Source organism: Coregonus clupeaformis, chromosome 28 (genome assembly GCF_020615455.1).
Source record: "Coregonus clupeaformis isolate EN_2021a chromosome 28, ASM2061545v1, whole genome shotgun sequence".
NCBI lineage: Eukaryota > Metazoa > Chordata > Actinopteri > Salmoniformes > Salmonidae > Coregonus > Coregonus clupeaformis.
Genome location: NC_059219.1, coordinates 3,230,179 through 3,342,722, shown reverse-complemented (window position 1 = coordinate 3,342,722; position 112,544 = coordinate 3,230,179). Strand labels below are relative to the sequence as shown.

The following is a 112,544-nucleotide window of genomic DNA, read 5'->3' as shown; positions in this document are numbered from 1 at the left end:
TGAAACAGGATAGCAGTGAGCTCTGAAGTCTTTACTGTGCCTGTGTGTTTCTCAAAGACATTACTGGCAGGTAGCAGTGAGCACACCTCTCCACCTCTCCACCTCTTCACAAAATCAAGAGCTGGGATTGTTCCGTTGTTCTCCTGGCTGGACCGATAACTACCCCTGTCATCAGCCCTACCCCCTGGATGGCTGGTACACACGGACACACACAGAGGCATACGCATGCGTATACACACACACACACACGCACACACATACACACACACACACACACACAGACACAGACACAGACACACACACACTTCTGAAAAACTTTGGACCCCAGAGAAAATATAGCTATTTTTATACTAACATGTCCAGTCCAGTATAATGTGTCTAGTGTCCAGTATGTCATGTCCACTAGTTAGTACATGTATGGACCACAGGAGGTTGGTGGCACCTTAATTGGGGAGGATGGGCTTGTGGTAATGGCAGGAGCGGAATAGGTGGAATGGTAGCAAATACATAAAACACACGGTTTCCATGTGTTTGATGCCATTCCATTTGCTCTGTTCCACCCATTATTATGAGCGGTCCTCCCCTCAGCAGCCTCCAATGGTATGGACACTGTATGGACACTGACTGAGCTGTCATTGGGATACAAAAGTATCCAGAAAGTCATCCTGAAGTTGTTGCAAAACCACGCCCCCTTCTGTGCCTTCTCACCACGTGGAAAAGCAAAACGTTCCCATGATGCTTCATTCAACATGGCTGCGCCCCACCACCGGGCATGGGTGTAAACACATTTAGCCTATTAATTGTTGTTTTCATACTTTGAATCGTGGATTACATTATTTTTATACATATATCAGAAAAAGAGACAGGTCAAAAATGAAGATAAAATCCAAGTCGTCGTATCATAAATCTGAGAACACTTTCAGGGTGAGTGTTGCTTTTGGGAACTTGTGGTTGTGCAGCACAGTTGTTAGCATAGCCAGCTAGCGACGACTGCTAAGCTATTACATTGAAAAAAAAAAAAAAATGTTAATATGCATAGCTATCTGTTATTCCTGGTTTTCATAATGTCTGAACAGCTTGAAATTAAACATGTTTTCCTATTACTACGCTACGTTGAAATAACCAACAAGCGTAGCTGCTTGGATATGTTACAAATTATATGTAGCCTAGCTAGCAAGTCATTTCATTACTGTATCGCTCACTGTAGTAGCTACTGTTAACTCTTGATCGTTTGCTTTACAGTTTCTCACGTTTGCTGAAAGGCTTGCCAATGTCAATATCGATGTCATCCATCGCATTGACAGAACTGGGAGTTATGATGAGGTATGTATTCTCTGTGACATTTGTTCAAAATGATGTTTTTTCCGTTGTTAATATCATTCCATGGCATGTAACACTGTTTTCTGTTGTAGGAGATAGACACCTACTTTTCAGAAGGACTAACAAAATGGAGGGACCTGAATTTGACTGAGCATTTCAGTGAGTACATAACTCATCACACCAAGGAGCTTCACTACTACTATCACATCTGGCCCAATAGATTTCCTTGTCAAGCTTACAAACATGTCCCTATGAGCAGAACCCAGTGACTAATCTGAAACACATTTCTCTGTTCCTCAGCCACCTTCCTGAGGGAGGTGTCCAACAAGAGCCAGTCCTTCAACCTTCTGGTGTTCCATCAGAGGTCTATAGTGGAGAGCCTGAAGACTCACCTCAGTACCAAGAACAGCCTGGCCTGCCAGCCGCTACTGGAGTACGTACCTGAGATTACAGTGTGTGTGTGTGTACCTGAGATTACTGTGTGTGTGTGTACCTGAGATTACAGTGTGTGTGTGTGTACCTGAGGTTACAGTGTGTGTGTGTGTACCTGAGATTACTGTGTGTGTACCTGAGATTACTGTGTGTGTGTGTGTGTACCTGAGATTACTGTGTGTGTGTGTACCTGAGATTACTGTGTGTGTGTGTACCTGAGATTACTGTGTGTGTGTACCTGAGATGACTGTCTGTGTGTGTGTGTGTACCTGAGATGACTGTGTGTGTGTGTACCTGAGATTACTGTGTTTGTGTGTGTACTTGAATTTACTGTGTGTGTGTGTGTGTACCTGAGGTTACAGTGTGAGGCTGAGGAGGATGGTACAAATTCAATAGGACATTTTCTGTAGAATATGTTTCAAAATCTGCCGGTAAAGAATGCACACATGTCATGTGGAAATGAAAGTAATGTTTGTTATTCATTGGCAACATTGTTGCTTGCAGTGTGTGTGCCCTGCAAATCATGACTTTTGTCTCCCTTCGCCATCAGCCTGGTGGTCCAGCTGGCTAGGGACCTCCAGATGGATTTCTACCCCCACTTCCCTGACTTCTTCGTCCTCATAACCTCTCTCCTGGAGACCCAGGACACAGAGATACTGGAGTGGGCCTTCACCTGCCTCTCCTACCTCTACAAGTACCTCTGGAGACTCATGGTCAAGGACATGACCAAAATGTACAGGTGAGACTGGGCCTTAGGCCTACCTGGCTGCAGTAGGAGTAGACAGATGGTGCTAGAAGCTCTAACATTATTGTTGTTATTGTTTCCTATCTATGGCATATATGTATAGATTACATCAGTGTTTAATTATCTCTCCTTCCCCCCTACAGCTTGTACAGCACACTGTTGGCGCACAAGAAGGAACACATACGAAAGTTTGCGGCAGAGAGTTTTTCTTTTCTGATGAGAAAGGTGTGTTGTGGTCATGCCTAGTTGACATCCAGTGGTGACGAAATCAGATCTAATTGAATAGATTGAATAAATTGCATTTATACCCCCCAGGTGCCAGACCTTGACGCCCTTCTCAACCACATGTTCCTAGACCTGGAGGAGCACCCTGGGAAGGCAGAGGGGGTGGGACAGCTGCTGTTTGAGATGTGTAAAGGAGTCCGCAACATGTTCCACTCCTGCGCTGGCACGGTGAGTTCATTAGGTTATACAGTAGGAAATAAAAGATTAGACTCTGAGAAAAAGGTTAACAAAGTGGAGTCTAATGCATGTATATTCAGTTGATCTTATATTATTTATGACAGATCTTTCATTCACACCCCTTTTCTGTTGTATCCTCCTTCTCTCCTCCAGACCCTCCCAGTAGCTCTGAGGAAGCTAGGACCAAGCGCTGACCAGGAAGTCTCTCTACCCTGGGATGCTGTCAGAGACGCACTGGATCAAATGGCCCAGGCAGCAGCCAATCACGTAGAAAAAGAGCACTTCCTGGTTCTGTGGGAGTCTCTACAGGTTAGGGAGTATTTTTACCTCAGCTGGATCCGCATAGTGCCAATGTTAACTCTTTGTAGGTCTGTGTGGCTGAATGATGGGTTGTCTTGTCTGTCTCAAAGTCTGTGTGACAGATAGGTTATTGTCATGTCTCTGTCGGACTGTTTGAGTGATACTGTTCATTATCCTGGTCCAGGGCTGTTTAACTGTGACTGAGGGCGTGTCCCGTGTCTAAATCCTGTTGTTGTCTTTCTCTAGACGTGTGTGAGTGAGGTCCTACGGAACCTGAATAAGACAGATGTTGTTGATGAGCAGGAGGAGGGTCAGGCCTCCGAGCACTTGGAGCGTCTGCTCTTCATCCTCCACACCCTGGTGGGACACCGCAACGGAGACAAGATCACCAAGCCAGACACTGTCTGTCAGGTATGGCCCGCGGTCACCATTTATCTGTGCGACATGAATAAGTAATAGTAAGAATAAGCATAGAGTATGTTCTGTATTCAGAGGCTGTGTGTGTCTGTATGTATTTGACCGTCTCCGTTTATACTGTATATATAAAAATAAAAATAAAGAATACGTTGTGTCCATTTGATTTTCAGATCACAGAAATGTGTCTTTTGCCTGAACCCAGTTTGGGTTCAAATCTGACTGTTAGTGTCATATTATGTATAGATTCCTCTGATGTTTTTGTTCTTCTCTGTGCCTCTGTAGACAGTTCATGAGTTGCTCCAGACCCCAGCCCTCCCAGGACCCTGCTGTAGACTAGTGCTCCAGATCATCTCCTCTCTACTGCTGGGGGAGAATGTCTCACTACCAAACATAGTCACACAGGACACGGTCAAAATGGTGTTCAGCAGTGGGATGGACCAGGACCTGATACTGGAGTTCACTAAGGAGATGTTCACCATGAAACGGTTTGAACAGGTACATCAAGTAATCTCATCAACAATACACCAGGCAATTTCATTCTAGCTGACTCCAAAAGAGTAAGCTCCCTTCACAGGACATAGATTAACATAATCTCTCTCTCTCCGTTCTGACACTCCTTTCATCTTTCTTTCTCCCTCTCTCTCCTCTTTTCTGCCTTTCCCTTCATCTCTCTCCCTCCCTCTCTCTCTCCATCTATCCTCACCCCTCCCTCCCTCTTCTCTCTCTGTCTCCAGTTCTTCCTGCCCAGCTTGCTACAGTACCTAGAGGGGTTGTTCTCCAGTGTAGACTCTGTGTCTCGTCACTCTGCCCTGGAGGTGCTGGTCAGTCTCATCCTGGCCAAAGCCCCGCCCCCTACAGACGGCTCCATGGCCTTCGAGATCTACCCCCTGGTCTTCACCGGAAATACCCCCAGTAAGGAGCCAGGTGATGGGACAGAGAAGGTGTCAGTACCAGAGTTGATCCTCTCGCTGATCAGCCTACCCCAGGACCAGAACCATACCATCACTGACCTGTCCCTGCCCTGGGCAGCCCTGGTCCTCCTGCCCCATCTCAGACCGCTGGCAGCAGGGAGTGTCGTTCCCAGTCTGACCGCCCTCATCAATCGCCTGCTACTGAATGTGGAGAGTGAAGCGCTCGGAAAAGGTATGTACTGCCCTTGTTTGCTCTTATCTGATATACAGAATAACCTTGTGTTCCATTCAATGCACATTTGTTCTAACTCCTAACCATCCCTCCAGTAGTAACCCACGAGCTGGAACAATAAAGATCTCTCCCTTTTTCTGTCCTCTCTCCATCCAGGTGGTCTGTTTGTGGCCAGGCAGGCCCTCAGCTCTCTGCTCAGTCTGAATGGATCTGCTGAGGTGCTCTCCCTGGTGCCAGTGGAGCGGGTCAAGACCATCATGCAGTAAGTAGAGTGGAGAAATATCACAAACTCTTGGAGAGTAGTTCCATTTAGTGTGAATAACTGCTGTGACGAGAGATAAAGCTTTGGATTGGTACAGTAAATCTGTGTGGGTTTTTTAGTGCCATGAATGTTTGGCTATATAATCTGGAAACTGGTTTTGTTCTAGTAATTAGTGGACTTTGACCCTGATCAACTTCCTGTGTTTTTGTGTGTCACAGGAAGTTCCCTACAGACATGTCGGCTCTGTTGCTAGGAGACCTCTACTACACCCGGCTGTCAGTCAACGGCTGCTCCGAGCACCTATCCCACAGTGCACTGCTCGACCTGCACCAGATGCTGCACGTCAACCTCTCCTCCAACAGCTCCAAAGTATGGAAGTATATTTAATTATTTGTTTAGATGTAATTATTTTGGGTGCTTTTATTAGTTGTGATTCAACTGTGAAATAACTCCACCATGCTTCCTCCCTCAGATCCGCTTGCTGACTCTGAGGATTCTGACCCACTTTGAGGCAGAGCTCAAACCGTCAGAGGTTGGTACAGAACAATCAAATGATGTCTTGTAAATGGATAATTCTGACTTTATTTGTTCAAGTTAATTGAATTCATTAGCATGGCAGAAGATAATTGAGAGAACTTTCCATTTCAGCCTAAATGGACAATAATAACACGTTTGAACTTGATTCTCTGTGTTCTCAGGGTGAGGAGAGTGTGGAGATCCAGCCTGTGTTTGCAGTGTGTTTTCAGGCTGAGTTGGTCCCTGCCTCAGTGCAGGACTACAGAGAGAAGCTGCTGCACCTCAGGAAGCTCAGACACGACCTGGTGCAGAGATCACTACCCCAGGGGCAACAAGGGACCTTCCAACAGGTACCCAGAACATAGAACTTAGATTTGGAACCTAGAACGTAGATTTAGAACATCGATTCATGTTTGATTATCATAGTGGATGGTTAAGTTCTGCATCTTCCATTTGCAGGTGCCTCTACGCTATCTTATTTCCATGCTGTTCATCAACTTCAAACCCCTGTGGGATCCAGTCATTGAACTCATAGTGTAAGTACACAAAACACACAACAAAGCTAAAGTATTATACTCTATGACGTTTTAACCCCAAGTAACACATTTAATCTCTTCCTTGTGTTGTCTCTCTCTCCAGGACCCATGCCAGAGGAATGGAAAACAAAGACTTCTGGAAGGTCTACCATGAGCAGCTGGAGTTGGTGGCAGGTCTTGCTGGTGAGTGTGTGCTCATGTGTGATCTGTTTTTTTAAACACTGTGATGAGCTATTTGTGTTGACGGATAAAACTATAAAGTACATTTTCTGTCTAACAGAAAAAGAGCTGCGTGAAGGTGACGATGATGAAGAATGCGAAGATGGAGGCTCGGAGCTGCAAGGGGAGCCGGGCTGTGATGTCATCGAGAGCGGGGACGTGGGGGTGCTGTTCCTGCAGCGTCTGAAGATGACCTCTGACCCCAGCGAGAGGACAGACTTCACTAACTTCAGGGGCCTGCTGTGGAGGGCCATGGCTCTGGTCCCTGACCGTGTAGAACCACGCAGTAGGGAGCTCAGTCCACTGATGCTACGATTCATCAGGTTAGTCCTATGCTATACCCTACACATGACTAGATACTGCAGCCTTACACACTACACTGCCCTCATACAGAGAGGAACCTCTGATCTTTTCATTTTGAGGAGGAGGAGACAAGATGCAATAAATCTAGGAAAGGTTTTTGAGAATGAGCCTCATTGTCCACTGTCTTAACTGACCCTATGCCCCTCCCCTCTCATGATTGGCAGGAATGAGTTTTACCCAGCTGACCTACTGGTAGCTCCTACTCAGGACCTGAGGAAGAGGAGCAGTCCTGCTGCCATGGAGGCTAGCATGGCGGGAGAGGAAGAGGAGGACAGGGAGGAAGAGGAGGAGGAGGCTAGACCAGAGAGGAAGATGCCACCAAAAAGAGCAGCAGCCAAGTAAGAGATGATCACGTTGAAGATTTTGTAAATAAAACATTTATTTTTGTTTCACAATACCTCAGTTGTATTATTTCATTAGAAAAAAAAAAAGCAAATATAGCATTTTCTAAAGACATTTAATTTCTTTCCACAGGCAACTCATCGCTCACCTGAAGGTGTTTGCCAAGTTCACCAACCCTCGCTCTCTGTACCTGGAGAATAGCCTCAATGAGCTGTATACTCAGGTAAACTTACCCATCTCACCTATCATCATCAATTTACTCTCAGCTGTTCTCACCAGTCATACTATATGCCTATTTAGCCTGCATTGACTGAATACTCCATTAAACTTACTCATCTGACCCGTTAACAGCCTATCTACCTAAACAGTAGGTAGTCTCCGTCAGTGTACTCCTATCAGTGTGTGACTGTGTGTCTCTGTTCAGTTGCTGTGTCACCAGGACCAGCAGATCCAGAGGGCAGCGTTGGAGTGTGTTCTGACCTACAAAGACCCCAACGTCCTCCCCTACAAGTAAGTTTGCTCTCTGGCTTATTTCCGAACGACACTGTCGCGCAACCTCTCATCTTATCTCTTGTTTTAACATACATTCAGTCCTTTTACAGTGTGCCAGGCATAAAACGTACTTTCCAGGATGACCATTTAACATTTTTGTTCAGATGATTGGAGTAAAATATACTGGAATAACTGTTAGTTATGGACTCCCGGTCTCTCAATGGGAGTCATTGTTACCAGTACTGATAGAGATCAGAGACATCACTGACCCTCTCAGGTTCCACCGAGCAGGAATGTTAACCTCCACCCAGAACCACAGATCTGACAGGAGTTCCTCTATTAACTTCCCTTATTAAACTAACCATTTCCCATCTAACAGCACTGCAAACAGTATGATGGAAGGAAATAGGAGTAGTGCTCTTCTGTTATTTAATTTCCCATAATGTACCACTGACCTAGTTCGCAGAATCACCCTGGAGACTCTGTGTAGTGTAGACCCTGTCAACAACATTGCTCTGGTGCTTCTTTGAAGCTGTACAGGCCAATAGGCGTATAGAGTTGCTAATATATCTTGATTCAATATCTCGTGCCAGGCCATTTGATACAATGTATTTCTGTGTTTGATGTGTCCTGTGATATAGGAATGAAATGTCTTCATCTGATGTCTTTTTTTGTATCTGAAATGTCCTGTGCTTCTGGACCTAAAGGCCTGCGCTATTGAACGTCTTTGACTGATGTGTTGACTGTTGTGTTCAGGGAGAATCTGGAGAGGCTGCTGGATGACAAATACTTCAAGGATGAGATTGTTCACTTCAACGTCTCGGAGGAGAAAGCCGTGGTGGACGCCTCACACAGGGCCCAGCTTATCCCACTGCTTATGAGGTGTGTGATTTTCATGTGTGTGTGTGTGTCACGTCTTCATGTGAACTTAAACTTGTGGCCTATTTGTGCGTCACCTTTACTACTCCAATATAACCAACCCATCCTCCCTCTCCTCTAACCTTACCTCTGTAGGGTTCTGTTTGGCCGGATGCGCAGTAAGACCGGCAGTAAGTTCCAGGGCAAGTCTGGCGCTGTGCAGCGTTCCTCCATCGTGCTGAGGTTCCTGGCAGGATGCCAGTCTGAGGAGCTGGGCATGTTCATTGACCTCCTGCTGGAGCCCGTCTGCCACCACGGACAAGGTAGGGTGCCCTCTGCCATGTGATGTACAACCTGTATGGGAGTGGAGTGCTTCTCATCTTATTCCTCACTGTATGGTTCTGTTGCTCTCTGACTCATTGGTCTATTCTGCCATTATATTGTAGCTTCAGCCTAGTTGTGTGTGTGTGGACTTGTGTTTGCTTTAAAAGTAGGACATACAGTGGGGGAAAAAAGTATTTAGTCAGCCACCAATTGTGCAAGTTCTCCCACTTAAAAAGATGAGAGGCCTGTAATTTTCATCATAGGTACACGTCAACTATGACAGACAAATTGAGGGGAAAAAATCCAGGAAATCACATTGTAGGATTTTTAATGAATTTATTTTCAAATTATGGTGGAAAATAAGTATTTGGTCACCTACAAACAATCAAGATTTCTGGCTCTCACAGACCTGTAACTTCTTCTTTAAGAGGCTCCTCTGTCCTCCATTCGTTACCTGTATTAATGGCACCTGTTTGACACCTGTCCACAACCTCAAACAGTCACACTCCAAACTCCACTATGGCCAAGACCAAAGAGCTGTCAAAGGACACCAGAAACAAAATTGTAGACCTGCACCAGGCTGGGAAGACTGAATCTGCAATAGGTAAGCAGCTTGGTTAGAAGAAATCAACTGTGGGAGCAATTATTAGGAAATGGAAGACATACAAGACCACTGATAATCTCCCTCGATCTGGGGCTCCACGCAAGATCTCACCCCGTGGGGTCAAAATGATCACAAAAACGGTGAGCAAAAATCCCAGAACCACACGGGGGGACCTAGTGAATGACCTGCAGAGAGCTGGGACCAAAGTAACAAAGCCTACCATCAGTAACACACTACGCCGCCAGGGACTCAAATCCTGCAGTGCCAGACGTGTCTTCCTGCTTAAGCCAGTACATGTCCAGGCCCGTCTGAAGTTTGCTAGAGTGCATTTGGATGATCCAGAAGAGGATTGGGAGAATGTCATATGGTCAGATGAAACCAAAATATAACTTTTTGGTAAAAACTCAACTCGTCGTGTTTGGAGGACAAAGAATGCTGAGTTGCATCCAAAGAACACCATACCTACTGTGAAGCATGGGGGTGGAATCATCATGCTTTGGGGCTGTCTTTCTGCAAAGGGACCAGGACGACTGATCCGTGTAAAGGAAAGAATGAATGGGGCCATGTATCGTGAGATTTTGAGTGAAAACCTCCTTCCATCAGCAAGGGCATTGAAGATGAAACGTGGCTGGGTCTTTCAACATGACAATGATCCCAAACACACCGCCCGGGCAATGAAGGAGTGGCTTCGTAAGAAGCATTTCAAGGTCCTGGAGTGGCCTAGCCAGTCTCCAGGTCTCAACCCCATAGAAAATCTTTGGAGGGAGTTGAAAGTCTGTGTTGCCCAGCGACAGCCCCAAAACATCACTGCTCTAGAGGAGATCTGCATGGAGGAATGGGCCAAAATACCAGCAACAGTGTGTGAAAACCTTGTGATGACTTACAGAAAACGTTTGACCTGTGTCATTGCCAACAAAGGGTATATAACTAAGTATGGAGAAACTTTTGTTATTGACCAAATACTTATTTTCCACCATAATTTGCAAATAAATTCATTAAAAATCCTACAATGTGATTTTCTGGAGAGAAAAAATTCTAATTTTGTCTGTCATAGTTGACGTGTACCTATGATGAAAATTACAGGCCTCTCTCATCTTTTTAAGTGGGAGAACTTGCACAATTGGTGGCTGACTAAATACTTTTTTTCTCCACTGTATGAACACTTAGAACTCTTCTTTCTCTCTCTTTTTTCCTCTCTCTCTCTCTCCCCTCCTCTCCAGGTCTGTGTTTAGCTGCAGTAGACAAGGCGATAGCAGAGACAGACTCCTCTGCCGTCCTTCCTCTGGGGAGGCAGCACAGCCTGCTGAACATAGTCAACACAGTCATCAGTAAACTGGGCCACCTCATCCACACACACCTGCCCAAGGTGCTGCAGATCCTACTGTGTGTCACCGCCTCCATCTCCACCATCCTCAACCAGAGAGAACAGGTATATACACAGCCGGAGGGTCTCACTGTCTCACATAGGCTTAGTCTTGAGAAACCTGCTGTGTATTCTGTGTTGGACCAAGGGCAGTATGTATCAAGCATCTCAGAGTACGAGTGCTGATTTACTATCAGTTTTGCATTTTAGATCACAATTAATACGATTATATGGACAGGGGGCGACCTGATTCTAGATCAGCACTCTGAGAAGCTTGATAATAAGCTCCTGGTCTCTCTTGAGAAAAACGTTTAGTAAAGTTTCAAGTCAGTAACTCTGGTCTTGGTCAGGAGCTGCAGTGTAGCCATTGTGGCAGTATGCCGCAGCTGGCCCTCTAAGACCTATACTAGAACAGGAGGCTCAGAGAAGCCTGCCCTGGCAGTTGCAGGTGTGAGCATGTATAAAGCATTTTGATGTTCATGTATGATACTGCACACAGACATTAGCTTTTAGGACAAGTCAGTAACTCCTAAAAGTTGTTTTCTCACCACTTGTATTTTCACTACTCTTTGCAGCCGAAAGGAAGGCTAAAAATAGATACAGGTTTTAAAGATAACTCCTAAATGTTTTTTTTCCCTCTCTCTGCCCAGTTAAAGGCAGGCTGTATCGCTCCTCTGAAGAACCTGAGGCGCCTGGGGGTCCTGAGGATCCAGGACTTCTTTGATGGCTTCGACTCGTACAGCTTCACCCCAGACGAGCTAGACGCTGTCTTCCAGGCTATCGTCTGGCCCCAGGTCTGCCGTCTGCCCACAGAGAGCCCCTACTCCCCCACCCCCCTCCTCAAACTCATCCACGTCTGGAGCAAGAACGCCAGGTAAGCTTAACAAACAGTCTTTGTGTTGAGAGTTCAGCTACACTAAGGCTAAGTCTTTTCACAATGAGATCAGTAAATTAATGGGAGAATGTTTCTGGCAACAGTCCAGTTTACAGTGGGGAACTAGGAGGAATTTGCAATGACCCACTGGCAGGTGACAGATGAAACCTGCCTGAAAATGACCACCTTCTTTCCTCTTCTTCTCTCCTCTTCTCTCAGGTACTTCCCCCTCCTGGCCAAGCAGCAGTCTGGTCACCCGGAGTGTGACGTCCTCCTCAACGTGTTCGCCCTGCTCTCCGCCAAGAACGTCTCTACCCAGACTGTTGCCATGGTGATGGACATCGCCGAGTCCTTGGTGACCACGAAGGACCTTCTGGTTACGGAGGGTGAGGAGGCGGAGCTGAGCGTTAACGGCAGTGTGTTCCCCCAGCCACCAGAGGGAGCTTACATTTCTGAAGGTGAGGCCGCTGGAAAAAAGATAGAATACGCAAATGCAATGCTTACAGGGCCACTGCTAGAATATGCAAATGCTACTAATAAAAGTAAATTCTAAACAGTATAACTAGGGACCAGAGTTTTTCCTCATCAGGTTACATGGAAAAACTATGGGCCCTAGTAGGTATAAGCAAATGCAAAATGGGTATTATCCACAAAGTTTAACGTTTGTAATAAAACTTTGTTTGTTTTTTTAAACACAAAAAACTTGAAATATTAGCAAATACAAAGCATGCAAATTGATAATAGTGGTGAAATGAATGGTTTGTTTGTGTTGTTCAGAGCATCTGACCCAGGGTGCCAGGCTGCTCCTGCCCCACATCTCCACCCTGCTACAGTACCTCAGTGGCATCGTACGCAACTCTGACAGGCTCAAGAAGAAGAAGTTTAGATCCCAGGTGGCCAAGGAGCTCAACATCCTCTCAAAGTAAGTCCTTCGGTCCTCACATCCTTCTGCATCCTTTATGAAGGGTGATGACTCCTGTGCTGTGTTGATTTTAAGTGATCATTGTAGACCTGGGCTCCAACCCTGTTCCTGGAGAGCTACCCTCCTGTAGGCTTTCTCTCCAACCCCAGTTGCTTACTAACCTGACTCAGCTTATTAACCAGCTAATTATTAGAATCAGATGCGCTAGATTATTATTGGATCGAAAACCTACAAGACGGTAGCTCTCCTGGAGCAGGGTTGGAGAGCCCTGTTGTAGACAGTCATATATCTCTAATGCAACTGATCAGGCCCATTCATAGATGGCGTACTCTACCCTCTGCTCTTTGGGATCTTATCACAGTTCTCCTTCTCAGGTTTAAGGTTGTTGTATGGTGTTGATGATGATGATGGTTTCTAGAGGCTAATGTGATGATCTCCCTCCTCTCCAGGATCAGCAGGTTTGTGAGTGATAAGGACCAGAGCTCAGTGCTCATCAGTCTGCTGCTGCCATACCTCCAGAAGGCCCGCAACCCACAGGTACAACAACATGTTACTGTTATGTTACTGTTCTAGTGATATGTTATGTCTGTGTTATGGTTATTTGTTTGTGTGTGTTCGTGCTGTATTGGATTGTTCGAAGTATGCTAGCTTGCGCCATGTTAAAGTTGTGTTATATGTTATACCATGATGTGTGTTATATGAGCTCCCACTCATTATTGATCTATCCTGTCATTGCCTTGCATTGTGGTAGGTTTTATGTTATAGTGTTACACTCATGTGTATTTCCTGTGTAGCTCAGTTGGTAGAGCATAGCGCTTGCAACGCCAGGGTTGTGGGTTCGATTCCCACGGGGGACCTGTACGAAAATGTATGCACTCACTACTGTAAGTCGCTCTGGATAAGAGCGTCTGCTAAATGACTCAAATGTAAATGTATTTCCCTTCCCTTGTGTTTCAGGAGACAGAGATTGACATCCTGGCTACAGTCCAGAACCTGCTGAGACAGTGTTCTGATCCCTCCTCCTTCCTCAAGCCTATCAGTAGACTGTTCTCCATCCTCCATAACAAGCTGCCCAGACAGGCCCTCACCTCCCTCTTCCAGGTAGGACCTCAAGCCCCCATAGCCTGATTCCAGATCTGTTTGTGCTGTTGTGCTCACTCATTGTCACATCTTTAGCTGCGGAAGCCGGGCCCCTACATGCTTCCCACTACTCATATCTAGTGGTCCATATGAATGTGATCTGAATGGCAGAGTGTTTACCTGTGTTTCTGTCTCCCAACAGACTCTGGCAGACCTGGATAGTGGACTGAAGTACATCACAGATACAGCTGCTAAGGTAGGGCTCGAAAAACCACACACAACATTCAAACGCACACACAAATACACACAGGCACAGACAACCTATGTGCATCATACACAGCGATGTATAATCATTGCCCCTTTCTCTCCCTCTAGTTGAATGCGTTTGACAGTCGTCACCTGGACGAGGTCTACTTTGACGTGCGTCTCACAGCCTTCCAGGAGGCCACCAGGAGGATCAACGACATGGACACGCTGGACATGAACTTCATCTACACCATCATGCACAACTGCTTCGCCTCCTTCGAGGTGAGACCAACACACACATCACAAACACACAGGAGAGATCAGACACTACAGATGGGTGGATCTCTTGACTATTGCATCGACTTTGGTAGTATTTTGGATTGCTCTCCTCTTATTTTAGATGTCCTATTCACTTATGAATCAATAAATTAAATTATATGTAGATTTTGACAAAACATTTGTGTCACAAAGTGCTTAACATGTATCCGTGCACGTCTGTGGTTTTTGCTCTTCATTTATTTGATGAGCTGTGGATATAATTTCCCATTCAAGGAATATTAACAGTAATGTAATTTGTCCATTAATTAATTCAACTTTCTTCCTTCCTGTGTTGTAGATTGGAGACATGTCCCTGGCAGACAACGCCACCTTGTGTCTGTCTGCTGTCCTTACACGTCTGGCTGCAGTGGGCCGTGGAGAGGAGGAGTACAAGGAGATAGTACAGTACACCATACTGGACGCTGTCAGGAAAGGACTGAGGAGCAAGACTGAGGTTAGCACACACACACACACACACACGTACATCACAGAATACACACACACACACACACACACACACACACACACACACACTAAAGTGAACTTGGGTCCAGTGTGTCTCTCCTGCGTTGTCAGAGTGTGCAGCATGGCTACACCACAGTGCTGGCGTGTCTGGTGAAGACCTTCCCCACCCGTAGAGACTTCAGAGATCTGGTGCAGCTCACCGACTACAACGACCCTGAGTCGGACTTCTTTGAACACATGAAGCACATCCAGGTAAGACTTCAGCCACTGTTCCAATATTCACACCAGCATACTACATGGGTTGAAGCAACGTATTGGGCATGCATTCTAAGTGGTATCAATTCAAATCAAATGTTATTTGTCACATGCGCCGAATACAACAGGTGTAGACCTTACAGTGAAATGCTTGCTTATAAGCCCTTAACCAACAATGCAGTTTTAAGAAAGAATACCAAAAAAAATCACAAAGAAATGCAATATAAAATAATACGAAGTAAAAGTAACAAATAATTAAAGAGCAGCGGTAAAAATAACAATAGCGAGGCTATATACAGGGGGTACCGGTACAGAGTCAATGTGCGGGGGCACCGGTTAGTCGAGGTAATTGAGGTAATATGTACATGTAGGTAGAGTTATTACAGTGACTATGCATAGATAATAAACAGAGAGTAGCAGCAGCGTATGCTAGTATAGATATCGGAACATAGGAAAATGCTAACACTGGTTAGCCTGGTATGGGGCAACTTGGATTGTAGCCATATAGCCGACGCTCTTCATATGAGTCAGGAAGCATCGTGTTCAGCCCAGTGCTTAATGTTTTGTCTCTCTCAGATCCATCGTAGAGGTCGCGCTCTGAGGAAGTTCGCCAAGCAGCTGACGGAGGGTACGGTTGTGATGTCATCACGTTCCCTCCAGAACTTTATCATGCCCTACGCCATGACTGCCCTCTTCGACGAGAAGATGCTCAAGGTTAGTTACACAACACACTGACAAATGTTATCCTTCATTCTGGTGTGTGTAAGTGTGTGTGTAACCTGTGTGTTTCTCTCTCTGTCCTGCAGAATGAGGGTATGACGTCAGCCTCAGTAGAAGTGGTAGGAGCTGTGTGTAGGAGACTGACCTGGTCTAAATACCTCTACTACCTTAAACACTTTGTTCACATACTGCACACTGGACAGGCTGAACAGAAACTGGCTGTCAGGTAGGTACTGTCTGTGTCTGTGTGTATCAGTGGGTGATATATATGTTTGTTTTGCAGTAGTATTGTTGTCTCATACCTGTATCCATCCACAGTCTATTGGTGACTGTTCTGGAGGCGTTCCACTTTGACCATGACACTCTGGAGAGAGAAATGGAGGCAGCTAAGATCAGGGCCAAAGAGGGTGAGTGGACAGACTGGGCACCGGTGACCAAGAGGTCCCAATGAAGTAGAATATCATTTCCATACCAAGTGTTTGATATCTTGATTGATGTTGCCTCTTTCTGTTTAGTTGTGAGCACCGTCGTTGATGAAGAAGGTGATGAGGAAGAGGAGGTGGCAGCTGTCGAATCAGAGGAGAGTGACACCGAGGAAGCCATGGAAACTGAAACCATCAACAGCGACACGAAAACAACCACCATAGAAACAGCCAAGGTTGTTACTATGGAAACGGACGCTGCTGAGACCGTTGAGGGTGTTGCTATGGAAACGAATGCCACAGAATCTACAGCGGAGCCTAAAACTGTTCCGGTGAAGAAGCCGACCCCCTCCGCTACAGCCCCTGCAGCTCCCAGTGGATTACCCCAGAACAAAGCAGAGCTGGAGGCTCTGATCACCTCTATCCATGCCACTGTTCAAAATGCTGTGCTGCCCAGGCTACACAAGTGTCTCACCGCCAAGGTACACATACGCCAGTTGTACTTGCTGTCGGTGATCTTTTGGAATATGTCACCAATGCATGTTTTAGTATTGTCGCAGAGTGATGACATCATTGTGTGTAGGTGAAGCGAGACGAGGAGTGCAAGGCAGTAAAGTCTAAGGATGTGAAGGAGGAGGAGGTGGCCAGAGTTCCTATAGCCTTCGCCATGGTCAAACTGATGCAGACACTACCCACGACCGTCATGGACGTCAACCTGCCTGGGTATGTACACCCAGTTCATGTAAACATTTAATGTGGTACACCCTGTAAATGTGGGTGTATCGTGTGTGTCGGTGTCTCCTGGGAGTGTGGGTGTGTGCAGTATATAATAAACACTGTGTGTGTTGACAGCATCCTGATGAAGATGTGTGTGCTGCTGAGGAATCGTTTCCAGGAGATCAGAGACGTGGCTCGTAACACCCTGATTAAGATAATCGAGACTCTGGGGGTCAAATACTTGCAGTACCTACTAAAGGAGATGAAGTCCATTCTGGTTAAGGGCTACCAGGTAAACACTACAGCTGAATAGGATCCTCTGTCTTTTATTACAGATGGACCAGAGCCCTCGTCTCAGACCTTGGGCACGAGGCCTAGGCCTGCGTTCCAAATGGCCCCTGGTCAAAAGTAGTGCACGACAAAGGGAAAAGGGTGCTATTTGGGACACAGCCCAAAGACCACATTTACAGTGCCTAGTGAAAGTCTAAAAAGGGGGACAATTACACACATGTTTATGCTAAAGATACACCAGAATGGCTTTTCTATAGGTGTTGAGTGGTCCGGTCTCAGTTCTAACTTAAATGTGTTTGAAAATGGATGGATGTTGCCTTAAGAGTTGTGAAAAGTTGGTAGAATCTTATTCAAAAATTATTCACACTTTTAATGGCTGCCAAAGGTGCTTCCACCAAGTATTAACTCCGGGGTGTGACGATATACGCAATGAAGACGTTCATTTAAACAAAAGTTATTTCACTTCATAAATGTGGAGAAGGTTGTGTAGATCGGTAGAAAGAAAATCAAATGTAATCCCTTTTTACATTTTTTATTGATTGTGTAGACTTTCACTAGCGACTGTGAATGTTTTTGAGACTGAGACTCCATTTCTGTCTGTAAATGTATTCAATCATTAAGTGAATTATTCCAAATGATATGACTTTGTTTTGATCCACTGACTCTCTCTCTCTCTCTCTCTCTCTCTCTCTCTCTCTCTCTCTCTCTCTCCCTCCCTCAGGTCCATGTGTTGACATTCACAGTGTACCAGCTCCTGTCTCACCTCGTTCCTATACTGAAACCTGGAGACCTGGACCACTGCATGGGCCTGCTAATAGATGTAACTATTCTAGCCTATACATTTACATTTGTGTTTATGTGTGTGCGTGTGTGTGTCCGTGTGTGTTTGTGCCCATATGTGTGTGTGTCCGTGTGTGTGTGTCCATGTGCATAATCCATTTTGATACACAAACTTGTCTTGCCAGCTCTCCTTTCACACATCTCATACATCCACCATTGTTCCACCCCTCTCCTGTAGATCTTCAACAACGAGCTGTTTGGTGCAGTGGCTGAGGAGAAGGAGGTGAAGGGGATAGTCTCTAAGCTGATGGAGGCTCGCCACAGTAAGAGTATGGACTCCTATGAGTTCCTGGGCCAGTACTCTGGCAAGGACAGAGTCATACAACTCATACTGCCAATGAAAGATGTAAGTATCACTTATACATGACTGTAATTCCTTAGATTGCAAAGTCATCTATTGATGTCCCCTGCTAACTGTGTATGTGACTTTATTTCTCTCTCTCTCTCTCTCTCTCTCTCTCTCTCTCTCTATAGATCCTGGAGAACACAGCCAATCTGAAGACAGCCCGTCGTGCCCATGCAGTGTTGAAGAGGATAGTGTCAGGGCTACTGGTGAACCAGGCCATGGACCATCAGGCTATACTACTGCTCAGCCACGGCCTGGTCTCAGAGAGTCTGCCCCTCGTCACCAAGAGGAACAAGTATGCACACACTGCATGCATGCTCACTTTTCCTTGCTCTGTCTCTCACTCACTCACTGAGTCTCTCACGCAAATATTTGACAGCGTGTCTTTATTGTTTGTGTGTAGGGACAAAAAGCCCCAGGCCCCCCCGGACCCTCGCCTGCCCCCTCCCAGCTGTCTCCTCTTGCCCCCCACCCCAAAGAGAGGGGGACTGAAAGCCCCCGTCAGCAGCCGCACCAACATGCACATCCTAGTGGACACTGGACTCAGGGTAAACCAACCTAGCTACCCTCCTAAAACTTTCAGAAACGTTCTCACAGGCTTTCACACAGATTGACTAGAAGATAAAATGTTGTTTTGCGGCAAGCAGGCATTAACATAGACAACGAACAGTCCCGAGAACAGATGGTAACCAATGGCTGAATAGTGGTTTACTGTTCATTCATCTGTGGTCAGTTGAATGTTGGTTGACTGTTGTCACTCTGTCTCTGTCTAGCTGCTCCATATGAGTCTGAAGAAGTCCAAGGTGAACTCCTCTGAGGCCTCTGCTCTTGAGATGCTGGATCCCTTCTTTGCTCTGCTACTAGACTGTCTCAACTCCATGCACGTCAAGGTCAGTAGTGTGTGTGTGCGTGCATGTTGAGGAGTGTGTATACGTGTTGATCTCTCTGTGTGTATGTCTAGAGAAGTGTGTGTGTCTGTATCTGAGTGTCTATCTCTCTCTCCGTGCCTCCAGGTGATAACAGAGGCTCTCTTAGCCTTTACATTCCTGTTGCGGTTCCCCCTGCCAGCTGTAGAGCAGAGTGCAGGCCAGCTCACTAAGCAGCTGTTTGTCCTGCTCAAAGACTACTCCAAGGCTGGCGCTGCCCGCGGAGAGAACTTCCAACTCGTCCAGAACTGCTTCAAGGTAGCACAAGTGTTTGTTTCTATTCTGGAAATGGTTGAATTAATACATTTAATATACACTGCTCAAAAAAATAAAGGGAACACTAAAATAACACATCCTAGATCTAAATTAATGAAATAATCTCATTAAATACTTTTTTCTTTACATAGTTGAATGTGCTGACAACAAAATCACACATAAATGATCAATGGAAATCAAATTTATCAACCCATGGAGGTCTGGATTTGGAGTCACCCTCAAAATTAAAGTGGAAAACCACACTACAGGCTGATCCAACTTTGATGTAATGTCCTTAAAACAAGTCAAAATGAGGCTCAGTAGTGTGTGTGGCCTCCACATGCCTGTATGACCTCCCTACAACGCCTGGGCATGCTCCTGATGAGGTGGCGGATGGTCTCCTGAGGGATCTCCTCCCAGACCTGGACTAAAGCATCAGCCAACCCCTGGACAGTCTGTGGTGCAACGTGGCGTTGGTGGATGGAGCGAGACATGATGTCCCAGATGTGCTCAATTGGATTCAGGTCTGGGGAACGGGCGGGCCAGTCCATAGCATCAATGCCTTCCTCTTGCAGGAACTGCTGACACACTCCAGCCACATGAGGTCTAGCATTGTCTTGCATTAGGAGGAACCCAGGGCCAACCGCACCAGCATATGGTCTCACAAGGGGTCTGAGGATCTCATCTCGGTACCTAATGGCAGTCAGGCTACCTCTGGCGAGCACATGGAGGGCTGTGCGGCCCCCCAAATAAATGCCACCCCACACCATGACTGACCCACCGCCAAAACCGATCATGCTGGAGGATGTTGCAGGCAGCAGAACGTTCTCCACGGTGTCTCCAGACTCTGTCACCTCTGTCATGTGCTCAGTGTGAACCTGCTTTCATCTGTGAAGAGCACATGGCGCCAGTGGCGAATTTGCCAATCTTGGTGTTCTCTGGCAAATGCCAAACGTCCTGCACGGTGTTGGGCTGTAAGCACAACCCCCACCTGTGGACATCGGGCCCTCATACCACCCTCATGGAGTCTGTTTCTGACCGTTTGAGCGGACACATGCACATTTGTGGCCTGCTGGAGGTCATTTTGCAGGGCTCTGGCAGTGCTCCTCCTTGCACAAAGGCGGAGGTAGCAGTCCTGCTGCTGGGTTGTTGCCCTCCTACGGCCTCCTCCACGTCTCCTGATGTACTGGCCTGTCTCCTGGTAGCGCCTCCATGCTCTGGACACTACGCTGACAGACAGAGCAAACCTTCTTGCCACAGCTCGCATTGATGTGCCATCCTGGATGAGCTGCACTACCTGAGCCACTTGTGTGGGTTGTAGACTCCGTCTCATGCTACCACTAGAGTGAAAGCACCGCCAGCATTCAAAAGTGACCCAAACATCAGCCAGGAAGCATAGGAACTGAGAAGTGGTCTGTGGTCACCACCTGCAAAACCAGTCCTTTATTGGGGGTGTCTTGCTAATTGCCTATAATTTCCACCTGTTGTCTATTCCATTTGCACAACAGCATGTGAAATGTATTGTCAATCAGTGTTGCTTCCTAAGTGGACAGTTTGATTTCACAGAAGTGTGATTGACTTGGAGTTACATTGTGTTGTTTAAGTGTTCCCTTTATTTTTTTGAGCAGTGTAGTATCAATTATAAACCGGGTTGTTCTGAGCCCTGGATTCTGATTGACTGAAAGCCGTGGTATGAGACATTATACTGATCGAATTACGTTGGTAACCAGTTTATAATAGCAATAAGGCACCTCAGGGGTTTGTGGTATATGGCCAATATACCACGGCTAAAGGCTGTATCCAGGCGCTTAAGAACAGCCCTTAGCCGTGGTATATTGCCCATATACCAAACCCCCACAGGCCTTATTGTTTAATTATAAACTGAGAGGTTCGAGCCCTGAATGCTGATAGGGTGACAGCCATGGTATATCAGACCGTATGACAAAACATTTATTTGGACTGCTCTAATTACGTTGGTAACCAGTTTATAATAGCAATAAGACACCTTGGGGGTTTGTGGTATATGGCCAATATACCACGGCTAAGGGCTGTATCCAGGCACTCCGCGTTGCGTCGTGCTTAAGAACATCCCTTAGCCGTGGTATATTGGCCATATACCACACCCCCTAGTGCCTTATTGCTTAAATATACCATGGCTATGACGACTTGTTTACTGTTCTAATTACGTTGGTAACCAGTTTATAATAGCAATAAGGCACCCCGAGCACACACTGCCAAGGTGCCTTATTGCTTAAATATAATATCAACAGTACATTCATTCCGCAATGCAAAAACATGCCATATTGTATGTTTGAATGATTTGAAATGACAGAAATGTGGCTATATCAAATGAATTGAATGATCCTTCTTTTCTCTGTCAGTCCATTACCATCCTAGTAAAGAACATGAAGACACACAAGATAACTGAGACGCAGCTGCAAGTGCTGCTGGGATACGCTGAGGAGGACATTTATGACCAATCACGTCAGGCGACAGCCTTCGGGCTGTTAAAGGTAGCTAACGCCCTCCAAATCTAGGAGAGAGATGGAGTTGGAGACCATACTTTATTGCTACAGCTAATACATCAGACCCCAACATTTTTATACCTTTATTTAACCAGACATATAGATGTATGATAATGAAAGTTTATAATGAAATTCTTATTCTGTCCTCCTCTGTAATATGTACTGCATCCTCTCTATCTCCCCCTACAGGCAATCCTGTCCAGGAAGCTGGTAGTACCAGAGATGGAGGAGCTGATGAAGAAAGTTGCCAAGCTGTCTGTTAACGGGCAGAACGGCATGATCAGGGTCCAGTGCAGACATGTACGGTTTTGTGTTTCTTTTTATATTCATATTTAAACCTGTATTTTACCGTTTGTATTTTATTTTTGAAGGTGAATTATAAAACAGTGGTTTAACTGTGCTTTAGGCAACAATTTGTATTATTTTTAGATTCTTATTTTAGTGTTTCTATTATTTTCACCTGTAGATTTACCAGAAGTATATCCTGGATTATCCTCTGGGGAAGAAACTGAGATCACATCTGGACTTTATCGTGGCCCAGCTCAGGTAGGATATATGTGTGTTTAAAGGGATTCGTTATTTAATATGTAAGTCGATTGTTTGTGACTTGTTTGATACTAAAATCTCTCTTTCTCTCTCTCTCTCTCTCTCTCTTTCTCTGTGTGTGTTAGCTATGAGTTTGACACAGGAAGAGAGGCTGCTCTGGAGATGATGGCCTATATCTTCCAGACCTTCCCTCAGGTATCCAAGACAACCCTCCTGACACACACATCCCATAAATACCTGAGTTAGACTCGCAGTAACTCTGTTCGCGTTCTACACCCACTGCTCCTGTTAGAAGTTGACTATAGAAACTCTCACCATTAGAGGGAATAAACTCAAAACTGACATTAGATCAGTCTTTTGGAACAACCTAATTCTACTCCTGTGTGTATCTGATTCGTCTCTGTCCTAGAACCTGCTGCTGCAGCACAGTGGGTTGTTCTTTGTCCCTATGGCTCTGGCCATGGTGAACGATGACTCGGCTCGCTGTAAGAAGATGGCCGCAGTGGCCATCAAATCACTGCTGAGTCAACTGGACCAGGAACACCAGAACACCCTGTTCACCCTGGTCAACACTTGGCTGTCTGCAGACAAGGTATGGATGCACGGACACACACACATGCAGACACACGCACACACATTAGTCTTAATTGGCTTTCTCTACGCGTCTAATAAAGCAATGTAAATGTCTGATAAAGTGCAAATAATGGAAAGGAGAGAAATCCACTTTAGACTATTGAGATCCACCCCATATTCTCCTGCTGTAACCTCTGACCCCTACCCCCAGGTGTCTCTGCGTCGTCTCGGGGCCCAGGTGTGTGGGCTGTTTGTGGAGGTAGAGGGGGTTCAGTTTGGCCGTCGTCTAGATGCCCTGCTACCCCTCATCGAGAAAGAGATCCACCCCGACAACTTTGAAGACGTGAGTCGAACATGAACTATTTTACAAATCAAACTTTTAAGATCTAAACAATGTGAAAAGTTATACTTTCAAAAGCATTATCTAAGCAGGATGTAGGTATTCGTCTTTTAATTACTATTTTATATAACCTGTGCTAACAGCTGCTCTATGTCTGTGTGTCTGTCAGATTGAGGAGGAGCAGGATGAGAAAGCAGCAGACAGACTGCTGTTCAGCTACCTGACCCTGGTCACCAAACTCACCAAGGACTGTAGCCTACTGGAGCTCAGCAAGCCGCAAGACACACTCACCAACATCCTGGGTAAGACACTACTACCTCTAGTCTGGTCCCACATTTGTTTGTGCTGTCTTGCCATTTGCTATGGTCGGAGCGGTGGTTGTAGATCAAACATCATGTGTCTATCAGATGGGCCCATTCTGAAAATCACCTCAGACATCTCAGTTGTCTGTGGTGAGATAACTAGGCCTACAGTACTGTGGTACGTTAAGCTTATTGCCTGCTCTGTATAGCAGTGTGGTTAAACCCATGTGCCTACATGTTTTCACCTGAAATGTCTCTTGTTCTATGGGTTGACGATAAAGTCTAGAACTATAGATCTAGATCAATTCATCGATCATTGAATGTAATATTTTATCCTCTAAACTGCTGGCTTACCCTTGGTGTAACGGAGCAATACGTTTCCCCCCTCCACCAGGTCATGTTGAGACCCACCTGCGCTACCCTCACTGTTGGGTGTGGCTGACCGCCTCTCAACTGTTTGGTCAGCTGTTTGCTGCCCACCGGCCAGACCAGCTGGTTGCCCGCTGGAGAGAGGAGACCACAGAGAAGGGCAGTGCCAACAACACCACACCAGAACCAGTGGCGACCACATTCCTTACCACCAACCTGGACAAGAAGGTGAGACGGCGCTGAACATCACTTAGCCAAAGATGCAAACCGATGACTTGACCTGCTGAGAGTGACCAAGATCAAACATGTCACCAAGATGGACTAATCAGTGAATGAAACAGAACAGGGAGAACAACTTTCTAGAATGACATGAAACTTTTGTTGGTTTGAATAACAATGAGATAATTGAATGCATTGTATTGGAAACAAGGGTTTGATTCAAGTGATGTTTAGCTATACTGATTTATGTGTCTTTTAACTGACTTTCCTTCCTTCCCTCCACCAGATGAGAGAGTTGGTCCTGTCTTTCTGTCACCAGCTCCAGTCGAAGTACCTGGACACGTCAACAGGAGAACAGGTAAGGACGACATTACGCTGATGCAAACAGACTATTTAAGTCTGAGGTGCCACACATCAGGCAGTAGTTCGATTGACAGGTTTGATCGTCTCGTCTGCCGTTCCCCAGGTGATCAAGAACCTGCTGTTCGTCGCCAAAGTGATCTACCTGATCTCACCTGAGTCTGAAATCACACCTGCCCAGGAAGTAGAGGAGGGAGGGGAGGAGGAAGAGATGAAGGAGAATGATGAAGGAGAGAAAGATGGAGAAGATGAGGAAGGGGATGAAGAAGAGAAACAGGAAGAGGAGGAAGAGGATGAGAAGGATGATCGTCCTCCATCCTTACTGTGGATGATGAAGAAGCTGTCTCTAATGGCTAAGAGAGAAGCTGCAGACACGCCCAAGATACCCCTCAAGGTATACACAAACACCCCAATACATGGTCCTTTTAGATCTTTTCCCAACACCACTGCTTATTTACTGCTGGTGAGATGGTGAGTTGATGAATATCAGCAATAAACGGTTGTATTGTTGTTATTTCTCCTTGCTCTCCCTCCTATAGAGAACATGTGTATTTAAGTTCCTGGGGGCCATAGCTGTGGACCTTGGTAAAGACAGGCTGGGTCCTTACCTCACCACCATCATCGCCCCTCTCTACAGAGAACTGGACAGCACCTATGCAGACCAAGGTAACATACTGTAGTACTGTCCTCATCATTTAATAACAGCTACGTGGATCAAGGTAACACTACACTGTCTCAACATCCTCTCCCTTTCACCACTACTCAAATTCATCATCCTAATCATCACTAGGCTCTTTGGCCTTTGTTTTCTCTCTGTTTTGTGTGATCATTTTCCGACTGTGCTCATTGTAGCTGTCCTGTTGTCTGACTGCTCTCTTGTTATTCTATGTCAACACAACTCTGTGTAGTTGTTTTCTTCTGACTGATCCCTCGGTAGGTGTTTGTCTCAGAGATAGAATTAAATAGAGCACTAATTACATGTATGTTTTACTCCCCAGATCCCACCCTGAAAAACCTGTCCCAGGAGCTGATAGAGCTTTTGAAAAAGCAGGTGGGGCTGCAGATCTTCTCCCTGGCCTTCTCAGCCGTCCAGAAGGATGCCTCACAGAGGAGGGCCAACCGCAAGAAACACAAGGCTATGCAGGTATGTACTCTATGGCAGGGGTTCTCAACTGACTTCGGCAGCACATGGCTGGACGAACAAAGTCTAGGGCCCTGGGAAGGAACATTTTAAAGGCCCACCTCTTGGCACGGAGAGAAGATTTAGCAGTTTAAGCTCATTTCCTGCAATTCTACAGATTTTGTCATGTAGCAGAGAGAAAACGTACTTTTAAAACTTAAATTACAGCAGGGATGCGCAACTGGCGGAACTCAAATTACAGCAGGGATGCGCAACTGGCGGAAATCAGTCGGGGGCTCAATTTACTGTTGCGAGTTAGAATAATAGAATACACAAGTTGCAATTTCGAAAATTGGTTGTGCATCAGCAGTTTTGCTCTTATGTCAGTCACTGATAGTCAGTCAATTAGCCCATGTCAGCAAAAATATGTTTTGATTGCTAAGTTAGTTTGGCGGCCAGCTATCTAAACTTGTTATCATGATCGATTTACCATCCGGGGGGCCCCCATTGTGTATGCAGACCCGCGAGCAACTGCGGCCCATCATGATTTCAGATTTTTTTGTGAACCCCACCCCATAAAAGATGCCCATCCTTGTTTAAAAAAAAGAAAAGTGTGTGTGGGGAGAATACAATAAGTATTAAGTTGAAATATATAACATTGGTGGATACCAATATCCCTGTTAGCCTCCCAGGCCCATGTTACCCAGGGTTGAGAAGTTGTAGATTAATATTACATTGTATTACACCCTCTGAATTTATTGCACAGATTCCTTGGCCAAAATTCATTTAATCTGTTAGTAATATTCATTTACATTTTTAAAAATATTGTGAAATGTTGCGTCTGCGGACCCCACTTTGAGAACCCTGCTCTATGGGGCCATGCTGCTGCGCCAAACTGGGAAAGCTTTGAGCTAGCCATACAATACATGAAGAACAGCAGACACCGTTTTGCCTCAAGCAAATGTTTATATTCATTGTATATTTATATCATCATGGCAGGGTAATGTTGGATACCAAGCATCTCACCTTTTACTCCTTATCTCTCAGGCGGTGGCTAACCCTGACATCGCAGCCAGGAAGAAGCTGAAGAAACACAAGAACAAGATCGAGGCCAAGAAGAGGAAGATTGAGTTCCTGAGGCCTGGCTACAAAGCCAAGAGACAGAGGAACTCGCTCAAGGACTTGGCTATGGTGAAATGATGTTATTATCCATTGTATAGCAAGGATGGATGAGAAGACCAGGCAATCATGCCCTACTTAATGCAGGAGCGGAGTCAGCACATCAGTGGCAAGCCACCTCTGTATGAATTCTCAGTCAAGGATTTGAGAAATACAAGATTGTCTAAGGGGTTTATATATGTTTGTGCAGTTAACATTTTTTAAATAAAAACACTTGTGCTACTTTCTTTAGACAATCTTGTTATTGCAAAAGTATCACAGTGGGCCTGTTGAATATTATAATAGCGCTTATCTTGAGAGGGAGATTATATACAATAATTTGACGACAAAGGTTTATATATTCAGTGTGAAATCAGTTTTACTGAGGGTCATTTTCACTGTACAAGCTCATAAATATGCAATAAAAGTAGCATACAAATGAATCAGTGTTCAACTAAGTGACTAGTGGCATAAACACCAAATCTGTTTGATTAAAGTTTGAGCATTCCAATGAAAAGGCCTAAACTAACAACCACAAACTTTATACACCCAACGGAAGTTTTAGAAATGTACGAAAAAAATACAGATGAATGATTCAGCATTAGTACAATACAAAAACAGCACCAGCTGCAGTAACATCGCCATAGGTCAGTCTGTCACTCAGGTCCTCTTCCTTGAAGGGGCCAGTCAGTTCTTTACCACTGTGTTAATTGAGCCTGAGCCAACACCAACACCAACCCCTTTCCCTTGGGTGTTTGCAGATCAGAAGGAACTGGAAGGGTTCACCAAAAATGGCAGAAGCTCCACAACATAGATACTATATAATTATGTGTGCCACACATCCAAGCCGTCACCACATTACCTGGTCTGACCTACACCTATCTGGTTCCCTTTAGATCTCCAAACACCACAGGGCTATGGGCTGATAACTGTATTTTGGGACCAGGTAGTATACTATATTGCAGTGCCTCTATCCCAGGCTGGAAGGCATGGAGGGGCTATGCATGGCGAAGGCTTCAGGCATCAGGGATGGGGCAGAGCTGTGTTCAGCAGGGTACGTTGTGGAACCTTCATATAGAAATGCATTGTGTAGAACAAACACGTGACATCTAACATGTAGAGTAAGGAATCACGTCAGCTCTATTCATGACATTTCTATCTACATTTGCGTACTGAACGTGCCCCTGGAAGGAGTGCAGTCACTGGTCCTCCTGTGCGGTCCAATCAGGAAGTATTTTATACAGGAAGTCAGGAGTATTTACAGAGAACAAGAGGTGTGGGCTGTCTTTACTGCCTGTTCTTCAGGGCTTCCACCAGCCTATGGAGAGAGAGCAAACATTGTTGAGTAATAATACACAAACATGCAGGTGACATGGTGTTGCGCAATGTCAACTGTGGGTTTATTGAGGGGAAACACCCAAGGGAAAGGGGTGGGACAAGGACAGGACACGTCTCTTCTCCATATGATAAAATAGCATATTAATAGGTAGAGCAGAGGTTATGTGGTTATCATTTCACCCACAGTGACTGTGTGGTTAACCAACTGGAGATGACAGCCTGTTCTAGTCCATGAGAACTGAAATCAGTGAGGTTAAATGCAAGTATAGTAAATCACTGTTGAAAAGAGCATCTGTTACGTGACTATAATGTCAACCAAAAGCAAACCCTCACCACTCCATGGCCTCGTCCAGGCCCGTGCCCTTGGTGGCGGAGGTCTTGAAGATCTGCCACTTCCGGTCTTTGAGGGCGGGGAGGCCCAGGGAGTTGGCCACCTCAGCCGGGGTCATGGCCTGCTCCATGTCCTGCTTGTTTGCAAACACCACCAGGATGGCTTTCTTCAACTCCTCTTCCTGAAGAGAGACACAGGGGGAGAGAGAGAGAGCGCGCGAGTTAGTCATATGGAGAAAATACATTGAGCTTTCCTATTTGCCCAAAGTTGCCCTCCAGAGCACCTCAACCAATGGTCATTATCGCTGCCTCATACACAAATGACACCTGCAGTCTTATTAATGCAATGAATGTAGGCCTAGCCACCCACACCACATGACCTACCTCCAGCATGGCGACAAGCTCAGACTTGGAGATGCCCATCCTGTCTCTGTCACTGCTGTCCACCACATAGATGACAGCATCTGTGTTGGAGTAATAACAACGCCAGTATGGCCTGGGAGAGAGATACAAGGAGAGAGACAAAGGTTAGGGGGAGAGAGAAGGAAGGGCAGAGGCAAGTAGGCCAAACCCTCTAAATTATAAAGAGGTATGGCACAATGTATATGAAAGTTGTCCTGTCTTGAGGAACTTCTGTCTACCTTTTCCATTCAACAATGTCTGTGTATACATAAAAAGGAAACGCTTGTTGTGATATTCATATAATTACCTGATACTCGTCTGTCCACCAAGATCCCACACTTGGAACTTCAGGTTCTTGTACGTCACCGTCTCCACGTTGAAGCCGATCGCTGTACAAAACAAATGGCAGAGATTAAAACCCTTGAGCACAAGTGGCAAAGAAAGGAATGCACTTTAACCATCCCTCTATGTATGACATTGTGTACAAACATGTGGGAAGACTAATTCAACTCATTGCGGAGCACACTAATTGATTTTCCATGTATCCACCTGGAACTAGGCAACAGATCTTGCCTGAACCGTCTTTCGAAGTAGAAAGAAAAGCGTTACGTACTTGGAATGGTGGTGACCACCTCTCCGACCTGCAGGCGGTACAGGATGGTTGTTTTACCGGCTCCGTCCAACCCCAGGATCAGGATCCTCATCTCTCTGGTGCCAAACAGGCCAGAGAAGAGACTGGAAAACCACCCACCTACAGCACATGGACATGAGATGAGCTACACAGACAATCAGTGCTAGTATAGCCCAATCATAGACGTGAACTACCTTTAGCTCCTATTGATAAAGGTACTGTATCTTCTTCCCAGCTGAGTTTTGTTAAGTCTGTTAAAAAGGTTAAATTACTACACACCTTTATAGAGTTAGTGTTCCCACACGGCCATATCGCCACTTTACAGCGCTTGTTTACGGAAGACAGAGGTGACCACCTGTGCTAATTATCTATCTAGCTCTCTGAACACCTGAATGTAAGCCAACTGGGAAGGAAGTGTAGTTCGTCAACTGGAGGCACACACAGTAAGTGTATCTTTATTTGAAAGATTATTTCTCGCTGATATGAAAGATAAGGGCCATCTGTTTAGAAAACCATTTCGCAAGCGATGATTATTGATGTTTATAACACAGTGTCGGAATTGTCGTTCACACGGCCAGCTGTGGGCGAAGCGAACCGCTGAAAACCCTATGGAGAGAAGGGTTTTCCATAGTGCTGTCAACGGGACTGTGCCGAACAGTTGAGCTAACGACGTCTTTGATGCTCCCCCAGTTTCCGGAAGGGGTGCAGGTGGTAGGACGGAAGTGCGATGACGCGAGGGCATAAGAATGGCGCTAAATTCAGACCTTCGTCTCCTGAATACAAACCAAGTAAACTTACATCTAGGTTTAGTTGCTCTCTTGAGAACCTTGAGGATCTTGAAATGGAGTCTGTCGGCAGTGGTGAACGCAAGGTTGAGCCAGACCAGGATGAAGTGGGCCTACCTGCGGCGACAGGTGTAGTAGAGATTTTCAACGTTTGCCCTGAGAATCCTAGCGGAGATGATCTTAGACCGGTAGGAGTGAGATTTTTGGAAAGAGTGGATTCCTGCTTTTTGGCCGACCAATACGTTGTGTCAAGCTGGGACAAACTGGGAATGGTTACATCTGTGAAAGTTTCGAGAAGTGCAATTCTTTAAATTTTTTGTGCATTCTCCGCCCAGAGGAAGCGGGTGTGTCGCATCTCAGGGCTCAACCGGTGTCGTGCTTTGCTCTCCGGAGCAGAGACCGCTCAAAGAAGATCAGTGGGGTAGCGTTGAGTGTAGTGGTGGATAAATTGGTGAGACCCAGTGGCAATGGCGAGACTGAGAATACCTCATCTGTCTTGTTGAGCCTTGACACAGAGTTTCTACCAGATAAGGTCAGGTTATATTTGCTATTCTTTGAGGGCCTATGTTCCAAATCTGCTACGGTGCTTCAGGTGCCAAGGATTCGGACATGATGCAGCAGTGTGTATAAGGGAGATCCCACGATGTGAGAAATGTGCAGGAGGGCATAGTCAGAGGGAGTGTAAATTTGGGATAGAGAAAGCACTGTGTCAACTGTGGGGGTGCCCATGCAGCTGGGTATCCAAAGTGCCCTGTGAGAGAGAGAGGTTGAGATTGTCAGAGTTCGAGTGGGGCAGAAAGTTTCCTATGCTGAGGCAGTGAAGAGAGTTGATGATAGCCCGAGGGTGAGTGATTCGACTGTGAGCCCACCAGTGAGTAGGCCTGAAGAGAGAACAAGTTTTAGTAAGGTAGGATTTCTTGTGTTTATAGCCATGGTGATCAACTGCACTGATGGTGTGGAAGATAGACTTGGTAGTTGCAGCAGCAGAGAAATATTTTGCGGTAAAATATTTTCATTATTTTTTTTCATTTAGTAGTATCCAGAGCGACTGCTCAAGGGCACATCAACAGATTTTTCACCTAGTCGGCTCGGGCAGCAATACGCAGCACAGCGTCTAGTCTGCCAGAAATTCACATAGAATAATAAGGTTTTCCTGAGCTAGTGTTAACGTTAGTAATACTACTGTAGCGATTGAGGGGGAACAGTTGAACCAGGGGCTGAACCAGTATCCCTGTGGTTACAGGGTAAGCACACCAGCTACCTAATAACTATATTAGCTAGCTAGTGTCTTTGGCTATATCCTGTTCTGTCTGTGCCATAAAGGTCCAGACGTCAAGTCAGCATACAGGAAGGCTACACATGGTTACTATGTGTCTCTGACATACATAGTGTCACATTCCTGCATTTAAACATAAAAAAGGTATTTGAATAGATAGTTAGTGATTAACGTTAGTCAACTAATTGGTGGGCTATTTGACGCTGTTAAGTTAGCTGGGCTACAAGTACTCAGCTTGTTGGCACATGGAGTTAGCAGTACAGCTAGCTAGAATGTTTTGGCTAAACTGTCAGTATTTACGAATCACGACCAGTTAGTGACTACAATTAGTGACTCAGACACGTTAGGGGGATTTGATAGCTTGATCAACTTAAATAACACAGTAGCTGTTCGCGAGACGACAGTAATTATTGCGTTTATGTTTGCTACCTAACGCGTTATCCATCTATATGTTGCTTAGTAAGCGACCCAGTTGCATAGTGCGTGGCAGAATAGCCTGAATTTGTACATAAAACACAACCGTGCGCATTCCCAGTATAGTTTTTAAAGCTATTAAAAAATATATTTTTTAAAACGTACCCATTCTGAAGACACTGAACCCTTGATCAACGTTGTTGTAGAGCTCGACACAACACCGCTTCCGTAGCTGTTGGAATTCAGTGACGTGTCGCAGGAATACGTCATTAATAGAAAATCCGGTTTCATTGTCGGTAGATTCAACATCAAACAAATATTTTAGAAATGTTAAATAGTTCAAACACAATTGCATAAAACGATAAATATCATTTGTTTTATAGCAAATTGTCCCCTTAATATTTAGTTGCGAGTTAAATTAGAAAAATACTATATTGAATGTGCGTTGATTAGGAAAGGAGACCTACAATGAGCTGTATTCAAGATGCCAACGTTTCAGATCGTTTTTTATTGTAGAAAGAGCTGCAAATAGCGCGTATATTACTGTGGAATCTTGAACGCACCCCAAAAGAACGGAAGAATAATTTATGTACACTCTTATTATACCTAAGTGAATGTACATCATTTGATGGCCCTATGCAAAAGGAGCAGGCTATCATACACAAATTAGACAGCTTGTGTTTCAACGGAATCAATCAATTTAACCTTTGCAATTGTGAGTATGGATTTATTTCAACCAACGCTTAGCTAATGCATTACGAATGGGCTCTCCGCTCCGTGTCTGTACACGATTCTCTTCTCCTGCATCCCTTCGTCACAGAGTCAAGCCGGGGGTCGCCGACAGCTGAGCCGCAATGGTGGAGAAGTCCGACCGGGCACCGCTGCTGGACTGGGAGGAGGTTCCTCCGGCGGAGAAGCCTGTTCCCACCGCAGAACAGGAGAAGGACGTCAAGGGGCCGAGCCCTGCCAACAGTCGGGCGTTGGGATGCACTGCGCCGGGGATAGGGTGGAGCACCAGTCCAGGGGGTCCTGGGTCTTTAACAGCAGCAGTCTCTAGCACAGACACATCCCTTTCATCCAGGAGCACGGTCCCCACCACTGCGGAATGGGATGCTCAGTGTCCCGACAAGGATGACCTTACCCCGGCCTCAGGACAAGGAGAGGTGCCGCACGATATCATGGTGAAATGGGAGGAAAAGGATCAGATCGTGGCCGTGTTTGTGGTGACATTTGATACAAGATCAGGTAAGTCGAGTCGAAGACCTCGGAATTTTTTTGCGTGCTGTGCTGCTGCCCAGGGAAGCACCTGCAAGGTCGCACCCATTTATCAATTTGTAACATCTATAGGCCTTTAGCATCCATGTATATAATAATTATTTTATTGTTCATTATAGGCCTACTGGTTATTATTTGCAGAAATTGCATCAGAGAGCTTGGGATGGATTCATTTGAATTAGGCCAGAGAATTGATGAACCCAACCATGGCATGCACTGGTCATATGTGGTATTCGCCTACTCCTTGAGGGTGTTCTTGAACACAAACACCTCTATATTCTTACTCAGGAACCCCAAAGTCACAGGGAATGTGTGAATTATCTATGACCACACCCTAAAGGCATCCCCTGTAATTCACCTCTGAATATCAGAGAGATAAGCCATAATAGGCTAGATATAGATGTGCCCTTGAGCAAGGCACTTAACCCTAATTGCTCCTGTAAGTTGCTCTGGATAAGAGCGTCTGCTAAATGACTAAAATGTAAATATATATACAGTTGAAGTCGGAAGTTTACATACACTTAGGTTGGAGTCATTAAAACTCGTTTTTCAACCACTCCACAAATGTCTTGTTAACAAACTATAGTTTTGGCAAGTCGGTTAGGACATCTACTTTGTGCATGACACAAGTCTTTTTTTCCAACAATTGTTTACAGACAGATTATTTCACTTATAATTCACTGTATCACAATTCCAGTGGGTCAGAGGTTTACATACACTAAGTTCACTGTGCCTTTTAAACAGCTTGGAAAATTCCAGAAAATTATGTCATGGCTTTAGAAGCTTGTGAAAGGCTAATTGACATCATTTGAGTCAATTGGAGGTGTACCTGTGGATGTATTTCAAGGCCTACCTTCAAACTGAGTGCCTCTTTGCTTGACATCATGGAAAAATCAAAAGAAATCAGCCAAGACCTCAGGAGCAATCCTTGGGAGCAATTTTCAAACGCCTGAAGGTACCACGTTCATCTGTACAAACAATAGTACGCAAGTAGAAACAACATGGGACCACACAGCCGTCATACCGCTCAGGAAGGAGACGCATTCTGTCTCCTAGAGATGAACGTACTTTGGTGCGAAAAGTGGAAATTAATCCCATTACAACAGCAAAGGACCTTGTGAAGATGCTGGAGGAAACCGGTACAAAAGTATCTATATCCACAGTAAAACGAGTCCTATATCGACATAACCTGAAAGGCCGCTCAGCAAAGAAGAAGTCACTGCTCCAAAACCGCCATAAAAAAAGTCAGACTATGGTTTGCAACCGCACATGGGGACAAATATCGTACTTTTTGGAGAAATGTCCTCTGGTCTGATGAAACAAAAATATAACTGTTTGGCCATAATGACCATCGTTATGTTTGGAGGAAAAAGGGGGATGCTTGCAAGCCGAAGAACACCATCCCAACCGTGAAGCACGGGGGTGGCAGCATCATGCTGTGGGGGTGCTTTGCTGCAGGAGGGACTTGTGCACTTCACAAAATAGATGGCATCATGAGGAAGTAAAATTATGTGGATATATTGAAGCAACATCTCAAGACATCAGTCAGGAAGTTAAAGCTTGGTCGCAAATGGGTCTTCCAAATGGACAATGACCCCAAGCATACTTCCAAAGTTGTGGCAAAATGGCTTAAGGACAACAAAGTCTAGGTATTGGAGTGGCCATCACAAAGGCCTGACCTCAACCCTATAGAACATTTGTGGGCAGAACTGAAAAACCGTGTGCGAGCAAGGAAGTCTACAAACCTGACTCAGTTACACCAGCTCTGTCAGGAGGAATGGGCCAAAATTCACCCAACTTATTGTGGGAAGCTTGTGGAAGGCTACCCAAAACGTTTGACCCAAGGTAAACAATTTAAAGGCAATGCTACAAAATACTAATTGAGTGTATGTAAACATCTGACCCACTGGGAATGTGATGAAATAAATAAAAACTGAAATAAATAATTCTCTCTACTATTATTCTGACATTTCACATTCTTAAAATAAAGTGGTGATCCTAACTGACGTAAAACAGGGAATTTTTACTAGGATTAAATGTTAGGAATTGTGAAAAACTGAGTTTAAATGTATTTGGCTAAGGTGTGTGTAATCTTCCGACTTCAACTGTAGGTCTATTGATAATGTCTGACCACCGGCTTTACAACCAATGAGTTGTTATGTACGTAGTCTTGAGACTATCTGGGACTATACATTCTTAATGAATGAGTAGGAGAGGCGAGTGGGTGGAGACAGAGGGAGTCAGCCTGTGGATTTCACTGCAGATTGAATTACTTAAATCAATGAGGGCATTGACTTCATTTGATATTGACGGCCTATTCCAAATAGTTTGAGACCTATGGTTGGTTGGTTGATCTACATGCAGATTTGCACATTTGTGAAAACTTTAACATTTTAGGACAGTTGTGATAACCATACCTACAGTATTGCCTAATTTCACTCCCCTTTATGTATGTGTGCGTGTGTGCATGCGCGTATGTGTGTGTGTGTCTACTTTTTAGGTAACATGTTAGAGTGGTGTCTGCCAGGGGACATGAACCTGGAGGGAGTAGAGTTCAAGGCTATGGCCAGCGGCTCCCACAGAGTCTCCAGCGACTTCATGTAAGTACATCCGGCTGCATCTCAATCATACAAACTGGATTCCTTTATTTGTAACCTGTCCTGGGTGCATCTCAATAGTATAAAGTGGCATCCTTTCTTTGTATCCTATCCTGGATGCATCTCAATAGTCTAATAGACTTCCTGTCCTAGTCTCCTTCATTGAAACTTATTTGAAATCACAGGAAAAGCCATGAAATGAACATGGAGGAACGCTCCCAGGCATCAGCCTTCTGCCCTGTTCTTTCATAGCAAAGCTGATGAAGGAAAGCATACAGGTGAAGGCGAGGAAGACCTTTTAGACTAAATATTTAGATGCACCTCCTTGGCAGGACAGGAAAACTTGACAACTTATGGTAAGCAGAAAAAACTGCCAACTGGCAGGGCAGTATGTTCCCTTGGCTTGACTCATGGTTCTCTCTCTGGCCCCCCACAGATACTTCCGTAAGGGAGGGTACTTTGGCCTGGCATGCTTTGCCAACATGGCGGTGGAGAGTGTGGTGGAGAGGGGTGCAAGAATGAAGTCTGTCGGTATCCTGTCAACCTCTTACACCCTGCTGTACCGATACATGAGCTTCCTGGAACACCAAGTCAGGTAGAACCTGTTTAAGTTATATTATCTATCGATATTATAAAATCTCTCTGTTTTTTTGCTCTCTGTCTTTGTCTCTCTCTTTCTCTCTTTTTTTTGGTCGCTGTTTTTCACACACTCTTTCCCCTCACTCTTTCCTTTTCTGTCACTGGATCTCTCTCTCTCTTTCTTGTACTCTCTCTTTCACTCACCCTCTACCCTCAAGTCACAGTCGTCTCACTGCTATTTATAATGATCTCATGCATTAAACATAGTGTGTGAGAGTCAAGGGGTGTCACACTGCAATCTGTCACACATCCTGCTCAACAAGATAGGCTGAGTCTGAAATTGGAACCCTATTCCCGATATAGTACACTACTTTTGACCAGAGTCAAAAGTTGTGCTGGCACCGTCTGGTCAAAAGTAGTGCACTAATAGGGAATAGGGTGTCATTTCGGACACAGACATACTGTAGAGTGAAAAACTGCCCTTTCTCTTTTTCGCTCTTCCTCTTTTTAGCCACCCATGAGAGTAAATGTAATTCTTGTTCATCTGTTCTGTTGCATAGTTATCACATGTTATGGTTGAACATTGGCATTTTTGTAGCTGCTTACAGAAGTATATGAGTTCACTAAAAGCCTATGTACACTATACTTGCTTGTTTTGTCACATAAACTGAAATTATAAAAATAAGGACCATTTTCATTTGCAGTATGTAAACTTAACATGATGAACAGGAATGACATTTACCCTTATGAGTGGCCAATAAGATGTATCTGAAAGCCACACCCCAAATAAGCCACGCCTCCTGAAAATAACCTAGCCGCTACATCAACCCAGCACGAGAGTAAAAATAACCAATTATATTAATCCATGTTTGGGTAATCCCAATTTGTTGGGTTATTCATGCACCCAACTGGCTGGGTCAAAATAACCCAACATGTGTTCTGTCGATTATTTAACCAGCTCTGGGTTACAAAATAACCCAAATTGGGTTGTTTTTAGCCCATCATTTTATTGTATGAGTAGCATTCTCATCTGTTGTTTCAAGGACACTACTGTTGCATTGATAGGCCAGGATGGGATCCTAACATGCGGTCTACTTCGCACGCATGCCTCAAATTTTCAGTTGTCAAGGTTACACACACAGATCGGAATTTAGATGTCAGTCCTTAGTAGAGTTGAAGAGAGAATGCTGACAATGTTAGCATAGCTCGAAGTAGAAGTTGCCCCTAACAACAGATCATATTACCCTACTCCCAATCCTATTTTACCATTAGGGGGGATGGAAACAACTGTTCCTGTATCAGTGGTTAGGAGCAACTTCTACCTACTCTGTTATTTTAGCGTGACAAGGAGTGACCCCACTATGGTAATCTACCCCCAGACTCCTAGACAGACCCATTCCCAGACAGATACACAATGGCTTTACATTAGATGGCTACAAATTAGCCCAAATCTTGGATTACCACTGGTTAATCTAGGGTTAAATGGACCATATTTTGGGATTAACCCTTCAGAGGTGATATTAGAACCCCCTGATGTGAATCCCAGTCTCATTCTTTCTTTCTGCCTGTCTTTTCCTGTCCATCACAGGCCCTGCTCGAATATAATTACCTGCATGCATTCTGCTTACATTGTCTGTATTACTTTAAATGTGTGTGTGTGTGTACGTGTGTGTTTGATCCAGGCTCCAGTTGAAAACTCCTGGCCAGTACTCTCCTCTGGAGGCGTTCTTTGAGGATAAGCGATCAGTGCTTCCCCCCGACGGGGAGAGTGTGGTTACTGCATGTCCTGGCAGTGCCTGGGAAGCAGCACTCACCCACTGTATGCACCCTGAGATGAAGGTGAGAGGGTGTGGTTTACTATTACGGGAATATGAAATGGTATTTCAGGTGGCAGGATTTTGTGTGTGCGTTATCATGCTGCTAGTGATAATGATGGTGATGATGGTGATGATGGTGAAGATGATGATGACAGTAGCTCTCCTCCTCCCTCCAGATCACCCACCCAGCTGGCTGCATGTCTCAGTTCATCCAGTTCTTTGGGGAGCAGATTATGGTCCTGTGGAAGTTAGCTCTGCTGAGGAGACGCATCCTCATCTTCTCTCCTCCACCTGTAGGGGTGGTCTGTTATAGAGGTGAGGGGGAGCACTAACACAGACACACGCACAGACACACACTGATACGGACACAAGCACAGACACACACTGATACGGACACAAGCACAGACACACACCGTAACCTCTGGGTTATTTTTTTCTTCATGCTCAAAAGAACACAATGCTACTCACCTATGTACTCTTAAACACTTTTATACATTTTCATTAACTTTCTCTATTTCCTGTCCTCGCTAGTGTACTGCTGCTGTTGCCTGGCCAACGTGTCCATCCCGGGGGTGGGCGTGGCCGTGCCAGAGTTCCGCCCCTTCTTCTATGTCAACGTGGCAGACATCGATACCCTGGATACGGAACTGTCCTACGTAGCATGTGAGTGTCTGGAGTCAGGGAATAGGCCAGGGCATCTTCATAGTCTTAAACGTCCCCTTTAATTCATCTGCACTGATCTGAAAACTAAAGATGGGTGAAAGCAATATGGAGGATGCCTTGTAGGGTTTCGCTATCACTTCTTATAATAATAATAATAATATGCCATTTAGCAGACGCTTTTATCCAAAGCGACTTACAGTCATGTGTCCATAATTTTTTTTTTAACGTATGGGTGGTCCCGGGGATCGAACCCACTACCCTGGCGTTACAAGCGCCATGCTCTACCAATTGAGCTACAGAGGACCACTCACTTCTTCAACCTGTCTATTTCTTTCACATCTATGAGAGACACAGAGCAGAATACACTTGACATTTGATTTACTTTGACCCTAATTTCAATAAACCTGAGGGGCTTGTGTGTGTAGGCACCACAGAGAAGATCTTTGAGGAGAAGCGGGACCTGTATGACGTCTATGTGGATAACCAGAATGTGAGGACGACCAGAGAGAGTCTGAAGCCTTTACTACGGCTCAGCGCTGCAGACAGAGAGAAGTACCGCAAACTCACTGAACAGAGGTACAGTGCAGTCTGCAAAACAACCTGAGGAGAATGTTTATAATGTTATCTTCTTGTAGTTGATACAGAGGATATAAGTGATGATGATGATACTAATGATAACATTGTGTTTCCAGGCAGATGCTGTTATATTCTCAGGAGGAGAATGGAGACTGTGTGTCCAGTGAAGAGGACCACTTCATTCTGTGAGTATATTACGCCAGGACCCAGTCTACAACTGGCATTACAAAGAATCCTTCAATAGTTTTTTTACATTTAAGTAGTTTATTTCTATATATAAACAAATTACAAATGTCCATGATTTAAAAAAATATTTTAAAAGTATTTATAATTTTTTTAACGTGACTTCTCCCTCCCGTTGTAGGTTTTTCCTGGAGCAGAACAACCGCATCTTCCAGATGCTGAGTGAGGTTGCAGGGAGCCCTGAGCCCATCCTAACCCAGGAGAGTGTGAGGGCCATGGGGCTGGACCCTCACGGAGACAGGCTCTTCCTGCTCCACCTGCTGGAGACATACGGCTATGACAGCCTCCTTGTCACTGATCAACCTTGCTGCAGCTGAGGCCTGGGTGGCACACTGACTGACCTACAGGGTCCTTAACACTCACAGACTCAATGCAGACAGTCTGGACTATGAGAGGTCAGAATACTTTGGCAAGGCTTAGACCAGGGCCTGTATTCATAAAGCGTCTCAGTTGGAGTGCTGATCTCGGATCCGTTTAGCCTTTTAGAGCTCATTGAATAAGACTTACATGGACAGGGGGGACCTGATCCTAGATCAGCATTCCTACTGTGAGACACTTTATGAATATGGGGCCAAATAGCCAGAGACCCTCAGGCCAAAAAAACCGAATGAATGGAGAGAGCCACTGAACAAGAAAAGACTAATGGAATTTGGCTCTTGGCACTGTCCTATGACATTCATGGACGCTCAATCTGGATTGTTAACCATCACCTTCCTGTCTGTCAATAAAATGTACAGCACAGAGGAATGCCATTCATGTCTATCCCTAACACTCTTATTCTGGAGGAGTGGAGCCAACAAGAAACATCCTGGAACTCTGGAGATTCTGTGCCTATGAGCAGAACTTACCAAGGAAGTAATCCTTAGGTTTCCTTTGTTTTCAAATGGGGAGTCAATCTAAAGTATGTGGTAATGTCCTAGAACTGAGGGAGGATTTGTCACTTCTCTTAATAGGACATCTATTTATTTATGTTTTTGAGAGAATAAATCACCAAACTGTTGTCTGTAAATAGAAAGGGATCTGTAGAATGTGTTTTGTTATGAAATGATCCCATTAAGTCACTACTAAGCCCAGAACCTCTGTGGTCAGCATTGTATAGAAATGACCCTCAACACCATCCATAATCATGATACTAAGGACATGATACTAAGGGCCCGATTCAATCCGTAGTGCTGAAGATCCGCGCTACAGTGCGATATACATTTAAAGCAATGTTTACGCGTTCGCGGAGACTACATTCACAGTAAATGCTTCATATGTCGGCTCATTCGGAAATGAACTACATTTAAATCGCGCAACTGCCGTGATACGGCGGACTGAATCAAGCCCTAAGTACACAATACTAGTTCACACGTGGATTTGGTTTCTGGTGAAAGAGGGGTCTGGACTCACCAGCAGACTTTCTTATGATGTCCAACATAGGAATGTAACAACTTTATATGACTTTAAAAATGTACTTTTAATCACAGCCGTTTGACCAAGAGGTTGTGGGCTCAAATCTAAACGTATGCTTTTGTGTGTTTCCGCAACTCGCTATGTCAAATATATGAAGAGTGAAAAATGTGAATGAGCTGGTGGCTCAATGGTTAAATCCCTTCCTTCAGACCAAGAGGTTGTATGTTCGAACCTAATTTCTTATACTATTGTGTACGTTTCAGCAACTCTCGATGTCAAACATACAAAGAGTATGGTATAAAATGTGAATGAGGTGGTGGTGCAATAGTTACATTACTGCCTTGAGACCAAGAGGTTCTAGCTTCAAACCTCATCTATTCAGCTTTTGTGTATGTTTCCGCAACTCTCAAATGTCAAACATACAAAGAGAAGGGTATACAATGTGATGGAGGTGGTGGTGTAGTGGTTCAATCTCTACCTCAAAGCTTAGGAGGTTGTGGTTTCAAATCTAATTTATTCTGCTTTTGTGTGTGTTTCTTCAACTCTAAAAACTGTCTCCATTTCTGTTGGTTTAAATTGTATTGCGCCTCTGCAATTCTAACTTTCAGAAATACAAAGAAAAGCAGATGTACAGTAAAGGACCAGTAGAGGCTGTTGAGGGGAGGATGGCTCATAATAATGGCTGGAATGGAGTGAATGGAATCAAACACATGGAAACAATGTGTTTGTGTTTGACACCATTCCATTGATTCCGCTCCAGCCATTACCACGAGCCCATCCTCCCCAATTAAGGTTCCACCAACCTCCTGTGATGGAGACACTTTACGTCAATGATGGTAAACTGTGAATGACTGAGGGTGGCAGGTAGCCTAGCGGTTATGAGAATTGTGGCAGTAATAGAATGGTCGCTGGTTTGAAGCCTAGAGCTTCAAATCTGCCGATGTGCCCATGAGCAAGGCACGTAACCCTAATTGCTCCTGTAAGTCGCTCTGGATAAGAGCGTCTGCTAAATTACAAATGTTTAAAAAAAATTGTAAACCAAATAATTGTCTGGCTTTTTTTTTATGGTGCTATTTATTGATTAATCAGAACTGTTCACATCAGAAAGCAGAGGTCATTACATCATTTATGGTGCTTCCTTCACATAGGGAAGAGCAGGAAGCCACTGCAGGTGTTGTAGTTATTAGAATGATCAAAGAGCCTCCTGCCTGAGGGGAGACAATGTAGATCACATTAACCCTCTTCCACCTCTAGAGTCAATGCATTGCACATGTACCTACAATCTCCATGGGTACCATATAGGTCTTTTAACAGAACTCTCGTCATTGTGTTAAAAATATATAGACCCATGAACGGCGATGTGAGGTAATCCATTGCAGTGAATCTGATGTAGTAGACTCCTCTCACTGGTGCTGTGAAGATACCTGCGTCATAGGAGAGGGAGGGATCAGCACTGTCAGTCTCAGAAGACCTGTTTATACCTGGTTCAAACATGCAGCCTTTGTCCTGATGCTGTCCACATTCTCATTGTGCCCACAGTTTTAAACCTGTAGGCGATTAAAAGATTTGTTGTGATGTGATCAGATCTTAAGTGTAAACAGACAAGATCTGGCCAAGATCAGGACGCATGTTAACGGCAGGTATAAACAGGGCTAGAGACACTGCTGGTAATGCTGGACTATAGCTGGATTCAGTGTGTGTTGATTTGTGTGGTTATAAGTCTACCTGTAGTTGGGTTGTAGGCTTTGCAGATGTTGGTGAAGACTTTGCTGTAGAAGTGTGGTTTCAGTATTGACACTGATTATTGAAAGATGAATAAAGCCCATGAAAGCAAACATTCTGCCAAGAAGCTAAAACAAAAACCTTCACCAACAGTCACCCAAACACCTTCTCAGGTTACAAACAAGTGCAGCACTTTTGACCGGAAAACAACACTCCTTTTCTGTATTGGTTTTACCTGCCTTCTCTCTCTTCAGCTCATCCACCTCCCTCTCACTGACACTCAGTCTGGCCTCCAATGCTGTGATTGCAGGAAAGGATACATTAGTAAACTTAACATTTGTTAAACCTACCTTAAGTATAATGTTTTTTTACATAGTTTAATTACCTGTGTTGCCACTCTCACTGGCTGTCACGCTGGCCTCCAGGGCTAAAATAATATGAAAAAGGAAACATAAGCAAAAAATAATCTGAGAAATAGGCATAAAATAAACTGTCTATAAAGAAACATCTACCATTTTAAAAATTATCTTTCTCATGAGAAACAGTTGTTGGCCAAATGACTTGAACCTGCATTCTTTCTCTCCTCCACCTCCTCACTGACATTCAGTATGGCACTCATGGCTGAAATTATGGTCAGATTTCTTTTTTTTTCTTCTCAAAAGCTGTTGGGGATCTATTCAATCCGTATCGCGGAAGTTCAGCGTTACAGCGTGATTAAAAGGCAATGTTTAAAGGCAATGTTCTCGCGTTAGCGGAGACTGCACTTGTCGGCTCAATCTGAAATGATCTTTACATTTCTATCGCGCAATCTGTAAGGCTTCAGCGATATAGATTGAATAGAGCATTCACGAACCGATATAATGAATCAAATTAACTTCCAAACTCATACAGAATGCACATTACCTGAATTTTCAGTCTTCAGCTCCACCTCCTTCTCACTGGCACGTAGTCTGACACCCATGGATGGAATTATGAAAAAAATAAAATAATACTCCATTGAACCAAACTCATAGTGAACCAAATTAACATCCGTAGGCCTACACATACAGTAGCCTATATCCCACTGGGAAAAAACTGGTTGATTCAATGTTGTTTCCACATCATTTGAACCCAAAGAAATCAATGTGATGACGTTGAACTAACGTGAAACATTGTATTTGGAAAAAAAATCATCAACTTAAGGGAATGTGGTCTTTTTTTCACCCAAATGTTCACCTAAATCCAATGACATGGTGAATTTTGGGGTTGAATTCACGTTAGTTGAAAACTCAACCAAGTGTAAATCAAAACTAGACATTGAACTGACATCTGTGCCCAGCGGGATCTGTATCTTTATTTGGTTCCCCATGACAACAGCTAATCTTCCTGGGGTCCATAAACACAATAAAAAATACATTAGACATAACACCTGACAATGAAAGATGGTAGTAGACAAACATTTAGCAAGTAGACATTCAAATACCTAACAGGTTCCACATTCAACAAACACTTTCAGGGATCTGTATCGGTCAGTCCTTTACCTGCATTATCAGTTTTCAGCTCCCCTACCTCCCTCTCACTGGCACTCAGTCTGGCACCAATGGCTGGAATCATGGAATACATTTTTTTTTTAACAAACAAACAATCAAAAGCTGTTGTCCTCCACTGAACCGATACCATAATGAAACAAATTCCATATTCATACATACAGTACATTCGGAAATTATTCAGATCCCTTGACTTTTTCCACATTTTGTTAAGTTACAGCCTTATTCTAAAATTGATTAAATACTTTCCCCCCCCTCATAAATCTACACACAATACCCCATAATGACAAAGTGAAAACAAATTTTAGCAAATGTATTAAAAAATAAACAAATACATTATTTATATAAGTATTCAGACCCTTTGCTATGAGACTCAAAATTGAGCTCAGGTGTATCCTGTTTCCATTGATCATCCTTGAGATTTTTCTACAACTTGATTGGAGTCCACCTGTGGTAAATTCAATTGATTGGACATGATTTGTAAAAGGCACACACCTGTCTATATAAGGTCCCACAGTTGACAGTGCATGTCAGAGCAAAAATCAAGCCATGAGGTCGAAGTAATTGACCTTAGAGCGCCGAGACAGGATTGTGTCGAGGCACAGATCTGGGGAAGGGTACCAAAACATTTCTGCAGCATTGAAGGTCCCCAAGAACACAGTGACCTCCATCATTCTTAAATGGAAGAAGTTTAGAACCACCAAGACTCTTCCTAGAGCTTGCCACCCGGCCAAACTGAGCAACTGGGGGAGGTGACCAAGAACCTGATGGTCACTCTGACAGAGCTCCAGAGTTCCTCTGTGGAGATGGGAGAACCTTCCAGAAGGACAACCATCTCTGCAGCACTCCATCAAATCAGGCCTTTATGGTAGAATGGCCAGATGGAAGCCACTCCTCAGTAAAGGGCACATGACAGCCTGCTTGGAGTTTGCCAAAAGGCACCTACAGGCTCTCAGACCATGAGAAACATGATTCTCTGGTCTGATGAAACCAAGATTGAACTCTTTGGCCTGAATACCAAGCGTCACGTCTGGAGGAAACCTGGCACCATCCATACAGTGAAGCATGGTGACAGCATGCTGTGAGGATGTTTTTCAGCGGCAGGGACTGGGAGACTAGTCAGGATCGAGGGAAAGACGAACGGAGCAAAGTACAGAGAGATCCTTGCTGAAAAACTGGGGCAATGGTTCACCTTCCAACAGGACAACGACCCTAAACACATAGCCAAGACAATGCAGGAGTGGCTTCGGGACTAGTCTCTGAATGTCCTTGAGTGGCCCAGCCAGAGCCCGGACTTGAACATCTCTGGAAAGACCTGAAAAAAAGCTGTGCAGCGAAGCTCCCCATCCAACCTGACAGAGCTTGAGCGGATCTGCAGAGACAAATGGGAGAAACTCCCCAAATACAGGTGTGCCAAGCTTGTAGCATCATACCCAAGAAGACTCGAGGCTGTAATAGCTGCCAAAGGTGCTTCAACAAAGTACTGAGTAAAGCGTCTGAATACAATACTTATGATTTCAGTTTTTATTTTTAATAAATTAGCAAACATTTCTAAAACCTCTTTTTGCTTTGTCAATATGGGGTGGTCTGTAGATTGATGAGGGGAAAAAACTATCAATTTTAGAATAAGGCTGTAACGTAACAAAATGTGGAAAAAGTCAAGGGGTCTGAATACTTTCCGAATGCACTATACCTGCATTCTTCGTTTCCAGTCTGGCTTCCATGTTCCTCAGCTCCACCACGATGGTTCCCAGGATGTGCACCATGTTCCTCAGCTCCACCACGATGGTTCCCAGGATGTGCACCATGTTCCTCAGCTCCACCACGATGGTTCCCAGGATGTGCACCATGTTCCTCAGCTCCACCACGATGGTTCCCAGGATGTGCACCATGTTTCTCAGCTGCTTCAGCTTATCCCAGATGTCACAGGTGGTGGTGATCTGTCTGTTTGTGGGTTGGGTCTGTAGCTTCAGTCCCTTGGCTCTCGATCAAACTCTCCCTGCCCCCTCACACTCTCCCTGAACCCATGCCCCAGAAAAACACCCCTCATTCTGAAATGACACCTCTTTAGAAATAATGCAGGATCTAGATTATGTGGTCCTGTCCACTTCTCTATACACATACAAAATGTAGTTAGGCACTGCAGGAGAAATGTGACGTAACCGGGGAAAAATAACATCAGGGATACTGATAAAGTAAAACACGTTGAGCTGAAGATCATTTTAAGCTGACGCAGTGAAAAGCTGTGGGAGAACTGAACCAGTAACACTATATTTACACACACAAAGTATGTGGACACCCCTTCAACTTAGTTGATTTGGCTATTTCAGCCACACACGTTGCTGACAGGTGTATAAAATCGAGCACGCAGCCATGCAATCTCCATAGACAAACATTGGCAGTAGAATAGCCTCACTGAAGAGCTCGGTGACTTTCATTGCGGCACCGTCATAGGATGCCACCTTTCCAACAAGTCAGTTTGTCAAATTTCTGCCCTGCTAGAGCTGCCCCTCAACTGTAAGTGCTGTTATTGTGAAGTGGAAACCTCTAGGAGCAACAACGGCTCAGCCGCGAAGTGGTAGGTCACACAAGCTCACTGAACGAGTGCTGAAGCGCGTAAAAATCGTCTGTCCTCGGTTGCAACACTCAGTACAGAGTTCCAAACTGCCTTTGGAAGCAACGTCAGCACAATAAATGCCAAGCGTCGGCTGGAGTGGTGTAAAGCTCGCTGCCATTGGACTCTGGAGCAGTAGAAATGCGTTCTCTGGACTGATGAGTCACGCTTCACCATCTGGCAGTCCGATGGACGAATCTCGGTTTGGCGGATGCCAGGAGAATGCGACCTCCCGAATGCATAGTGCCAACTGTAAAGTTTGGTGGATGAGGAATAATGGTATGGGTATGTTTTTCATGGTTCGGGCTAGGCCCCTTAGTTCCAGTGAAGGGAAATCAACGCTACAGCATAAAATGACATTCTAGACAATTCTTCCAACAGTTTAGGGAAGGCCCTTTCCTGTTTCAGCATGACAATGCCCCTGTGCACAAAGCGTGGTCTATACAGAAATTGTTTGTCGAGATCGGTGTGGAAGAACTTGACTGGCCTGCACAGATGCTCGTGGCTGAATGGAAGCAAGTCCCCGCAGCAATGTTCCAACATCTAGCGGAAAGCCTTCCCAGAAGAGTGGAGGCTGTTATAGCAGCAAAAGGGGGACCAACTCCATATTAATGCCCATGATTTGGAATGAGATGTTCGACGAGCAGGTGTCCACATACCTTTGGTAATGTAGTGTATTTAGTTGAAGGTCTCCATCTCCATAAAATGTGTAGAACTTTTCCATAGGAATCTAAGACATGCTCCTGTACTTTGGTAAAAGTATTTTTTAAACCTCCCGCTTTGGGCTGAATGTGTTCAATGTCTAGTTCATACATGCATAATTTTTGAGAATAATTACTTTTTTACATCAATTAGCCACGAAATCCCTAGATTGAAAGATACTTTTCTTGAAGCTGTGCTGCACCATTTTCCCTACATGAGGGCCAGCCCCCTAGCAATTTGAGTTCTAGGTAATGAGCTTCAGCCCCTCGCATTTGAGTGAGCTAGCAAGAGGCCTGCCCAGCGTTATCCAATGATGTTGCAGGGCGGGTCCAATGGCTCAGTGGCCACAGCAGAGAATGGGCGCATTCTATTATTATAAGCCGGCGGGGCACCGGTCTATGGCCCCTTACATAATCGGGCAAAAGCGGGGAGCGCCCTTCTCAAATCGAACAGTAATCTGCACAGCTCTGTCATTTTGTCAACAAGGCAGCATGGTGCATCGTCCAGAAACATATCTCTTTTCCATAAACGAAATGTTTGAATTTTCTAAAAATGTCTCATTGGGAAGGCAGATAAAAGCATTTTTATCAAAAGCAATCCTTTTGCATGGGAAAACGCAGAATCATAGTAATTACTACACATGCTTAATTACATCACTTTTGTTTTGAGCAGACTTCGCAGTGGGCTTTGAAAGAGGCACCTGGTTCAAACCCGGGAGGCAGCCCGGTTCCAAATTGAAGGCAATCAACTTCAAGCCGATGCAAAACACGCCTACACGGGCGGGATTAATGGAGAGAGCAATGCATGTGATGTAGTAAGCAATTTTCAGGGACCATTGTTGGGTTGTGAGTGCTATTTTCAAAACTACTGGCAAAAAAAGTATACAAAAGTATCAGAGAATCTCTTTAATAACACATACTGCTACCATAAGAAACTTAGCTGATAAGTTTCAAAACTTTTATTTTCTAGTTCAAATGAACACCTTGCAACAAGTTTAACTTAATTTTTTCAAAAGGAAAATAATTTCAAATACAAACTAAAGTTAATTGATTTTCCGATCCAGATAGGGAATAGGCAGAATACTCTTACATTGCATCGCCAGAGTTTTTAAACAAAATACATCTTATTGCCAACCCGGTATACAGAGAGCTCCAAAAGTATTAGGCCAGTGACATTTTTGGTTATTTTGGCTCTGTACTCCAGCACTTTGGATTTGAAATGATACAATGACGATTGGGTTAAAGTGTAGACTGTCAACTCTAATTTGAGGGTACTTTCATCCAACATTTAGAAATGACAGCACCTTTTGTACCTTTTGTATATGTTCCAATACTTATATGTACAAAAAGTGCTGTAATTTCTAAACATGTCACCCGATATGGATGAAAATACCCTTAAATTAAAGCGGATAGTCTGTACTTTAACCTCATAGTCATTGTATCATTTCAAATGTGTCACTGTCCCAATACTTGTGGAGCTCACTGGATCTCATTAAGGCCATAACACTGAACACAAGTACAGAGACTGGGGGATAGTGTGTGTTTGAACACTGAGGCTGTTCGAGTGAGCCTCCTTGCTGTCATTGACAGCCATCCCGTTTCTATTGGCGACACTAGCGTAACCATTATCAGTGACACTTCAGGGGGGTCCTAGAAAGGGCCTTCACATCCTGGGAAAAGGGTAGGGATGGAAATGGGGAGGTAGGTTGTGGAACCTCTAGAATGCCCCCCGTCCTTGCCCTCTCCCCTCTCCTCTCTGTTGGCCCGGAGGGTCAGGGCGGAGTGGCAGTCTAGACACACCTTGTTCACCTTGTTGCCATCGTACTCCAGAGTTACTTTGTTCTCTGAACACCTCCAACACACCACCTGACAAACAGATGGACACACAGGCTGGTTATGTTAGAAAGAATGGAAGTACAACACTGAACGTGAATGCTATTTCAACTAATCATAACCTTACCCCAGCCTTAGGTAAAGGGAATGTGAAGTGTGTGTTATGTATCCGTGTGTGTGTGTGTGTGTGTGTGTATCTATATGTACGTGTGTGTGTTAACTCACACAGCCACAGGCTCTGCAGTGGTGTCTCCATCGGGTGAGGGCGTTGAAGGGTTCGCTACACTTCATACACATGGTCACCTCATTGTCCCTGATCCATCGAGGGGCACGCCGACCCAGTTCCTCCGTCTGTTCACACACAGAGGCGTGAAGACACACACTCAAAATCAGTTTTCAGCCTCGCTTTGTGGTTTTTCCACCCGTACATGCAAGAGGATCTCAAACCTGTCAAATGAGTTGTTCCTCCTTCCCTTTAGCTAAATTATCAGTTCCCCTCCACTTTGCCTTTGATTTATTCCTCTATATGAATACAGTGAGCATACTGTACAGATGGAGAAACACACACGCATGAAAGAAAACATTCTACCGGTCTCCGTTTTGCACAAAAATAAGGGATCCTTACAGATACCTCTACTTCTTTAGAAGCTGACTTAAAAGTATAATTCTTCTGCTGGAAAACATCAATGGAGTCCTGAAAAGCCTGAAAGTACAAGGCCTGTTAGACCATGTGTACTCTCTCTATATAATCATTATATGTCATTGGTAATTCAAACATGTTTCAAAATATTACAAAGCACTGTTACCTTTATCCAGTCCTCTTTGTCTTGTTCAGAGCTGGAAAGAGAACGCCACATGTTAACATTTACACAAAATATATCCATCCATCCAAGACCTTCAGGTGAGTTATATTAGTGCGACATCCACCCCTCCCCTCACCTGGCCTGTAGGTCCAGGGTCCTCTCCAGGGTCCTCTCCTTGCCAGACACCTTGAAGGTGTGGGGGTGGTGTTCGTTGGTGGTGCGCTGCACAGTCATGCCCTCCACGTCAATCCGTGTCCGCAGGGTGAACCGCTGCCCCCCCAGGCTGAACCGAGGAGTGCAGCACAGCAGCATGTTGTTGAACTGTATGGACAGCAGAGGGAGCGAGAGGGAAGAAAGACATGAGGGTTTTAAGTATGAGCACCAAGTGTCTCCTAAATGACCCATTAATGCAGGAGTGTCAAACTCATTCCACAGAGGGCCGAGTGTCTGCGAGTTTATTATTTCCTTTCAATTAAGACCTAGACAACCAGGTGAGGGAGTTCCTTACTAATTAGTGACCTTAATTCATCAAGTACAAGAGTGGAGTGAAAATCCTGCCATCCTTGGAATGAGTTTGACCCGTGTGGTTTAATGGATGGATGGATGGATGTTCAGTGGTTACTATTCAGTGAAGTGCAAGATTTAGACGGAATAGAGATGATTTAATTCCGTATTATACATAGCAGAAAATCATGTCTGTTCCACACTATACATTTCTATAGCAACATTATGTAATGTTGCGTCCTCCTAAAAGACATAAGGTCTCCATTCGGAAAGAGGTGGTCTTCTGACCTCAATGGGACTTCCTGGTAAAATAAAGGTTAAAATATTGTAAGCTGGTCTAACCAGGAAGAGGTGTCTCTCCATGGCGGAGTTCCTGGCAGCCAGCATCAGAATGCGTCCCTCCCTGATGAACTCATTAGAGGGGTTCATCACGTCCTTCTCCTCCCCCAACCTCTCGTAGATCTCCAGCAGCTTCTTCCGGTTCTCCTAGAGGACAACACAGCAGAACAGAGGATGTTAGACAACAGAGCATATCACAAACTTCTGTCCCAACCAATAGAAAATGAACAAAGTACAGATGACAGTAGTTAAGCGTAGTAATATTTTACTCTCTATGACAAAAGAGAAATGGGTCTCTAGATATACTGTACTGACACCTGTTATCTGCAGTAAGTAGAGGATTAGCATATTAGTTCTGCACGTACCGATTTGCGGATGGCGCTGTTGGAGTGTGTTGCTGCCATGGAGATGACCTGCAGAGACTCTGAAGGCAGACATAGAGATCAACACCTTATTTTATTTTTTATAAAGAATAGCAAAACCACAAAACCTAATCTATTATGGTTTCTGTGACGGTTACTGTGATGACACTGCGTGAGTCTTAGCTAGCGATGAGGACTACCTGATCTCTGCTACAGTAAGAGTGAGGCTGGCCTTTGTGGAGCTACTGTATGTTGGACTATGTCTATGGTACAGTAAGTAAGTGTTATGAGAATTATTTAACAAACTATTTCAGTGTCTCTGTGCGTCTCCCAAAAGGTTGTAAGGCTTTTGGATCAAGAAACGGACAGAGTCCCGGTCTGCATAGTCAGGCCATTATTCATTGAGAATTCTGTTATCACAATTTCAGAGTCCATCTTTTATACACACACGTCATACAAAAATCCCTTTAGGCGGGTTGTAGTTTTCCACTTGAAAATTGCTCTCCTGACCATCAGGTCACACACACACACACACACACACACACACACACACACACACACACACACACACACACACACACACACACACACACACACACACACACACACACACACACACACACACACACACACACACACACACACACACACACACACACACACACACGTTCTTATCATAGTCTCTCTCCTCCCTAAATTGGGAGGCCTCTTTATCTTGGTTTCTCAGTTGCCTGTAGACAGTTCTCCTTGTCCTTTGTTGTCTGGCCTAACTCTTACTCACATTGCTAAATAGTAACACAATGTCATAATCTTTACTGGTCCTACACTCACACATTACCATGTAGTAGATTCTAACACATCTCACACAGTTTCGGGTGTAATAATTAGTCACTACTAAGAAAGTACTAATCATACTTAAAACAAGAACATTTCACAACTATATTTAAGGGTGGAACATTTAGTCATTACTTTTAACCTGTATATATTTTAATTTCTGTATCAGTAAGGCAGGTGTCAACTCACTCTCTGCATGGCTGTGGTCTGAGTCGTCATCAGGCAGTCTCTTGAGGTAGTCTCTCAGCAGCATCTCATAACGAGGTACTCTCTGGACCGGCTCCAACATGTGGTGTTGCAGGGTCAGACTACCACACACCGCCTGACTCTGGAAGATAACGCAAATCAACAACAGGTTAAGATTGACTAAATGTTTTCACCACTGCAAAGTTAGCACCTATTGGTTTTCTTTGGGTGAATGGTGAAATTAAGATTAAGAGAATGAATAAGATATTCCGTAAAGTGTGAACAGAGATTTACTCTGTGTCCCTGCCCAGCCACCATACCTGAATGTCCTGTATGACGTTCCTGAATGGTGTGGACCTCTCCGTCCAGACTCTAAGCAGCTCCATGGCATGGTCGAAGCTCATCACGTACTCAGCATACATCCTGAGGAAGGGAGCATGCTGCTGCATGACATCACCCAGACGAGGACTCACAGACCTGCGGGGTCAAGGGTCGGTGATCAAAGGTCAAAAAAGATAATTTAAATCACTGTTTAGATATGATGCTAGAGATTTAATGTAGGAATATTATAACCACTGTGGTCTTTGTTAGGCTGGATGAATGTCATAAAATAAAACCATATTTTTCATTGAATAAAAAAGGTTCCAATCCAATCATGTCCTTCAGTTCCATTGTAGATAAGTACTTCAATTGCATCATCTACTTGGGTTGTCTCACCATTGGTCCATGTGTGTCTCCAGGTCTGGCAGTAGGAACTGGCTGTGGAAGGTGTGGATGGAGGAGATGTTGGAGAAGATTGTCCTCACCACATCTACAGGGAACAAGCCTTTACCGGCCTCCTCAGTAAGCCGTGCACAGAACACCTGCACACACACACGCAGTGTTAAAACACTGCTAATCAATACATACTGATCAAGTCATGTGGTGATAACTACAGTGAATGAACAGAAACAATGAGGTAGACAGTGACACACTGACCTGGTCTAGCAGGTGAAGGCGAGCAACATAGGCCCTCTCTGTCTGTAGAAGCTCATTGGCGATCTTATACAGCTTCTGTTCAGTGGAGTCCTGCACCTTCACCTCCTCACTCCCTCTCTCCATCTTCTTCTCATCTGTAGAGCTCTCCTGAAGCTTGGCCTTCTCCATCCCAGTCTCAGTTCTGTGAGAGGGGGACAGCTCCACGTTGAGCCCTGTATCCACCTTCCCTCCGTCTCCTACATGGCCATTGACCAGTACAGCGTCCCTCATCAGGTCCAACCCATTCATATTTATGGGAGAGATTTCCCTCGCTCTGCCCTCCCTACGGGTCACTACTACTGCCCTGTCTGGACTGTGTCTGTGAGCAGCCAGTCCTGTGTGGGAGCTGGAGGCAGACCCACTGTCTGGGTCTGTAGGCTGGTCCAGGCTTATAGAGGACGTGGTATGTGTTGGGCTGCTGTTAGCTGATCTGAGCACAGACTGGTTTCCCTCAAGGTGAATGATGAGGTCAGGCAGGCGGCAGGGCGATCCTGCAATCAGTCCATGTCTCTTCATCCTGGCCCCAGGGCTTCTCAGCTGGTTCAGCCTGGATCTTACGCCCTTCCCTGGGGACTGAGATCCTAGTCCCCCCTGTATGGAGCGCTTTCCTGGGCTGTGGACCCCTAGTCCCTTTCCTGGGCTCTGGGTCCCTGGTGGTGCCCCCTTCACCGGGCTGTGGCTAGGCCTGGTCACAGGACACTTTCCTGGGCTGTGGACTGCTAGCCCCCTCCCTTGGGGTCCTGATCCCTTCCCTGTGAGTAGAGCTCCTCCTGGCCTCTTGACAGGGCTCTTCCCAGGGCTCTGGAGATGGGCAGGTTTAGGAGACACTGGAGACAGGGAGGGAGGAGGGAGAGGCTGAGTAAGGGATCTATCCTAGCCTGGTTTCAGAACAAAAACATAAATGCAACATGTAAAGTATTAGTCCCATGTTTCATGAGCTTAAATTTACAAAAAATCCCAGAACTTTTCCATACGCACAAAAAGCTTATTTCTCTCCAATTTTATGCACAAATTTGTTTATATCCCTGTTAGCGAGCGTTTCTCCTTTGCCAAGATAATCCATCCACCTGACAGGTGTGGCATATCAAGAAGCTGATTAAACAGCATGATCATTACACAGGTGCACATTGTGCTGGGATAATAGAAGGCACTTTAAAATGGGCAGTTGTGTCACACAACACAATGCCACATGTCTCAAGTTGAGGGAGCATGCAATTGGCACCCTGACTGCAGGAATGTCCACCAGAGCTGTTGCCAGAGAATTTAATGTTAATTTCTCTACCATAAACTGCCTCCAACGTCGTTTTAGAGAATTTGGCAGTACTTCCAAACGGCCTCACAACCGGGGGGTTGTGAATTGATTTCAATTGACTGATTACTTTATATGAACTGTAACTCAGTAAAACCTTTGAAATTGTTACATGTTGCGTTTATATTTTTGTTCAGTATATTTGTGCTGTCTTGCCAACTCCTATTTGCATGACAATGACCATAGAAGTTGGAAAAACAGCACAAACAGATTTAGGATCAGGCTACATTTATCTTGCAGTGCTGTGTACTGGGCATTTGTAGTGGTATTTTAACACCACATGTAAAACCAACCACACTCCTCTCAGTCCCTGTACTGTACTTTGTGGTTTGAGTGGGGATTTCTTGACAGGGCTCTTTCCATTGACCTCCATTTCTGGTAATGGTGCTCCCACAGATACAGTACTATACACAGAGCCACATACACTGCTGCTCAGTACTGAGGGAGAGCGAGAGATCTAGTAAGAGGGAGATTGGACACCTGCCACAGTGACATACAGTAAGGGTATGAGGAAGTTAATATACTTTAAACAGTCCATCCTCTGATGGCATCCTTATTAAATCAATCTGTAATCGACACCCCTTTGACTTATTGGTTGGAGGGGAAATCTGTGTTTGCTACATCCATTTTTGGACTTTGATATTGGTGATGTGTCCCAATTGATTCTTGAAGAATGTAACTTGTAGATGCCTCATGAGCTTGGTTCAACAGTCTTAACCCGACGGAACCCAAAATGTAGGCTTGTTTTTCTCCGTTGTTTGTGAACAATGTAATTGTAAACAAACACTATCACCTCAAATTTTTTACATTTTGGTCTAGCGGATGGTCAGTCTTTGCATCCATAGCTCAGTCTATGAATGTGAGAATGGTTGCACTTCTCCACCCCCATTCCTCAGCAGGAACATTAGCGGGGTGACCTCTGTTGTTTGAACTGCAGATTGCCCCTTTAACCATTGTACCCCTCTGCCCAGTGTGTATTTAACTTGTGTTTGGTGCCTTGGTGGAAGAGTGGGGTAACATCTCAAAGCAAGAACTGGCAAATCTGGTGCAGTCCATGAGGAGGAGATGCACTGCAGTACTTAATGCAGCTGGTGGCCACACCAGATACTGACTGTTACTTTTGATTTGGATCCCCCCATTGTTCAGGGACACATTATTCAATTTATGTTAGTCACATGTCTTTGGAACTTGTTCAGGTTATGTCTCAGTTGTTGAATCTTGTTATGTTCATACAAATATTTACACATGTTAAGTTTGCTGAAAATAAACGCAGTTGACAGTAAGAGGACGTTTCTTTTTTTGCTGAGTTTAGTTCCTACAGCATTAGATTGGGCTCCTCAATGACATGCAAACCTCGTCCATGCAAACACAACAGTGTTTGCCTCTGGTCAGACTTTCTATCTAAAGATGACTTGGCTGTTGGCATCTTCTTTACCTTGCCATCCCTGTTTCCTCAAAATATGACTTCGGATCAGGAGCCACAGAGGATCCATCTCCACTATTCTGCTAAAAATTAGTTAAATGTATCATAACATGCATTGCAAAAAACACACACAACATAGGCTATAGTAGGATACATTTGAAATCTGTCCAATGAGTTCTATTTGCGCTGACGCACTCACTCAACATTTCCAAAAGTTTCCAAAATCATCTGCAGTTTGATAAGGCTGACCTTCCGTCTCCGGCGGTACTCCCTTCGACTTTCTCCTCACCGCCGTCCGCCTAAACTCCTCCGTCTCACCAGGAGTGGTCTTCTCACTCTCCATCTTCATCAGGTCACCGTCAAACATGGTAATATTATTTATAATAATAACCTTTATACCACTGATTGTTCCCTTGAGCGTGAATAGAGATCGGATCCTCCAACAAAAACGTAAATATGCGTAACAAATTCCAAAAATTCCAATACCTATTCCCACATTCCATGAATCTACATCAGTGAAGTCGAATCCGATAGATCTTAACAATGGTACAAATACCGCCCCCGTTTTATAAACCCTCTGCCCGAGCCTATTGGTGGAGGAAACTCCAATACTGTAGACCATTTTTCTAAAGGTTTTGATGGTAAAGTTTTACAAAAAGATACAAAAGTGTTTAGCAGGCCCCTATACGATTAGGGGGAATTTATTGTCTTTTGAAATGTAGGCTTTACATGGTTTAATATGCAATACAAATGATTTGAATGATACCACACATTTATATATTGCTGTCTGAATGTCTAATGGTTTTTATTGAGTTGTCGAGTAGTGTTGAAATTGTGCAAAGCAGTCCGTTAAACTGTATTATGGGACACACGTTCAGTGCTTCAGCTTTTTTCTCTGTCTCCTATACACTCTCCAGGTCCGGAAAAAGTAGCTAGCGACATTCATAATTTTCTCCGTAGCTTACTGTATGTACAGTTGGCCTATGTACACCTTCAATGGTCTTTGAACCATCTGATGAGTTTAAAGATACCTTCAGATAAATGAGAAATTCATATGGTGGGGAAAATAGATAGTGACCCACAGTGTTACAACATACAGAATACTCCTGATATCCTCATTATTGAGGAGACATTGTGACTTAACTGTGCCATCCACTAAACAGATGTGGAAGACAAATTTCAGTTGAATGCATTCAATTGTGCAACTGACAAGATATCCCTTCCTCTTGCCATTGGGCTCCAAAGACAGTTTGCTCTCCCAAACGAATGCCTAGGGCTTTAGCTCTGTGGGTTAATACAGTCTCCGGCTGGTTACACAAAACCCCTTCCCTCTCCTTCATCTGCTTCATGTGATGTCTGAGAAGCATAGTGGGATCTTTGGCAGTTTGTTACATGGCTTCCTGTTGTAATAGATGGAGGGAATGGAGCAGACAGACAGCATTCACCAGAATAACACAAAAGGATGACAAAACCCAACATTTTTGAAACCTTACTGTAGTTAGCAACCACAGTAATGGTCAGAGATCCTGTAGAAACAGAATGTTCAGTCTAAAGCCAGGTTGAAGTGTGTGAATACATCCCATTGCCATGCCTATGAGTTGTGACTGTGAGTGGACGTTTTATATAGATGGTTAAAAGTTGCTGGGTGGTGGTTTGAGAAAAGATCCAAATTGATATTTCTAGGTTAGGATACATAGCATCATGGTTTAATACAGTACAGTATAAACTGCCAACTACCTCTACTATTACTACCATACAGCGCTACTAGTACTACTATTCTATAGCTAAATCTGTCTACACGCCGATCCAGCGTGGTTACTTCCATATACAGTATGTAGAAAACAAGAGGCAATCTTGGATCGAGATCTACTTTCAACATCAGGATTTAACCCAGTGAAGTTAACAGTCGATCACAACTAGTATTGGAATGCATTGGTCAGTTTGTGCTTGTTATTCAGGAGGTTGATTCAGTCCTTCAGAGAAATAGCTTGACGAAAAGTACGTTCCAAATGGCACCCTATTCCCTATGTAGTGCACTACTTTAGGGAATATGATGTCATTTGGTACAAAGATGATGTTTCAACATAGATACTGTAGAACCAAGGAAGGAGGATGATGGTACAAAACACTGTCAGCCTTTACAATGTTTGGAAATCTCTTATCCTGTAAAACAAAGTGCAATAGAAACATTTACATATACCGTAGCTGTGTGAGCAAAGTGGTTTTAAAGCAATTCCATAGAATATAAAAAAACAAGCTACAATCTTGGTGAGGGGTGGGACAAGCGATGAACCCAATCCAAAAAGAGCAGAAAATGACTTAAACAATCTGTGTTTGTGAAAGCTAATACCTTTTACATGCATTTCAAATACACAGTTATGGCTTTGTCCTCTGCCACCTTGGCATTCGCTACATACTGTATGGTGCCATTAATGATTGTACAGCTAGCTATACATTCAGCAAAACCCAACAGTTGTCCAACTCTTGAACCCAACAAAATGATCATCACCGGTCGTAACATAAAAGTATGTTTCAACAACCCCCAAAACACAATAGACAAATACATGATGAATAATGACTAATAGCTAGCTCGGTAGTAAAGATGGCGGCATGTCGCTCTTTTCAGTCAGACAGTCTTTTATAAGTCTTTGTGAGTGTCGTCTTTCTCTTCCACAGTGAGACGCACTGCTCCGGCTTTGCTCTGCAGAGTCCTGTGATGGGGTTAGAGGTCAGGGTGTAGTAGTTCCAGGGTTATAGAGGACCAGGGGGACAAGGCGGCTGGGCGAGCCAGAGGAGAGGCACTCGTGGGGGGCTGCTGCTGTTGCTGCTCAGGGGCCAGTGAGCTCGGTGCTCCTGGATAGCTGACACAATGCTACGTCTGGGAGGAGCACGACCAGAGACAACCAGAAGACAAGAGGAAGAGGAGATAACAGGAGACACACTGTACCTGACAAAGATCTCAGATATCTACCTCGATCACTCAGACAAAAGGATATATCAATTATGATTTAAAATGGACTCATTTATAGTGTTCATGGTAGGTCAAGAAAGGCATAAAAACTCACACACACCCAAAACACACAGGATTGATTTCCTGATGCTGTACCCTGGCTATACTGTACAAGCAAAATTAAATAGAAAAAATTAACATATACTGTAAACACGTGCAACGTTTCAGTCAAAAGGAGAGTTTTAGCCTGGTCCCAGATCTGTTTGCGCTCTTGCCAACTCATTGCTTTTGCTTTGTGGCATGATAATGAGTGAGGAGTTGGCATGATAGCATGATAGCACAAACAGACTGGTACTCAGGCTAGTTTTAGCCTGGTCTGGTCTAAGTTGTTTACCTGCTAGCTTGGGAGGCCTTCTCCCACCTTAGCTGTGAGGAGACGGGTGGCACTGTGGCAGCAGACTTCTGACGATCTATGAGAGACTGACAGATTAGATGGAGAGACAGTACTGTAGAGAGAGGTGACAGGGATGGAGAGTAGGGGACATCACAGATGATCATATCCAGCAAGGGAAAGATACAGAGTACTTACCAAGAAAATCCCCCCAATATCAGCGTTTTCAAGAAGCACATTCAGTTACACATTTTCTGCAAGAATGTTTCTATTCTTAAATATTCTCAAATGCCTAACAACTAATGTATTTGATATATTGTACTGTTCAATGGAATGTATGCTTACAGCTTCCTATGATGAATCCCTGTATGCTTGTGCAATAACTGAGCAGGCTGTGTAAAGTAGGCCTATGCATATCTGAGTGGAACACATGACAGCTACTTCATGAAACTAAGATGACAAGGCATTCTTCCCCAACCCATGAGAGGAGAACACGAGAGAGATGTTCAAGAACACTCAAAACAGAAAGGACGACGACACACAAAATACAGGTAATTTATACATGATATTTAGAGTATATACGAAGAGTATGAACATAGCACTGTACACAGGATACAGCTTTCCAATCCTCAGTGTTATATACACATGCATATAAAGTGCTCAAAAGCTAACAGGCTGACAATCAGTGGTAACTATTAACAGTCTGCCTGGAAATTGAAATGGCTTTAGCACAGGCAAGGGTGTTTAGATTGACAATTTTTCACATTATGAAAGACTCCTGAAACAGAGAGCAGAAGAGAAAAATTGCATTCACTGTATTCACAGAGGGAGAAATCACTGGCAAATAGATGTGGTGGGAAACGAATACATCTGAAAGGGGAAGGACGAACAACGCATTTGACAGGACTGAGATCCTCTTGCATGTACGGATGGAATTGTGATGTAGCGGGACCTAAAACTGTAATGAGTTTGGTGTGTGTGTGTGTATATATTTGAGTGTGAGTTGGGCGGAGTGAGGAGGGTTTCACAGAGAGGAGGTCACACTGGTTTCCTTTCTTGAGAAGCTAAGACAGCGACCCCTAGCATCTATTTGATATTTGACAATCCTTCCCTTTTCATTCCCTCATTGCAGAAAATATCTATATCCAGCTAATTTACCATCTGATGGAAATGTTCCATATTATAACCTACAACTACAAAGGTGTTCTTATCAAAGTAACAGGCATACAGTGTTGTGCCAAGGCAGGTAGATGGTGCTGGTGTATAAGATAGAGAATGGGACAGAGTCATACACATGTACAGTAATCGCTAACGTGATAAAGTGTAATAAATAAAGTAGCGTAATACAAACTCCTTGTATAAAACTTGTCACTGAGGTGGTTCCCACGCCAAATCTACAGTCTTGATTGTGTTTCTGTACATTCACCATTAGATGACTATTGGAAAAAACATTCAACCAGCTCAATCAGCCCAACAATGAGTGCAAGAACAGTGAGTATTTCTGTTATGAAAAATATGTAAATGTCACCTAACGGTGTCAACAAAGTAGCTGAGAGGAGTCCTGTCAAATGCGTTTTTTGCTCCATATTGCATGTTATAACAAAATGTTGGGGTATATGTAGATCACTTGAACCAATGGAGACTGGGATTGTTAGAGTATAAACACACAGTGTTTTTGTGGTACACTGGGCTCCAAACTTGGAACTGGTGGGGGGGAAACTGGACTGGGCCAATACTAGAGAGGGGGGTCAAAACCGGGAGAGACTAAGGATACTTTTCTGACCAGTATCCCATTGACAGCCCAACTAGCCAAAATCTATAACTGACCCTTATCATAACTGTAACCTTAACCAAACTCATAACCTTAACCTCATTTTAACCAATTCTTAAAAAATGTAATATCGGTTTGCACATCAGCCACATCCCCTTAGTTTTTCCTGTCTAAACCGAACTGTGCATGGATTGGGCCAAAGTTGGCAAAGCCTACTCACTGGCTAACACCCAGTAGCAGTGTATCCCTCATCAAGAGCACTGTCTACAGACACTAATGCTGATCATTTGGCAAGGCTTTGTTATTGTCCATTCTAACCTATGGGATAGGGCCAAAAAACAAAAAACAATGTCAAACTGTTGTCGTTGGCATGAAAAAAATAGTTCTTAAAGAAAATAGGTGAGTTGATAGAAATCATGTCTTATCAGTCATTGTCGTTGTACTGAGCAGGTGCTGTAGTTGTCAAGGCACACACATACACAGGTGACACACTATCATGTGTGCAGAAACTGTGAAATCCCATCTATGCATCATACAGTAGCTCTATGCTAACTAACCCATAGCCTAAATGTCATTCAAATGTTTGTCTATATTTCTATAACAGTGTAATGATAATTCTGGTTAACAATACATTCTTGTTGAACCCCAGTTGGTGTGTGTGTCAGCTTCCCTGAGTTTGGTGGTAAGTGAGTTTCTATCTATTACATTCATCCATCTATGCTGCTGTGTTCCTCTGGAGTTACCCTCCGAGGCACTAGGGGTGCTGTGTAGCTACAGCTCACTGTCTGTCTCGCCTACTGATATGAAACCCAGAATCACCTAGCTCGCTCTGTCTCATAATGCTAACATTAAAACCATCATGGTGTGCTGATTCCAGGTAATTTATGTTACAGGTTTAATATGATCTTCAACCTCGACGTAAGTCTTCAGTCTCTTAAGTCCTAAATAAATGGTGATATTACAAACTGCCATTGGGTGGTGCTAGACTAAAGATGTGCCAGTGCTTACACAGCAGATGTGAGGATGACCGCATTAAAACATTGTGAGGACAGTGTGTACAGAGCTGTGAGTAATAACTGAACAATTAAAAATAGCAAACAATCCATAATCATTTATCGGTCTTATCCAATACTTGCTTTGAATGACATTTGGTTACAGTATGTGTGATTTTCATTAAAAACAGAGAGAGAGAATAACACTGTCAAGTAAGTGGTTGATCTGTCGAGACCTCAGTCCAACGTGAAAAAATTCCTTCAAATGTCCAGTTAACCTAAATGTCCTTCTCATCTGTCTTTCCATACAGCGGTAAGGTCCTGCACACATATTCATTCGCTTGTGTGGATGGTGATTTGATTTAAAGGGCAAGACCAAAACTACTGTGTATGTATGGTCTGTAAAGTGTCCTGTCTCTCCTGTAGTTTCGACCGATCAACAGTCTGTGAATAAGAGGAAGGCAGGGCCACTTGTGCTCCATGTTGTGTTAAATCCCTGAGGAAAGTCAGTCTGAACATTCACGCCGATACAGAGCCACATCCACATGCTGCATCGAGGCCAGAGGCTTAGGCACAAGAAACAGGAAACCAGTCTGTCCTCCTCTCTGTGAGCCCCACCCACTCCCCCAGGGGCTGATGGGAAATGTAGTTTAGTGTCATTGAAGAGGCTGATGGGATTTGTAGTAGTGTCAGTGAGGAGGTTGATGGGAATTGTAGTTTAGCGTCTGAAGGGGCCGATGGAATCTGTAGTTCTGTTTAGAGAGGGGACTCATGAGATTTGTAGTGTTGTCAGTGAGGAGGTTTATGGGAACTGTAGTTTAGTGTCAGTGAGGGGACCGATGGGAACCATAGTACCTAGGGTAGAGTGGACTGTAGCTGCTGATGTGGCTATATGAAGTGTGGGGGGTGTATGAAGAGGGTGGGGTATATGATGAAGGGGAGTAATGAGCAGATGAAGGGGTATAGGAACTGGAGGGGGTATAAGGGGAGGAAGGGGTGTAAGAACTAGAAGGGATATAGGAACTAGGAGGGGTGTAAGAAGAGGGGATATAAAGGGCTGAGGTACGTGTCAGGTTGGTAAGGGGGCGAGTTCGAGGGGAGCTCCACGTCAACCGGCGAGACCCCAGTATGGGAGAACGGTAGGGGGAGGAGGGGGCCGAGCCAGGCTGAGCACCCCTGCTAGGAGACGGCCGTGAGTCTGAGGAGTAATGCCTGGAGAGCCCAGTAGTGCTACGTGCTAAACTAAAACTATGGGTGTCTAGACTGAAACTGTGGGAGTCGACCTCTAATGTCCGGACACCCAGGGCCCACTGGGAGTGAGCCAGCATGTGGGGGGTGGATGGGGGGGTCCAGGAGGAGGAGGGCTCCTCCAGGGAGGGGGGGCTGCCTGGTACTGTGGGGCCTGAGGGGGCCGTGGAGGAGGGGCTGAGGGGGTGTCTATGATGTAAAGTAGGGGAGCCCAGGGCTAGGCCGTCTGTAGTAGCAGAGATTGGACTTAAGGGGGCGCCAGCGCCGGTGGTGGGGCTTGACGGAGGACCGGGACTTACTTTGGGAGTGCTGCTCTTCATGCGGGCCACCTTGCCGCCGCGGGTGCGGTGCGACTGCTCCTGGTCGAAGGCTAGGTCCTCCAGGCGCTGGGTCAGGGCTAGCTTCTGCTGGATGGCCATACGCAGGAGGGAGTTGAGAGTCTTCTTCTCGTCCTCCGCCGCAGCCAGCTGCCTCTGCATCTCATCCAGCTGAGTCACATACTCGTCACACCTGAGAAGTTTCAAGGAGAGGGGTTGGGTGCTTACAAAAAACAAAAGTTTTGGTTACACAGTGTAGGTGGAGATAGGTTCAGAAGAAATAACAGGATAAGAAGTAGAGAAGAGAGAGAGAGAGAGAGAGAGAGAGAGAGAGGAGAGAGAGAGAGAGAGAGAGAGAGAGAGAGAGAGAGAGAGAGAGAGAGAGAGAGAATAATGGAGAGAGCAGGGTAGAAATAGTAAGGGTAGGATGTAGAACTAGTCTATCCCTTTAACAAGATGTCCCTGGTCTCCCCTGGTCTCTCACCTGGTAGTGAACAATAAGAAGTCAATAAAAGAAAGAGAGATGAAGGGAGAGAGAGAGAGGAGAGAAATAGTCACCTGGTGGCGAACATGGCTCTGAGCGATGAGAAGGTGGCAGCGTCCTCCTTCAGGGCCTTCAGCTCGTTCCTCAGCTTCATCATGGTGTCTGTCACCATGTGCTTCTCATTCTCATACTTACTCTTCAGGTTGGCCAGGGCATTCTCTGCAGTCTGTAAGAACAAGGGAACAGGGACATTTCTTTAACCTTTATTTAAACAGAAAGTCCCATTGAGGTCAGAATACATTTTTCCTCAAGGGAGTTAGAAAACAATCGAAAACTCAAAGTGAGGACATTAGCGTGACTGTGACAGCAGCCTCTAGATATCCTGATGGCCACTGTAGCCTGGTAGCCTTAAAAAAACCCAGTTTGTGTGAGAACCATCTACAGCTTTTGGAGATTGCTTGCGATGAGTCTCAAAGTAGATTCTAGCAAGGCAGTGTTAGACAGCGAATGACCAGCATGATGCTTAATCCATGTTCATAGTAATCCATATCTCGGATGCCATATCCATGTCTGACCTGTTTGTTAGCTTTGAGCACCAGTCTGAGGGTAGCTATCTGTTCTCTCTTGGTGCTGAGCAGGGACTTGAGCTTCAGTATCTCCTCCATACAGGCCTCTTTGTCCTTGTCAAACAGTGGGGCCAGTTCCCTGGCTGCAGCCCTCTGTCTGGACAGCTGGAGTGACCGGTCCACTGCCCTCTGGAGGTGCCTCACCTACAGCATGTTCATCAAGGGAGATTGTTAGCGAACATTAGCTAATGTTGTCATATATTCTCAAATCTGTGTCTGTTAGCTTCATGATGAGCATTTGGAAGGTTAAAGATATCACATGGCGAACAAACTGTTTCAGGTTTGAACTGCCAATGAAAACAAAGATGTAATGATATATGAAATTATATTCTGTTTAAGTATGACAAATACACAGTTTGACATGTTTATTCAAATGATTCAAACGGAGTCACCTGCTCTCTGATGATGGCGTTGAGGTTATAGATGTTCATAGGTTCCCTACGCAGGTCTCCAGCTGGCTCTACCGCAGGTGACGATGATGATGAAGATGAGGAAGAGGCACTGATGCTGGGGGAGCCCGTAGGAGGGGTGCGGGGTACAGGACTGTCCCGGCCCCCCTCTCCTGACAACCGCTCTTTGGATGGGGATTCCGAGGGGCTACGAGACTCCGCCGTGGACGACGAGGTTGCTGCGGCAACAGCTGCGAGCCGCCGGGCGAGGCGGGGCGTGAGTAGAACGCGGGTGTCGTCACCCTTGAGCGAGGCACTGATACCCCTCAGTCCTCTGCCGTGTCTGTAGTAGTCTAGCATCACCCGGTTGGGCGTCTCGTTGTTACAGAGGCAGACGTGGTGGTAAAGTTGAGCCAGCTCCTCGCTGAAGGTGACCAGTTCGTCCTGCGCTGCGTTGAGCGCCCCCTGGCTCTCGCTGGCCATGTTCTTGGCTGTTCTCAGCTCTGTCTCCAGGCCCCCCACCCTCTCCCTACCCTCCCGGCAGCTCCTCTCCAGCCTCCCCACCTGCTGCTCCAGAGATCTGTGCTGGGCCTCTCCCCGCGTCCTCTCCTCCACCCCGCCCTCCACACACTGGTTGTACCTCTCTCTCAGACACTTCAGCTCAGCCTTTAGCTCGACCACCTCGGTTACAGCCACCCTGTATTTACACTGCAGAATCTCCAGACCTGGGGTCTGGTGGCAGAATGCCTGGCCCCTGCTGTGTATTAATCCTTTCTCTTTCTCCTCCTCTTCCTCTTCTCCCTGCTCCATCAGGGCCTCTCGGTTGAGGTGGGTCTCCTGGTCGTGCTGGGCCTCCTGGGTGAGCTGAGCCTCCCTGTGCAGGCGCCTGAGGGCGGTGACTCTCTCGCTGAGGCGGAGGGCCCTCTCGTGCTGCTCGTTCAGGGCACCCTGTGTATGCTGCAGCTGCGTCTGACACTCTTGCAGGCTGATCAACAGCGCAGTTTTCTCTCGCTCCACCTATGGACACACACACAGCTATTGTCAGCCTATTGTTAAACTAGTAGCTTTCCTTATCATCTCCAGCTCCATGAACTTAAATAGCTGCATAATTTTCCTGCACACTCCGCACAGACCACTTCAACCCCCCTGCTGAAAAAAACAGCATAGACCAGCATAGGCTGATCTAGCATAGGTGTTGGTTTTGCTGGTGACCAGCCTTCACTCTGATTTTGTGGTGCCTTTATTGTGCTTTTGTGGCGCCTTCGCTGTGTTTTAGTGGTGACCAGCCTTCGCTGTGTTTTGCTGGTGACCAGCCTTCGCTGTGTTTTGCTGGTGACCAGCCTTCGCTGTGTTTTTGCTGGTGACCAGCTTTCGCTGTGTTTTTGCTGGTGACCAACCTTCGCTGTGTTTTGGACACGGTGACCAGCATAAGGTGGTCACCAGCAAAACCAGCATCAAGTCACATTATGCTAGCCTGCAAAGTGATGTTTATCCAGCCAGAGTGGGGGTATCCAACAACTAACTTTTTTTTCCATCCACAACATGCATTCAGAATGACTGCCAGGATCAGAAAGAAGAATAAATGAGGCTACCCAAATGATCTAAACTGGAACAACCATTTCAGTAACGGGTGCAATAAATCCAATTAACAGATTGGATTAGTTTAGAAAAATGTATGTTATTTATCTTTGTGTAGCATAAGATTAATTAATCAATCAATTGTGCAAAAACACAACAACCAAAAAAGATATTGAAACAATTCTAAAAAAAATCAACTGCAATAGAGCATGCTGGGAAATATGATAATGATGGGCGTGGTCAGACCAGCTTGACCATGCTGGACCAGCATAGACCAGCATGGTCACCAGCATACCAAAATCACCAGCGAAGGCTGGTCACCAGTGACCAAAACACAGCTAAGGCTGGTCACCAGCAAATCCAGCTAGACTATGCTAGTAAACCAGAATACCCAACTAGACCATTCTGGTCTATGCAGTTCTTTCAGCAGGGCCTAAACCCTGCACACTACAGAGGAAACAGTAAACCTTGCACACTACTGAGGGCAAATCAATAGTCTAGTGTGTCAGTGAGGATATAAATAAGCCCTTCATCCAGTCCAGCCAATCTGAGAGAGGCTGAGGGAATGTGTGGGGAGATGCAGTTTCACCTACAGGGATTGCAGTAAATGGTTGGACACACATCAACCCCACACACACTTCATCCTGCTGCATCTTCATCTCACTGGCCCACTGGGCTGGAGGAAACTACAGAAGAGGAGACACCCACTGGGAAACAAAATGTCGGACATTTTGATTAGAGTCCATGTAACAGCCAGTGGTCCAGTAACAGCTGTTCCCACAGCTTCTCACTGGTGCTACAACACTTTATTTGACTGCTGGTATAAACTTGATTATTTATAGTCTTGAAAGAGGCAGAGAAAGGGAGGGGCAGGCCGTGAGAGAGAGAGAGAGAGAGAGAGAGAACAGGAAGAGAGAGAGAGAGAGCTGCATGCAGTGAGGTTATGTCAGCAGTCTCTCTCACTCTGAATAATTCAACACTTATTCCCACATCTGCAATATGGGGCTGCTGAGGGGATATAAACATGTGTGTCCATATGTACAGTATTGATTTGTACATGTGTGCACTTTGCAATATTTTTTATGTTTACATACATGAGTTAGAATGAGTATGTTCATGTTTGCCACAGTGTTCTGATATACTCCTGTATGTCATTGTTACATGTGTATAACACTGAGAAATCCGAGCACCAAACTCTAGAGCCACCGAAACCACTCTACTTATTCAAACTGAGTGAACTGTACTTCTCCACCCACCTGTAGCAGCTGCTGCCTGAGCTTCTGTATCTCTGTCAGGTTCATCTCACTGAACAGATCCGACACCATCCCCTCTCCTTTCCTCCCCGCTCCCCGACACTCTCCATTGGCCCTGGGCAGCGACCCCGTCCCCGTCCCAGTTCCTGACCCTCCATGTAGATGCCCGTTACACCTGCCCGGCTCCTCTGAGCTGGGCGACAGGGCGGTGACAGGCGTAGCCGTGCCACTAGGTGGCGCTGAGGTGAAAGTGAGGTGGGCGCTGCCGGTGTATTGGACGTCACACAGGCTGAGGTGGTGGACCAGCTCCTTGCGGAGGTGCTTCTTCTGCTCCCGCTCGCTCTTCAGGGAGTCCAGGGCCTCCTCTAGCTGGGCCTCGGAGATGTCTTTGAGACGTAAGGCGTCTTCTAACTGACTGTTCAGCAGCTCGGTCTCCTCCTCCAGAACCTTGATCTCATGCTTTAACCCCTCGTACTCCACCTAGGGGAGGGAAGGAGGGAGGAGGGGAGTAAAAGGTAGAGGGAGAGGCATAATGTGGTGTTAGGGATGGGTACACTGTGTGTGTGTGTGTGTGTGTGCGTGCGTGTGTATGTGTGCAACCGCATGTGTGTGTAAGTTTGAGTGTGTCTGTGTATGCATGCGTGTATGTGTACGTTTGAGTGTGTGTGTGTTTGTGTGTGTGCATGTGTATGCGTACATTTGTGTGTGTGTGTAACCACATGTATGTGTAAGTTTGAGTGTGTCTGTGTGTGCATGTGTGTGTGTGTATGGGGGAAAAAAGTATTTAGTCAGCCACCAATTGTGCAAGTTCTCCCACTTAAAAAGATGAGAGAGGCCTGTAATTTTCATCATAGGTACACTTCAACTGTGAGAGACGGAATCTAAAACCAAAATCCAGAAAATCACATTGTAGGATTTTTAATGAATTTATTTGCAAATTATGGTGGAAAATAAGTATTTGGTCACCTACAAACAAGCAAGATTTCTGGCTCTCACAGACCTGTAACTTCTTCTTTAAGAGGCTACTCTGTCCTCCACTCGTTAACTGTATTAATGATACCTGTTTGAACTTGTTATCAGTATAAAAGACACCTGTCCACAACCTCAAACAGTCACACTCCAAACTCCACTATGGCCAAGACCAAAGAGCTGTCAAAGGACACCAGAAACAAAATTGTAGACCTGCACCAGGCTGGGAAGACTGAATCTGCAATAGGTAAGCAGCTTGGTTTGAAGAAATCAACTGTGGGAGCAATTATTAGGAAATGGAAGACATACAAAACCACTGATAATCTCCCTCGATCTGGGGCTCCACGCAAGATCTCACCCGTGGGGTCAAAATGATCACAAGAACGGTGAGCAAAAAATCCCAGAACCACACGGGGGACCTAGTGAATGACCTGCAGAGAGCTGGGACCAAAGTAACAAAGCCTACCATCAGTAACACACTACGCCGCCAGGGACTCAAATCCTGCAGTGCCAGACGTGTCCCCCCTGCTTAAGCCAGTACATGTCCAGGCCCGTCTGAAGTTTGCTAGAGTGCATTTGGATGATCAAGAAGAGGATTGGGAGAATGTCATATGGTCAGATGAAACCAAAATATAACTTTTTGGTAAAAACTCAACTCGTCGTGTTTGGAGGACAAAGAATGCTGAGTTGCATCCAAAGAACACCATACCTACTGTGAAGCATGGGGTGGAAACATCATGCTTTGGGGCTGTTTTTTCTGCAAAGGGACCAGGACGACTGATCCGTGTAAAGGAAAGAATTAATGGGGCCATGTATCGTGAGATTTTGAGTGAAAACCTCCTTCCATCAGCAAGGGCATTGAAGATGAAACGTGGCTGGGTCTTTCAGCATGACAATGATCCCAAACACACCTCCCGGGCAACGAAGGAGTGGCTTCGTAAGAAGCATTTCAAGGTCCTGGAGTGGCCTAGCCAGTCTCCAGATCTCAACCCCATAGAAAATCTTTGGAGGGAGTTGAAAGTCTGTGTTGCTCAGCGACAGCCCCAAAACATCACTGCTCTAGAGGAGATCTGCATGGAGGAATGGGCCAAAATACCAGCAACAGTGTGTGAAAACCTTGTGAAGACTTACAGAAAACGTTTGACCTGTGTCATTGCCAACAAAGGGTATATAACAAAGTATTGAGAAACTTTTGTTATTGACCAAATACTTATTTTCCACCATAATTTGCAAATAAATTCATTAAAAATCCTACAATGTGATTTTCTTGATTTTTTTTCTCATTTTGTCTGTCATAGTTGACGTGTACCTATGATGAAAATTACAGGCCTCTCTCATCGTTTTAAGTGGGAGAACTTGCACAATTGGTGGATGACTAAATACTTTTTTTCCCCACTGTACATTCGTGTGTGTGTTTGTGCAACCGCATGCGTGTGTATGTACTGTGTGTGTGTTCTCTCACCTGGTTCTGTTTGAGTGTGGACACTAGTTTCTGCAGGGTGATGTTCTCCTCCTCCAGCTCAGTATAGTCCTGTAGGAGTCGGGCCTCTCTGAACTTATACTCCCTGATCTCCTCTCTCATCCGGCTCCGCTGCAGCTCCAACATCTCATTACTCTACAGGACAGACACAAACACCAGGGGTTAGTTATCACACAACACGGAGTACTATCAAATACACAAGACCTGAGGTTATTATCACAAAACAACACTGGACTGTTTACTATCAAACACAACAAGGATTTACTGTAAAGCATTTTGTGACAAATGTTGACGTGAAAAGGACTTTATAGCCTAGGACATCCTAAATATTATTATTGATTGGCATTGATAGGGATATATAAGCCACACACACTAAACTGTGTTTAAGATCAAATAATGGGCCCACCACCGCCAATAACTGCTCTGAGTCTCCTCTAAACCCCTCCCCCCTGACCTCTAACCCCTGGTTCCTCACCTCTCTGAGCTCCTGCAGCAGGGTACTGAGGTGTTCGTTGTCGGCCTGTGTGTTGACTGTGACGGCCCGGCTCTGTTTGAGCTCTGACTGGATCCCCAGCAGGCGACCCATGTAGTAGGCCTCTTTAGTGGCTGACTCCTGCAGGAGGGTCTCCTCGTTGGTCTCCCCGTCCGCAGCCACCTTACGCTGGGTGGAGAAGGTCTGGCCAAATGCCTGGGAAGGGGCAGAGGAGGGAGTGGGTGAGAGAGAGAAGTTATGACATTTCAGTAGCATAGCATCACATCATAGGAGCTTTAATTGCTACCTAGTCTGGTCTGGTGTGCATTACAGACAGCATGACAAAACCCCACAGGGCCAGACTGAAACCAGTTGAGACATACTTTACACAGCCAACCTATGACTGGTGGTAATGTGAATTCCATGGCCTAATCATTGAAGGATTGTACGCCCTGATCCTTGGAGTGTGACTGGAATAAGGGACGGAGCACACCTCGCATACATACACACGCACACACAAACACAGCAGGGATGCATGATATGGGCAAAAACATCTAATTGCATTTTTGGGGGGGATTAATTGTGCAGCCCTAACACACACACACACACACGCACACACACACACACACACACACACACACACACACACACACACACACACACACACACACACACACACACACACACACACACACACACACACACACACACACACACACACACACACACACACAACTCCACCAATCAATACACAGCTCAGCAAGAGGCTGAGAGGGAGAACATCATAGAGTAGGAAAATCTATTTAAGGTGCAGAGCGACGGTGAACTCAAGGGAAGGAGGGATAAAACAAAGACTGCTGGGAAAATAGAAAAATGGAAAGATGGAGAGAGGCAAAGAATCCTGCTCTCCTCTGAGCTTCTAGCAACAGAACACAGATTAATGACAAAGCACATTTTACTCACTTTTCGGATTGGAAGCACTTTAAATGATGTGGTGCGAAACCTAAACGTAACCTAAATATAATAACCATGTAAATACATAGGTTTAAGTGCACTTAACGTAAAGTAGGACAAGAGGAAAGACAAACGTAATATTCCCTACAGGGCCACTGAATAAGTACAGTCTACCGAAACAGCCATGCAGGGACTCCCTATTAGTTCAGCTCCAGTGGTGCGATTCAGTCCACACTGTAATGGAGAGAGGAATGATTTTGCACAGAGATGTATTTGTGTACACTTACAGATTCAGCATAATTAAACATGATAACTATTGGATATACTGAGGAATGTTTGGATGTTGTATAGTTTATGACTGCTATATATTCTGTTTTGAAGCTGTTTGCTACTGAAAAGGAGCGAGACCTTTTCTCCAGCATTTGAAGGTTTAAAGGTCATCTGTAGTTTGATGATGAAACACTGCCCTTCATCTGCCAAAACACACACACGCACGCATGCACGCACAATCATACACTGTGTCAGATGTCGCTAGCGTTTTTATGAAAGGTGTCCTTTGATAACGAGAGCACATGTAATTTCAGCTTATAAAGTCTCCCGAATCCAGGCTCTGTCGTAGCTGGCCGTGACCGGGAGACCCATGGGGCGGCGCACAATTGGCCCAGCGTCGTCCAGGGTAGGGGAGGGAATGGCCGGCAAGGATGTAGCTCAGTTGGTAGAGCATGGCGTTTGCAACGCCAGGGTTGTAGGTTCGATTCCCACGGGGGGCCAGTAAATATAATGTATGCACTCACTAACTGTAAGTCGCTCTGGATAAGAGAGTCTGCTAAATGACTAAAATGTAAAATGTAAAATAAAATAAAAATATGGATTTCCAAAAGACATGTACAGTAAACAGTAAAGAGAAATACAGTGCCTATGTTACCCATGGCAAGCAACTGGTCTACCAATCTATGGTCAAAGAGGTGGGTCATACAAACCTATATACATGCTTGAGGAATAACTTACACTATGACCACATACATCAAGGTAAAAGCCACATTAAATCATACGTTATACACCTCTACGGGTTGAGTAAATGTCATCCTAAATGAAACAATGTCCCCCTCCAATGTCATTACAATGGCATCAACTCTTATCGCAGCCACTCACTTTAAGACTGGTTTACCTGGTTAAATAAAGGTGAAATAAAAAAAGTGGAGAAGAGAAGCTGAGGAAGCATCCCAAATGGCATCCTATTCCCTATATAGTGCACTACTTTTGACCAGAGCCCTATGGGCTCTATATAGGAAATAGTATGCCATTTGGGATGCATGCCCTAACACTGGTCATCCAATTTCCTCTGACGGTAGAGTAGAACATTCTCCCTGCTTGACTAGAGACAGATGAGGCGTTACAGAGCAGAGCAGAACAGGCCATGGTGCCACCAAGCCTTTTTATCTGCTGCAAATCCCAATATGTAGCCTCTCTTGAGGCACACTCTGTCTGGCAAGAACAGACATCATCCTAGTGTGGCTGTGTCTCAAATGACACCCTACGTATTCCGTGTGTACTGCACTTTTGACCAACATGAAACATTGACTACATTTTGTGGTAGCCTATATGAGCAGTGTTTCGAACAGACATTCCATGGGATAGAGATCATGTTGAACTGCATCAGTGGGCTAAAGCTTCAGTATGACTGTTAGTATTTCAGTGCCACGGACATCGACACTAACGGTACAAATGCTTACAAACTGGTCACCTGGTTTGCACGTTTCCGTTTGTTACACCCTGAGTCAATGACAGCAATTCCTGCTTTTTGATGTCAGGAAGTGGTGAGAGGAGAGGAGAGGAGAGGAGAGGAGAGGAGAGGAGAGGAGAGGAGAGGAGAGGAGAGGAGCTGTCTCAGTATCTTATCCCTCAGAGGAGAGGACACTTTCTCTGCTCCTTCTAAAGATAAATAAATGATATCATTTACAGGAAGAAGGTGAGTCAGCAGATGTACTGCTAGGATGCTCTAATGAGAGTGAAGCACAGAGAGGCTTTAGGGCTCTAATCTAGAGAGGTATTAAGAGCACATGGAGGGTTTAGGGCTCTAGTCTAGAGAGGTATTAAGAGCACATGGAGGCTTTAGGGCTCTAGTCTAGAGAGGTATTAAGAGCACATGGAGGGTTCAGGGCTCTAGTCTAGAGAGGTATTAAGAGCACATGGAGGGTTTAGCGCTCTTTCCAACAGACACATACACACTCAGGGATGCCTGGTCAAGCAGTCAAACACAGTCTATGGTCTTCATCCAAAGATAGCTTGTAGTGGGGTGGATTTGGGTGGTTGGTGGTACCAGTAGTGATCGAATGATCAAACTGCAGCTGCTGGTTATTCAATTCACCGCTCTACAAGGTGGGCCCGGTTGAAAACATGGGAGTTCAAACCCGCAGGCTGTTATTGGTTTCCACAGAGAGGCAGACTGTCTGAGACATAATCTGATGTCATCCCCTGTGCTTTCTCTCTTCTCTGTCCTCTCTCACACTCTCTCTCTGTTTTATGTTTGTCCTCGTCTCAGAGAGAAAGAGAAAGAGAGAGAGAGCAAGACAGAGAAGAGAGAGAAAGCGCAGGGGATGACATCAGATTACATCACATACCATGTAAGTGATATTAGCCTCTCGATATATTGATGATCAACCATAGACGTTTCCTAGAATCTCCAATATGGCAGAAAGTAAACAACACCACAGACAATAACAGACTGTGGCGTCTGAGGTGTGTGTGTGTGTGTGTGTGTGTCGTTATAACATTGCTACAGTTTCAGTTATACTCACTCATAGTCCAGGCATCACTAAGAAATCTGTTACAATGTTTTGTTTCCTACTTTCAGAGAGTCATCCTGCTGACATAGTGCCTTAGTCCCATCTCCGTCTCCCACTCAACATAGAGAGCAAGATAAAGCACAAATAAAGACCTTTATTGGCCCAATAGTTACATCATTAAAAGCACACATGCATTTATTTTGTACCCCTTTTTCTCCCCAATTGGTAGTTACAGTCTTGTCCCATCGCTGCAACTCCCGTACAGACTTGGGAGAGGTGAAGGTCGAGAGCCATGCGTCCTCTGAAACACGACCCTGCCAAGCCGCACTGCTTCTTGACACACTGCTCGCTTAACCCGGAAGCCAGCCGCACCAATGTGTCGGAGGAAACGCCGTACAACTGGCGACCGTGTCAGCGTGCATGCGCCCGGCCCGCCACAGGAGTCGCTAGAGCGCGATGGGACAAGGACATTCCAGCCGGCCAAACCCTCCCCTAACCAATTGTGTGCTGCCTCATGGGTCTCCCAGTCGCGGCCGGCTGCAACACAACCCGGGATCGAACTGGGGTCTGTAGTGCCTTAGACTGCTACCCCACTCGGGAGAAAAGCACAAACTTTACTTCATTTTAACAGACCTAGAAAGTTCAAACTAAGCCCCCTCCTCATCCACTGTACATAGAACCCCCCCGATGCACCACACCCCTACTAAGTCCCCCAGCTGGTTCACCAGTCCCCCATATACATGCTCCAGTGTGAGCCGAGCCCGCACCAGCAGCACACCCTCCCCCATGTTTCCTGGTCTTCCACACGGCCATTTCTATCTGCCCCAACAGGTAGTTTACTAGGCAGTCCCTTCGCCTGTTGGCTACGCTATACCTAGGCCCTCCAACGTATAGGTCCATAGTCAGCCCCAACCCTAGCCCTGTACACCACCCATCCAGGACAGAAAAAAAAAACCCAGCCTGGAAGAAGAAAAAAACAGATGCTGCACGGTCTCCTCCTCCCCACAGAACAGACACCCCCTCCCCACTGATGGATCAAGGTGCGACACGTATCTGTTCGTAGCGATAGCCCCGTGAATTATCCTCCACTGTAGATCAACAATACGCTATTGAAGGCTTATACAGGGAGCGCCAACATCCTTTCAGAGAAGATCCTGGTCCCAAACCCCCCAGCCACCCCATTGCCCTCAGCCCATGCAGATGCTCTTCCTGAGCCACGTTGACAGCCACCGCGTACAGAGCCATTTTGCTGGCCGTGCAAAAGGCCCCCAGCTCCGGAGTCTTGAACTATAGGATCATTCCCTCACCCACCTGGTGTTCCCCCGACGGTCCAGTCTCTGCTTAATCCCCAGCATCTCTCTGAACAAGCATGGTAGTGCAGCAGCCTGGTAGACTTTATAGAGGAAGCCATATCGCTGGCAGGTTTTCACCTAGCCTCTTCTTGCAGGTCACCCAACTTAGTGAACTCCGCTCTCACAAGCTGGCAGAGGTCAGCACTCTGATCTGGATAAGTGGGTTGTGAAAGTGGCTCCTCCATTATCCATGCTCCTGGCCGTAAACCTGGATAGACGCCCAAAGACACAGAGCGGTATTACGGAGTAATGGCTGACATTATGACCTGTTCCTGTCGTACCCAAGGTCCCCTGCCCTCCTCAGAACAGCCCAAGCAGCGTCTATCCAGGTACAGAAGTCTCTGTGCAGCTTGTAGACAGAAAGATGTCACACTGGTCCCAATGTCCACCAGCCCTTGGCCCCCCTCATGCAAAGGGAGATGTAACTCTGCAAAAGAGAGAGGTCAATACATTTGACTAGACGCTCTGATCCAGAGCGACTTACAGTGGTGAATGCATATGTAGCACATGGGGATGTGTGAAACCCACTCCTCAACCTTAAGTATCCCACTTGCGTAGCCTCGTTAGATAGCTTTTGAGGTGGCGTGATCGGCTAAGACTCTTGAGAGAGGACGGTCACATGTGTTTGTGAGGCAGAGGTCCAGAGTTCGCACCAGGTATGGGCCAAAACGCAAGGACGTGTTACTCGCTAAGCAAGCAGCGTGAAATCGTTTACACATACACTACCCGTCAAAAGTTTGGACACACCTACTCATTCAAGGGTTATTCTTTATTTTTTACAATTTTTTACATTGTAGAATAATAGTGAAGACATCAAAACTATGAAATAACACATATGGAATCATGTAGTAAACAAAAAAAGTGTTAAAAAAATCTAAATATATTTTATATTTGAGAATCTTCAAATAGCCACCCTTTGCCTTGATGACAGCTTTGCACACGCTTGGCATTCTCGCAACCAGCTTCACCTGGAATGCTTTTCCAACAGTCTTGAAGGAGTTCCCACATATGCTGAGCACTTGTTGGCTGCTTTTCCTTCACTCTGCCGTCCGACTCATCCCAAACCATCTCAATTGGGTTGAGGTCAGGGGATTGTGGAGGCCAGGTCATCTGATGCAGCACTCCATCACTCTCCTTCTTGGTAAAATAGCCCTTAAACAGCCTGGAGGTGTGTTGGGTCAATGTCATGTTGAAAAACAAATGATAGTCCCACTAAGCCCAAACCAGATGGGATGGCGTATCACTGTAGAATACTGTGGTAGCCATGCTGGTTAAGTGTGCCTTGAATTCTAAATAAATCACAGACAGTGTCACCAGCAAACCACCCCCACACCATAACACCTCCTCCTCCATGCTTTACGGTGGGAAATACACATGCGGAGATCATCCGTTCACCCACACCGCGTCTCACAAAGACATGGCGGTTGGAACCAAAAATCTCACATTTGGACTCCAGACCAAAGGACACATTTCCACCTGTCTAATGTCCATTGTTCGTGTTTCTTGGCCAAAGCAGGTCTCTTCTTATTATTGGTGTCCTTTAGTAGTGGTTTCTTTGCAGCAATTCGACCATGAAGGCCTGATTCACACAGTCCCCTCTGAACAGTTGATGTTGAGATGTGTCTGTTACTTGAACTCTGTGAAGCATTTATTTGGGCTGCAATTTCTGAGGCTGGTAACTCTAATGAACTTATCCTCTGCAGCAGACTTAACTCTGGGTCTTCCATTCCTGTCGCAGTCCTCATGAGAGCCAGTTTCATCATAGCAGCTTGATGGTTTTTGCGACTGCACTTGAAGGAACTTTAAAAGTTCTTGAAATGTTCCTTATTGATGTCTTAAAGTAATGATGGACTTTCGTTTCTCTTTGCTTATTTGAGCTGTTCTTGCCATAATATGGACTTGGTCTTTTACCAAATAGGGCTATCTTCTGTATACCCCCCCTCCTACCTTGTCACAACACAACTGATTGGCTCAAACGCATTAAGAAGGAAAGAAATTCCACAAATTAACTTTTAAGAAGGCACACCTGTTAATTGAAATGCATTCCAGGTGACTACCTCATGAAGCTGGTTGAGAGAATGCCAAGAGTGTGCAAATCTGTCATCAAGGCAAAGGGTGGCTATTTGAAGAATCTCAAATATAAAATATATTTGGATTTGTCTAACACTTTTTTGGTTACTACATGATTCTATTTGTGTTATTTCATAGTTTTAATGTCTTCACTATTATTCTACAATGTAGAAAATAGTAAAAATAAAGAAAAACCCTGGAATGAGTAGGTGTGTCCAAACTTTTGACTGGTACTGTATATTTTCATACTTTTTAGAATAAGTCCCCTGTGGGAATCGAACCCACAACCCTGGCGTTGCTAGTGCCATGCTCTACCAACTAAGCCACATGGGCCTAGACCACACAGACTGACTGAGACCAAACCCTGCGGAGGGTGCCACCAGACGGCGGCAGAGAGAAAGAGAGTGTCTGCTCCTATGACAGAGCCCCTCTCAGTCTCTCAGTCTTTATAGTCTCATAGCATGGTCTGACAGAGAGGATGGCAGGGAAAGTAGCTTTTTTGATTACTAAAAATCACAGACTATTTTACATTCTCCCAACCTCTCTCTTTCTATCTCTCACGGCCAGCCTGACAGAGAAGAATGGGAGAAATATTAGCATTTTGAAATTGTTTCTTGCACTTTGCCTGTTTTACCGTCTCTTTCTATCACTTGTCTTTTTCCCTCTCAATATGTACAGTGCATTCAGACCCCTTGACTTTTACATTACAGCCTTATTCTAAAATTGATTTTTTTTTAAAGAAAAAACTCAATCTACACACAATACCCCATTATGACAAAGCAAAAACAGGTTTTTATTAATTTAAGAAAATATATTAAAAATAAATAACTAAAATATCACATTTACATAAGTATTCAGACCCTTTACTCAGTACTTTGTTGAAGCACATTTGGCAGCGATTACAGCCTCTAGTCTTCTTGGGTATGATGCTACAAGCTTGGCACACCTGTATTTGGGAGGTTTCTCCCATTCTTCTCTGCAGATCCTCTCAAGCTCTGTCAGGTTTGATGGGGAGTGTCGCTGTACAACTATTTTCAGGTCTCTCCAGAGATGTTCCATCGGGTTCAAGTCCGGGCTCTGGTTGGGCCACTCAAGGACATTCAGAGATGTGTCATGAAGCCTGTGTTGTCTTGGCTGTGTGCTTAGGTTCGTTGTCCTGTTGGACGGTGAACCTTCACCCCAGTCTGAGGTCCTGAGCGCTCTGGAGCAGGTTTTCATCAAGGATCTCTCTGTACTTTGCTCCGTTCATTTTTCCCTGAAAAACATCCCCAGAGCATAATGCTGCCACCACCATGCTTCACTGTAGAGATGGTGCCAGGTTTCCTCCAGACGTGATGCTTGGCATTCAGGCCAAAGAGTTCAATCTGGGTTTCATCAGACCAGAGAATCTTGTTTCTCATGGTCTGAGAGTCTTTAGGTGCCTTTTGGCAAACTCCAAGCAGGCTGTCATGTGCCTTTTAATGAGGGGTGGCATCCGTCTGGCCACTAACATAAAGGCCTGATTGGTGGAGTGCTGCAGAGATGGATTCTCCCATCTCCACAGAGGAACTCTGGAGCTCTGTCAGAGTGACCATCGGGTTCTTGGTCACCTCCCTGACCAAGGCTCTTCTCCCCTGATTGTTCAGTTTGGCCGGGTGGCCAGCTCTAGGAAGAGTCTAGGTGGATCCAAACTTCTTCCATTTAAGAATGATGGAGGCCACTGTGTTCTTGGGGACCTTCAATGCTGCAGAAATGTTTTGGTACCCTTCTCCAGATCTGTGCCTTGACACAATCCTGTCTCGGAGCTCTACGGACAATTCCTTCAACCTCATGGATTGGTATTTGCTCTGACATGCACTGTCAACTGTGGGACCTTATATAGACATGCCTTTCAAAATTATGTCCAATCAATTCAATTTACCACAGGTGGACTCCAATCAAGTTGTAGAAACATCTCAAGGATGATCCATGGAAACAGGATGCACCTGAGCTCAATTTTGAGTCTCATAGGAAAGGGTCTGAATACTTATGTAAATAAGGTGTTTATTTTTATAAATGTGCAAACATTTCTAAAAACCTTTTTTTAGCTTTGTCAGTATGGGGTACTGTGTGTAGATTGATGAGGAAAAATAATAATTTAATCCATTTTAGAATAAGGCTGTAACGTCACAAAATGTGGAAAAAGTAAAGGGGTCTGAATATTTTCCGAATGCACTGTATTTGCCTCTTTCTTCCTCTCTCTTCCATTTCTCTTCATCTCTCCTTTGTGTCTTTAGACATCTACTCTAACAGAATACTAATGGGCAGTACCTCTGAGTTTCACACACGGTCCCTCCCTGTAGAGCTAGCCAGTGTTGTGGACTGCCAGTACCAAGGATTCACAGAGCTTTCTGCTGAGGTATCAACAGACCGAACAACACACATCAACCAAAGGGGTCGAATTAACACTATTTGATCTATGCTACCCAAGTGGACACACATACACACATCAGTATTCTGCAACCATTCTCACAGACAGCCCTTTCCCAAGACAATAGACGGATTCACCATACTGCCCTGTCTCTCCTCTCTCCCCCTCTTCGGTTCTCTTTCTTTCTCCTTAGAAGCGACATACAGTAGTACCCTTTCACCGTACCCTCTCCCTCAGACGGGCTCAGCTGGCACACTCATTCACAGGGGTGATGTCATCATTAGCAGCTCTTTGAGCTCACACAGGGCCATGCTCTGGCACAGTGACACCCTGTTAAACTCTCCATTTCATGCCATCTTGGATCTGTCAGGAGCCATCTGATCCGTGCCAGACTAATACAGACCAGCAGAGTGTAACATCACCTGTGAAGAGAAACACTGGTCTACAGCCCTGGACACACACACACACTCCTGTTAGATACACAGCCCCCTCTTCTACCCCCTAGTATGTACAGTGCAGGACTTCATTCCAGCCCAGCTCTAAAACACACCTGATTCAACTACTGTAACTAAGGTCTTGATAATTATGGAATGCTTGAATCAGGGTGCTGGGCTGGAACAAATACCTGCACCTCCTATAGCTCTCCCAGGACAAGGGTTGGTGACCACAGCTGTCATATCCTAGTGACCCCACACTAAACTCACAGCATGGGGCCCAGTTCGATCGATATGAAGGACATATCACTGTTAGTTAATTGACTTTTTTCTGCCTGGTCGGTCGATGACACAGTGACAGTGCAGGACCTCTGGACTGGAGTATTAAGACTATAGCTGAACCCCCCTCTGGGCAACAGGAGGTGGGCTGGAGGGAGGGGAGTGGAGTGGTGTCGGGATTCAAGGACAATTCATTCTGTAGACATTGCACGGTAACTGCCAAAATAAAGGAAACACTTGAGTAAATGAGGGATACAAAGTATATAGAAAGCAGATGCTGAGTTAATTAAGCAATTAACATCCCATCATGCTTTGGGTCATGCATAATTTCCACGAGAAATTATGGAATTTCTCATGGAAGAAAGGTGTCGCATCCCTCCAATAGAGTTCCAAACACTTGTAGAATCTATGCCAAGGTGCATTGAAGCTGTTCTGGCTCATGATGGCCCAATGCCCTATTAAGACACTTTATGTTGGCGTTTCCAATATTTTGGCAGTTACCTGTATATATGCGTGCACGCGTCTCGCATACATGCACACACATAGTGGCCTTCGTGTTATGTACTGTATCCATCTCCGTCTCTGTAGGGGGGTCTCTAATGAGAAACAGCTGGAGCCCCCCCCTCCCCCACCACGACAGGCCTGTATTCCCACTGACAGTAGGCTAACAACTCTACATAGCAGTGTCTCCATGCTCCATCAGTATGTACAGTGTCCTCCCTATCATCAAACCCCCAGAAATCAACAGGTAATCACGCAACACAGGCCATTAATAAATGACCTAGCTATCATATGAGGTGTTTTTGCAGGTTCACTCGCATCAAACACTGTGCATGAGCCTCAGAACCAATCAGAATATCAGCATAATACACCTTATCCTTACTGCATGCCCTGTTTGTATGCCCCTCTCACTGTGTCCTGATTAGCTGAGTTAGAGAGTTAGCTAGCTAAGAGTTAGCAGCACATGGCTCAGCAGCCTTAAACAGACACTAATCAATCCAGGGCCCTGGAGGGCTGCAGACGTGGGAGACTCAGTGCTCTTTGAAGAAGGAACCCCACCACAGTACAACACAGGCCCTTTGAAGTATACCCTCTCTGGAAGATAACCTTGGGTTGGGTGGACAGGACCAGGAATAGAACAGGAGATAGGCTGGGAGGCTGGGAGGGGAGCAGGGATGGGTGGCTAGCTTTTGTTCTAGCCCAGCTCGAACACAACTAGTTTAACTGATAGTGAGATGGAGATCCCTCTGTATCTCTGTTTTGCTTCCTCCCTAGTCTCCTCCTCGGTGCATCATGCCCGTGTCTTTATATCGCGTGCGTGTGTGTGATATGATGGTATCCTATCATGTATGGATGGTATTCTGAGATGTGTCTGGAGGGATGGTGGAACAGAGGGAGGGGTGGAGGGCAGGAGGGATGAGAAGGATTATCACATTTTAATGTATTTGTTTTCCTTTCCTCCTATCCTTCCATTTTTCTCCATCTTTCACACTAACATGAATCTTTCAGTCAGGTCACATTGTCTCCCCCTTCCCTCCAACCACTACATCAACAACCACACTAGGAACACTTATGAGATACTGTACTCCACCACCCTCTCAGGAGTCTAAGGGTTAATTATAGGAGAACCACAGCCTGATATTGTTGAATTATTCAGCCTATCCCTGTGCTCTATGTGAGGATTACAGACTGACATCAGGCATCCAGAGGTTTTACCAGCAGTCTCTTAAGTGCCTGTGAACATGTGACCTAGAGGAATATTCCATAATTTAATGAGAGGGGCAGAGACATCTGCATCCCAAATGGCACCCTATAGGGCTCTGGTCAAAAGTAGTGCACTATGTAGGGAATAGGGTGCCATTTGGATGCAGACCAGCTACAGTAGCTGTTGAAGAAAACAGTTAGCCTACTGTTAAGGGATTTCATCCACTCTGGGGTTTGAAAGGTCTGTGAGAGTTTAGCCATTCAGTCAAAGTAGGCCTCTCTTCTTTTTTTTCCCCACAGTGAATCCACAATAAACTGAAAATATTCACTGACACACCACAGTAAGTGTGCAGAAGAAGTTCCCTTTGCAATTCAGTATTTTAGATCATTTTGCACAACAGCAGCATGACCAGATGAGTGATAGATTCCCAGCTAACTACACTATACCCCACAGTGGTAAAGACATAATGCATTTGGGCACCCAAGTGTGGCTAATGTTCTTTCCTAATAGACCTAAGCCATTCTCCTTGCTCTGAGAGTCAATGATAGACCGTCAGTAGCTATACCATAACTCACACTAATGCCTTAGTATGGACATGCAGACATGGATCCATTTGCTTCCTGTCAAGGTAAGGTCTAGGTAGCAGTGGCCCTCGGACACCGATCTAGGATCAGCTTACCTTCCCTCACATTCTAAAATTAACCATGGGGCCTTAAAACACAAAACTGACCTGGGATCAGCATTTAGGGGCAACTTGATTATATACTGTGTACTCTGTCAAGCTAGAGAAGGATGCATCCCATTGGTTGTTTGTGTATGACATCATTGGAGTTGAGGGATGGGTCGGGCGCTTCTGCTTTTAGCCTAACAGCAGTGCTAATGCACGCTCTGGATTTTTCATCATTTTTACAATCAACCGCAAAACCCTTCTCCCTACTTCCCCTTTTACAGCCATTGCTTCCAACGCGTGACCATAAAACCATTCCCCATTTTAAACCCCCTTCACAAGGGTCCGTAGTTGGCTAGCTAGCAAGCAAAAGATAAGAACATTGCCAGCCAGTATGATAGATACAGAACAAAAAGACTGAACGACTGGGTCGCGTCTCTGGGAACCGAACCGATAGAACGAACGACCAGCCGGCTTGGGTAGCAACCCTAGATTTGTGTCGGGGCTATATCTTGTGGAAGGATGAAATAGTATGAATAAATTCATAAAATTAACGTTTTTAATGAAAATATGTCAATCATTATTTGAATATGTTGCTAACCCGTTGTATAAAAGTGATAATGCCCTCGAAGCCGTCTCGGGCCTAACAACACCTGCCAATATATCCTTCAAACACTGGCTTCTCGGGCATTATCACTTAAATGTATAGCAGAGAGGAATATGGGGCAGATTTAGATACAGGTGTGTGAATGTAGCATGATGTAATGTGTGTGTAATGTATAGCTATAGAGTGAGGGAGGCTTTACAGGCTTAGATAGAGGAATGTATAGCAGAGAGGTGTAGATTGACCTGTCAATTGTATATAGCCTGTTATTACTCCACCCAGCTCCTCCCAGACAGTGGTGCACTTTACACAGGAAATGGAAAACACTGACTGAAAGCACTCTTAAGAGTTACTGATATTCCCTAAACACTTCTCTCTCTCCCTCCCTCCCTCCCTCCCTCCCTCGCCTTATACTCTCTCCGTATTTCTCGCTCTCTCTCCATTTGAGATTGTGTTTGCTAAATGAAGGAGCTCTATAAACATACAGCACAATACATATACTGTCCTGTGAGCTCTGTACTCCAGCACCTTGGATTTGAAATGATACAAGTGAAGATTGTCAGGTATTGGGACAAATTCCCTTAAATGTGTATTAAAGTAGTAAAAATGTAAGTATTTGTTACCATATTTCTAGCACACAATGAATACATCAAGCTTCTGACTCTACAAATTTGTTGGATGCATTTGCTGTTTGTTTTGGTTGTGTTTCAGATTATTTTGTGTCCAATAGAAATTAATGGTAAATAATGTATTGTGTCATTTTGGAGTCACTTTTATTTTTGAATATGTTTCTAAACACTGCTACATTCATGTGGATGTTACCATGATTATGGATAGTCCTGAATGAATCGTAAATAATGATGAGTGAGAAAGTTACACAGGCATACCCCACAAAAATTGGTAACCTCCCCTGTTATTGTAATGGTGAGAGGTTAGCATGTCTTGGGGGTATGATATTTGTGCGTCTGTTACTTACTCACTCATCATTATTCACGATTAATTCAGGACTATCTGTAATCATGGTAGCATCCACATTAATGTAGAAGTGTTTAGAAACATACTACATTTTTAAAAATAATAAAAGCGACTACAAAATTACACAATACATAATTTACCATTCAGTTCTATTGAACACAAAATAATCTGAAACACAAAATACACTCAAATTAAAGATGACAGTCTGCACTTTATCATAGTAATTGTATCATTTCAAAGTGCTGGAGTACAGATCCAAAACAACAACAAAAAATCACTGTCCCAATACTTTTGGAGCTCACTGTACTACATAGTACTACAGCCTACTCTTTGAAAACCACTTCCAATGAACAAATTAATGCACCAATTCCTAGATGGAGTGAGTGTACGTTAAGTTCCAAAACCAAATAAATAACATGAATGGAGCCTAAATATACTTCCCTTCTAAATCAATCTAATGGGCGACTGTGGAGCAAGCTGATTAGCATTGAGCTGTCAGTAGCTCTTTATTGCCAAGGCTGGTCCTTCTGAGTCATATCCCGCTGTTAACCAATGGCTATTCGATTATACAAGTCCTTCTGAAGGACTCAATTACCTCATGTTTTAGAAACAACAAAATGATTTAAGACGTAGAGCAGAAGACAGACTGTCATTTTAGGCTAATGTCTGAATTAGAAAATGGTGGTTTAAGTTCAGGCTTCAATTTGGCTCAGGGAAATATCTAGCATAACCACTTGGCACCTGAACATTCTATTGAACAAGGAAATTACACATCACAAATTGGTTTGAGAGAGAGATGAAGAGAAAATTTCTGAAAAACAGAATATGATCCAACCCTGTCGGGTCTTGGAACTCAAGAGTTTTAAATTCAAGTTTTAGCTTCCTGGTGTATGTCCGGCCCACAGACACAGCCAGTAGACCTATAGGATTACAGTGATTCAAAATCAAATCAAATCAAATTTTATTGGCCACATGCGCCGAATACAACAGGTGCAGACATTACAGTGAAATGCTTACTTACAGCCCTTAACCAACAGTGCATTTATTTTTAATAAAAAAGTAAAATAAAACAACAACAAAAAAATTGTTGAGAAAAAAGAGCAGAAGTAAAATAAAATAACAGTAGGGAGGCTATATATACAGGGGGGTACCGGTGCAGAGTCAATGTGCGGGGGCACCGGCTAGTTGAGGTAGTTGAAGTAATATGTACATGTGGGTAGAGTTAAAGTGACTATGCATAAATAATTAACAGAGTAGCAGCAGCGTAAAAAGATGGGGTGGGGGGGCAGTGCAAATAGTCCGGGTAGCCATGATTAGCTGTTCAGGAGTCTTATGGCTTGGGGGTAGAAGCTGTTGAGAAGTCTTTTGGACCTAGACTTGGCACTCCGGTACCGCTACCGTGCGGTAGCAGAGAGAACAGTCTATGACTAGGGTGGCTGGAGTCTTTGACAATTTTGAGGGCCTTCCTCTGACACCGCCTGGTATAGAGGTCCTGGATGGCAGGAAGCTTGGCCCCAGTGATGTACTGGGCCGTACGCACTACCCTCTGTAGTGCCTTGCGGTCGGAGGCCAAGCAGTTGCCATACCAGGCGGTGATGCAACCAGTCAGGATGCTCTCGATGGTGCAGCTGTATAATTTTTTTGAGGATCTGAGGACCCATGCCAAATCTTTTCAGTCTCCTGAGGGGGAATAGGCTTTGTCGTGCCCTCTTCACGACTGTCTTGGTGTGTTTGGACCATGATAGTTCGTTGGTGATGTGGACACCAAGGAACTTGAAGCTCTCAACCTGTTCCACTACAGCCCCGTCGATGAGAATGGGGGGCGTGCTCAGTCCTCTTTTTTTTCCTGTAGTCCACAATCATCTCCTTTGTCTTGGTCACGTTGAGGGAGAGGTTGTTATCCTGGCACCACACGGCCAGGTCTCTGACCTCCTCCCTATAGGCTGTCTCATCGTTGTCGGTGATCAGGCCTACCACTGTTGTGTCGTCGGCAAACTTAATGATGGTGTTGGAGTCGTGCCTGGCCATGCAGTCATGGGTGAACAGGGAGTACAGGAGGGGACTGAGCACGCACCCCTGAGGGGCCCCCGTGTTGAGGATCAGTGTGGCAGATGTGTTGTTACCTACCCTTACCACCTGGGGGCGGCCCGTCAGGAAGTCCAGGATCCAGTTGCAGAGGGAGGTGTTTATTCCCAGGATCCTTAGCTTAGGGATGAGCTTTGAGGGCACTATGGTGTTGAATGCTGAGCTGTAGTCAATGAATAGCATTCTCACGTAGGTGTTCCTCTTGTCCAGGTGGGAAAGGGCAGTGTGGAGTGCAATAGAGATTTCATCATCTGTGGATCTGTTGGAGCGGTATGCAAATTGTAGTGGGTCTAGGGTTTCTGGGATAATGGTGTTGATGTGAGCCATGACCAGCCTTTCAAAGCACTTGATGGCTACAGACGTCAGTGCTACGGGTCAGTAGTCATTTAGGCAGGTTATCTTAGTGTCCTTGGGCACGGGGACTATGGTGGTCTGCTTGAAACATGTTGGTATTACAGACTCAGTCAGGGACATGTTGAAAATGTCAGTGAAGACACTTGCCAGTTGGTCAGCACATGCTCGGTGTACACGTCCTGGTAATCCGTCTGGCCCTGCGGCCTTGTGAATGTTGACCTGCTTAAAAGTCTTACTCACATCGGCTACGGAGAGCGTGATCACATAGTCATCCGGAACAGCTGGTGCTCTCATGCATGCTTCAGTGTTGCTTGCCTCGAACAAGATGCTTCACATGAAGACAATAACACACTGTTATCAATATGCATATAATGATTAGAATCCATGTCATACAGCTCTCTGAGAGCACCAAAGAGTGAGACAATGTTTTAGTACACTGGCTATTACACTGCTCAAAAAAATAAAGGGAACACTTAAACAACACAATGTAACTCCAAGTCAATCACACTTCTGTGAAATCAAACTGTCCACTTAGGAAGCAACACTGATTGACAATACATTTCACATGCTGTTGTGCAAATGGAATAGACAACAGGTGGAAATGATAGGCAATTAGCAAGACACCCCCAATAAATGAGTGGTTCTGCAGGTGGTGACCACAGACTACTTCTCAGTTCCTATGCTTCCTGGCTGATGTTTTGGTCACTTTTGAATGCTGGCGGTGTTTTCACTCTAGTGGTAGCATGAGACGGAGTCTACAACCCACACAAGTGGCTCAGGTAGTGCAGCTCATCCAGGATGGCACATCAATGCGAGCTGTGGCAAGAAGGTTTGCTGTGTCTGTCAGCGTAGTGTCCAGAGCATGGAGGCGCTACCAGGGAGACAGGCCAGTACATCAGGAGACGTGGAGGAGGCCGTAGGGAGGGCAACAACCCAGCAGCAGGACCGCTACCTCCGCCTTTGTGCAAGGAGGAGCAGGAGGAGCACTGCCAGAGCCCTGCAAAATGACCTCCAGCAGGCCACAAATGTGCATGTGTCTGCTCAAACGGTCAGAAACAGACTCCATGAGGGTGGTATGAGGGCCCGACGTCCACAGGTGGGGGTTGTGCTTACAGCCCAACACCGTGCAGGACGTTTGGCATTTGCCAGAGAACACCAAGATTGGCAAATTCGCCACTGGCGCCCTGTGCTCTTCACAGATGAAAGCAGGTTCACACTGAGCACATGTGACAGACGTGACAGAGTCTGGAGACGCCGTGGAGAACGTTCTGCTGCCTGCAACATCCTCCAGCATGACCGGTTTGGCGGTGGGTCAGTCATGGTGTGGGGTGGCATTTCTTTGGGGGGGCCGCACCGCCCTCCATGTGCTCGCCAGAGGTAGCCCGACTGCCATTAGGTACCGAGATGAGATCCTCAGACCCCTTGTGAGACCATATGCTGGTGCGGTTGGCCCTGGGTTCCTCCTAATGCAAGACAATGCTAGACCTCATGTGGCTGGAGTGTGTCAGCAGTTCCTGCAAGAGGAAGGCATTGATGCTATGGACTGGCCCGCCCGTTCCCCAGACCTGAATCCAATTGAGCACATCTGGGACATCATGTCTCGCTCCATCCACCAACGCCACGTTGCACCACAGACTGTCCAGGAGTTGGCGGATGCTTTAGTCCAGGTCTGGGAGGAGATCCCTCAGGAGACCATCCGCCACCTCATCAGGAGCATGCCCAGGCGTTGTAGGGAGGTCATACAGGCACGTGGAGGCCACACACACTACTGAGCCTCATTTTGACTTGTTTTAAGGACATTACATCAAAGTTGGATCAGCCTGTAGTGTGGTTTTCCACTTTAATTTTGAGGGTGACTCCAAATCCAGACCTCCATGGGTTGATACATTTGATTTCCATTGATACTTTTTGTGTGATTTTGTTGTCAGCACATTCAACTATGTAAAGAAAAAAGTATTTAATAAGATTATTTCATTCAGATCTAGGATGTGTTATTTTAGTGTTCCCTTTATTCTTTTGAGCAGTGTATATATGGTCATTTATCAATTGAACCTTTTGTAATTAGAAACTGCCATTCCATTGATTAACTAATCAATCTATGACTCATTCTGTACCACCCCCACGACCAAAAGTTTTGCACTCAACTTTTCCCTTTGCTTTTTCATGAGCATCCTTTCATCAAACCTGCTGATAGCAATTAGTGATGAAAGGTTTGCAGACCCAATAGTGCTTAGAAATGCTGACTCCTGCTGCCTGTACACTGAGGAGATCTTGTTAGGTACTTGAGTTGATAATTAACAATCAGGCATGTACATGCCCATTAAATAAAAATGACAGTCTACCACACACTATCATGATGAAAGCAAAGCATGCCATAATTAATCATTTAGGACAGAGTCTCTCTGTTGCCTTTCATCCAGTAAAGCTCACAGAGGGAACTCGGTGCTCATGGTTGACTGTTTCCAGTATGCATGTCCGTGCTAAAGTAGCTTTCCTTCTGAACTGAACCTGGTCTAAATGAGCAATGTGGAACAGAGTAGTCCAGCTCACAACACATCATGAAAAACAATAAAGAAGTGGATGTTTGATACTGCCAATTTAGCAGGTACCAACCCTGCATACTGCCATATGTCCCAAGTATCACTCTGCACTCTGCACCCCAACGCCAACTGTCAGTCCCAATAAAACAATCAATCAAAGCTCAGCTTCAGTTTAAGTGACAGATAATTCAGTTACTTCAGGTCTCAGGGAAGATGATGAGGCACTTTTAGCTACGATGATCATTTCCCTGCTACACCAACTGGACCAGATCACTGTGTGGAAGACTAATACCTACATGACTAGCAAAAGTAGGAAATCTACCTTTTCTCAAAGTGGTAAAGAAAACCTCTTATTGCAGTGATGTTAGATAACTGTCAACAAATAGTCCAATCTAGATAGATCAATCTGCGATCAGTGTAGCCCTTTCCCCAGTAGCAGCAGAAGCAGTATGCCTGAGAAACATAGTGATCGATAGGAGTTAATTGAGATTAAATTAGGTATTGAGCTGACTCTGATGGAAACCTAGACCAGATGAAGACTTTCTCTAAGGATCAGTGGCCATGACCAATGGGGAGAGAGCAGGAGAGGAGAGGGTTAGAGGGTGGAGAAGAGGAGAAGGGGGACAGAGAGAGATAGAGAGAGAACTGGGGGTAGTGTAGCAAATGAGGATTTGTGAAACTTACTCCTCAGCCTCAAGTGTCCCCACTTGCGCCAGTGAACAGATAGCTTTTCAACAAGCAGTGTGATGTCCTTTACAGTAGCACAGAAAACAGAGAGGCAGGGGGAGAAAGAGAGGGGGAGATAGAGAGAGTGGAAGATGGGGGTCCTACAGCAAATGCTGAGCTGATTGACATCTATATACACATGGTTTAAACTGAGATGTCTTAAAATGGTCTCATTGTGTGGCGTTATTGTTGCCATGCATAAGACATATACAGAGCAGACAGGACAAGTCACAGGCATGCCGTCATTATTGGCTGCCTACTCCATGTCCAAACCAATCTAATAACGCTTCAGAATGTATGCCAGGTCCTCTCTCACACACACATACTGACCTTCAGTTACTGTAAATGCATCATCAGCTGCCTACAGACACAACCGTCTGTATTATAGCTAACAAACTAGTGAATTAATACTGCCATAGGGTTCCATACGGCAAAGAAAACACTGTTTGTTGCAGATCGACAGAGTTGTTTTATTGATTAATTACACCTTGGCACAGTGTAGCTAATTAGCAAGAATTGATTATTGAAATGAACAGGAATAAATGATCAACCATGGTAGTGGAGAACAGACTTGGGTTCCAATACTATTTCAAATATCTCAATTACTTTTACATACATTCGAAGTAAGTATTCAAAAAATATATTTGAAAAGACAAGTAATTTGAATGTATTTGGAAACTTGGAAAGTATTTGAAAAATTCAAATACACTGACTCAAATACACTCCCCTCAAATACAATGTGTTTACCCAGGAATTTGAAAATAGTATTTGAAATAAGTATTTGGTCATCTATTTAGTTTATCCAAACACCTATTGAAATACTCAAATAAAAGTACTTGTTTTGTACTGTGTATTTGAAAATACTCAAATACACAGACTGTTTTATATTTTTATGCCAGATACTCATATACAAATGTATTTGAACCCAGGTCTGATGGAGAAATATGTATTATGATTATATGTAGTGTAACGGTGAAAAGGCTTGCTTTGATTAGACCAGTAATATAGCATTATGGTTAAATCAAGTTCCATCAGGCTTGATGATGCCCTTGATTTGCTTTATAATGTTGTTTTGTTTTAATATCAAACTAGTGAATTTGCAAATACTGACTGATTTACACATGTTCACTGGGAACAATCAGAGAGAAAGATGCGGGGAAGAAGATAGACAGACACCAATTCTGAACAGAGAACAAAGGATATGGAGAGGAGGGAGAACGAGAGAGGAGAAAAGAGAAGAACAGAGGACAGGGAGAGGAGTGAGAGAGACAGAGGAAGAGGAGAGGAAGAGTGAGGAGAGGAGAGAGCACTGTTTTAGAGAGGTGTGACTCTTAGAGCAGGACATGACTAACCCAAATGTGTCTGTGCCAATTAGCACTTAGTAAGTCTGCCAGCCAGATAGTACCACTATAAAACACCATTCCCTAAGTACTGTATAGCTTACACAATGTTCCACAGACCTACTTTTTGAATAGATGTATAACACTTCCCCCCATAGGTGTTAAAGTGTATTGCAGAATTCAGTAGCTCTTTAAAAATATGTTTAAAGAGGCATGCAAAAGCTAATTTGACACATAATTAACAACCATAGTTTACACCCATCCACACACGCAAAGTAGCCTACCACAGCAAACATATGATATTCCATTGCACCAAAATGCGCATCAGTAGCACACCTTGGAAAGCCCATACCTGCGCGTCAGACTTGCGCATAGCATCAAGTTACTACGCTACTCCCTGCTCGGACAACAAAGCCCTCGCCGTCCCCTCCCAGTTCTCTGCTGAGGCCTGTGTATCTCTGACAGACTCAGACCCGCTGTGGGGTGTCTGACTGGTGCCAACTTCTGGGGATGAGGCGGGTGGGGGGGCCTGCCCAAATCTCGCTGACAACACCCATCCCTTGGAGGGGATGTAGCCCACCCGCCTGGGGGCTGAAGGAAGTTGGATTTGGAGGCTAACTAATAAATGCATGTTTACGAATACATTTCCAGCAAGCACTTAACTTATATCACATGGGCCAATGTTTATGGTTAACTTTGGGTGTTATTTAATAGTGTGTTTTAAGTGGTTGATACCTCTTGTAGCTGCTCCAGCTCCTGTCGGAGCGCCTCTTGCTCGGCCTCTAGATCCGAATATTGCTGCTTCAGGGTCTGGTTCTCCTCCAGAACCACCAGACCGCACTCCGCAGCCCGAATCTTCTCCCGGTTCGCCTCCGCCAGCTCACGGGTCAAACGCTCCACCTCCGCCCGGCACTGCTCCACCGTCTCCCCGCATCCTCCTCCAGCAGCCATCGCCCTCCCTCTCTTCCCCTTCTCTCCTCTCCTCTTCTCCTCGCCCCTGCGTCGGATGACCAGAGAAGCGGAGGAAGAAAACAGATGTAGACTACCGGACAACAATCCCACACCTCCTCGGTTGGAAGGAATCAGCCGAGGAGTTTAAAAACGCATGAAAAGGGCGTTAACATCCCCGGAGTGAAATGATTGTGAATGAGAGATGAATTCCTCCATAGCTGATGTGTTGAATTAAACGGTTTCCCCTCTAAGCGTAGGGTCCAGCATCATCCTTTTTCCTCTTCTTTTTTTGCTTATTCATCGGGATGCGGACGCCATCTCTCTCTATTGCCATGAAGCAGCGGCAAGGTACACACAACTCTCGCCCATCCTTCTGCTGCCTGTGGCTGTGACGTCGAACATTCACCAGCTCATCTCTCCCTCTGCTGTACAGTATGGATACTGCCCGTCACGCTGGGTTGGTCCACAGACAAGGAGGACCATGTTTATGTTGATGATGACATCTGTTGCTTTTACACCCTTATTTTCACCCTTGGTGATCACGGATTATTAATAAACTAAGGTGGCAAGAAAGCTATAGGCCTAATCATTTGTGTTATACCATTCCCCTACACCAGGGGTTCCCAATACTTTTCACCCAAGGACCCCTGATCCCAATATAATCCCTATATATGGTCCCTATAGGAACCCCCGGTGTATTTTAGGCTAGATCCTGACGTGTCAACTGCAATGCCCCTATGATGTTTATTTATAAGTTGCTCCAGATAGGCCACTAATACAAATCATAGTGAGAAAGCTGACAGGAAACAATTTCATGTTCGAGTCAGGATAGGATGCAAAAGTGGAGATAGCATCTCTACTTTAACCTATTCTAAGTCCTACATCACCATCACCTGTTCAAACCAGGAACAGCAATTAGGTGTCACAGCCGTGATACCCTTATTGAACCACAAGAGGACATACATGCCAAGCTCATCAAAATATATAAAGTCCAATTTATTTTCAAATATGAGTTTGAATTATCCATCTTTGTAATGTTGATAAGCTTTAAGTAGCCTACTTCTGTCAATTAGCTACTTTTATTGTTTCCTAATATACATTTGAAAATGAAGTGATTTAGCAACAAGCACATCTTATTTAAAAATAAATCAATACATTAATATAAATATACACAGTGTACCACTCACTGGTCACACCATAATAAACCAGTTATACAGAAGTGTGAAATAAAAATGAAATGTTCCTCCATTTGGAATGCATGACTTTGATCTTTGGACATTGGTTAAAGCTCAGCACTTCAGGCATTTCGGAAAAACACACCAAACAGATTCTGGGAAAATTCTATAACACCCACAAAAATCTGCCAGCCTTTGGCCAAAGTGGTGTGTGTTTGTTCTAACGTTAGCCAGGGGACAGGGACACATTTGAGCTCGTCTGATAAGACTGTTATAACACAGGGTTCACCGAAATGCTAAGCGCCTGTAAAGGCAGATAAGAGGCAGGAGTCAAAAGTTCAGCAGATGGAAGAAGTGTTGTTGAGTCAAGGCAAGAGCACCGTCTTAAATAGGCTACAGCTACACTAACATGGTCAGGTGAAGGATGGAGAAAACCACCTCACTGAAATAATTGATTTAAATCGGGGTTTCTCAACACCAGTCCTGAGGTCCCACAGTGTTTACTCCAGCCCATTCATTGACTCTGACACACCTGATTCAATGAATCAACTAATCATCAAGCCATTGACCAGTTGTTTCCCTAGGACTGGAGTTGAGAAACATTTAGATGATCATGTGTTCAGTTGGAATGACATATCCAGAAATTTGCAGTTAAAAACATAATGCTCAGAGATCTAATTGAAGAGATCTATTGAGATATACTGATCTACTATATTTCTGTCTGCAACACTGAAACATTGAACCATCTTACAATAAAATAAATATGACTCTACACCTGGTTGTGTGTGTGTGTGTGTGTGTGTGTGCGTCTGTCTCAGATGATGACTGTAAACCTGCCCTGCCCTCAGATTCACCCCAGGTGAATTAAGATAAGGTAGTACCATATTATTTAGAGTGCAATAAAACAATTGAGTAATAATCTGAAATCTCAACGCAATGTCCCGTTTATAGGCCCCATATTGTCTGAAATAACCCTCTCTCTCCCTCTCCCTCTCCCTCTCTCTCTCTCGCTCTCTCTCTCTCTCTCTCTCTCTCTCTCTCTCTCTCTCTCTCTCTCTCTCTCTCTCTCTCTCTCTCTCTCTCTCTCTCTCTCTCTCTCTCTCTCTCTCTCTCTCCCCCCTCTCTTTCTTTCTCTCTCCTTTGTTCTCTCAAACCCTGGCACTATATGTGTAGGCTACATGTAATTTATTGAGTTTCTACTAGAAATACATCATGAGAATATGCACTGCTCAAAAAAATAAAGGGAACACTAAAATAACACATCCTAGATCTGAATGAATGAAATAATCTTATTAAATACTTTTTTCTTTACATAGTTGAATGTGCTGACAACAAAATCACACAAAAATTATCAATGGAAATCAAATTTATCAACTCATGGAGGTCTGGATTTGGAGTCACCCTCAAAATTAAAGTGGAAAACCACACTACAGGCTGATCCAACTTTGATGTAATGTCCTTAAAACAAGTCAAAATGAGGCTCAGTAGTGTGTGTGGCCTCCACGTGCCTGTATGACCTCCCTACAACGCCTGGGCATGCTCCTGATGAGGTGGCGGATGGTCTCCTGAGGGATCTCCTCCCAGACCTGGACTAAAGCATCCGCCAACTCCTGGACAGTCTGTGGTGCAACGTGGCGTTGGTGGATGGAGCGAGACATGATGTCCCAGATGTGCTCAATTGGATTCAGGTCTGGGGAACGGGCGGGCCAGTCCATAGCATCAATGCCTTCCTCTTGCAGGAACTGCTGACACACTCCAGCCACATGAGGTCTAGCATTGTCTTGCATTAGGAGGATCCCAGGGCCAACCGCACCAGCATATGGTCTCACAAGGGGTCTGAGGATCTCATCTCGGTACCTAATGGCAGTCAGGCTACCTCTGGCGAGCACATGGAGGGCTGTGCGGCCCCCCAAAGAAATGCCACCCACACCATGACTGACCCACCGCCAAACCGGTCATGCTGGAGGATGTTGCAGGCAGCAGAACGTTCTCCACGGCGTCTCCAGACTCTGTCACGTCTGTCACATGTGCTCAGTGTGAACCTGCTTTCATCTGTGAAGAGCACAGGGCGCCAGTGGCAAATTTGCCAATCTTGGTGTTCTCTGGCAAATGCCAAACGTCCTGCACGGTGTTGGGCTGTAAGCACAACCCCCACCTGTGGACGTCGGGCCCTCATACCACCCTCATGGAGTCTGTTTCTGCACAAAGGCGGAGGTAGCGGTCCTGCTGCTGGGTTGTTGCCCTCCTACGGCCTCCTCCACGTCTCCTGATGTACTGGCCTGTCTCCTGGTAGTGCCTCCATGCTCTGGACACTACGCTGACAGACACAGCAAACCTTCTTGCCACAGCTCGCATTGATGTGCCATCCTGGATGAGCTGCACTACCTGAGCCACTTGTGTGGGTTGTAGACTCCGTCTCATGCTACCACTAGAGTGAAAGCACCGCCAGCATTCAAAAGTGACCAAAACATCAGCCAGGAAGCATAGGAACTGAGAAGTGGTCTGTGGTCACCACCTGCAAAACCAGTCCTTTATTGGGGGTGTCTTGCTAATTGCCTATAATTTCCACCTGTTGTCTATTCCATTTGCACAACAGCATGTGAAATGTATTGTCAATCAGTGTTGCTTCCTAAGTGGACAGTTTGATTTCACAGAAGTGTGATTGACTTGGAGTTACATTGTGTTGTTTAAGTGTTCCCTTTATTTTTTTTAGCAGTGTATAATGGTTTCCTTGGCAATCGTCACCCATAAATGTTCATTGTTTAAAGACTCTAGAACATTGTCCTATTAATCATATCACATAAATGACTTTAGTCTTGGAGAGGACTTCTCAGATTCAAGGAACTACATGGTTGACTCTACAAACACCACCTGCCCTCCTCTCTGGAAGTGACGTAACACTCTGAGTCAGAGTGTTTCTCAGAATCCCAGAGAACCCAGGGTCAGTCTGGGACATGGGTCTCCAACTCTCCAGCTCTGGTCCTGGAGAGATACTGGGTGTTTCATTCCAGCCCTACAAAAACACCTGATTCAGCTAATCATGCTCAGACTGAAGACCTTTATTTATGATACTTTGTATGAAATTAATCAAAATAGCAGATTTCTGTATGAGTAGAATTGTTCTATGTACAGAAAATACATATTTACAGGGACAGACATACTTGACATACTTGACATCCGGTGTGTGGTTTTTGTGTGTCTGTCAGCTGAGTGTGTGTACAGGTATGGCGTGTGTCATTGGGGTCAACCAGGGCTGGGCTGGCAGGGGAAGCAGGTAGGGCTCAGAGTAGGGTACCAGGGCTGGGTGGAGCTTGGGAAGGAAGTGCTGGTAAACACCAATGGGATGGTAGGATGGCTTGGAGAGGAAGAGCCTGTGCCGTAGTGGGTGTGGCCTGGTTTGGAGGGATCCAATCAGGGGAGGAAGCGGCACCATCCTCTCAGGCTGTTGGTCGGTGTCTGAGAGTTTGACCAATCCTCTGCTCTTTCCCAGAGCTCCAGTCTTCCTCCACTTGGCCCGGCGGTTCTGGAACCATATCTGGGTCAGGATGACAACACACAGCAGACATTTTAGAGGACCATCAGGAAACCAACCAAACACATAAAAATGCATGCGCACGCACATACGCAAACACACACACACACACACACACACACACACACACACACACACACACACACACACACACACACACACACACACACACACACACACACACACACACACACACACACACACAGTACCTACCTGTACTCGTACCTCTGACAGCTGTGTTTGGGAAGCCAGTAGCTCTCTGGTATATATGTCAGGGTATTGGCTCTCCTGGAAGGTCTTCTCTAGCATCTCTAGTTGGGCCGAGGTGAATGTGGTTCGTACCCGCCGACTACTGCTCCGCGACACTACTCCAAACAAAACACACACACACAATGTATTGCTTTCTAAATGGAAAGCAGGTATTTAGCAAACTCTGTAAATGTGTTTGGCCATTTAGCTTAATATGGCACTTTAAATCTATTTACAGGTAACTATCCAAATACAATTAGACCTTGACAGTTACAGAAACTGTTGTGACAGGAAATAAGTTATTATTTGTGCACTAAATGTACAGGGGTAACATACTTGCAGAAAATTGTTTGTCCTTAAGAAAAGGTTAGAACAACCCATAGCTATACAGTAATTCCCATTACCATGTCTCAAGTGTATTTTTGATCATAATTGTTTTGTTTATTGTTGGTTTTTCATTTTCTTCCAGAATGGAATTTGAAGTAATCCAATTCCCTGAGCAGCTTTTAGAAAAGTTGGAGTGTTGAGCGTTTATGAACCACTAACGAGACGTTTTTGAAAATCAACATCAAAGCACCACCATCAAAAGGGTAGAAAAAAAGCACGAAACCATAAAACAACCTCTGACTCTTGGCTCTGCAGTACCTGAGCTTTAGTACACCTGAGAGGATAGAAACACTTAGCCAGAACAAACTTAAGCCTTCTTCAAATAAAATATAAAGCACTCGTTCCTCATTCAATATTGTTTCCACCCTCTGAGTTAAACTCTACAGTTTAGAAGGCTGTAGCACAAGAAACACAATCTACACCATTGAATATATAATATCCTTATCTATTGATCTTGCTTATTTGAAATACAGTTTATAAAGTTTTCCACTGCTACTAATAGGGTCACATAGCATATACTTTGATCAAAACCGCAGCATACAGTTAATCAAATCCACAGCATGCTCCAACACACTGAGCCACTGGAACCACTGACTAAACACACCTGGGCATCTGTTGACTTTAGGCTCTTGCTCTGCGCTGGTCTTCACACACACAGACCACGTCTCTCCCGCCATGCTCCCTCTCTCCTCCTCTCCTCCACTCCCCCTCTCCTCCCCCTGCAGACACGGCGCTCTCCTCAGGATCTGCTCAATGGAGTGAGACAACACCTTGGGGGGGACACACTCTGGAGTCTGCCTCTGTGGACCTCCATGGTGCACTGACATATCCTGCACCACTGGCATATCTGGTTCCCCTCCACTGACTTCCAGAAGTCTCCTCCGTAGAGGGTGACCCAGCCTGCTAATCAGAGCTCTGTAGACGGGGTACAACTGTCTCCTTGTTACACCTCCTGGTCCCGCACTGGTTGTCTTTAGTCTAGGATTCAGACTTGCTTCTCTCTCTCTCTCTCTCTCTCTCCCTCGCTCCCCCTCTCTCCCTCTCCCTCTCCCTCTCTCTCTCTCTCTCTCTCTCTCTCTCTCTCTCTCTCTCTCTCTCTCTCTCTCTCTCTCTCTCTCTCTCTCTCTCTCTCTCTCTCTCTCCCTCTCCCTCTCCCTCTCTCTCTCCCTCTCCCTCTCCCTCTCTCTCTCTCTCTCTCTCTCTCTCTCTCTCTCTCTCTCTCTCTCTCTCTCTCTCTCTCTCTCTCTCTCTCTCTCTCTCTCTCTCTCTCTCTCTCTCTCTCTCCCTCTGTATCTGTATACCTCATTCTGTCTGTCTCTCTTTCTGTCCAGCCTGTACTCTTGCCATAGGTTGATTTCTGTCTGTCTATCTTCTTTCCTACTCTCTCTACCTCTCTGTCATGTAACTCCTATCAGGTGTCATAACTGTGTCCCCAGGTACAGACAGATAGGAGCTGTAGGCCAATACAGTGGATCATTAGGATCAATAGAAGGAGGAGTAGGTTTACTGTGTAACTCACACTGTTCTCATTCAATGTCGAGAAACTTTGAAGATGATGAATTTATCATTTAAGCTATAAAGGGTAGCATTCTGTTTCACACCACAAAGTTGGCTACATCAGAAAGAGATTTAGCACACAGAGTAAGCCAGCTAAACCTCTTTGCCAAACTCATAAACATCCCCAAAATGATATTCCATTTTCCAAGGTGTCCTTGCATTTAATTGCAAAATTAGTCCAAATGAATGATACCTCATAATGAGGCTGGGGCTACTAGAAAAGCCCAGAAAAAGATAAATGTGTTCATTGATCATAATAGCATTTTGGCTCATGTGTTTACGATGCGCAACAAGCTGAATTGATAACACTATCTATCTACAGAATAGTGGGTGGCCTTTTGGTGAACTTTTGGCTGCGTATCAATAGTCTGAATAGACGAAAGCAGCGTAACAATGTTTACCTTTCAGGTGTTTGCCCCCAACAGAACAGATCTTCCATATTGGTGAAGAGGAATGAGAGGAGACGAGAAGAGGAGGAGAGGAAGCCAATTCAGTCTCCTTCAATACATAAGAAGAAGGGGAGAAGGGGAGACAAGGAGAGCGAGAGGAGGAAATCACGTCAGACTATTGAGATGCACCCTCTATCCAGTGATAGGCTCTGCAGTTATGACCTGACATAGGTTGGGTTTTATAGCACCTCCATGTGATAAATAGGAAGAAGGCCACTGTTTATGGAGCACTTTTACCCCAATTAAAATTAATTATACTCTGTCTCTTATATCTATAAGAAAACACTACAACACACGTCCAGGAAATGACTTTACTATTCATGTTACACAGAGCTGATTCCCAGGACCCCACAGGAACTTTGGGAGCTACTTCCTACTTAGGGACTCAGTCTGGAAACACAAAATAAAGTAGAGAGAGGAAATAGAAAAGTTGTTTTGGGAAAAGCAATGTGGGAAGTGTATTCATTTATATTTCAGAGAGAGGGGAAGAGGGGGGGTATTCAGTTAAGGGTGCATGGGGAGGCTGTGTGTGTGTGTTTGTGCGTGTGTGTGTGTGTTTCTCTGTGTGTGTGTGTGTGTGTGTGTATGTGTGTGGGTAAAGTAGGAGGTGGATGTTCCTGCTCCATTCAAAGCGATACATCTCAAATTCTGGGCAGATATTTTGGATAGCGAGAGATGGCCTTGAATAACAATGGTGTTCTTGCAATTACTGTACCTCTAGATGGCAGCCTTACACACCAAAACGCCACAGCTCACTCCAACTACTCTCAGAGGGGCAGTGTCCACTGTGCTAAAACAGAGAAGAGAGTGAGAGAGAGCGAGAGAGAGAGAGAGAGAGCGAAAGTCATTAATCACTTGGACTAGTCGGGACAGGAGGGAACATCTTTAGCCTCTCCTCTCCTCTCCTCTCCTCTCCTCTCCTCTCCTCTCCTCTCCTCTCCTCTCCTCTCCTCTCCTCTCCTCTCCTCTCCTCTCCTCTCCTCTCCTCTCCTCTCCTCTCCTCTCCTCTCCTCTCCTCTCCTCTCCTCTCCTCTCCTCTCCTCTCCCTGCTCCTCTGCGCTGCATCTTGTCTGTATGGCCCTCCATCCACTCCTTCCTGATACTCCACCTATTAGTTAATGCTACATTATACCACATTATGTATGACCCTCCCTGATACATGATCCCACATTATCCCTTTGTCCTCACTGTTACATCATCATCTAGTTTTATCTGACCAGGCAAACTAATCAATGCAGAAAGGAGCAGATGTCCTATCACCAGGCCCTAGATTGACAAATAGATTGCATTGGCCTAGTGAGGCTGTACAGGCTTCTCAAGGGAGTTCTCTCTTTCTCAACCCTTCTGTCTCTTGTCTATGGAGAGATAGATAGAACAGTGAATGAGGGACTGTCTCTCATCTCTTAGTCTCTCTCTCCTTCCCCCCCGTGTAGTAGATTAATTGTGAATAGTGCGTAGTAGCAGGATGATAATGAGTGAGGCCAGAGAGAGAGAGAGAAATAAAGAGAGAAAGAGGTTAGAGGAGTAGAGTACTTGTGTTAATAATGTGATCCTGTCTTATGGGGGAGAGAGAGAGAGAGCAACCTGGTCTCAGAGCAAACTGTATGATATTTTAGTCAGATCCGTGCCACTCAAATTACTATGATATGTTACGTTACGTTAGGTTAAATTACATTGGCCTACAAATGTAATAGCGGTCACACAATATATTACGAATTGTAGGACGTATAGTATCCTACATTTTTATTGTACCAGTTTGCTTTGACCTGTTAGTGATATATTACGTTCGACTGCTTTATTATGATATGCTACGTTCGACTGCTTTAGTATGATATGCTACAATAGGTTAGGGGTTAAGGTTAGGGTTAGGAGAAGTGTTAGCTAACATGCTAAGTAGTAGCATAGTAGCTAAAAAGTAGTAAGTAGTTGCAAAGTTGCTAATTAGCTAAAGTGCTAAAGTTGTCCATGATGAGATTCAAACATGCAACCTTTGGGTTGGTAACAGTAGACGCCATGTGCAACCAACCACCCTCCAACCACCCTTTTTTAGTTTTTGCCTTACGTATCCTACTGTCTTATGTAACCATATCAAACATAACATATCATACTAAAGCAGTCGAATGTAATATATCATACTAAATGGGTAAAATAATGTAACCTAACGTAAAGTAACATATCATACTAAATGGGTGGTATGGATTTTTGTAAAATATTATACGTTTTGCTCTGAGACCAGGCTGGTGGGCGAGAGCAGGGTAATGCACTCTTATTACAGTTTTTTACGATTGCTTACACACGAAAATTAAACTTTTCCCACAATTAGCAAAACCTTACACTCAAGGAGCAAAACACAAGGCTAGATTTGTACAACTGTAAGCACATTGTCAGCTTCACACTATTTACAAAACATTACACAAAGTGATTTGCAAAACACTAAACACACTTGTATACATCAGACACAGAAATATATCATGATGTCGCTTCCTTGCAATTCCAAAGCACTGACTGTCAAATTACCACACCTATGAACCAATCTGTTAAACACAGCCATCAGGTGCACAAACACATGATTGCTAAATTGTAGACACACCAATCAAGTTTAAGCACTATAAAAATGCAGCAGGTAGGTTCACCTGCCTTCAACCAAAATGGAAGGAGTCAGAAGAAGAGTGAGGGTGAGAGGAGGAGTACACAGATGAGGAGAAGGAGGTAGAGGAAGAGGCAGAGGCTGAGCCTGAGCCAGAGGTCGAGGAAGACCTGAAGCAGGAGGAGAACGTGCACAAAGAAGAAGAGGACCAAACTTATCAAATTACATTTGTGCAACACTAGTGGACCATGTTGTGAACCACGGATTGACGCTGAGGGAGGCTGGACTAAGAGTTCAGCCAAATCTTAGCAGATAAACAGTGTCATCTGTCATAAGGACTTTTCGACAGGAAAACAGGTAAAAGAAGATCTGTCTACAGTTACAGTAATCAGCCGCTTATTGTATGCGCCATATCAGCACTTGTGATACCCCTTCCTGTGACATTGTACAGTAAGTTACATGTATTATTCTCTACATAGGATTGAGGATCGGGAACGACAAGGAGGAAGGGGGCCCATATTCACGCAAGAACAAGAGAGATAATAAACATGGTTTTGGCCAATAATGCTATCAGGCTCAGAGAACTACAAGCCAACATTATCGGTGACCATGCCATTTTCAATAATGTCCATCAGGTCTCTCAGTCAACACTGGCACGCATCCTGAAAAGACATCAGGTTCAAATGAAACAACTTTATCGAGTGCCTTTTGAGCGGAATTCAGAGAGGGTCAAACGGCTGCGGCATGAGTATGTGGAGGTTTGTATTGTTCACTTTAGCACTGTAATGTTGCATACTGCACACATTGACTGTATACTAGACCTATCCTGAACTACACAATCTTGTCTTTCACTGTATTTCAGAGTTTTGCAGATGGATGCTGAGGAAATCCTGCATGAATTCATATTGATGAGGCAGGATTCAACCTCACAAAAGCAAGGAGAGCTAGAAATATCATTGGCCACAGGGCTATAATCAATGTCCCAGGGCAACGTGGGGGTAACATCACCCTTTGCACTGCCATTTCACAGCATGGGGTTCTCCTCCGTCATGCCAAAATGGGACCTTACAACACACCTCACATTTTCGAATTTTTAGACCGATTGCACCACATCGTCACAGCAGGTAATGAAATGCACCAGATGCAATACACTGTCATCTGGGACAATGTGTCATTCCACCGCTCTGCTTTGGTCCAGAACTGGTTTCAACACCATCCACAGTTGACAGTACTATACCTTCCACCATACTCTCCGTTTCTAAACCCTATCGAATACTTTTTCTCTGCATGGCGGTGGAAGGTTTACGATCTCCAGCCCCAGGCTCAGGTACCCCTCATTCAGGCCATGGAGGGCGCCTGTGACTAACTCCTGAGTGGCGCAGTGGTCTAAGGCACTGCATCGCAGTGCTAACTGTGCCACTAGAGATCCTGGTTCGAATCCAGGCTCTGTCGCAGCCGGCCGCGACCGGGAGACTCATGGGCGGCGCGCAATTGGCCCAGCGTCGTCCAGGGTAGGGGAGGGAATGGCCGGCAGGGATGTAGCTCAGTTGATAGAGCATGGTGTTTGCAACGCCAGGGTTGTGGGTTCGATTCCCACGGGGGGCCAGTATAAAAAGATATGTATTCACTAACTGTAAGTCGCTCTGGATAAGAGCGTCTGCTAAATGACTAAAATGTAAAGTCGACGCCGCAGCTGTGCAAGGATGGATTCGACATTCAAGACGGTTCTTCAACGACTTGTCTTGCTAATGAGGATATTGCTTGTGATGTTGATGAAATTCTCTGGCCAGATCCAGCTAGGCGAAGAGAAAATGTATAGTATGTTTACTGTAGTATTTTCTGTACATTACTGTCAGTTTTTTTCAGATTATTCTTTATGGTTGTTGTTGTTGTCAAATGAAATGTGTGTGTTTCGTATGGTAACAACATATTGTTTTTATGAAGTCGTGTATAGTTTTGAAAAGTGTTCCATTTTGCAAATGATCTGAAGTGTTGTGCTACTTTGGTGTAGGGTTGTGCTAATTGTGTGTAGTGTTTTGACAAACCGGGCCCTGTTTTCAAAATTGTGCTTAAACAATTGAAAAAAAGTATTCTCCAGACAATGGCCCGCTCTGCGTCAGAGTGTCTTCTATGATGGTGCTGAAACCCCTGTGTGTGTGTGTCCGTGTTCTCAGAGGCATTTGTGCAGAGAAATCTTGAGTTCTGCAAGAATTATGAGCTTTCAGTCCCTTGGAACTCCCTGGAGATGCAGAAATGGTTCATTGGGGAAGAGGACTGGACGGAAGCTCTCTCGGGATTCAAAGAGAGAGATGGAAAGAGAGAGAGAGAGAGGGGTGTAGAGAGAGAGAGAGGTGTAGCGAGAAAAAGATGTAGAGAGAGAAATAGGTGTATAGAGAGAGAGCGACTTAGCGAGTGAGAGAGATGCAGACAGTGAGTTGGAACCAGAGTCAGGGATTAGCTGTACTGTAAGGTCCACATAGGACTGAGCTCAGTCCCCGACATCTCATCAAATCCAACACACACACATCTTCGGCGGACACACACACGCACCCATGCACGCACGCACACACACACACTGCACACACATACCATGCCATGTGAATACCAGTATTGGGGAATAGCGAACTTCATGTAGTTGAACTTGTACTTTAACTACATTTTGCAGTAGCTTGGTGGTAGTTTAACTAAATTCAAATATTGATAGTGTTTTCAGTAAGTGTTTTGCCATGTAGCGGGGTAGTTAACTACTGGAACTACACACTACCTTTTTGGTCAAAATAAATATGGGTGAAGTAGGCAAGAATCTCCTTTCTTTTCCGGCATCAGACCTGCCTAATTCTCATTTGAAACATAGTTTTTGTTTTGAATAGGCTAAATTACACATTCTGTTAACATCTGACTCTAGAGTGATTTGTTTGTAGTCTATGACTTTTCAGATTTAGATATGATAATTTATCACTAAGTAGTTTGGATGTAGTGAACTACTATTTCAAAGTAACTTTAGTTACAGTTTTTTAAATTGCTTAAGTCCATTTTTGAAAACAGGGCCCGGTTTTTCAAACCCCTTCACACAATTAGCACAACACTACACCAAAGTAGCACAACACCTCAGATCATTTACAAAATGGAACACTTTTGTCAAAAATATATACAATGTCTTATAAAAACCTTATTTTGTTGTCATACCATAAACCCAAACATCAAATGGTCTGATTCTGTTTGAATCAATTACAGTTTTTGCCTATTGCTTACACACTTTTTGCAGAATTTGGCTCATTATGTCAAAACTCAACACACAAGCCAATCAGACATAGCACTTGGAGATTAACAACTCACATATATGCCAAAATGAAACACTGCAATCAAAACTGAACACTCCTTTCTAAAAATGAAATTCTTGCAACAAAACCATACACACAAGCAACATTTGAATGACTCTTTCATATCACCAGCAACACACTGATGGGCTTTATATAAAAAACACTGCAGTCTTTGTGTTTCTATTTTTATTGTCATTTTATTGTCATTGTCTTCTGTAAAACTCAAAAGCAGAATTTCTGCAGTAATCAAACAGTATTTACAAAAAAGTTTTTACAAAAAAAAAAACATTCTTACAGAAATTCTTATCAAATTTAGCAACAAAACAAAAGTAAAAAAACAAAACAATTACTGGATAAATTGCTATTGGGGTAAAAAACATATACTTGTTTTGTGTGTGTGTGCGTGTGCGTGGTGGGGGGCGGGGGGGCTTTGGATCACGCCTTCTGTTCGGATCTGGCCACAAGACCTCGTCAACATCACAGGCGATGTCCTCGTGGGCTAGGCATCGGGGAAAATATCGCCTTGTGTGCCGAATCCACCCTTGGATTGATCCCACCTCAATGTCTCCACATGCCTCTTCCATTGCTTGCAGAAGAGTCATGCGGGCATGTGGTTGCCGATCATATACTTTCCACCGCCACGCTGAAAATAATTCCTTGATTGCATTCAGAAAGGGGCTGTAAGGGGGCAGGTATAAAACTGTGAAATGATTATGGTTGTTGAACCAATCTCGGACCAGAGCAGCCCGGTGGAAACTAACATTATCCGAGATGACAACAAACCTGGGCTGCTGTGGTCTGTCCTGCACAACTGCATGTAGTGCATCTAGAAATGCAATGATCTGTCCTGTATTGTAGGGACCTAGAGTGGCATGATGATGCAGGACTCCTTGGACACTAATTGCAGCACACAAGGTGATATTTCCCCCACGCTGCCCAGGGACATTTACAACAGCCCTTTGTCCAACTACGTTACAGCCCCGACGCCTGGTTTTGGCCAGATTGAAGCCTGCCTCATCCACATAGATGAACTCATGCGGCAGTTCGGCGGCATCAAACTCCAGAACTGTCTGTAACAGAAAATATTGAATAGTGTTACTGAAAACACATACAGTAACTACAATGTCTATATTTTCACACAAGTAGGGGCTGGGTTGGGTGAGTATAGACAAAAACTACAAGCTACAGGCAGGGCAGGTGGCAGCATAAACCCTCATTCCCACATCACAATATATAGTATGTAAAGTAAAGTGACACATACCTGCACATAATCATGGCGCAGAACCTTGACCCTGACACTGTTCCTCTCAAATGGCACCCTGTACAGCTGCTTCATTCTGAAGTTATGTTTCTGTAGGATGCGACTTAGTGTAGAAATGCTGACCCTGTTGATATTGTTGAATTCATTTCCATTTGCAATTATGCGTTGTTGCAACTCACGAAGTCGGATTGCATTATTTTCTCGCACCATTTCAATGATGGCAAGCTCTTGTTGTTGAGTGAAGAGCCGTTCCCTTCCACCTTGAGGTCGTCCAACCATTCTGTAGAAAATGCCACCACAAGATGTCATTGGTTAGGTTAGTTTTCACATACTGTACTTTCAAACTGTACACAGTACTGCAACATCACAATGGTATTCCTTTACATATACAGTACTTCACAGCACTACCCATTTTTGTATAGTATAGTTAGTACAGTAATATGATACAGAATCATGTGACACATACAGTAGGTACAGTCTGGAGTAGAAACTTGAAGATATACCTGTTCTCCAGTCGGAATGTCCTTATTATCGATGCTACTGTGTAGCGACTGAGGTTAGGGTGGACTCTTTGCCCAGCCTCCCTCATGGACAGGCCATGATTTATCACATGGTCCACCAGAGTAGCCCTGATGTCATCTGATATACGTCTCCGCACTGGTCCTCGTCCTCTTCCACGTCCTCTTCCACATCCGACTCCTCTCTCTCTTTGTCCTCCTCTTACTCTGACTCTCATTGCCTCCATGCTTGCAAAGTTCTAAAAATGGCTTACCTGAGGCCTATTTGTAGTGCTAAGGCTCAGACTGATTGGTGTTCTGTTTTCTGTGCAAGTGTTTTCAGGTGTGTATGTAAGTGCATTCAATTGCCAGATGAGTTTTGGATTTTGAACAGTGTTTTCCCAATGATAACAGGTGATTTCGTTTTTGAAGTGTCTAATGTAAGAAAACGTGTGTAGTGTTTCACAATAAGTGTGTTACAGAATTGCAAACAAAGTGCAAAGTTGACCTTGTGTTTAAGCTATGGTTACACTGTCACGATCGTCGGAAGGAGCGGACCAATACGCAGCGCGTGGAGTGAACATGATGACTTTATTTATAAAGCAACCACGTAAAAACAACAAAAGACGAATGTGAAGTCCTAACGTAACAATACACTGAACTTGGAACAATACCTTAACTTGGAACAATAACCCACAACCCACAGGAGAAAACACACAGAATATATATGGCTCCCAATCAGAGATAACGAGCCGACAGCTGACACTCGTTACCTCCGATTGGGAGTCATAGACCAATCACCACTAGACACAAAACAAATGAAACTCACCCAACCCAACACCACCAAATGAAATACACCCTAGCTCTAACACACAGTCCCGGAGCCAGAGTGTGACAGTACCCCCTAAAGGTGCGCACTCCGGGCGCACCAGCATACAGTCTAGGGGAGGGTCTGGGTGGGCGTCTGTCCCCGGTGGCGGCTCTGGCCCCGGTCGTGATCCCCACCCCACCGCAGTCACAACCTGCTTCGGTAGCCTCCTCCCAATGACCACCCCCCCAACTAAACCCCACAGGATTAAGGGGCAGCCCTGGACTAAGAGGCATCACCGGACTCAGGGGCAGCACCGGACTAAGGGGCAGCACCGGGCTAAGGGGGCAGCACCGGGCTAAGGGGGCAGCACCGGACTAAGGGGCAGCACCGGGCTAAGGGGCAGCACCGGACTAAGGGGCAGCACCGGCCTAAGGGGCAGCACCGGGCTAAGGGGCAGTACCGGACTAAGGGGCAGCTCCGGACTGAAAGGCGGATCCTGGCTGGCTGGCTCTGGCGGATCCTGGCTGGCTGGCGGATCCGGGCTGGACGGCTCTGGCGGATCCGGGCTGGACGGCTCTGGCGGATCCGGGCTGGACGGCTCTGGCGGATCCGGGCTGGACGGCTCTGGCGAATCCGGCCTGAACGGCTCTGGCGGATCCTGGCTGGGACGGCTCTGGCGGATCCGGGCTGGACGGCTCTGGCGGATCCGGGCTGGACGGCTCTGGCGGATCCGGGCTGGACGGCTCTGGCGGATCCGGGCTGGACGGCTCTGGCGAATCCGGCCTGAACGGCTCTGGCGGATCCTGGCTGGACGGCTCTGGCGGATCCTGGCTGGACGGCTCTGGCGGATCCTGGCTGGACGGCTCTGGCGGATCCTGGCTGGACGGCTCTGGCGGATCCTGGCTGGACGGCTCTGGCGGATCCTGGCTGGACGGCTCTGGCGGATCCTGGCTGGACGGCTCTGGCGGATCCTGGCTGGACGGCTCTGGCGGATCCTGGCTGGACGGCTCTGGCGGATCCTGGCTGGACGGCTCTGGCGGATCCTGGCTGGACGGCTCTGGCGGTTCCTGGCTGGACGGCTCTGGCGGAACCTGGCTGGACGGCTCTGGCGGATCCGGCTGCTCATGGCTGGCTGACGGATCTGGCTGCTCGTGGCTGGCTGACGGATCTGGCTGCTCATGGCTGGCTGACGGATCTGGCTGCTCGTGGCTGGCTGACGGATCTGGCTGCTCGTGGCTGGCTGACGGATCTGGCTGCTCGTGGTTGGCTGACGGATCTGGCTGCTCATGGCTGGCTGTACGGATCTGGCTGCTCATGGCTGGCTGACGGATCTGGCTGCTCATGGTTGGCTGACGGATCTGGCTGCTCGTGGTTGGCTGACGGATCTGGCTGCTCATGGCTGGCTGACGGATCTGGCTGCTCGCGGCTGGCTGACGGATCTGGCTGCTCATGGCTGGCTGACGGATCTGGCTGCTCATGGCTGGCTGACGGATCTGGCTGCTCATGGTTGGCTGACGGATCTGGCTGCTCATGGCTGGCTGACGGTGCTGGCTGGGCGGCTGGCGGGGGAGGCGGACCCCAGCCTCGGAGAGTGGTCATCACCTCCAGCAGGGCGGCTCCCATCCGCATGAGCCGCTCCTGCCCGTCACGAACCCGAGCCTCCAGTCCAGCATAGGCTGCGTCGGCTCCTGCTGATTCCATAGCAGGTGTATGATTCTGTCTGGCAGAAGGCTCTAGCGGCTCCCGGTCTGGCGGACGGCTCTGAAGGAACAGGCCGGGCTGGGCTGGTGACGCACCCCGTAGGATACGTGCTTGGAGCAGGAACAGGCCGGTCCGTACCGGGAACACACACCACTGGCCTCAACCGAGGATCAGGAACGGGCCGGACCGGACTGGCAACACACATCAGTCCTTCACGCCGTGCCACACACACTTCCCTCCTTCTACTCGCCACTGGCTCCCGTACTCCGTTAGCCTTCTCTCCTTTTCTCCCTGTGGCAGCCTCCTGCTGCCCAGTCGCCCAAGCCATGTGCCCCCCCAAAAAATTTCTTGGGGTTGCCTCTCGTCCACAGGCCTCCAGCCTCGCCTTCTTGCTGCCTCCTCATACCACCTCCTCTCGGCTTTGGCTGCCTCCAGCTCTTCACGAGGGCGGTGATATTCCTCTGGTTGTGCCCAAGGACCCTTTCCAGCCCGAATCTCCTCCCATGTCCAAAAATCCTTAGGAGGCGTCCATAACTCCTGTGTAGGTAGGTCCTGTTGCCGCTTGTTACGCTGCTTGGTCCTTTTATGGTGGGTTATTCTGTCACGATCGTCGGAAGGAGCGGACCAATACGCAGCGCGTGGAGTGAACATGATGACTTTATTTATAAAGCAACCACGTAAAAACAACAAAAGACGAATGTGAAGTCCTAACGTAACAATACACTGAACTTGGAACAATACCTTAACTTGGAACAATAACCCACAACCCACAGGAGAAAACACACAGAATATATATGGCTCCCAATCAGAGATAACGAGCCGACAGCTGACACTCGTTACCTCCGATTGGGAGTCATAGACCAATCACCACTAGACACAAAACAAATGAAACTCACCCAACCCAACACCACCAAATGAAATACACCCTAGCTCTAACACACAGTCCCGGAGCCAGAGTGTGACATACACTGTGTTTAAGGTATGCTACAAGGAGTTTAGGTATTGAGGCTTTGGTCTAAGCATTCGGTTTTAGTGTGTAAGCAATGGGCAAAAACTGTAAACACTCCTGTGCTCAACTTAAAACACTTAGCATTTACACAGAGAAAGTGTAAAAATAAATTCATTCATAAAGTCAGTCAATACTGAACATTTCAACAAAACATTTTCCAGTTTTCATACAGTATTACTGAATGTACCATTGTATTGTAAGCTTACAGTAATACTGTAACATAAATTACATATCCAGTTCAGTACCGAATAAAAAAGAAAAATAACCTAAACATCTCTCCGCCTAGCTGGACAGGGCCACAGGGCCTCGTCAACATCACAGGCTATATTTTCATTTGCAAGGCAACGTGGGAAGAATCTTTTGGAGTGACGAATCCACCCTTGTATGGCTGCTGCTTCAATTTGATCACATGCTTCCACCATAGCTTGAATGAGGGCCATCTGGACATAGGGCCGGAGATCATAAACCTTCCACCGCCATGCTGAGAAGAATTCCTC

General features: G+C 45.2%; 6 protein-coding genes, 1 long non-coding RNA gene and 1 other non-coding gene across 13 annotated transcripts; 3 read left to right on the top strand and 5 right to left on the bottom strand.

Moving 5' to 3' along the window:
• The first annotated feature begins 763 nt into the window (after positions 1 to 763).
• Positions 764 to 27,135, top strand: LOC121543640 (small subunit processome component 20 homolog). The gene is made up of 58 exons (XM_045208480.1): positions 764 to 924; positions 1,243 to 1,323; positions 1,413 to 1,479; positions 1,621 to 1,753; positions 2,303 to 2,491; positions 2,641 to 2,722; positions 2,813 to 2,950; positions 3,113 to 3,268; positions 3,506 to 3,670; positions 3,959 to 4,171; positions 4,411 to 4,819; positions 4,976 to 5,081; positions 5,300 to 5,450; positions 5,554 to 5,613; positions 5,780 to 5,947; positions 6,057 to 6,133; positions 6,237 to 6,316; positions 6,414 to 6,675; positions 6,880 to 7,053; positions 7,190 to 7,280; positions 7,482 to 7,567; positions 8,306 to 8,431; positions 8,564 to 8,730; positions 10,556 to 10,764; positions 11,349 to 11,572; positions 11,792 to 12,030; positions 12,350 to 12,494; positions 12,944 to 13,031; positions 13,452 to 13,595; positions 13,777 to 13,830; positions 13,950 to 14,102; positions 14,437 to 14,592; positions 14,715 to 14,855; positions 15,435 to 15,572; positions 15,665 to 15,804; positions 15,897 to 15,985; positions 16,094 to 16,482; positions 16,584 to 16,723; positions 16,853 to 17,009; positions 17,730 to 17,828; positions 18,027 to 18,194; positions 18,323 to 18,489; positions 18,598 to 18,742; positions 18,968 to 19,084; positions 19,208 to 19,378; positions 21,757 to 21,888; positions 22,090 to 22,200; positions 22,367 to 22,446; positions 22,572 to 22,641; positions 22,856 to 23,038; positions 23,231 to 23,362; positions 23,529 to 23,661; positions 24,056 to 24,258; positions 24,536 to 24,607; positions 24,716 to 25,003; positions 25,149 to 25,275; positions 25,608 to 25,753; positions 26,777 to 27,135. The coding sequence occupies exons 1-58, from the start codon at positions 874 to 876 to the stop codon at positions 26,927 to 26,929; spliced, it is 8,535 nt and encodes a 2,844-aa protein (XP_045064415.1). The 5' UTR covers positions 764 to 873; the 3' UTR covers positions 26,930 to 27,135.
• Positions 23,773 to 23,900, top strand: LOC121543995. Its single transcript, XR_005996060.1, has one exon. It is a non-coding gene; the product is annotated as a small nucleolar RNA ACA64 (small nucleolar RNA).
• Positions 27,136 to 27,248: 113 nt separating the features above from the next.
• LOC121543639 (ADP-ribosylation factor-like protein 1) lies at positions 27,249 to 32,330 on the bottom strand. The gene is made up of 6 exons (XM_041853663.2): positions 32,229 to 32,330; positions 29,571 to 29,708; positions 29,265 to 29,346; positions 28,940 to 29,051; positions 28,559 to 28,737; positions 27,249 to 28,205 (listed from the first exon to the last, which is right to left on the bottom strand). Exons 1-6 carry the CDS (start codon positions 32,230 to 32,232, stop codon positions 28,175 to 28,177), a joined length of 546 nt encoding a protein of 181 aa, XP_041709597.1. The 5' UTR covers positions 32,233 to 32,330; the 3' UTR covers positions 27,249 to 28,174.
• A 106-nt stretch (positions 32,331 to 32,436) lies between these two features.
• LOC121543638 (DENN domain-containing protein 11) lies at positions 32,437 to 41,933 on the top strand. The gene is made up of 10 exons (XM_041853662.2): positions 32,437 to 32,778; positions 32,884 to 33,308; positions 35,839 to 35,938; positions 36,372 to 36,530; positions 38,197 to 38,353; positions 38,508 to 38,646; positions 38,863 to 38,994; positions 39,420 to 39,570; positions 39,687 to 39,755; positions 39,935 to 41,933. The coding sequence occupies exons 2-10, from the start codon at positions 32,918 to 32,920 to the stop codon at positions 40,128 to 40,130; spliced, it is 1,494 nt and encodes a 497-aa protein (XP_041709596.1). The 5' UTR covers positions 32,437 to 32,778; positions 32,884 to 32,917; the 3' UTR covers positions 40,131 to 41,933.
• Positions 41,934 to 41,947: 14 nt separating this feature from the next.
• LOC121543641 lies at positions 41,948 to 44,068 on the bottom strand. Its single transcript, XR_005996035.2, has 3 exons — positions 43,834 to 44,068; positions 43,316 to 43,357; positions 41,948 to 43,228 (listed from the first exon to the last, which is right to left on the bottom strand). It is a non-coding gene; the product is annotated as an uncharacterized LOC121543641 (long non-coding RNA).
• Positions 44,069 to 49,214: 5,146 nt separating this feature from the next.
• LOC121543642 (FYVE, RhoGEF and PH domain-containing protein 4-like) lies at positions 49,215 to 56,899 on the bottom strand. Of its 3 annotated transcripts, none has more exons than XM_041853665.1 (12): positions 56,631 to 56,899; positions 53,611 to 54,476; positions 53,350 to 53,495; positions 52,953 to 53,109; positions 52,636 to 52,774; positions 51,616 to 51,674; positions 51,254 to 51,397; positions 50,544 to 50,728; positions 50,411 to 50,441; positions 50,230 to 50,307; positions 49,830 to 49,955; positions 49,215 to 49,637 (listed from the first exon to the last, which is right to left on the bottom strand). In XM_041853665.1, exons 1-12 carry the CDS (start codon positions 56,746 to 56,748, stop codon positions 49,422 to 49,424), a joined length of 2,265 nt encoding a protein of 754 aa, XP_041709599.1. In that variant the 5' UTR covers positions 56,749 to 56,899; the 3' UTR covers positions 49,215 to 49,421. The 3 variants fall into 3 exon arrangements, with proteins under 3 accessions (XP_041709599.1, XP_041709600.1, XP_041709601.1); XM_041853666.1 differs by having other exon boundaries at positions 50,236 to 50,307; XM_041853667.1 differs by lacking the exon at positions 56,631 to 56,899 and adding an exon at positions 56,394 to 56,457.
• A 160-nt stretch (positions 56,900 to 57,059) lies between these two features.
• On the bottom strand, positions 57,060 to 93,982 carry LOC121543643 (protein bicaudal D homolog 1-like). Of its 3 annotated transcripts, none has more exons than XM_041853668.2 (10): positions 93,297 to 93,979; positions 71,305 to 71,517; positions 70,812 to 70,964; positions 68,384 to 68,860; positions 65,553 to 66,566; positions 65,110 to 65,304; positions 64,609 to 64,760; positions 64,033 to 64,243; positions 59,726 to 59,811; positions 57,060 to 59,259 (listed from the first exon to the last, which is right to left on the bottom strand). In XM_041853668.2, exons 1-10 carry the CDS (start codon positions 93,510 to 93,512, stop codon positions 59,133 to 59,135), a joined length of 2,844 nt encoding a protein of 947 aa, XP_041709602.1. In that variant the 5' UTR covers positions 93,513 to 93,979; the 3' UTR covers positions 57,060 to 59,132. The 3 variants fall into 3 exon arrangements, with proteins under 3 accessions (XP_041709602.1, XP_041709603.1, XP_045064414.1); XM_041853669.2 differs by having other exon boundaries at positions 59,178 to 59,259; positions 59,726 to 59,801; XM_045208479.1 differs by lacking the exon at positions 57,060 to 59,259 and having other exon boundaries at positions 59,735 to 64,243; positions 93,297 to 93,982.
• Positions 93,983 to 97,415: 3,433 nt separating this feature from the next.
• LOC121542513 (intestine-specific homeobox-like) lies at positions 97,416 to 99,810 on the bottom strand. Of its 2 annotated transcripts, none has more exons than XM_041851907.1 (3): positions 99,460 to 99,810; positions 98,433 to 98,584; positions 97,416 to 98,222 (listed from the first exon to the last, which is right to left on the bottom strand). In XM_041851907.1, exons 1-3 carry the CDS (start codon positions 99,698 to 99,700, stop codon positions 97,890 to 97,892), a joined length of 726 nt encoding a protein of 241 aa, XP_041707841.1. In that variant the 5' UTR covers positions 99,701 to 99,810; the 3' UTR covers positions 97,416 to 97,889. The 2 variants fall into 2 exon arrangements, with proteins under 2 accessions (XP_041707841.1, XP_041707842.1); XM_041851908.1 differs by having other exon boundaries at positions 98,445 to 98,584.
• Positions 99,811 to 112,544: the final 12,734 nt, after the last annotated feature.

What these genes read in the sequence shown, in the direction of transcription:
- LOC121543640 (XM_045208480.1), top strand. Translation starts at nt 874, where the DNA reads ATGAAGATAAAATCCAAGTCGTCGTATCATAAATCTGAGAACACTTTC. An exon ending in CCCAACGTCCTCCCCTACAA is followed by an intron (nt 7,568 to 8,305) that starts GTAAGTTTGCTC and finishes TGTTGTGTTCAG; the next exon opens with GGAGAATCTGGAGAGGCTGC. An exon ending in TTTATCGTGGCCCAGCTCAG is followed by an intron (nt 22,447 to 22,571) that starts GTAGGATATATG and finishes TGTGTGTGTTAG; the next exon opens with CTATGAGTTTGACACAGGAA.
- LOC121543639 (XM_041853663.2), bottom strand. An exon ending in GGTGGTCACCACCATTCCAA is followed by an intron (nt 29,347 to 29,570) that starts GTACGTAACGCT and finishes TGTTTTGTACAG; the next exon opens with CGATCGGCTTCAACGTGGAG. An exon ending in CTGGACGAGGCCATGGAGTG is followed by an intron (nt 28,206 to 28,558) that starts GTGAGGGTTTGC and finishes CTCTCTCCATAG; the next exon opens with GCTGGTGGAAGCCCTGAAGA.
- LOC121543638 (XM_041853662.2), top strand. Translation starts at nt 32,918, where the DNA reads ATGGTGGAGAAGTCCGACCGGGCACCGCTGCTGGACTGGGAGGAGGTT. An exon ending in GTATGCACCCTGAGATGAAG is followed by an intron (nt 38,354 to 38,507) that starts GTGAGAGGGTGT and finishes TCCTCCCTCCAG; the next exon opens with ATCACCCACCCAGCTGGCTG. An exon ending in AGGGGTGGTCTGTTATAGAG is followed by an intron (nt 38,647 to 38,862) that starts GTGAGGGGGAGC and finishes TGTCCTCGCTAG; the next exon opens with TGTACTGCTGCTGTTGCCTG.
- LOC121543642 (XM_041853665.1), bottom strand. Translation starts at nt 56,748, where the DNA reads ATGTTTGACGGTGACCTGATGAAGATGGAGAGTGAGAAGACCACTCCT. An exon ending in GCCTTCACCTGCTAGACCAG is followed by an intron (nt 53,496 to 53,610) that starts GTCAGTGTGTCA and finishes GTGTGTGTGCAG; the next exon opens with GTGTTCTGTGCACGGCTTAC. An exon ending in ACTGCAGAGCCTGTGGCTGT is followed by an intron (nt 49,638 to 49,829) that starts GTGAGTTAACAC and finishes TCTGTTTGTCAG; the next exon opens with GTGGTGTGTTGGAGGTGTTC.
- LOC121543643 (XM_045208479.1), bottom strand. Translation starts at nt 93,512, where the DNA reads ATGGCTGCTGGAGGAGGATGCGGGGAGACGGTGGAGCAGTGCCGGGCG. An exon ending in AGCTGGAGCAGCTACAAGAG is followed by an intron (nt 71,518 to 93,296) that starts GTATCAACCACT and finishes GCCCCTTCCCAG; the next exon opens with GCATTTGGCCAGACCTTCTC. An exon ending in ACGCCATCATCAGAGAGCAG is followed by an intron (nt 65,305 to 65,552) that starts GTGACTCCGTTT and finishes AACATGCTGTAG; the next exon opens with GTGAGGCACCTCCAGAGGGC.
- LOC121542513 (XM_041851907.1), bottom strand. Translation starts at nt 99,700, where the DNA reads ATGCCAGTGGTGCAGGATATGTCAGTGCACCATGGAGGTCCACAGAGG. An exon ending in TAAAGTCAACAGATGCCCAG is followed by an intron (nt 98,585 to 99,459) that starts GTGTGTTTAGTC and finishes TGTTTGGAGTAG; the next exon opens with TGTCGCGGAGCAGTAGTCGG. An exon ending in TGTCAGAGGTACGAGTACAG is followed by an intron (nt 98,223 to 98,432) that starts GTAGGTACTGTG and finishes ATCCTGACCCAG; the next exon opens with ATATGGTTCCAGAACCGCCG.